We start from the raw sequence: 144,179 nt of genomic DNA, 5'->3' as shown, positions 1-144,179 counted from the left end.
AGTCCTTCTTGTAGAGATGAAGTCTTTTTGGTCCTGAGACTTCAGGGAACAGGAGGAAAACTCTATCCAAGCCCTTGGAGAGCACTTCTTCACCTCAGTCAGAGAGCAGCAAGGCAGCAGGGCAACAGCAAGGCAGCTGTCCTTCACAAAAAGCAGACAGGTGAGTCCTTAACGCAGCCAGGCAGTTCTTCTTAGTAGGATGCAGGTTCTGGTTCAAGTTTCTTCTCCAGGAAGTGTCTGATTTGATAGGGGCAGAGGCCCTGTTTAAATACCCTAATGTGCCTTTGAAGTGGAGGAGACGTCTAAGAGTGGCTTAGAAGTGCACATGGTCCCCTTTCAGTTCAATCCTGTCTGCCAGGGTCCCAGTAGGGGGTGCGGCAGTCCTTTGTGTGAGGGAAGCAAGCTACTGTCCTTTGACATGCAAGTGTCAGGCCCTCCACCCTCCCAGCCCAGAAGACCCATTCAAAATGTAGATGTATGCAAGTGAGGTTGAGTATCCTGTGTTTGGGGTGTGTCTGAGTGAATGCACAAGGAGCTGTCAATTAAACACAGCCAGATGTGCATTGTAAGGCACAGAAAGGCTTATGTGCAGAAAAATGTTCACTTTCTAAAAGTGGCATTTTTAAAATAGTAATATTAAATCCAACTTCGCCAGTCAGCAGGATTTTGTATCACCATTCTGGCCATACTAAATATGACCTTCCAACTCCTTTCAGATCAGCGGCTACCACTCAAACAATCTATGAGGGCTGCCCCAATGTTAGCCTCTGAAGGGAGCAGGCCTCACAGCAGTGTAAAAACGAATTTAGGAGTTTTACACTACCAGGACATGTAAACTACACAGGTACATGTCCTGCCTTTTGCCTACACAGCACTCTGCCCTATGGGTTACCTAGAGCATACCTTAGGGGTGTCTTATATGTAGAAAAAGGGGAGTTTTAGGCTTGGCAAGCACTTTTAAATGACAAGTCGAATTGGCAGTGAAACTGCACACACAGGCCTTGCAATGGCAATCCTGAGACAAGGTTAAGGGGCTACTTAAGTGGGTGGCACAATCAGTGCTGCAGGCCCACTATTAGCATTTAGGCCCGTATTTATACTTTTTGACGCTAAACTGCGCTAACGCAGTTTAGCGTCAAAAAGTTTAGCGCCGGCTAACGCCATTCTGAAGCGCCATGCGGGCGCCGTATTTATTGAATGGCGTTAGCCGGCGCTAGCAGACCGGCGCTGCCTGGTGTGCGTGGAAAAAAACCACGTACACCAGGCAGCGCCGGCGTTGGGGAAAATGGCGTTAGGGCATCTTAAAATGGTGCAAGTCAGGTTGACGCCAAAAAATCGCCTCCACCCGATTTGCGCCATTTTTAACGACGCCCAGACGCCATTTACATGACTCCTGTCTTAGTAAAGACAGGAGTCATGCCCCCTTGCCCAATGGCCATGCCCAGGGGACTTATGTCCCCTGGGCATGGTCATTGGGCATTGAGGCATGTAGGGGGGCACAAATCAGGCCCCCCTATGCCAATTATTTTTTTTTTTAAAAATAAAAAATTATACTTACCTGAACTTACCTGAATGTCCCTGGGATGGGTCCCTCCATCCTTGGGTGTCCTCCTGGGGTGGGCAAGGGTGGCAGGGGGGGTCCCTGGGGGCATGGGAGGGCAGCTGTGGGCTCATTTTGAGCCCACAGGTCCCTTAACGCCTGCCCTGACCCAGGCGTTAAAAAGAGGCGCAAATGCGGGGTTTTTTGCCCCGCCCACTCCCGGGTGTGATTTTTGCCCGGGAGTATAAATACGACACATTTGTGTCGCAGTCATTTTTTTGGACGGGAACACCTACCTTGCATCTCATTAACGCAAGGAAGGCGTTCACGCAAAAAAATTACGCTCTTTCCTCATACTTTGGCGCTAGACGCGTCTAACGCCAAAGTATAAATATGGCGTTAGTTTTGCGCCGAATTTGCGTCGAAAAAAACGACGCAAATTTGGCGCAAACGGAGTATAAATATGCCCCTTAATCTACAGGCCCTGGGCACATATAGTGCACTCTACTAGGGACTTCTAAGTAAATTAAATAGTCCAATTAGGTATGATCCAATGTTACCATGTTTAAAGGGAGAGAGCATATGCACTTTAGCACTGGTTAGCAGTGGTAAAGTGCGCAGAGTCTAAAAACCGGCAAAAACAGTATCTAAAAAGTGGAGGGAGGCAGGCAAAAAGATAGGGAGGACCACCCTAGGGCTGTCAGGTCTAACAGCTACATAAATATATAATCGATAATTACTTTATTGAAAATGCCAAAGAAAAATATAACCCACTATTGAGATGATACTAGCCATGATTAGGAGAACCATGATGAACATTGGGGCACAAATACATAAATGTGGGAATGAAAAATAAATATAAATCTGAAGACTGACCTTTCAATATGTTTTGCAGGAAAGATTTCCTTGAGAGCTTCAGCTTAGCCTGGCATTCTGATTTTCTAAACTACCAAGGTCTTGAATTTCACAATGATTTACAAAAAACCTTATGAAGCGATGAGAATCTCATTATCAAAAAAAAATCGGAGACAGAATTAAAAATTGGTCTTCAAAATGTCTAGCATGGTGGAGCTAATTGAACTCTATTGTTCCTGGTAAAATATCTTAAGGCTTTTTTAACAACATCAACAAATTAATTGATATATTTCTCTGCAATGATAAAAATGCATTTCAATCAAGAATCTCAGATTTCCAAAACGAATCGGTGCGATAATCTGGAGGACTTTAGAAAATACCAACTGACTTTCCATTTTAATCAAACTTCTCATTGGTTAAAGGATGAGGAGCCCTATCAATCTCCGTGGTACACTTTAGAAAGATTGCTAATGGGCAATATGTCACTGATCTATGCACTCACTATTTCAAATGTTGTCAAAAATTAAATAATCATGGTGAATACTAGAGAGGTGATTTTAAAAGTTACCTCGCAATTTTCAGAAACAAAATTCAAGAATTCTAATCTAGCATCATTATGGTGAATAACCAAATTAAAGTAGACAGACAATATGCCCTTGATGAAGAATGAAGAAAGAAGGGTATTTTCTGTATTGAGAATCTAGTAACTACTGATCACCATAGGTCTTTTGCAAATTCACAAGATATTGACAAGGAAAAAACTGCTGACCTTCTAAATTTCAGGATCTCTTCATGATTATAGTAATTAAGAAGATTAAAAAGTCAGGGCATATGTAAAATATATGCATTACTAAAACCTACATACTCCTCACTTACAATACCAAATGGAAAAAATGGTTACTACTATAGTAGAATAGTGGCTCGCTATCAGCAAAGGCCTGGACCTAGGTCTAGAAAGCCTCATTTACTAAAATATTTAGATGTGCAAAGCTTCTAAATAGAGATTTATAATTTGCATTATTTATTAAATTGCAAACTAGGAATCATTATTTGGTATGTACAATAGTGTTAGGGTTAATTTTCCAGATTTTGGTCCCGAGGTAGACCATGGCGATGTTACCACCAAGCCGAGTCAGCGGTGGGTCTAAGAAGACCGTCAGGTCGATGGTGGTCCACCCGCCATACTTAGATGTAACAGACCTGCAGGCGGTGTACTTGCGGCCGTTTGCAGAAGGTGGAATACACCGATGGACCAAATGGACTTCATACAATGGCAATGGCTAAGAGAGGGAGGTAAGTGACAGACACACACTGCCCCTTAGCCATAGGTGCAACACTGCACTAAACACTACACAACATACACACACATTTACACAATGCCAGTCCATCACACCACAATCCGTACATGGCAAAAACACAAATTGACACATGTCCATGAGAAAAAATGCACACACTATTGATACGGCACCCAAAACACCATACAAACGCAACAAAATACACAACTAAACACTCAGCTACACAAACACACTCCCACACACCCGCTCCTCACCCAGCAAATTGCATCCCATACACACATGCACACTGCTTCACAGACACTACTCACAGCACATGACGGGTACAGGTCCCCTTCAATGCACACACATGGATAGAGTTGATAGATATGAATGTACCATCATTGTAATACCAGCTTTCATTTGGCAATGAATACTGCCTCCATAATGACAGTTGAGTATGAGTGCGATATGTATTGTGCACCAGTGTGCCCCCACCCATGTCTGACCCATGTGTGCCCCCAACATATGCATGTCACAGTGAATTAGGAAATTACTCTGACATGTATATGTCTCCAGTGGTCCCCATCTCGCACTCAGTGCCCCCCTAACGTACCCTGGCAATGCAGCATTGCTACCTTGTAGTCCGTTTATGGAGTGTTGTGTTTTCTCCATTGGTTGGTGGCAGCAATGATGGCAGGTGTTGTCCAGTCAAAGACGAAGGGAAGTGGTAAAAAGGGGAGTTTTCACCCCCTTACCTCCCAATCTGTCAACTAAGGAGTGGAGGTTTGACCACAACTTTTTCTTGGTGGTAAGGCAAATCTAAATCTGCACGGAGGGAAGGCTGGCTGTGGTACCACAAGTATCCCCTTGTCTCTTTCCCACTGTCGAAGTGGCCGATGTTTCTTGCGGAGATGAGGGTTTGAATGCGGTCTTTCATCTATGGGACTGCCAATATCTAAATACGGAAGTCGGTTTTACAGTCGAAGTCAATGACGGGACCATTACCACCAACATCAAAATCAGGTCCTTGGTGTGTTTCACATTCACAATTTACTGATTTGTACTGATTCACATTTAGTGATTCAGTAAATTGGGTATGGAGTCACAATTACCTAAAGTCACTTTAAAGGAAGAAAATGATGACTTCACAAACTGGAACTAGGACACCACATGCTCAATAAAGGACAGGAGAGTACTGAGGTTGGAAAGTGATTTCGCAATCCATCAAAATCACCCACATTTTAAGCTATCCACTCCTGGAAACCAGGAAAATGCCTACGTAGAACCCTTAGATGGATATTTAAATAAAAATTCTCAGAAAAAGAATTAGACATTATTATAGAGAAATGTATTGCACTTTATTATGAGTTGCTTGGAAAATCATCACTTTCTGTGCCAGATTCCAAAAAAGGAAATTAAGATCCCCATAAAGGAAAGGATGAACTTTTTGGAGTCACACAGAGAACAAATGATGAAATCCAAAGAAGATGGTATGATCTATGATCAAGGACCAAGGAGAAGATGTAAATCTGGCTCAGTAAGGCCTTTTGCAACAGGAAGAGGGCCATCCTCCTTACCACCACCAACCCTCTTGAGAAGTTGAATTAGTCAACCCTGGAAACTGAAAATGTAGCTGGATTCAGCAACATAGACAAATCAACTGCTGCAGAAACGTCTAAGGGTAAGTGTAAAACAGAACTGTTGTTTTTTCCTAACACATAATCCATAAAATCCATCTTTAGCAATGAGTAAATGTTTTGCAATTAACTGTTTCAAATGACGGTGTCAGGGACATAGCAAACATTGTTCCAGATTCTCGGTTTACTTTGCTATATCATTATGGGAGATGAAGTTCAACGTAGCAAGCAAAGTCTAACAATACGTACATTTAGATACATTAAACAGTAAAGTTAAAGTCCATGAAATATATATGTTCTATATATCATCAAAATAATAGTAACTACATTTTTAAACATATATCCCTGCACAAAGAAATCATGAATCTGAAGGTGAGAGGCACGAAGAAAGAGAAGTAGTCATTGATATGGCAATGAAAAAGTCTCCTGAACTTCAACACCCCAGTCACAATATTCCACTCCACAAAACAGAACTCATACACAGTCTGTAGAGGAATTTCTGGAGGTCAGCACACAAACTGAAATGGAAGAACCAGCAGTGAGGCCCAGACAACTGTGCAGGAGACACAGGTGGTCATTCTGACCCTGGCGGTCTTTGACCGCCAGGGCGGAGGACCGCGGGAGCACCGCCGACAGGCCGGCGGTGCTCCAATGGGGATTCCGACCGCGGCGGTAAAGCCGTGGTCGGACCGGCACCACTGGCGGGGTCCCGCCAGTGTACCGCGGCCCCATTGAATCCTCCGCGGCGGCGCAGCTTGCTGCACCGCCGCGGGGATTCCGACCCCCCCTACCGCCATCCAGATCCCGGCGGTCGGACCGCCGAGATCCGGATGGCGGTAGGGGGGGTCGCGGGGCCCCTGGGGGCCCCTGCAGTGCCCATGCCACTGGCATGGGCATTGCAGGGGCCCCCATAAGATGGCCCCTACAAGTATTTCACTGTCTGCTGCGCAGACAGTGAAATACGCGACGGGTGCAACTGCACCCGTCGCACAGCTTCCACTCCGCCGGCTCGATTCCGAGCCGGCTTCCTCGTGGAAGCCTCTTTCCCGCTGGGCTGGCTGGCGGTCTGAAGGCGACCGCCCGCCAGCCCAGCGGGAAAGTCAGAATTACCGCCGCGGTCTTTCGACCGCGGAACGGTAACCTGACGGCGGGACTTTGGCGGGCGGCCTCCGCCGCCCGCCAAGGTCAGAATGAGGGCCACAGTGTGCAACATTGCAATGCATGAGGCCAATATAAACCAGAGATGCGCATTCTGGAAATTCAGGAGAGAATGCTCAGTTATTTTGAGGCTTAGGAGCCTCACTGTTGAGGATCTAACACCTACAATACAAGCAAAAAATATATATAAATAACAAATTAGTGGGCATCAAAAGAAGCATAAAAAATTGACTGCAACATTTGCTTAATATTGATGAAAGCCAAAGTTCCATGGGTGAGAAAGTCGACAGTATGACAGAGGTAATAAATAAGTTATGTAGCAAGTTAAATCAGGAAACTGTAACCCAAAGTTATAGGTAAAAATTATTTTGCCCATATAGATGGGTTGAGTCACTCTATAAATAGCCTTACACAGGCGACTTCAAACTTATCTCACCTCAATGTCAACTTGCAAACAAAAATGTCCTATTATAGTGGGTATATTGCACAGTGTTGTGTACAAGTGTCAAATGCAGTCGAATGTTTGCAAACCTAGCAAATTACAATTGGGGGCTGGGGAAAGTGAATACCTGTCTAGTGTCAGCAGTATTTCTGTGACAGAGGTTATAAGCATGTGTCTCAGCCATACTTATGGTGGAGTTGAGGGAAGTGCACGGTCAAAACATCTGAAAGATCCACTACTGGTTCTGTTAAAGGCAAATATTACAACTTTTTAAATGTCTGCAGTTTTGTTTATGTATTAATGTCACAATTGCCGTTTAACATATGTGAAGACATTTCTAACACAGTTTAAAGTTTATTGAAACTCTATGTTTGAGCTCACATGTCTACCTGAACATAAAGGTACATGTTATTTTTTCAATACAAACATTTGTTTTTTTTTAATTTTGTAGTCACCGTGTCACATCACACTTGTCTCGAAAATAAAGTTTGGTAATGTCGGCAAGTCATGCTCTGCCTTCTATTTCCCTTGAGACATCCTGGGTTTGATGTGGTGGTTGATTCTGATACTTATCTTCTGTCTTAGAAATGATTAGTTGTGGGCATTTACAAGTTGCTATACATTACAGCTTGTCTCAGGTGTACTATGGGAAGCCGTTCATGCCAAAATTACAGCTCCCCATATTGGACACCTCCTGAAATGCATAGCGTGCTGCAAAATGAATATGACACACACCAGAATGAATGTGCTATGTGTATAAATAATTATGATACCTGGCAGAGTGAATCTGAATTGAACCAAAACAAATATGAAACCTGTCAGAATGAATATACTACTTAGTGATTAATATGAATAACACACACACCAAATTGAATAAGAAATATACTGAAATATATACAAATCATACTGAAATTAATATGGCCCTCACCGTAAACAATAAAGCAATCACTGAAACGAATACAATATTCACCAAAAAGAATGGGGCGTTTCTTGAAATGATTGACTTACGCCAAGAGAAATATGACATACATGGAAATTAATACGGCAGTTTGAAAATAATATAAAGTATATATATTATATTATTATATATTATATTCTGAAATGAAAACAATGCACATTAAAACTAATACAATGTACATTGAAATGAACATTAAACATGTTGCAATGAATTTGAATTGTGTTGAAGATAATATTACTGAGATGGCAATGAATATGAGACACACAGAAATGAATAGGAGATGATTGAAAATGAATATGGCTTGTGTTGAAATTAATGCAACCCCATTGAATTGAAGTTGACATCTCTTCAAATGAGTATGACCACAGCTGAAATTCACATGAGATTTGTTAAAATGAATATTGCATGCTTTGAAATTAATATGACACATATTCAAACTAATATGATACATATTCAAATTAATATGATATATGTAAAAATTGATGAGTTGCATCTTAAAATTAATATGACAAGTGTTAATATCAATATGACAACCATTGAAATAAACTTAACATTGTTTGAAAAGAATATAACACATGTTAAAATGAATATGACCTACGTTGAAATGGATATGACCTTCATTGAAATGAATTTGACATGTTTTAAAATTAATACGAGAAATGTTAAAATGATCATGACATTTATCACAATGAATATGGCTTGCATTGAAAGTGATATGATATACATTGTCATGATTACAATATATGTTGCAATGGATACGATTCATGTTAAAATTAAGATATGTTAATATGAATGAAGCATCCATTGAAAGAAATATGACACATGCTAAGCTGAATATGACATGCATTGAAACAAATATGAGCTCCACTGAAATGAATTCAACATGTCTTAAACTGAATATGACCAATGCTGAAATTAAAATGAAACTTGTCAAAATAAATAAGTTGTGCTTTGAAATTGATGTGATATACAGCAAAATAAATACTGCATATATTGAAATTAATATGACCTATGTTGAAATGGATATGACCCGTGTTAAAATTATTATGACAGGTGTTAAGGTGAATATGACATCCATTGAAATGAATGACATCCATAGAAAGGAATATGAGATATGTTAAGATGAATATGAGCCACTTTGAAATTAATATTACACCTGATGAAATTAATATGGCCCACATCAAAAGTTATATGACATTCTGTAACATGAATATCACACTTTTTTAGATGAAAATGAAACTGTGAGATAAATGTAACATGCTTTGAAATGAATTAGGCAAATATTGAAATGAACACAAGCCATGTTTAAATGAATATGACTGCTGTTTAAATGAATATGGCTTGCTCTGAACTTATGTGGATTTGCTTTAAAATTATTGTTACATACTGAAATTAATGTTACATATTCTCAAAGGGTCGCATTACGAGTTTGGCAGTTTGTTCACCACCATGTCGGCAGTGTGACCGCCATCTGCTTGGCAGTCTGACCACAGTATTATGATGCTGGCAGTCCCATAGGGAAAGACTGCCGCAGTCCCGCCAGCACAACCAGGCAGCGCAGACCACCGCGGTGGCGAGGCAGGCCAAAAAGGCCGACGGAGCCGGTGTTTCGGATGAAAACATTATGATGTTGCCTATCACCAGCGTGACCGTGGCAGTCCAACCACCACATCCCAGCAGGTGGAAATGGAAAGCATAAAGGAAGCAATACACCTGCAGGCGTACATGACCTGTGCCACCATGGAGCCCATCACACACACGTCCTGCCGCAGGTGCTGCTCATCGATGGACCCACACAGCACCCACATTGCAATACAATGGAAGGTCAATGGGATGCACAATATGTTGTGAAACGAATATCCAAAGCTCACAATGCAAACAATACCTGCACAATAGTGATGGCAACATCAGGAGCATTCATGGACACATTTCACTTTGTACATGCCCTTAAAACAGCATTTGCTTAGGAACTGACCCTTCCTTTTTGTCTCAGGGACAAACAATATTTTAGCCAAGTGGTATACCTAGCTGTCAAATGTGTAAGTGCAAGTGAAGAAAGCACATACAACGGCAACAGCATGGTCCAGACATCTAGATGATGTAGCTGTAAGGTACACACATCAAAGTGGACACATGGTCAGTCAAATCCAAAGGAAGCTACCACAATTTAACACCCCCATGTGTGGACAAACAAAACTCTAGCTCCAGTACAATCTATATCAGGGGACAAATCTACACCATACATGCTGACATTGGCCAACACAAGATGAAATACTTACCCTAGCAAGCATAACACAATGCAATGACACCCCAATTGGATTAACACACACATATCCATACATTGAACATCTACCCTTGTCTTGGGTGACCAACACTTCCCACAAAGTCAGATACTAAAAAACAACAGCAAATGTGGTGGATGTGTCTGTGGGTGTTGTGGTGGTGTCTGGGGGTATGGTGACTGAGGTGTGTGGGGCTGTGGGTTGTTAGCTGTTGTAGGAGGCTGGCCTGGCTTGGAGTGGGTACCTTAGGTACTTACACCTTATACAAGGTCCAGTTATCCCTTATTAGTGAAATGTAGTAGTGTTCTTGGAGTTTAGGCTGATAGAGGTAGCTGTAGCAGAGCAGATTAGGCTGAACTAGGAGACATGCAAAGCTCATGCAATACCACATATAGTAACACAGTACTTATACAAAAGTAAAGACAATACTCAGTGTTTCCAAAAATAAAGGTATTTATTTTAGTGACACAAGACCAAAATTATCTTAGAGGCAATACTCCTTCTGGAGATAAGTATTATACACAATATATACATAAGACACCAAAATCAGGTAAGTAAATAGTCATCGGATAGTGCAAATAATTGAAAATACCATAGAATGCAATAGGAAGAAATAGGCCTTGAGGCAACACAAACCATATACTAAGAAAGTGGAATGCAAATCACAAATTCCCCCCTAGGCAAGTGTAGTGTGTAGAGGGGCACTGGGACTGTAAGAAAACCACAGAGCCCAGGAAAGTAGGAGAAAAGTACTGCAAGTTTCCTTATGACACACTAAAAGTTGTGAATAGAGTATTGCAAGAACCAAGCAAGACATCAAGCAACAAATGGTGGATTCCTGGACCTGAAGACCTGTAAGAGAAGAGACCAAGTCCAGAAGTCGCAGAAGATTCCAGGAAGGTGAGGAGCCCCTGCCAACCTAAAAGATGGTGCAAAAGAGGATTCTCTGGTTGGAAGAAGTATGCAGAAGAACACCAAAGAAAATGGCTGTGGGTTCCTGCATGATGCAAAGGATGTCCCACTTGGAGATGTTGAATGCAGGCGAGTTGTAGTGCTGGATTAGTCCAACAAGCATTGGTTCAAGCAATATTGCGGATTGTGTCAAAATGGCGCTGCCTGGACCCAGGAGGAAACTGGGGGCCTCAACTCAGACTGAGGAGGCAGAGGGGGCTCCCAAAACTGGAGGGAACCCACGGATGACCAGGCAGCAACCACAGAGGTCCCAGGACACAGGGACAAAGAAGGTGCAAATTCCGGTTGCTGCAGCACTACAAAAGAAGGTCCCACGCCGCCGGAGAACAACTCAGCGAGTTGAACGTCACAGGATAGAGTGCTGGGGACCTGGACCAGGCTGTGCATGAAGGATTCTTGTAAATAGTGCACAGAGGCCTCAGGAGGTGAAGATGACGTGGTGCACAGGGGCTCTGTCGCAAACAGAGAAGGCAAGCCCTTCCCTCCTCCAAATGTGGACACCTTGACCTTAGGATAGTCTGTGTCAAAGGGGTCCACTACCTGTGTTCCAAGGAGCACGCTCGTCATCAGGAGAGGAGTCCCAGAGAACCTGTCGTCGTCTTAGAAGGTGCCTTCTGGAGCAGGGAAGTGGCTCTGCCACTCCACAGGAGATTTATTTGGTCCCTCTGGTGGACGGTGAAGACAGGGAGTCTCCAGAGTGTGCACACCATGGAAACTGTTGCAGTTGCTGGCTGGAGCTGAAGTTGTAGAGTTGCAGTAGCCTTTCTGGATACTTTGTTGCAGTTACAGCGGTTCCTGGAGCAGGCTGCAGTTGATCCGAGGTCAGAGGGTGAAGTAGTAGTTGCATAGGATTGCTGAAGAAAACTGCCAAACAGAATCTGAAGAGAACCCACAGGATAGACTATAAATAGCCCTAAGAGGGCGATTGGCTCCCTCATCAGGTAAGGACCTATCAGGAGGGGTCTCTGACGTCACCTGCTGGCACTGGGCACTCAGAGCCCTCCAGAGTGCCCCCACACCTTGCAAAGCAAGATGGCTGAAGTCTGGATAACACTGGAGGAGCTCTGGGCACCACCCCTGGGGTGGCGATGGACAGGGTAGTGGTCACTCCCCTTTACTTTGTCCAGTTTCGCACCAGAGCAGGGGACAAGTGGTCCCTGAACTGGTGTAGACTGGTTTATGCAAGGAGGGCACCATCTGTGCCCTTCAAAGCATTTCCAGAGGCTGGGGGAGGCTACCCCTCCCCAGCCTGTAACATCTATTTTCAAAGGGATAGGGTGTAACACCCTGCTCTCAGAGGAAATTATTTGTTCTGCCTTCCTGGGACTGAGCTGCTCAGACCCCAGGAGGGCAGAACCCTGTCTGTGAGGTGGCAGCAGCTGTAGCTGCAGTGCAAGCCTCAGAGAGCTGGTTTGGCAGTACTGGGGGTCTATGCCGGAACCCCCAGGATGCATGGAATTGGCTCCCCAATACCAGATTTGGAATGGGGGGACAATTCCATGATCTTAGACATGTTACATGGCCAAATTCGGAGTTACCATTGTGAAGCTACATATAGGTATTGACCTATATGTAGTGCACGCTTGTCATGGCGTCCCCGCACTCACAAAGTCCCGGTAAATGGTCCTGAACTATGTGGGGCACCTTTCCTAGTGCAAGGGTTCCCTCACACTTGGTAACTTTACGCTTAACCTTCAGCAAGCGAGGGGTAGACATATTTGTGACTTATAAGTTACTTAAGTGCAGTGAAAATGGCTGTGAAATAGTGTGTGCACTATTTCACGCAGGCTGCAATGGCAGGCCTGGGCAAGGGTTTGTCTGAGCTCCCTATGGGTGGCAAAAGAAAAGCTTCAGCCCATATGGATCTCCTATAACCCCAATTCCCTGGGTACCTAGGTACCATATACTAGGGACTTATTAGGGGGGGTCCAGTGTGCCAATTGAAATTGGTAAATCAAGTCCAAGTCACTAGCCTACAGTGACAAATTTAAAAGCAGAGAGCGCATAAACACTGAGGTTCTGGTTAGCAGAGCCTCAGTGACACAGTCAAGCACTATACAGACACACACATTAGGCCATAAACTATGAGCACTGGGGTCCTGACCATCAGGAGTCCAGTGAGACAGGCAAAAACATACTGACATACAGGTAAAAATGGGAGTAACATGCCAAGGATGATGGTACTTTCCTACACAACCCCCCACCCCCAAATGAGGGACAATAAGGCTAAACTTGCCCAGATGAGTCTTCATTGTCTAAGTGGAAATATCTGGAGAGTCTATCTGCATTGGGTACTCCCAGGTCTATGTTCCACTGTATAGTCCATCCCCTATAGGGAAATGGACCACCTCAACAATTTAGGGTTTTCACTTTTCATTTGTTTAACCCATAAAAGAGGTTTGTGGTCTGTCTGAACAATGAAGTGAGTCCCAAACAAGTAGGGTCTCAGCTTCTTCAGTGCCCAGACCACAGCAAAGGCCTCCCTCTCTATGGCAGACCAACGCTTTTTCTCTAGGGATCAACCTTCTGCTAATGAAAGCAACAGGTTGATCCTGGCCCTCTGAGTTTATTTGTGATAGTACATTCCCTACCCCTAATTCAGAAACATCTGTTTGAACAACACATTTTTTTGGAGTCGTTTGGGCTCTTTAAGACAGGTACATAGCACATTGCCTGCTTAAGCTCCTCAAAATCTTTCTGACAGCTAGCTGTCCACAATACCTTTTTAGGCATCTTTTTGCTGGTGAGGTATTAAGAGGGGCTGCAATGGAGCCATAGTTCTTAATGAACCTCCTGTAATACCCAGTGAGACCTATGGAGGCTCTGACCTGGGTCTGAGTAGTAGAGGGAGCCAGTCCATATTGGTCTGAATCTTCCCCTGTAGTGGTGCAATCTGTTCTCCATCTACCAGGGGGCCAAGATAAACCACTTTCCCCTGCCCTATCTGTCACTTTGAAGCCTTGATAGTTAGGCCTACCTTTTTCAGGGCCTCCAAAACTTTCTAGAGGTGGACCAGGTGATCATCCCAGGTGGAGCTAAAGACAGCAATATCATCCAAATATGCTGCACTAAAAGCTTCCAAACCTTGGAGGACTGTCTCCATCAGCCTCTGAAAAGTGGAAGGTGCATTTTTCAAACCAAAGGGCATAACTGTGAATTGATAAGGCCCTCCTATGGTGGAAAATGCAGATTTTGGTTTAGCATCTTCTGACATTTTGATCTGCCAATACACTACAGTCAAATCAAAAGTGCTTAGATACTTGGCAGATGCCAGTGTATCTATTAACTCATTTGTCCCGGGTATAGGGTGAGCATCTGTTTTGTTTACTGTATTGAGACCCCTATAGTCCACACAAAACTGCATTTCTCTCTTTACTTCTTTGCTATGCGGTTCGGGGACAAGCACCACTGGGCTCACACGGGGACTATCAGAGGGCTCATTAACTCCCAGGTCTAACATTTTCTGAACTTCAGCTTTTATGCAATCTCTGACATGGTCAGGTTCCTTGTAAATGTTACTTTTGACAGTTAAACTGTCTCCAGTGTCAATTGTATGTTCACACCAAGTAGTTGTACCAGGTGTGAGTGAGAAGAGTTCAGAAAACTGATCAAGGAGATTTTTACAGTCTTCCTTCTGCTTTAGTGTTGGAGAAGAGATCAGCGAGAGGGTCACTCTGTTCTTCCTGTCCCTCATCTGTAGCCACGAGTAGGGTTAAGTCAGCCCTGTCATAGTAAGGCTGTAGGCGATTGACATAAAGCACCTTCAGGGGGCTTCAGACAGTGTCCAGGTCCACCAGGTAGGTGACCTCACCTTTCTTTTCTACAATTAGATGGGGTCCACTCCATTTGTCCTGGAGTGCTCTTGGGGCCACAGACTCCAATACCCACACCTACTGTCCTGGGTGATACTCTGTCAGGACAGCCCTCGGGTGAAACCATTCCTTTTGGAGCTCTTGGCTGGCCTGAAGGTTTTTGCTGGCCTTTTTCATGAACTCAGCCATTCTACTTCTCAGGCCAAGTATATAGTCCACAGTGTCTTGTTTTGGAGCTTTAAAAGGTTGCTCCCAACCCTCCTTAGCAAGAGCAAGGGGACCCCTAACAGGGTGACTAAATAGGAGTTCAAAAGGGCTGTAGCCCACTTCTTTTTTGGGTGCCTCCCTGTAGGTGAAAAGAAGGCATGGTAATAGGACATCCCATCTCCTTCTGAGTTTTTCAGAGAGTCCCATAATCATAACTTTGAGAGTTTTATTAAACCTCTCAACCAGTCCATTAGTTTGTGGATGATAAGGGTGGTGAACTTGTAGGTAACACCGCACTCCTTCCACATTGCTTTTAGGTATACAAACATGAAGTTACTACCTCTTTCTGACACCACTTCCTTAGGGAAGCCTACCCTGGAAAAGATTCCCAAGAGGGCATTTGCCACTGCGGGAGCTGTATTGGTCCTTAAGGGGATAACTTCTGGGTACCTTGTGGCATGGTCCACCACCAGAAGGATAAATCTATTGCCAGAAGCTGTTGGAGGGTCAAGGGGGCCAACAATATCAACCCCTACCCTTTCAAAGGGCACCCCAACCACTGGCAGTGGGATCAAAGGGGCCTTTGGGGTGCCACCAGTCTTGCCACTGGCTTGGCAGGTGACACAGGAGCGACAAAACTCCTTTGTGTCTTCTGACATATGGGGCCAGTGAAAACGTGGAACAAATCTGTCCTATATTTTACTCTGGCCTAAATGCCCAGCTAAAGGGATGTCATGAGCCAGAGTTAGGAGGAATACCCTGTACTGAAGGGGGGTGGCCATTCTTCTGGTGGCACCAGATTTAGGGTCCCTTGCTTCAGTATAAAGGAGATTATTCTCCCAATAAACTCTGTGTGTGTCAGTGACATCACCATTTTGCTGCTTGACAGATTGCTGTCAGAGGCCCTCCAATGTGGGACAGGTTTGCTGTGCCACACTCAGCTCTTTCTTGGCAGGCACCCCTGCACCCAAAAGCTCAGCTGTATCAGCTTCCAGCTTCTCTGGTGTAGGTTCTGCACAGGGAGATAATTCCCCTTCCTCAAAAGGGGAATCATCTGTGGAGGGAGGGTTAGTGGACAAGGGTTTGCCCTTCTTACCCCTAGTTTTTGGGAGCACTTGGTCCATTATTCCAGGATCCAAGTGTCCCTGTCCTCTTTGCTTCTTAGCCTGAGCCCTGGTAAGAGCAAAGATATGTCCAGGAATGCCCAGCATTGCTGCATGGGCCACCAACTCCACTTCAGCCCAAGCTGAAGTCTCCAAATCATTGCCTAGCAGACAGGTAAATCAGCGGCTACCACAACTTTCTTTGGACCAGTACCCCCCCCCCCCAGTTGAGATTCACAACAGCTAAGGGGTGGCTTACAGTGTTGCTATGGGTGTCTGTCACTTGGTACTGGTTACCAAGTAGGTGCTGCTCAGGGGCAACCAGTTTTTCCATCACCATGGTGACACTGGCACCTGTCTCCCTGAAGGCCTCAACGTGAACACCATTAATCAGAAGTAGCTGCTGTACTTATCCAAATTAAGGGGACAAACAACTAAAGTGGCTAGGTCACTGCCACCTTCAGAGACTAAAACAGACTCAGTGATCTCCCTAACTAGACCAACCCCAACTACATTACCAATGGTGAGCCCAGCTACGCCCTTTGATTGGCTATTAGTAGTGTTTTCCCACCACCACTGCTATTACTAGGGGCACTAGTGGTTGCAGTTAGGGGTTGTGGTGGTGGGAGGTTTGGTGTTTCATTTTGGACAATGACTGTCAGCTGTCCAATGGCCTTTGGCTTTACACATGTAACACCAAGGTTTCTTATCTTTGTGAGAAGAGGATTTGGACCGACCACGACCAGAGGATTTTAGTGGGCCTGATGAAGACTCTGATGATTTTTTATCTTTGTCCCCACCCTTGTCATGTGACTTACCATCCTTCTTCTTGCCATCCTTGTGACCCCCTGTATGAGGTTTTCTGCTCACCCTTGTTCTGGCCCATTTGTCTGCCTTCTTTCCCAATTCTTGGGGAGAGGTCAGATCTGAGTCCACAAGATATTGACGTAACAAGTCAGACACACAATTATTCAACATATGCTCTCTCAGAATCAAGTTATACAGGCTTTCATAGTCTGTCACCTTGCTGCCATTTAACCAACCTTCTAGGGCCTTCACAGAACAGTCTACAAAGTCTGTCCAGTCCTGTGATGACTCCTTTCTGGTCTCTCTGAACTTAAGTCTGTACTGATCAGTGGTTAAGCCCAGACTATCCAAGAGTGCATTTTCTCAGAATTTTATAGTTATCTGCATCATCCTCTCTGACAATAAGAAGTCTGTCTCTCCCCTTGCCAGAAAAGGATAACCACTGTACACGAGGGACCCTCTGAACTTTACAGGCCCTCTCAAGTGCAGCAAACCACTTATAGATGCCATCACCATCCTTGTAAGGAGTCAAATGAAGGTTCCCTAACATTTGAATTTCTAAAACTGCTGCTGCCACCATGGGGAACTAACCCCAAACCCTGCCTCTCTTTCTCCACAGCCAGGGATTCCCTGTCTAAGGCCAACTGTTGCTGCATTAGCTTTAGTCTGGCCTCCTCTAACCTCAGCTTTCTGAGTTCTCTATCTAGGTACTGGTTCTCAGGGTAAGGATTGTGGGATGCCTCGAGACAGAGGTAACGCCAGTCTCAGAGTGTGCAGTGGTAGATCTACCTCTAACAGGAGCCACTCTAGTGACCTGGCCTCTAGGGGTGAAGGGAGCCCTACTTGTGTGTTAACCCTTCCCACTACCAGTTGTACTAAGTGACTAATTGACAAATAGATCTGTGGAAGTACCCTCCCCAGGATTGTCAGTTTGCTCCTCTGAGCCTTCCTGGTTGGAATCATCCTCTACCTCTTCCCCTGTCTGGTATGGACCAGTGCTGAGTCCCTGGTCATCTTGGAGGAGAAGATTTCAGAGGAACTCCTTATTGGGGTTCTTCCCAATCCCCAAACTTCTTTCAATACAGAGACCCCTCAAACTTTTAAAGTTAAGATTTTCATATGTTGTTTTCACAACTCTAGGGGTAGAATCTATAGAAGACATATTGAAAGCAAAAAGTTTAGGAAAAGTGAGTAAAAAATTCGTAGAATAACAGAGCTGACGTTTTAGAGAAAAGAAGAAAACTTTTCAGAACTTTGTAAAAACTTTTTCAAAGTTAAACAGAACTTTTAGAAAGTTAGAAAATTACTTCTAGGTATATATTATATATGCTGTAAGTATTGGAGCAAGCTTTTCTTGTGAAAAGCACAGGTAACAAATTGGTAAAGCAATTGAAAGTACTTATCCCACCGCTGAACCACCAATGTTGGAGGCTGGCCTGGTTTGTAGTGAGTACTTTGGGTGCTTATACCTCATACCAGGTCAGTTATCCCTCATTAGTGAAGTAGTAGTGTTCTACCAGCTTAGGCTGATAGAGGTAGCTATAGCAGAGCAGCTTAGGCTGAACTAGGAGACATGCAAAGCTCATGCAATACCACATATAGTTACACAGTACTTAAACACAAGTAAAGACAATACTCAGTGTTACCAAAAATAAAGGTATTTATTTGGGTGACACAGTACTAAAAATATCTTAGAGGCAATGGGCCAGATGTAGGAAACTCTTTGCGACTCGCAAACGGCAAAAAATGCCGTTTGCGAGTCGCAAATGTGAGTTTCCAATGCAGAAATGCATTTTGCGAGTCGGGACCGACTCGCAAAATGCATTTCCGAATCGCAAATAGGAAGGGGTGTTCCCTTCCTATTTGCAATTCGCAGTGGTATGCAATACCATTTGCGACCGCATATGCCTTCGCAAATGATGTCGCAGTTACCATCCACTTGAAGTGGATGGTAACCCACTCGCAAATTGGAAGGGGTCTCCATGGGACCCCTTCCCCTTTGCGGATGGACCACAAATTATTTTTTCAGGGCAGGTAGTGGTCCAAGGGACCACTACCTGCCATGAAAAAATACCGAAACTAAAGGTTTCTGATTTTTTTTTAAGTGCAGCTCGTTTTCCTGTAAGGAAAACGGGCTACACTAAAAAAAAAAAAAATGCTTTATTTATAAGCAGTCACGAACATGGAGATCTGCTGACTACAGCAGGCCTCCATGTTTGTGAGTGCCCATAGTCGCTATGGGGCCGCAATTTGCGACCCACCTCATTAATATTAATGAGGTGGGTCTTTGCGACCCCATACCGACTCGCAGACGGTGTCTGAGACACCGTTCTGCATACCAAATAGCGAGTTGCAATTTGCGAGTCGGAAGGACTCGCAAATTGCAACTCGCTATTTGGTTTTTTGCTACATCTGGCCCAATATTCCTTCTGGAGGTAAGTATTATACACAATATATACACTAGACACCAAAATAAGGTAAGATATTAGACATAGGATAGTGCAAACAATAGGAAATGCTATAGAATGCAATAGGAGAAAATAGGTCTAGGGGCAACACAAACCATACACTAAGAAAGTGGAATGCGAATCCCAAATTCCCCTATAGACAAGTGTAGTGTGTGCAGAATTGCTGGGGGAGTAAGAATACAGTAAAGGTAAGTAAATTACCCCACCTCAGCGACCCAAGAAAAGCAGGAGTAAAGTACTACAAGTTTCCTTCGGACACACTACACCTCATGATATGGATTATTGCAGTAACCAACCAAGTCTCCAAACAACAACTGCTGGATTCCTGGACCTGAAGACCTGCAAAAGGCTAGGACCAAGTCCAGAAGTCGAAAGAAGTTCCAGGAAGGACAGGAGCCCCTGCCAACCCAGAAGAGGGTGCAAAAGAACAGACCCCGGTTGGATGAAGACTGCAGGAATGCACCTTAGGAAGATGCTAGCAGGTTCCTGCATGATGCAAAGGATGTCCCACGACGTGAAGATGGATGCAGATGTGATTTCATGTCGAAAGTCACCAACAAGCCTTGGTTACGACAAATATGCATTTTGCATCTAAATGGCGGTGGCTGGACCCAGGAGGGATCTGGGGGCTTCAACTCTGTGTGAGAAGGAAGAGGGGGCTCTCAGTACTTTAGAGAGCCCTCAGGATGCCAGGCAGCACCCATGGAAGTCCCAGGACATTGGGACAAAGGAGGTGCAAAATGCAGTTGGTGCAGCACAACAAAGGAAGGTCCCACGCCGCCAGAGAACAACTCAGCAAGTTGATCGTCACAGGATGGAGTGCTGGGGACCTGGGCCAGGCTGTCTGTGCACGAAGGAATTTTGCAAATAGTGCACAGAGGCCTCAGGAGGTGAAGAAGACAGAGTACACAGGGGTACCATCGATCTCAGGGAGGGCAAGGTCTTATTTCCTCCAAATAGCATCAGCAGGACCTCAGGACAGCCTATGTCAATGGGGTCCACCCTATGTGTCCTTAGGAGCACACTGGTCACTGCAAGAGGAGTCCAAGGGTACCAGTCGTCGTCTTGGAAGGTGCCTGCATGAGTAGGGGAGTGACTCCGTCACCCCATGGGAGATTTCTTCGGTCCTTCTGGTGCAGGATGAAGACAGGGAGTCCCCAGAGCGTGCACACCATGGAAACTGTTGCAGTTGATGGCTGGAGCTGAAGTTGCAGAAGACAAATATCCCTTGTGGATACTTTGTTGCTGTTACAGCAGTTCCTGGAGCAGGCTGCATTTGATCAGAGGTCAGAGGATGAAGTAGTAATTGCAGAGGATTCCTGAAGGAAACTTGCAAGCAGAATCTGAAGAGAAGCCACAGGAGAGACACTAAATAGCGCTGAGAGGGGGATTGGCTCCCTTATCAGGTAAGGACCTATCAGGAGGGGTCTCTGACGTCACCTGATGGCACTGGCTACTCAGAGCCCTCCAGAGTGCCATCACACCTTGCAAAGCAAGATGGCTGAAGTCTGGGACACACTGGAGGAGCTCTGGGCGCCACCCCTGGGGTGGTGATGGACAGGGGAGTGGTCACTCCCCTTTCCTTTGTCCAGTTTCATGCCAGAGCAGGGGACAAGGGGTCCCTGAACTGGTGTAGACTGGTTTATGCAAGGAGGGCACCATCTGTGCCCTTCAAAGCATTTCCAGAGGCTGGGGGAGGCTACCCCTCCCCAGCCTGTAACATCTATTTCCAAAGGGAGAGGGTGTAACACCCTGCTCTCAGAGGAAATGCTTTGTTCTCCCTTCCTGGGACTGAGCTGCTCAGATCCCAGGAGGGCAGAACCCTGTCTGTGAGGTGGAAGCAGCTGTAGCTGTAGTGCAAGCCTCAGATAGCTGGTTTGGCAGTCCTGGGGGTCCATGCTGGAGCCCCCAGGATGCATGGAATTGGCTCCCCAATACCAGATTTGGAATGGGGGGACAAATCCATGATTTTAGACATGTTGCATGGCCATATTCGGAGTTACTATTGTGAAGCTACATATAGGTATTGACCTATATGTAGTGCACTCGTGTAATGGCATCCCGCACTCACAAAGTCCCAGGAAATGGCCCTGAACTATGTAGGGGCACCTTTGCTAGTGCAAGGGTGCCCTCACACTTAGTAACTTTGCACCTAACCTTCAGCAAGTGAAGGTTAGACATATAGGTGACTTATAAGTTACTTAAGTGCAGGGAAAATGGCTGTGAAATAGTGTGTGCACTATTTCACGCAGGCTGCAATGGCAGGCCTGTGCAAGGGTTTGTCTGAGCTCCCTATGGGTGGCAAAAAAAATGCTGCAGCCCATATGGATCTCCGGGAACCCCAATGCCCCGGGTACCTAGGTACCATATACTAGGGACTTATAAGGGGGTCCAGTGTGCCAATTGAAATTGGTAAATGAAGTCACTAGCCTACAGTGACAAAGTTAAAAGCAGAGAGAGCATAAGCACTGAGGTACTGATTAGCAGAGCCTCAGTGACACAGTCAAGCATTATACAGACACACACATTAGGTCATAAACTATGAGCAAGGGGGTCCTGACCAGCAGGATGCCAGTGAGACAGGCAAAAACATACTGACATACAGGTTAAAATGGGGGTAACATGCTAAGGAAAATTGTACTTTCCTACAACAGTATTTCATTATCAGGACATGTAAAATACCCCAGTTTATGTCCTACCTTTTAAATACACTGCACCCTGCCCGTGGGGCTGCCTTGGGCCTACCTTAGGGGTACCTTACATGTAGTAAAAGGGAAGGTTTGGGCCCTGCAAGTGGGTGCCCTTGCCAGGTTAAAATGGCAGTTTAAAACAGCACACACAGACACTGCAGTAGCAGGTCTGAAACATGTTTATAGGGCTACTCATATGGGTGTCACAATCAGTGATGCAGGCCCAATAGTAGCATTTGATTTACAGGTCCTGGGCACACATGTTGCACTATACTAGGGACTTACGGGTAAAACAACTATGTCAATCATGGATAAACCAATCGCCAGGTCAATTTAGACAGAGAGCACTTGCACTTTAGCACTGGTCAGCAGTGGTAAAGTGCTCAGTGTCCAAAAGACAGCAAAAACTAAATGTAGCACATAGTCGAAAACATATATTTATTTTAGTTAATTAATTTGTGTTCATATCATATCCTTTCAGAATATGTAATATTAATTTTAATATGTATTGTTAATTTTAAAGCAAATCAACATTGATTCAAGGCAAGCCATATTTAAACAGGGAGCATTTTAATTTACACATGGCTTGTGTTCATTTCCATATGTGCTTTATTAATTTCAAAGCCTGCTATATTTATCTCATACAGTTTTATATCCATTTCAATAAGTGTCATATTAATTTTAATGAATGTCATATTAATTTTGATATGGGTCATATCAACTTCATCAGAAATCATATTCATTTGAAAATGGTTGATGTAAATCTTAACATGTGTCATATTGCTTTAAATGAATGGCATATTCGTGTCAGTGGATGTCATCTTCATCTTAACACCTGACATTATAATTTTAATATGGGTCATATCCATTTCAACATAGGTCAAATTCATTTCAACATATGCAATATTCATGTCGCTGTGTATCATATTGATTTCAAAGCATAACATTCATTTTGACGAGTTTCATTTTAATGTCAGCATGGGTCTTATTCAGTTTAAGGCATGCTGAATTAATTTCAAAAGGTCTCATATTCATTCATATTCATTTCATGTCATATTCATCTTAGCATGTGTCATATTCCTTTCAATAGATGCCTCATTCATATTAACGCATGCTATTGTTTTTAACATGACTCATACCAATTGCAACACATATTATAATCATATCAATGTGTATCATATTACTTTCAATGCAAACCATATTCATTTTTTTTATAAATGTAATGTTCATTGCACATTAGATTCCTTTCAGAATAATACATATTCACTTCAGTACCTTATATTCATTTCAAGCTGTCACATTCATTCCAATGTGTGTCATATTCCTTTTGGCATATGTCAGTCATTTCAAGAAATGTCTCATTCTTTTTGTATATCTCTTATTCAATACTGAGTGTGAGTTATTCATGATAATCACTAAGTAGCATATTTGCCTGGTTTCATATTTGTTTTGGTTGAAGTCAGATTCACTCTGCCAGGTATCATATTTATTTTGACACATAGTACATTCATTCTGGTGTATGTCATATTCATTTTGCAACACGCTATGCATTCCAGTAGGTGTCCTATATAGGGAGCTGTCATTTTGAACGGCTTCCCATAGTGTACACTGTAAGGCACTACCACTGTTATGGACACAGCAAAAATGACTTTGGAGAAGTCCAAATGCCCTTGCTATCACATACCTTGTTCATTAGTGGGTAGCACAGTAACAACCCCCACTTTGTGTTGAAAGGTTAATTTAAGGTGTGAAAATCCAGGACACACAGCATAAGCACTGTCCCCTACAATGTAAAGGGAAGTAATAAGACCCAAATGAACTGAATGACCAGCTAGTTATAAACCGTCTCCAAAATCTCCTCTAAGAAGGCATGTGTAAATGCCACTGTACCTAAAAAAAGGAATCATGGCTGATGCCTGGAAATCTTGCCATCATACCTATGATTGCATTGGAGGCACAAAACACTTGTATATTTAGTAAATTAGCTTTCTTCCTATTTCTAGAAGGATACACATTGTCAGATTGTGGGCGTATAGTAACATGACATCCATCAAATCAATCAATGACTTGGGAATTGTGCAATCATACAACATTTCAATTTTGCTAATTGTAAGTCATGTACAGTACTAGGAAAAAAAATATGCAAATACATTCTCACTAACACAACATCCTCAAACCTAAAAAAAACAGGAAAGGGCACTTTTAAAAACCCCACCTGCTGCAGCAAGCACACCTTGGTTAACTCCCAGAGGCTAAAAGATGCAGCGAGCAAAATACCTGCACGTAGGTTGGGATGGAATTGCTCCTGAGGGTGTATCTCTCAAGCTGTGCCTTAGTTTTAGATATGAGATCTAAAATAACTGCACTACTTAGCCTGTATTTAATCCAAACTTTCACCCTCTGTCTATTGGAAAAGAATAACTGTAACTCTAAAAATCCTTTCCTGTCTGCCACTCCTCTTCTGCAAACCAGACTCTATCACCATCCTCATTGCCATTAAATACAAATCCGCTATTGAGAAAAACACTGATGCATTTTGGGGCTGCATGTATTGGTTGCACCTCATTACCAACTTTTTGAACTTAGAAGTTGTTGGACTTTTTTCCTTACGCAGGGTCATCCCCAGTCTTTTTGCCTTCTTCCTCTTGGTTTTTCTGACCTCTCACTGTTGGCTCTAGGACGCTGAGTACTTTATCACTGCTGACCAGTGCTAAAGTGCTGGTGCTCTCCCATCTAAAGTTGGCATGAATGGCTTATACCTAATTGGCATATTTAATTTACCTATAAGTCCCTCGTACAGTGGTATCTCTATACCCAGGGCCTGTAAATTAAATACTACTAGTGGGCCTGCAGCGCTGTTTACGCCACCCACTGAAGTAGACTATCAAACATGTCTCAGGCCTGCTAGCGCAGTTTTCTACCACAGGGACCTGGCATCTAAATTTACTTGCCAGGCCAGGATCTCCCATTTTACTACATGTAAGTCACACCTAAGGTACGCCCTAGCTAGCCCTATGGGCAGGGTGCCATGTATGTAGAAGGCAGGACAAGTGCCAGGTTGCGTGGCCTGTCCGGGTAGTGACAAACAGCCTAACTTGGTGTCTCACTGTTGTGAGTGCTCCCTTCTCGTAGGATTGCATTAGAAATGCCCTGCCTTATGTGTAAGGGGTATTGTCTGATTTATGAGGGCTAGCGTAGGCGTGTTTGGTATGGTTGTGATAGTGATAATAAATGCTGCTTACTGGTGTGGGTGTATTTGTTATTACTATCTCAGAAATGCCACTTCTAGAAAGTGCACATTTATCTGTGCTTATGACTCTGGTGTTTTGCAACTTGACTCCAACCCATGTCTGGTCAGTGACAGTTGGGGCTTTGTGCATACTTTTTGGACAACCTGCACACAGGGAGGGTGGAGGTGTCACAGAGGTGCATCTGCATACTGAATAGTCTTCCTGGCTGAGAGAAGGGAGAGGCGGGCACACCTACTTTTGTGAAGGCTGTGCCGTGGCCTCACACAATAAGGTCATTAACCCCCCCTGATGTTTGGAGCCTGTGCTGAAAGGAGAGAGGGGGCACTCCCAGAACCAGTTGTACCTGGCTGGAACCTCCTCTCCCTTCCATTGCAAAACACTGTAAAGGCTGAGTATAAGTACAGGGGAATTTTCCCCACAATTTAGAGACGCTTATTCATCTTTGAACTGGATACAGAAATGCTGGAATAACTCACCAGGAACCGCCATGGACTGCTGCGGCTGTGCTGACCTGAGACCTGCTTGGTCACTGAAGAGGACTTTTCACTTGCTGCATGCTCCTTGTGCTGGCCTGTTATTGAGCCCCCCACCTGTGGGCCTTTTCTGGTAATTTTGCTCCCCAGGGGCAGGGTGCTGTGGACGCCTGACCCCAGCATCCATTCACAGCACGAGGAGTGCTTCTGTTTTTAACATTATAGCACCTGGAGGGCGCTTCGCTAAAATTGTGCTGTGCACAGGAAGAGTGCTTCCTTTTGTGTCAGTTTTTGTGCTTGAAAGGGCTTTGCCGATGAAGATTACCACCGTGACCCGGGCAGATTGCTTTATCTGCATGGAAAAGAATCACCGTCATGACCCGGGCCGTCTTCGATGCAGCGCCGGAGTCGAACTGTTGTCTGTGCCCCCGGGGCACGAAGAACATTGCCAAAATAAAGAGTGGAGCGAGCGTGCTCCTATCGTGCCTCCGGGGTGAAGTGCGCTCTGTGGAGCGCCCCCGGGGCACAAGCAGGCACCTCCTCTGGTGCCTGCTGCTTCTACCTGCCTGGGTAGGCTGCGATGTGTGTCTTCAGCCGGGCGGGAGGAGGCTTCAGCTGAGGCTCCCCCGTCCCACCAGGCCCTTTTTCCTCGTCCAAAAGGGGCAGGGGAGAAGGAGGTCTCTCCCTGCCCCAATCGAGCCTTCTGCTGGGCCGCAGATGGGGCAGAAGCCTCGCCGGAGGCTCCCCGGCACCACTGGTCCCTTGTTTGGCCCCTTGGGGCCAGTGCTGATCTTCGGGCTCCCCCCTCGTTGGAGGCCGCAATGATCGCAGGCCCCAGGAGGGGCCCACCCTTGAAACAAAGGGGGTGTTGGCGCCCCCCTCCTCTTAACACTTCTCCCTGGCTTTGGCCCCCCTCGTGAGCGCCGGTGGAGGCCCGGGAGGGCCTCTAGTTTTTGTGGGCCCCAGGAGGGGCCCATCAGTAGAGCAGAGGGGGTGCGTGCTGCCACCCTCTTCCCCAGAATTTTAAGGAGGCCCCACGTTGCGCAGAGGAGCGCCGGGGGGTCCCCCTTCTTCATTCTTTGGGCATTGGAGGTGCCTTCATCTTCAACCAGGTGCTCCTAAGTGACAATATATATACACCATAAGTTCTTGTTAGAGACTTTATTACATTATATGTTGCCTACCTGTTTTTTTAATGTCTCATATATGTATGCACATGTTCCTTTTTTGGGTATAACATGCTAATATGTTTTTTATGACTTGTCATACGTTTTATAATGTTCCTACTATGGGTGTTTATGATATTCTTATGACGAGTGCTTTAGTGTAATAACGTGTTTCCTGACTACTGCTTATGTTGCAGAATACTGAGTAACCTGTGTGTTATGCGTGACTACTGCCAGTCTGCAGAGTAACTAATGTGTAATGTTCTGACAACTGCTAAGGTAGCAGGATAGTACTGATATGTGATGTTTTGTCTAATAATTGTGTTGTGTACAATACAGTATATTTTCATGTAATCTGGTGTTATGTTTCCTTTGTGGTGGGGATATTGCGTCACGCGTGTTGTGTGTGTTGTGCAAAAGCTTTACACATTGCCTCTGGGATAGGCCTGACTGCTCGTGCCAAGCTACCAAGGGGGTGAGCAGGGGTTATCTTGGACGTGTAACTCCCTTGCCCCTACTAGAGTGGGTAGGTTCTGCCTGGCTGAGGTGCATACCCTAGCCAACCAGAAACCCCATTTCTAACTGAAGTATATTGCAAGAACAAAATGACTATTTTGGCATAGAGGCAGTTTGCACATGTTCATATGTTGAAATAGCAATTCGGAAATCCAACATTGCACAAAATTACTCACTATTTTGGAGTCATAAAGGTACAGATTTGGTATTTATTCCATTCACAAAAATAGTGCCACAAATGCCTTTCTTAGAAGTGAAAAGACAATTTTTATATTTGGTAACAAGATCGTTAGTGGTTACCAAATCGCACGTGCTTTGTACATCTGGCCCTAAATTCTCACCCCCATTTTTTGACTGATACTGCTGGTTCTGGTTCTGGCTCTGGCTGTGCCCTGAGCTCTGCTAACTAGACCCAAGGACAGTGCTTGTGCAAAAGGAAAATACAAATTAGACATAATTATAATAGGCTATGACAACCTACCTATAAGTTCCTAGTATACGAGAGGGTATAGATGAATAGAGGCCTAGTGGATTTAAAACACTCTAGTGTGCAATGGTATTGTGCATGCTGTCATTGCAAAGGTAGCCCTGCTTTGCAGTTTGCTTTTAAAAGTAAATTATATGCAAATTCGACTTTGAAATTAAAACTACATTCACAGTCTCAAACAACCTTATTTCCATATAAAAGTCTCCCTTAAGGTCTTCCCTAAGTGCCTGAGGAGTAGGGTGCCTTGTAACTAGAAGCAGGGACATGATAAAAGATGTTTTATTTGCCTTGGTGAGGGAAAAACTGCCAATTCCGTTTTTCCCCATTGTAGTACAGAAGCTCGGTAGGCTAACATTGGTAAATGTTATTAAAGTATAACTTTGATTAGAAATGCACTACAACCTCCATTCTTGGACTCGAAATGATAGTTAGAATAAATCCAACAATTTGCCACTGTTAGGTTTATTAAAACTATCACTGAACATAATTTATGGAATTTTCTTTTCCGTTAAGCCAAAATCCAGCTCTCCAGCTGCTCTTCTTTGATGGGCCAGCCTCTGAAACAATGGGACATCTGCAGAGGGGAGATCTGCAAACTGTAGAGCAAAAGGCAGGAAGGGGGCTGGGGAGCCAAACTCGTCTTCAAAGGGAAAATGACACTTACGACAGGACACAGGCTCACCCCCTTCTCCGGCTACTCCAGACAGATTGGAGTTTCAGTAATGAGATTAGCAGAATGATTGGGGGAGAGTGTTTTGGGAAATAATCCATGCCAGTGGTATGGCTTAGTCAGATCTTAACTTCAAGGAGAGATTTCCTCCATCTTGAATTTTGAAACAATAGTGCTTCTTAGGATAGATTTTTGCCACACTTCATAGGAAGTGGCACCCTGCACCCCCATTGGATGGGGTGGCCCCCTGCTTGCCAGCCCAGGAACACTGGATAAATATGGGAGAGTTGCCCAGGCACTCAGAACATTGCCTGAAACACAAGGAGAAGAAGGGCTGCCCTGCTGGATCCCTGGCCTGCACCCCAAAGGGCTTCACTCTGCATGACTGCACTTGCTGCACACTGAGGAACTACAGCTGTAAGGACGTTGCCTGAGTTCAAGAGAGGGAACAAGTGGACTCCCTGACAGCAAAGGTTAAAAGAGCTCCACCTGCAATATCCTCACCAAGGAGGACCCAGTTGAACACCTTCAGCTGGACTCTTGAGGATTTGCCAGGTGTATTCTGGGAAACGTAGTCCCAACATCTCAAGGACCATCTCAGAGTTTCTAGTCCCTTGGATTTGTGTTTTGGACCACTGGAGAACCAAAAGAGGACTTCTGAAACGAGATACAGATATTTGGAGAAGATTAGAGAACTTTTAGAAAAAAGCTTCATAAGCTAACCCATCAACAAGAGTCAGGCTGCCGATGTCGAGCAGTGACCCAGCATGAACTTCAGGTTAGTCCCCCTAAAGCTCCGGAGCTTTTACCCACTGAAGAGACTTCCAGGAGTTGACTGGGAAGCCGCGCTGAGCCAAGCAAATGAAGTTGCATCAATCCTGGACTGACGAGGAGCCTCACCCGACGATGAAAGAAAAAGCTCCAAATTGAGTCCGAAGGTAAAACATTGACCAAGGCCTGCCGCTCAATGTATCTGAGCAGGGCTCCATCATGGTCTGCTTCAAAGTGTGACTTGGTCCTGGACAAGCACGCCCAGATGTCCCTTGTTGGCACTATTGTTTTTTAAGCACTAGAAAGCACATTTTTTTATTTATTATTTAGAAATTCATATCTCAGGTTCCTTACATTCAATTTTCTTAGTTTCGGTGTCATTTTAATTATACAAATATTTACTATTTTTATAAATTGGCATTTGATTTTTATTGTGTGCTGTGTCTTACTTATTTGATGCATTGGTGTTTTTAAATGCTTGAGCTGCCAGGGTTTGAGCAAGGGATTAATTTATTGAGACTTTTTATTACTAGTGGTAGGTCCCTACTTATCACTACCTATAACCCACTTTCCAAAATGGATGATAAATTCTTACTGAGTTGCAAAGCTAGTACCAGTAAATTATCACGTATGGTTTTTGAATATCCACCCCTTTGAAATTTCTGGGCCAAGGTTTATATGAATATTAAGGATTTATGAACTTCTCCACTCACATGTATTCTATTCATGCAGTCCTCGGTCTGGCATTGGACAAGTCTATATTATGTAAGTCTGATCGGGTTTTGTTAGATCCTAACTTTACACTGGTGTGTGAGACAATCCTGAATAACTTTAAAGATCTAAAACACGCCCCTACACACACATAGTGGGAATGGTTAAGATACACCAGATATGCTGCATGTATTATGGCACAACAATACCCTTGGACCTCTTCAAATTGCTTAAAATGGAATACATTGGATTCCTATCTAGATAAGATCAAACCAAAGTAGTTGAATAACATGCTAACAATTCTTCTCTAACATTGTAGAAAAAATATTTTCCTATTCACTAGCAATAGACACATGCATTATGGGTCTGTTGACACACATAATATCTCATGGGCCTTTTTTTCCCTTTCTTCTTCCTTTTAACATATCCTTTCATTTCTCTCATTCATATCACCTTCTATTCCTTCCTGTTTGTTTGAAAATGGCCCTTTCTGAAGGGTCCCACCAAACTTTTTACCTTCCCCCTCCTTTTTTTCTGAGCTCATTTTTGTTGACTTTAGGACTCAGGGAACTTTACTACTGCTACCCAGTGCTAATGTGAATGTGCTCTCTCCCTAAAACATTGTAACATTGGCTCATGCCAACTGGCGTATTTAATTTACTTGTAAGTCCCTAGTAAAGTACACTACATGTACCAAGATCCTGTAAATGAGATGCTACTAGTAGGTTGGCAGCACTGATTCTGCCACCTCAATAGTTCCTTAACAATGTCTCAGGCCTGCTATTGCAAGGCCTGTGTTTGCAGTTTCACTGCCACTTAGACTTGGGATTTAAATCTACATTCCCCCTTTATTACATATAAGTTGCCCCTAAAGTAGGCCCTAGGTAACCCACAGGCCAGGGTGCTATGTAACTAAAAGGCAGGACATGTACTTAGAAGTTGTACATGTGCTGGCAGTGAAAAACTTCCAAAGTCACTTTTCACTACTGTGAAGCATGCTCCTCTCATAGGCTAGCATTAAAAATGACCTTATATGCTTTTAAGTGGTAATTTCCAATCTGAGAGGGATAGCCTTGTCATGTTTTATATGGATGGAATGGTAGTGAGAAATCCTACTTACGGGTGAAATTAGATTCAATTACTATTTTAGCAATGCCAATTTTAGAAAGTAGGCATGTACTTACTGCTCTCTGTGACTTCCAGCCTGTCTCCAATCCATGTCTGGTCTGTGCTGGTTGACAGCTCACCTTGTACATTCCACCCAGGCAGCCATAAATACAGAACACTCAGCTGCACCTGCATTCATCTTCATACTGATGGGTCTTCCTGGGCAGGAAGGGTGAAGGGACTCTCACTTACACTTCAAAGGCCAATGGCATGCCCTCACACAAAGGACTGATAACCCCCTAAAGAACTCCTGACAGACAGGACTGGGTTCAAAGGTGAGCTGGTGCACTTCAAAACCACTCTTTGAAGTTTTCCTCCATTTCAAAGGCATATTTGAGTATTATACTGGTTCTGTGACCCACTAAAATCAGACACTTCTCGACCTTCAACTGGACTCTGTCAGAGGGAATGCTGTGCTGCCCAAAGGACTCATCTGGACCGCTTTTCTGGAAGAAATGTTCTCCTGCTTGTTCTCCTGATGCCTGCTGGCATCTGGCTCTGTTGCCTTCCCCTACAAGTGCTCTCCAAGGGCTTGGACTGAGCTTACCTCCTGTTCTGAAGTCTCAACGCATGCTGGATCAATGCAACAACTGTCTTGCAGCTGACGAATTGACGCATCGCCTGCCGTATTGATGCAGTGACTATTGCCTCTTAACAACGCGTTCTGGATTTTCCATGCATCATCCCTAGGCATCAAAATATCCTGCATCTAATTGAGGAACAAAGGCTGCGCTCCCAGAAACCAACACATCACCTTGCCGCATAGAAATAAATGACGCATCACCTTCACTGTGCCAGAAAAAACTATGCGTTGCTCTACTTTCCAACGCATCTCCTCTTCTGCGGCCCTCTGTGTTGTTATTTTTGATGCATCCCAAGTACTGTATGTTAAAAGGATAATGTTAGAAATGGGGTCTCTAGTTGGCAGAGGTATACATCCCTGTCAAAATAGGGACCATAATCCTAGTCAGGGTAAGTCACACACAATCCAAATTATCCTGTGCCCATCCTCTTGTAGCTTGGCACTGAGCAGTCAGGCTTAACTTAGAAGGCAAAGTGTAAGGTATTTGTGCAATAAATCATGCAATAACACCATGAGAACACCACAAAAAAGACACAACACAAGTTTAGAAAAATATAAGATAGTTATCTGATTAAATTAAGGTCAAAACAATCAAGATTTGATAATTACAAGTTGAAATATCAATGTTTGTAATGATAAGAAGAGTCTTTAGTTCCTAAAAGCAACAATTGTCTTTTGCAAGCACAAAGTACACTGTTTGCGTCAAAATTACACGCACGAAGACCGCACAGAAGGAGATGCATGGAAAAAGGTAGGTGTGCGTCTGATTTCCGGGCACACACAGATGATGCATCGTTTCTTTTCTACGCGGCAAGGGCTTTGCATCGAATTCCGGTGTGCAGGCTTAAATCCTCTTTGTGATGCAGGGTCTTTTGATGCCCAGGGATGATGAGTGTAAATCCTGGGTGTGTGGGACGAAGTCACAGCTGTTGCATCGATCTGCTGGGCAATGCGGTAGAGTTTCTACCGCACATCTGGCGCTGCATCGATTCTTCTTGCAGGAAGTCGGGCTGCGCCATTCTGGCTCAGCGATGCGTTGATTATGTCGGGTGTGTCTCAGAGGTTCCAGTCGTAATGTTGGGGCTGCATCGATCTCCACTCGGGGAGCTGGGTTGTGTCATTATGGTTTGCCAATGTAGTGATTTTCTCACCGTTGGACAGGCTGTGCGTCGATTCCAGCCGGCTGTGCAACAATTTTAGCTGCACAAGGAGTTTCTTTGCAGAGATGAAGTCTTTTTGTCTCTGAGACTTCAGGAAACAGGAGGCAAGCTCAATCCAAGCCATTGGAGAGCACGTCTCAGCAGAGACAGAGGCCAGCAAGGCAGTAGGGCAACAGCAAGGCAGCAGTCCTTTACAGCAAAGCAGTCCAGGTGAGTCCTTTGGGCAGGCAGCTTCTCTTGGCAGGTTGCAGGTTCTGGTGTAGAGTGTCTGTCCCAAGAAGTGTCTGAGTTGGTAGAGTCAGGGACACAGTTTATATACCCAAAAGTGCCTTTGAAGTGGGGGAGACTTCAAAGAGTGGTTTTGAAGTGCACAAGATCCCCTTTCAATGCAACCCTGTCTGCCAGGGTCCCAGTAGGGGGTTTTGCAGTCCTTTGTGTGAGGGCAGGCTACTGTCCTTTGAAATGTAAGCCCTAAACCCTTCCAGCCCAGGAAGACCCATTCAGTATGCAGATGTGTGCAGGTGTGACTGAGGGTCCTGTGTTCGTGGTTGTCTGGGTGAACTGCACAAGGGAGCTGTCAAACAGCCCAGCCCAGATGTGTATTGGTGACAGGCTGTAAGGCACAGAAGGATTTATGTGCAGAGAAATTCTCACTTTCTAAAAGTAGCATTTCTAAAATAGTAATATAAAGTCCAACCTCACCAGTAAGCCGAACTTCGTATTATCATTCTGGCCATACTATATATGGCCTGTTTACCCGTTTCTAAATGGAATCTACCACTGAAACAGTTTATGAGGGTAGCCCTAATGTTATTCTATGAGAGGGGCATGTCTCACAGCAGTGAAAAAAGATTGTAGGGGTTTTCCACTACCAGGACATAGAAAACACACAGACATATGTCCTGCCTTGTACCTACACAGCACCCTGACCTCTGGGTTACCCAGGGCCTACCTTAGGGATGACATGTGCAGAGAAAGAGTTTAAGGATTGACAAGTACTTTTAAATGCCAAGCCGAAGTGGCAGTGAAACTGCACATACAGGCCTTGCAATGGCAGGCCTGAGACATGGTTAAGGGGCTACTTATGTGGGTGACATTACCAGTGCTGCAGGCCCACTAGCAGCATTCAATCTACAGGCCCTGGGCACATGTAGTGCACTTTACTAGGCACTTACAAGTAGATCAAATATGCCAATTGGGTATGAACCAATGTCACCATGCTTTAAGGGAGAGAGCATATGCACTTTAGCACTGGTTAGCAGTGGTAAAGCGCGCAGAGTCCTAAAACCAGCAAAAACAGTGTCAAAAGTGGAGGGAGGGAGGCAAAAAGTTGGGGGTGACCACTCTAAGGCTGTCAGGTCTAATAGATAAAATCACTGATTCTTAAAGACTGAGACTCATCCTTTAAAAAGTGATATCTCAATATCTTGATTTGGTCTTATTTTACTCAGACAAATAATATTTAATGTCCTAAACTGGTATGTATACCTTTTGTGGTGTTTTCACGATGTTACTTTATGAGTTTTAACACACATACTTTACACATTGCCTTCTTCAGCACGCCTGTCTGCGCTGTGCAAAGCTACGTGAGGGTGAGCACAGTATAATTTAGGTTGTGTAGTGACTTATCTTGACTAGGATTGTAGTCCCTACTTGGACAGAGTGCATACCTCTGCCAACTTGAGACCCAATTTCTAACATTAATTTCTTACTGTTAGGCATTACTTCTATTTCTAATACTCATTTATGTGAACACAACTATTAGTGTCCTTCTAAGCGACATGATCAAAGTTCTCAAATGCAAGCACTTCTCATGCATCTCATCACACAAGAACCATTGGATTGGTGACCTAACACATTGGAAACATAGTGATAGTGTGCCTAACTTTGCTCCGACCTGATTGATTTTTTCCTTGCTTGATATTTATTTACACTATGAATGCAATATCTATCTTGATTACCGTGATTTGCATGTCATGCATCTCCCTCCACCTTTAAAATAAAGTAAAAATATTTATAAATTTAAAAACAAAACTTCTTGGACATCACAAGTGTGGTGATGTGGTGAATGCACTTTCTAGATGGGAAAAAAGAATCAATAGCACAACAGAAATAACTGCAATGAAAAAAGAAAAAAATGAAAAAGAAAATCTTTTGATATGGTGCACAGCTTGTGTAAATAGATCTAACTGGATAAGCGTGTGCTTCCACATATTCAACATAATCATGGAGGACACAACCATTTGATCTAATGATATACAATATTGGTGCATCTCAAAGAAACAAAACTAACTTAACCTTAGAGTCAACCTTATGCTTTGTAGAAAGTCATCAATGGTATCTAAGTCAGCTATCTATGCCTCTCGTGAAGATTAAAAGGACTGAACTGAACAGCATATGTATGTCACTTTCATCAGAAAAAAAGAGGGTCCTAGATACGTAAATGAACACCACACTTGGAACAGGAAATGTGCTAATGAATGCTAAATGATGATTTCATGTGATGAATGTGATGGGCTTAGATTAGGTAATCTTGGTATTCCATGTTTGAGGGATATGGTTTAGTATGAACAATGTAAGTGTTACTTTTTTATTGTTTTGGAAATATGTACATCCACATCTCTTCATTCTTCTGAATCCTCTGTTTACCTAGACTAATGGCCTCATTACCAGTTTGGCGGTGGGACCCCCAGACCACCATATTGGCCGTGCTCAAAAGACCACCACTTTGGTAGTTTTTATAGACCACCCTATTACGAGTTACATAGGCAAGACCCCTGATTGCCAAGCAAAAAAGGCAGACCCCCAGAAGGAAGGAGGCCCAAAAATAGTCAGCTCAAACTCTAGCACCGACAGCCCCGCGACCAACCACTGACCGTATTACAAGTTTAAAGTCACAGTGGCAGGCACCCATGGCGGTCAGCCAATAGCGGTCCGAACCATGGTAGTTCACGGTCACCAAAGTAATACACAACAGCACATTGGTTAGATTTGAAAACAACATAGCTGACACATATTGCCAGACATGCAACACATCTGTAAAGGACACTATAAAGCACGTGCCTTTATACACCACAATTCTCTGCATTTTCACAACAAGACCCAGCAAGACAGAGTAACTTTTTCCTACACTGCACAGATACTAGGCACCATGTTATTTTGTCACCATCTCATCCAACGTCCTGCACACACTTTTGTCAAGTCACACCCTTTGATACTACCCCTCTTTAGTAAGTCACTGTCGCATGCTACATACATTTTTTCCACCATGGCATGTATTAAAAATCCATGTTTCACTTATGAAGAGTTAAGAGTCATGGTGGATGAAATCATAAGAATAGAGCCACAATTGTTCAGAGCCCAAGTCCAGTCAATCCTGTAGACACCACCCTGAGTACAAGGGAGGACATCAGGAAGAGGTGGCATGACCTCAGGGGCAAGCTCTATTCCCTGGTCTCTACGCAGCACCTGCAGGCCAAGAAGACTGACAGTGGCCCTCCCAGTGCCTCATTACAGTTAATTCCATGGGAGGTGAAGGTCCTGGCCATCTTGCATGCTGAGGGCTTGACAGGAATACCTGGGGGAGTGGAGTCTGGTAATTCACAACAAGAAAAATGTTACCAAAATGCCATGTCATGGATGCTCAGTGCCTACCTTGTGCCACCTTCACTGTCACTCCACTCACCAGCTCTGTGTCCACCTGCTCAAAGACCCCTGTCTGGCAATCTCACAATTGAAGTAGACTTACCTGGGGAACAACATCTGTGTATAATGTGTATAATACAGGGACTGACATGACTACAGCTCCTGGCAGGCACTGTTTCTGTAACTCCAAACACTAGAACCGTGGTCACTTCTCGAAATATCCTTGTATGTGAAGTCCCAATTGTAATGTACTCACATGGGAAGGATAACATTTGTATAGTGTGTAGCACTGGGACTGACATGACTGCTAAGGCCTGGAGGCATGGTTACTGTTACTCCACTCAGCCAGCCCTGTGTTCTCTTCTCCAAGGATCCTTGTTAGTCAACTCCCAATTAAAGTACACTCACCTAGGAGGATAACATTTTATAGTGGGTGTAGTACAGAGACTGAGATGACTGCTAAGGCCACGAAGCACTGTAACCGTTACTCCACTCAGCCAGCCCTGTGTCCTCTGCTCCAAAGACCCTTGTCAGTCAACTCCCAGTTGAAGTTGACTCACCTGGAAGGATAACAGTTGTATAGTGGGTGTTGTACCGGACTGACATGACTGCTAAGGCCAGGAGACAGTGTTACTCCACAAAGCCAGCCCTGTGTTATCTGCTCTGAAGACCCTTGTTAGTCAACTCCCTATAGAAGTGGACTCACTTGGGAAGAAAACATTTGTATACTGGGTGTGATACACTGACATGACGACAACTCCCAGCAAGCACTTTTGCTGTGACTCCTAACACTAGAGCAGTACTCACTTGCTCAAATACATCTGTTACAGAACTCTCAAGTGGAGTGCACTCACTAGGGGGGGAACATTCATCAAGAGTGTGTACTAAAGTGAGTGACAGGACTGCCACTCACAGCAGGCCCTGTATCTGTAACTCCAAACACCAGCACAGTGTTCTCTTGTCCAAAGACCACTGTTTGTCAATTACCAAATGAAGCTTACTCACCTGGGGGGAATAACATTTGTCAAGTATTGGGGAGTAGGGAGAGTGACAGGACTGTAACTCACGGCATGTACTGTTCCTCAAACTCCAAACACCAGACCAGTGTTCTCTCCTCAAAAAACCCTTGTGTCGTAACTCTCAATTGAAGTGTACTCACCTTGGAGGATGACATTTGTACAGTGCGTAGTAGTACAGTGAGTTATATGACTGCAACTCACAGTAGGCTCTCCAACTGTCACTCCAACCACCAGTTCAGTGTCCTCTTCTCCAAAGGCTCTTGTTTGGGAAATCACAAAAGAAGTGTACCCACCTGGGAGTGTGCCATTTCTCAAGTGTATGAAGTAGAGGGAGTGACATGACTGCTAAGGCCAGGAGGCTCTGTCTCTCCAACTCAAAACACACCCCCAGTGCATACCTGTTCAAATACCCTTGTTCGTTAACTCACATTAGAAGTTTACTCTCCTTGGAGGATCACATTTATCTAGTGTTGGGAAGTAGTTGGATTGATCTAAATATACAGCCCAATGGGCCCTGTGTTGCTAACTCCTATCACCAGCCCAGTGTACACTTGCCCCAATTCATGTGAGTGAACTCTCAAAGGAAGTTTACTCACCTGGAAGGATCACCTTTGTCTAGTGTTGGGAACTAGGGGAGTGTCCTGAATGCAATTGCCAGGAGGCACATTTAAGTGACTCTAAAAAGCAGAACAGTGGTCACTAGTCCAAGAGTTCTAGCCTGATCACTCTCATATCATGTTTACTCACCTGGGAGGGACCAGATACTGATCATGCTCAACTCTGAGATGTGGCAGGCATTCTTGAACTGCTAAGCCAAGCTGAGACTATTGAGGACAGGAAGGACAGCTCACACAGTGTGCAACATAAATGACCCACAAACTTTCAAAATACACCACCAGATTAGAATTGGCTGCAGACACATTCACAATGCACTGACCATATGATGACTACAATCACATATACAACAAAGTCCTGGGTCGGCCTGCATAATGTTCAACTAGACCCCTAACTGGTCAAAGCAACATCCTGCCCAGCCACAGTTTTGCCTACACTGCTGGCAAGATGTAAATCTCTGTCCATCCTTTTGAATGCTAATGAACTGCTAAATTAAGGAGCTGCCTGACTTAAATAGCATTGGCATGTTTCACAAATGTCAGCTCAATAAAACCAATACCATGGGTACCTGTCGCAATAGGATAACCTGCAAATAACCTATGTACAGAGGCTTTGAAAAATGCCACTGTAAATGTTTGGAGGTAGATGTCACAATACCACCAGTAACATTGTATCTTTCACATTAACAAGTCGAGCTGCCTCTGGGCACACAGGGGCCACAGACAAGACTACCATTATCTCCCTGGATGAAGCTCTAAGTGATGACGACACTCTGGATGTCTGGATGTGGAGGATGGTCCTGGCCCATCTGGACAACCTGGTCAGACCTCTACTGTGAGTCTCACTGTGCTCACACCAGGACCTCCCAGCCCAGTTGGCTAGACCTCATAGATAGCCATTCACCCCACAGCCTGTGTCCTGAGGACAGTAGCAACCATCTTGTGCCCACCAGTCCAGAATCCTGAGTCGTAGCAAAACACCTTGGATAATGATGGTCCTGGAATCAGTAGTAGGGGGCATCCCATGGCAAGGGCAAAGGCCTGTGGCTTAGGATGCGCGGGAGGGATGCTGAAGGCCACCAGGGTGAGGCCACTGGGGATGTTCCTGGCCAGAAAATGGTCACCTGCAGAGGGACATTAATAGGTATATGCTTCAACAGTGAGAGGTCACCAATTCCAAAATGACCTCCCTAACCGGGGTGTTGAGGAACATTAGCAGTACCCTGATCAGGGATCGTCAGCAACACTCTACCCTTTTCTTTGGTTCCAGCCACTGGAAGGGAGACCCAGTCAGGGGAAAAACCCTGCCACAGAGACCCCTGCCTCTACAGCAGCAGCTCCCCATCCATGCAAGTGGGGGCATTCAGCTAAGAATCAAGAAGTGCAGCTGGCCAAACACCAACCACTTCCAGCTACTGACCCCTTGAAGGCACTGCAGTGCATGCCACATATTCATTCTGTTGATGGTCCTTCCATTTCATATGGGAGGAGTACACTGGACTTTGGACTTCCAATGCTGTGGCATCTACTACAATGATCTCATCCACCTTGACTGAACCCTCCACTATTCTGTTCCGTCATGTCCCTTATTTTTATTCCATGCACAAATTCACAATAAATTCCACCTATCACAAAGTATTTGTCCACTTGCTTCTGTTTCAATTGTTGCTATATAGAGATGTAAGACCATGTGAAACTAATGATGAAGACACAAGATTCTAGTACAAGGAGGGATGTGTTACAGGTACAGTGTCCTGCCAAGGTTTACAACCAACACACATAAACACATTGTTGTTACAAGTGTCTGCTCAATCCAAACATTTTATTTCACTATACAGCACATAGGCTGTCCATTTGTGTGGACTGTCATAGCCAGGAATAGCCGACTCATATTGTGTCAAGGTAGATACATAGAAGTACAGTACCCCAGACCACAGAAGGAATGGACTTGTCAGACATTGTCCTGTAGAACTGGCAAACAGAGAAGACAATGGTGTCACCAGCTTGAGCCTTATTGCATGCCAAAACCAAGTAATTCAACATGACATGCACCAAGATACAGAGAGAGAGAGCAGTTCTTCCACCCACACACTGTCTAAGCTGGCTTAGCACAGATCTCATACACCCCAACTCTGTGACCCACATTATCTGGAACAATCCTTGTCCACTTCCTATGTCGGAACAGCATCAGATACCTGCCAATGTCACAACTCTGAAATGCCCACTTGAGGATGTCAGGGTGAAGGTACCTGTCCAAAGACAAAACAAGGAGCGTAGATTTGAAAACATACCTATCACACAAATCACATAGCAAGCATCTGGAAATTAATTTACATTGCAATAAGAATAACACAAACAAAGCAGCTACATCAAGGTGGGGATATTTCAGAAACTAAATCTTCAAGCTCCCTTTGGTTGAATATTGCTGAGCATTGGCTACCTAGTTTTATGCCAAAGCACTCTGCTCCACGCATTCTGACAACTACAGTCCTTTGTACAGTCATCATCTTTACATAATAGGACATACTTACACTCATGAAAAGTCGTTATTGATGAGATGTTCCTGCAAGTCAGCTCCTTCTTCTAAACCACTATCATCCTCACTTGGCATTTCAGGAGGCTCACCAGGTGGCACTGCAGGCTGCCCCTCCTCTGGGATGTATGGGATGTTCCTTCGCAGGTCAATGTTGTGGAACATGCAGCAGGCCACAGTGATCTTACACACTTTCTCGGGTGACCAGAGGAGAGCTCCACCAGTCCAGTTCAGACACCTAAACATGGCCTTCGGGAGCTCCACAATCCATCTTCTTCTTACAAGGGCCTCATTGAAGCGGACTTCCCCAGACCTAGTTTGATTCCTCAGTGGCATAAACAACCAAGTATGGTTTGGATATGCTGAGTCTCCTGCTACAGAATGGGACATATGTGAAACAATGAGTCCCTCTTTCAGAAACCTCTCACCCAACATTGCACACCCACAAACAGGACAGATGAGACTTACCAACTAGCCTATCCCACTCTTGGTACAGTTGTGACATCAACTGGGGGATTGTGCTATTTCGCATAATGAAGGCATACTCATGTCAAATGTATAGGTCCACCAAACACAACTTGGACATTGTTGGAATGGAAGTTCTTTCTTTTCTTGTATACTTGTTCATCGGCATACGGTGTGACCAAGCCAACATGAGTGCCATCAATAGCCCCAACTTCATATGGGATGCATGAAAAACCATAAACGTCAGCCTTCACATGGGCTAAATCCACACGTTGGGAAACTGGGTGTAGCTGTCCAGGTGTTTCATCATTACCGAGAAACATCCTTCAACACCAAACTGAACATAGGTTGGGACATACCACCAGTTTGGGCCACTGTATGTTGTAAGGACCCTGTGGCTAGGAAGTGCAAAACCGACATGACTTGTACAATGGGTGGTATGATGTTTGGATTAATAATAGCTGGCCTAAGATCAGGCTCCAACTGATGACATAGATCCACTTTTGTTTTCTGATTCAGATGATACAGAAGGATGATGTGTCTTTCTTCCATGGCCTGAAGGTCTGGCAGTGGACAGTAGACCGATGGTTGTCGCATCCTCTCTCTCCCTATTTATGAAAGGGAATGCATTCTGACATTAGGCATTGTGTCCACAGCAACATACATGATGCATGTTAAGGTTGACATGTGATAAGACAATTTATAAGGGATAGCATGGCAAACAGTACACATTACAGCTGATAATGACATAAGGGTCACACGTTACCCCCTTGGTTTGCCACAAATGTGTACACATTATGAATCTGGACCTAAATAAAAAATGTGCCACACATATGTCACTCAGAATGTGGCTGGATGTCCTGAGCACAAAAATTACCTTTGATGGGGGTAGACTATGCCTCACTGTAAATTGCCATCTGTGCCCTGCAACATATTAAAATAGTGTTTGAATAATAGGACCTACAAGACAAGAAAAGATGAGCAGGTTTTTTATGCGCAAAACAACATTTTTTGAGGTGTGACGTAGTGTTAAAAACCCAATACCGCATTTCATGCCACTAAATGGCGCATGCCTGACCTACTCCACTGGACATTCAGAACCACCTGAGAACGCCGGCGGAAGCCATCATGGCGGTTGCAACTCTAGCGGACACAGCAAGAGGCTAATGTTGCTGCCAGTGGTGGTCGCGGACCAATAATTGTGTTCGCTGGCGACTGCATACTTGGCGGACGTGACCTCATTGTTCGTCAAAATCCCTCACTTGACACCTGACACTGGTGCCAGCAACACCTCCACTACTGAGCTGCTGTGTACTGCCTCTGGGATCAATCATGCCACATCCAGTAGGTGATAGAGCCCTTGCTTTCTCACCAGAGGAGTTGGAGAGGCTGGTGACTGACTGAGCTGTACTTCATCATCCTTTCCCGATGTGTCCATGTGTGGCATATCGAATACTCATGTGCCTGTAGGTGCAGTCTTGGTGGCATCAATGGAACGGTCAATGTGCATGTATTGTTGGCCAGTGCCATATATTGAGTTCAATCCCATTGTGGTGTGTGTGTTTATTGCGTTCCCTGATCCAACTTGTACCATTACAGCCATCCACTGACATCTCTTTCCTCATGAATGTTTTGTATATATGACATGTATGAGCATGACAGCACCAGCTGAGTATGCATCTTATATATGTTGTGAATAATGTGAGCTAAGTGTATTTTGTCACAGAGATTTCTTTACACATCTGCCCTTGCTAGACTGTTGTTTGTAAGGCATGCCAATGCTCTCTCCGCCGTCCAGGTTGCTACACAAAACACTTGCCAATTTGCTGTTGGCTACATGATCGACTGTCATGCATGGAAGTGTTTGGAATGGAGTGTCGTGTAGGTTCAGTGTGCTCAGCCTGCAGAGACCAGGGCCTGCACATACATCTCCCAGTATGAGTTCTAGTCTAGGCTAGGGTGAAGTTACTTTGGCTATGCAACTGTGGCAGTGGGCCCACTTCCAGTACCCCAGCAGATCCTATCATGTGGCCAATATGAGGCTCTGGTGTAACAACCTGCCCAGAATGCCTCTTTACTTTGATTAGATTGGGAATGGGTGAGGGGGGGAGTCAGGGTTAATGATCTGTGACAGATGTGCACTTAGCATCATTGTCAATGTGTGTCTCTGACTCCTGATAGGTCCCTAACTCCCACAGCCCTGTTGCCACCATCATACAGGCAATATCTGACCTGTGCAGGCTCATTACATTACTGACATTACCACAGTGCAGACAGTGTGTTGGTGCCTGGGAGACCATGAAATGTGACTCAGTTGCTTGGTCACATAGCAGCAACTGGTCAATGCATACCTTTGTATGTTGGATCCCATCTCTGAAGGATGGACACCTATGTCCAAAAATGTGTTCTGTGGCACAGATATATGCCACAGAACCCCACCTCCTGAAGTGGCATGTGACTGCATTTGTTATAGCAAATATCCACACATGGACAGGGTAGACACAATCTGTATCCACCATGCCAGTCTCTTCATTGTTACCCGTGTGTGATGCTTGAGTTTGCACTCTGTCAATAGCCTGTAGGGACTGTATGCAGAGAGTCATTCTCACAGAGTGTGAATGTGTTGATCCATTCATGCATAAGGAGACTACCTTTCTGAAGCTACAGAGGTCACATCTCAGTAAGGTTGCTATTGCACGTCCCACAAGATGTCAGTAAGCCTACCTAGTCATTGTAGGGCCTGAGCAGCGTGGTGGGTTGGCCTACAGATTGAGAAATGTATGTCTGTAGTTATGTCCCTGTACTTATTGGCCTGTATGTGTGACACTTGGGGAGTATTGACAAAATGGGAAAGTTCTAGCTTGATGTAACTGACATGTATGTGATGGAACCATTTGTGATGAAACTTGTGATCATGATCTCTTGACTTGTCTTTTGCATCCATGCAGGTCAGCACCCATCAAAATAAAGGGATAGAAGGAGCGAAACCTGGGGGTCCGCAGCCGGTGAAGCGCCCACTACAGAAAGAGGTGGGAGAACCGCAGAAGCTGGGCCGGGAAGATCACAAAGATCAGCTGGGGTTGTCCTCCCAACGTGGGAGCGGTGCCCATTAGACCATGCCCCCCCCAACGGTCCGCATTCTGGTGGTGGCGTATCTGGAGCTTGATGGGCATTTGAGGGCACCACAGCAGCCACAAGGTGGTGAGTACATGGCATAGTCCTGCCTGTCTTATTGCCAAGTGATTGAGTGAGATTCTGACTGTTCCCCTGACAATTAGGGATAAGCTATGTGTCACAAAGTAGAGAAGAGACTTTTTGTGTTGACATGTCATGTGTTTTGTACTGGTGTGCCTTGCATATTAGAACAGGGACCTAGGAGAAAACTGGGTGGAATCCTCACACAACTTGCTCTGAAAGGACCACATATGGTTGTGTACAGTTATCAATCATATACTGTATGTTGTTGTAGTGTGTGTATTTTCGATACCGCAGACCACTACTATTCAGTATACCAGGTCACAGCTATGTAGGTGAAGGATCACTATCCTCAGCCATGAATCTATGTAAAAGTGTATGTTGGCATCTGCCACCCAGAAGCTTGTTTTCTCAGTCTATGATGGTTCCTGGTGTCTCACTGCAGTATGTGGTGTGAAGGTGTCCAACATACCTGTGACAAGGCTTACTATGTTCTTTGTGTACAGTAAGAGATCACTACTTTTCCTTGGTAAGTGGGGAGTGTCAATTAAGATGAACCATGTGCCATCACTGTTTGCCAAAATTCCTTGTGCCCACATGTCAGCATGTGTTCCTTTCTATTTAGAAAACATTTGTAAGCTGCAGTTTCATGCATGGTCTACCTATGTTGATGGGATGATGTCTGCATTCCCTATCATGTATGTGCATGGCAAGCTGTTTGTTGAATTGTACATTCACAATGGGGGTGCATTTCATGTTGTGGCACCATTGCTTATTGGCTGGCACATTCCCTAATGCATCAGGGCATGTGTTTTGACATGTACAACTGCAGTAGCAATGAGGGACATGACAGGTAGGCCTAGAGTTTTTAGCCACAATGTGAATATCTATGACCATGACGTGGCACCGGGTGGAAAAATGCACTTCACATGTGTTAAGGTATGTGCCCTGACTATTGGCATGCATCATGAAGTGACTTACAGTTATGTTGTAGACACATATTTGGGTACAGGCATTCCTCGACAGACAGACATCTCGGTTTGCATGACCAAGATGGGGACGGTGATGTAGCTTCCCATTGGGCAACATGTTGTGGGCCTTCTACAAGTCCTTGAAACATCTGTGTCTCCTCAACATGCCAATGACTAATGGCTTCTACTGTTAAACTCAGAGTATGTCATTGTAAGGGGTGCCAGACATTAGTGCTGATTACCCTGGGGCTTGCTGATTCATTGTGTGGTGTATTTTGGGGACATCTCTCCCTGACACCTTGCACATGATGTCTGAAGTGTTCATTTCCATGCCACATGTGTGACTTCTCTGCACGACCTTGATACTACCTCTTCTATTGGAACAAATATCACTTGGTGAAGTGTACATTGTTGAGATTTTTCAAGTGTGACATGGGTATTTCCATGTCACCTTCTCCAGGCTATTGTACTTTTGTCATCAGCATGGCTGAATTTTGGAGCATCATTTCTTATTTTTAGGTCATGTATGGGACAAATACATGTGTGCATGACCTCATGTGGGATCTGTGGGAATGGACTTTGCATTAGTATGCCAACAGGTGACTGTGGCCTGCTCAATGGGGCAGAGCTTTGAAGGTGATGAGGTCTCCTAGTTGTTGGATGGTTATAGTGATTGCACAACGTCAGCCATGCATTTGTAGTTGTGTGAGATCCAGATTTTCCTGTGGGCAACAGCTGAAAAATCAGATGGCATGCATGTATATTGTATGGCACACGTATGGGGCACTTAGTTGGAGTGTATTGCTGGGGACTACTTAAGCAGAGCTGTAGTTCAAGTGTGATCATGGAAATGAAATGACCCTATTCCTCTTTGTCTTAGCAGCATCAGCACAGGCAAGCAGAAGAGACAGGGCAGAGATGAGAGGGGAAACATCTAGTCACGGGACCTTGAGTCTAGACACCATGGACACAGAGGGACCCAGTGGCCCGGTGGGTGAGGGGAGTGACACAGGGGAGACTGGATCTACATCCTAAACATAATCAGATTCCTCCTCAAGTGGCCACTCCCCAGTGGTGGCTGACCCATCGGAGAATCTCCCTATACCATCCTTGTCCACCACCCCCATTCTAATACTGCCCTCCTTGTTGCTCCTCATCCAGTTGGCTGTGCCCACTCATCCAATACAGTGAGCATCTCCTTTGCTGCAGGCATTTCCACCCCAGCCCCTGTTACCCCTGCTGCCCTCAGTAAAGAGGCTATTGACCTCCTGAGAAGTATCTTGGGGGTCAGTCAGCCATTGTGAATGCCATCCTGGGCTCAGCAACTCAACTACAACAAACCAATGCATTCCTGAAAGGCATTAATGGTGCAATGTCTGGCCTACAGAGGTCTTTTCAGGCTCTGGCCTCCTCACTGACAGCAGCCAGTCACCCCCCACCTTCCGTCCCCCCTCCAACTCCCTCTTCCCATTCTAATTCCCCCTTCCACTACATATGTAAAGCACACAGAAATATCTGCAGGCATCCACATCAACAGCCAAGAGGAGCACACACAAACACCACAAAACACACCAGCACAACCACAAACAACAGCCACCCACAGACACTACAACACCCACAACTTTCCTGGACACCTCCTCCCCCAGCATTACATATACCATATCCAGCATACCCTTAGACACCACACTAACAGTTAGTGAATCAACCACCACATCCATCATACCTGCAGATCCCTACCCCAGCATACCTGCAAACATCCACCACAACTACCACACCTGCACATACCACAACTACAGACACACAGACATCCACACATCCAGCCAACACATAGGCACCACCCCAAAAGCCACACACACATCTACCACTCCCACATCCCCAGCACCTCCACCTCTAAGTCCCCTAAGACACACAAACACACTCATTTACCTACCCAACAGACACCCACCACACACGATATCCACACCAACACAGCTTCTGACCACTCCCTCAATCTCCAAACTCCAACACCCTTCTGATGACTATCCTGTGTCTCTAAGAAAGTTTTTTTGTTTGACCCTTGTTCCCTTCACCCCATCTCAAACTCAGGAGGCCCCAACCCACCTCCCAGGCCATCCCTTCCACCTCCAATGCCTCTCCTGCCCCCCCCACAAGCACCCATACCCCTCCCCCAGAAGAAGCCCACCCCTCCCAGGAAGAAGCCCAGCCTACCCAAGCCCAACCCCCCTCCCAAATCTGACCCCCAAGGCCCCTGATGATACCTGAGGTGGTTGCCTGCCCCCTTGATGCCCCCTCAAGAGGAGGTTCCCAGGCAGTTAAGGAGTTAAGTCTGAGCACAGTAATGTGCATGAACGTTTGCCTATGAACTGGCCATTGGCCTTGGACATTTTCCATTTTCTTTGTCATTAAATGCAACCAGTTTGTTTTATGTGGGTAGACATTTGTCCTACAATTCCTTTTCTACCTTAATGTTGTTCCTGATTGACTTGTGTTGTGTGGCTACAATTGTGTATGTTTGAGCCTACTTGGTGCTCCATTTGCTGTTGCTTGCAGAATCTGACTTTGGGGGCAATGCTGTTGTCCCCCAAGAGAAGGGTATATGTTGAGTGTATGGATGGGTTTGTGTAAATGCAATGGAGGTGTAATGGCTCTGTGTATTGTTCATTGTGGTAAGTTTTTCAGCACGTGTTGTCCAATGTGAGCATGTATGTTGTTGAACTTGTCCCCCTGATATGGCTTATGTATTCATCTGTTGTGTGTCAGCTTGAGTTTTGTTTGTGCCGATATGGAGATATGTCTGTTATATGTGAGAACAACCCCTGGCCTGTGTGGAATGTGAGTGAGTGTGTGAGTTGTGTTGGTAGATGTGATGTTTGTGTGTTGTTGGTGATGTGTGTGACAATGTTGTGTAGCTTTCACTGTCCCTGTGCCTGAGATGTATGGTTGTATGTTTTTGAGTAGTGTTGCTGTGCTTTGTGAGTGAGCTGCCCAAAGGGGTCGTATTGTGACTGTGAATGTGTCCGTCTTGATGTATGTTTCAGACTGAGTACAGGATGTGACGTGCACTTGGTGCCCGTGGCGTGTCCCCCATATAATTTGCGCAACAGTTCTACAATCTATTTTTGAGCTTTCAGATACAGGTAGGTGTGTGTACTTAAGGTCAGTGGCATCCACGGTGGCATTGGTTTTGTGCACCTTTGAGGATCATCATCAGCAGCAGGACATGTGCAATGCACTCCATGGTGGCAGCAGATGAGTAAGGCTGCTTGCAGGTGAGTGTCTCCCTTTGTACTGATCGTTTCCGTTTCTTTGGAGACGTGGTGGTTGAACCGCCACAGTCACATTAGCGGTGTGCAACCTTGTAATGTGTCCAGCAGAAACACAAGTTTTGCCAGCCTGCTGGTACAGCCTTGTGACCGTGGCAGTCTTTGCTGACTGGCGATGCTGGCAGAACCACAGAGGTCCTTGCTCCATAGGCCTGCATGACTCATAATACGGTGGTCTGACCACCATCCCGATGGCCGTCAGACTGTCTCCGCCACCATGGCGGTCAAGGGACCGTCAAACTTGTAATGAGACCCTAAAGCTAGAATACTTTGTATTTTTTTCTTCAACAGGTCTGTCATTTTTTAAAGAAATGCAAACTGAAAATCTCTACAACAACATGCAGAAGATGTAACAAACGCTTTCTACTTCTGTGGGAAACAAAAAGACTTGAAGAGACCTACATTGTTTACTTGAAATAGAAAGGGATATGTTTTTATTTATAACAACACAGACCAGTACCTACAGTGGGAAATATTAAATGGCTGTCAACTTGTGGTGTTCATAAATCATGATCATGATGGGGACAACTAAACCTTTTATTGCTTGGGTGATTGTTAGAAATGGGGTGTCTAGTTGTCAGTCGGTTGGCACCCTGTCCAAGTTGGGACCCTCACTCTAGTCAGGATAAGGGAGATACCCACTCAGATAACCCCTGGTCATCTCCATGGTAGCTTGGCACAAGCAGTCAGGCTTATATCAGAAGCAATGTGTAAAGCATGTTCACATAAACACACAGTAATAGAGTGAAAACACTACAAAAGGATACCACACCAGTTTTAGAAAATAGCCAATATTTATCTATGTAAAACAAGACCAAAACAAGACAAATCTAACATACAGTAATAAAGTTATGAATTTTGCAAGAATTACTTGAAAATACAATTCCTTGAAGTCAGTAGCTCCATCTGGGGCTATCACGGCGTTGTGATCAACAAAACCAACAGTTCAGGCTGGCTGTGGAGTCGCGGGCCAGCTATGGTGTCTGGAAGACCCGCAAACAGTACCTTGGAAATGCAGGGCGTCGTGATCCTCACAATGAAATCCGGAGAGCAGGTGTCCGTTCAGGAGGTCGGGCATTGGTCATCGGCCCCTTGAAGTCACACACTTTGCAGATCTAACTCCGGGCTGATGAAGTCAGGAGCGCGGGAGTGGATGGCGTCAGGGCTGTGGTGCAAAGCTGGGCGATGCGATTTGCAGTGCCCTCAGGTCATGGTGAAGACAGCTGCTTGGTGATGGCGTACAGAAGTGTCGGTGAGACCAGGGCTGCGGTGTGAAGCGGGGTGGTGTGACATGCAGTGTCACCAGGTCACAGTGAAGGCAATGGCATCGTTGTTACTGAAGCACTGTCATCGGAAGGCCGAAGTCGGCAGTGCAGCCTGGGACGGGTTCCCTGCTGCATCCACAGGTCACAGTGGAGGAAGGGACGCCTGGTGAGAACACTGAAGTTGATTGTGCAGGCATTGGTCGACCGGGGCTGCAGTGCTGGACGGAACAGTGGTTCGTGTACCTCATGAGCGGTGTCCACAGTCTGCGGTGCAGGCAGCGGCACCGGTGTCAGCTGGAGCGTAGTCGTGAGGACAAGCACAGCCCTTTCAGGTGTAAGTGACAATTCCCCCCTCCACTCTAGCTCAGATGGCCTATCAGGAAATGCAGCTACACCCCAGCTCCCTTTGTGCCATTGTCTAGAGGAAATTCACAACAGCACAACTGTCATTCTGACCCAGACATGGAATACACAAGAAGGCAGAGGCACAGAATGGTTTAAGCAAGAAAATGCCCACTTTCAAAAAGTGGCATTTTCAAACAAACAAATTAAAAACCAACTTTACCAAAAGATGTATTTTTCAATTGTGAGTTCAGAGACCTCAAACTCCACATCTCTATCTGCCCTCAAAGGGAAACTGCACTTTAAGGATAATTAAAGGAAGCCCCCGTGTTAACCTATGAGAGAGATAGGCCTTGCAACAATAAAGATTGAACTTGGCAGTATTTAATTGTTAGGACATGTAGAACACACCAGTACATGTCCCACCTTTAACATACACTGCACCCTGCCCTTGGGGCTACCTAGGGCCTACCTTAGGGGTGCCTTACTTATAGTAAAAGGGAAGGCTTAGGGCTGGAAAGTGGGTACATTTGCCAGGTCAAATTGGCAGATTAAAACTGCTCACACAGACACTGCAGTGACAGGTATGAGATATGTTCACAGGGCTACTCATGCGGGTGGCACAATCAGTCCTGCAGGCCCACTAGTAGCATTTGATTTACTGGCCCTAGGTACCTCTGGTGCCCTTTACTAGTGACTTACTAGTAAATCAGATATGCCACCTACACAAACTGTATCACTGTCTGCTCTCAAAACAGGCGTAGCCCCTCCTAAACCAGCAAAAAAATCTAATAAAAGCAAACTCCTCCTGACCTGTTCCACTCTCCTCTCCTACAATAGGCCCACCTTTTACCTACTAAAAGTGCCCCTTTACAAACCACTGGAAAATGTTAGCTTGGTTTTGTCTCTATTTTTTACTCATAATTTACATATAATTCACATTCTACTATTGAGATGTACTATGTGGCATTAATTAATCCAAATGAATCCTTTTAAAAAGTTATTTTGCTAAAATGGGTGAAAAGTGTAAATTTAATGAATTCTTGAAGTTACACCTTCATCAGACTTTTAACATTGATTTTTTTTTTAAATGACTGAATTGCAAATATTATTCCTCCATGAAAAAATGGAGGGTTACATTTTGTTGCACAGTTTGTTTGACATTAGATATCATGCAACATCAACATCTTCAGTGCTATGGACGTGACCTTCATGTTACCACTCCCAGTCAGGCACTATGGATATGGGGTTCACATTCACAGGCTAAGCACTGGACCTGAACTGCATACACCAGTTGCCTGACCACAACCCCTAAATTCTCCCACTCTGCCTCAGAGAGGTATGTCTCTCCTACCAATGGTGCAATCATGTTACTAATGTAATCATGTCATTGGTCAGCTAGGACCCAAGAATATAATTCCTGGTGTCCCTGGGATTGTCGAGGGGGCTGAAAACAGCCCCATTCTCCATGTTCCTAGGGAATTGCTCAGAAAGGAATGTTTTGTTTGAAAGCAGCTTTCAAATAAAACCTCCTTTTCCCTGCAAAGAACCAGGTAATTTTAGTATGATGTGGTTGCTTGGCATTCACCCTAGATACAAAGGATTTGTAGAAAGGGGAGCACCCCTTGGGCAAGTGCCTGTGCATCCACCATACCCCCAAAAGCATTAGTCTTCCCGCAACCACCAAAGGTCAGATGGGGTTGAGTACCACTATATCCCACTAGATACCAGAGAGTATAAAAAAAAAAAAAAAAGGGATGGGGACAACTCACAATGGGCATGGAAACGCCCCGACCCCAAAACAGATTGCAACAGTCTTTATTCCTCCTGCAGGAGAAAAATTTGAGTTTTTACATCAATCTCCCTTATGAAGGTGCTAAAAAGGTCACATGACACGTGGGATAAATGCAAATAAAATACAATTGAGGGATGGGGCAATCCACCTAGCACCGGTCTATGTCCCTGCCCCTGTAAAAAGGTAAGACAGTCTTTCTTACCCCCGGTGGGGTGGCAGATTGGGGGATTAGCCCCAGTCTGCCTCTCTGCGGGGGACCAGAAACATACTAAATACCAGGGCCTAATTTAAAATGAAAAAGGTCTTGGGAAGCCTATAATGTATAGTTCACGACCCTCCCTCAGAAAAGGCACTGCAGTCTCCCTGCCTCCTTGGGGGGAAGAATTGAGGGTTTGTACATGTTCTTTCTCTTCTGGGGGCATAGATTACACAACACACATTATGGATCAATGAAAAAAATAAAACAAGATAAGGGCAGCCCACCATTCACAGGACTATATCTCAACCCCCCAAAAAACAGGTACTATATTCTTTCTGCACCCTCACCTTGGCTGCAGAATTTAAGATTTGCCCCCTGTCTGTCCTCCATGGGGCAGAATGCCCACTCAACACCAGGGACTTTGACTATGAGGCAAAAATAGATGTGCAGACATCTCACCCTGGTATTGGCCACCCACCTGAAAAGGAACAAATAAGTATTTCTGTCTTCACAGGGCAGAGAGGGCTTTGTTCCTAATTCACTCCTGGAGGTTGGGGGGCAGAAAGCCTAGCTTGATACCAGAGATTTGAAAATGGCACCCAAATAAGCAAAAGGGTGGGTCAGCCTACTTTGACATCAAGTCGTAGGCTCACCTCAGAAGGGGAAATACTGTCTTTTTTCCACCTCGGGACAGGTAGGAGGTTTCTTCCAATAGATGAGGTTGCCCCAAATCTGACTCCCCAGAGATTTGTTATATGGGGAAAGAGAAAGATGTGTGAGGGTTGCATTCTGCCATTGGGCCATATACCTACCCAAAAAGGGGCAAACCAGACTTTCTGCCGCACTGGGTGATAGAGAGAGAGCTTGCTGCCAATGTACTCTCAGAAAGCCTATTGGAAGGCAGAAATATATAGATAGATAGATAGATAGATAGATAGATAGATAGATAGATATAGATAGATATAGATATTAATATTAAAAAGATAACGAGGTGGTGTGTGGCCCACCCAGACATCAGTCCTCATGCTCACGTCTAAACCCTTTCTGATCTTCTACAGACTAAACATCCCCATCCCAATGGCAAGCGAGAGGCAATTCTGATTCTTTTGGGTGTTGTTTTTACATATTGGCCAGGAGATTAGGGCTAAATACCCATATTGTCCCACATGCCATACTGAATTGCTGCACTTTTTTTGGGTTAGGTCAGCTGCCACCTGGAGAAACCTACCATATACAGGCATTTCTAAAAACTAGACATCAAGGGGAGTCAAGGTGGTATGCCTCTGATGGATCCCATAATGTTTTCTCACCCAAAATGCTCTGCAAACCTCAATGTCTCCCTAAAACACACATTTTCCTAACATTTCTGTGTCTCAATTTTTGGGAATCTGGAGTAATCCAGAAACTTTCTACTACATTTGGGAGGGGAGGGGGCATATGACCCCTCTCCCCAAGCCTTTACAAACCTGGGGACTCTATCCCCTGGGGCTGCATTGTTTTTAATATGTAGCAAGTTGTGGGCACTACTTTCCGAGCCCTTACGGCCCCAGGAACCATATCTCCTAAGCCCTTCTTTTATAAGGGAAGAGGACATGTGGCCCCTCTTCCCAAGCCTTTAGGGCCCAGTCCACATCCCCAAGACAACAGTGATCCCACGGACCCCACCCCCAGTACCCTAAGTACCTGGGGTACCTACTAGACACTATGGGCCTGATTACGATCTTGGCAGATGGAATACTCCACTGTATTACGATCTCCATAGGATATAATGGGATCGTAATACAGCAGATGGGATATCCATCACGTTTGTGACAGAGTAACCCCACCCACCAAGATCATAATGAAATCCAAAGTTGGGGGCATAGGGGAAGCACCCTAGCCCCCACGGCCCTCTGACTCCCCGCATTCGCCCATCCTAGGTGAATCGGGGGCTAGCAATCCTACCACCCGGTGGGAGCAGGAGCATTTCACGTAGTTTTCCTGCCAGCAAGAGCGCAGGTAGGGAAACAAATGCCTGCTCCCACCTGGCAGGATCATTTTTAAAGAAAACACTGGGTGGGAGCAGACAAGTTGGGCTCCCTGGGATGCAGTGAGTAAGCTGGCCCGAAGGATGGAGGAGGGGGGTCTGCATTTCCCCTCCACTTTATTTTTTCTTTGGCCCTAGGGGATGGGGTCTTTGGGGCCTCTTCAGGCTCAGGGAGTGGGGCTGTGTGCCCACTTCTTTTATTATAACATAAACCCTGGGGGAATAGGGTCCTGGGGCCTTTTAGTGGTTCTGGCAGGGAGGCCATGCACCACACTCCCCTTTATTTTTTATTCAGGCCTAATGGATGTGGTCCCCGGGGGCTTTACAGGCCTGGAGAGGGGGGCCCATGCTGCCCCCCTCCCCTTTTTAATATTGTTAGTCCTGGGGGATGGCATATCTGGGACCTCCTTGAGGCTGGGGGCAGTGGGCCATGGACCCTTTCCTCTAAAAATGTTAATGCACAACCTCCAAATAAAAAAAAAATGTTTTTATCTCACGGTTCTGCTGCAGGATTTAAAAATAAATAATAATTATCTAGCTCACAGGGCTCAGACTGCAGAATCAGTCACTCAATTTTTAGAAAACTGGGGCCATATTTATACTTTTTGACGCAAAACTGCGCAACGCAGTTTTGCGTCAAAAATATTACCGCTGGCAAACGCCATTTCTGTGCGCCGTGCGGGCGTCAAATTTATACTTTGGCGCACGGTGGCGCAAACCACAGGTGTGAGTCATTTTATTTGACGCACAACGCAGCGTCACCTCGTAAAGGAAAACGACGTTAACGCGGCGGAAATGACTGTGAGACGATTTACGATACTGCAAACCGGATATGCAGCATTTTTTGATGCAATAGTGTCAAATTCGCCACAAACACAGCCATTTTAGCAGAGGAGAGCCAAAATTGATCCCAGATGCCTGTACAGACCCCAGGAAGATGACAACAGACCAGGAACCAGCCAGGAGGACCCACACAAGACCCAGGACAGGGAGAGGAAGAAAAGAAAGTGTCACTTCAGTGCAGAGGAGCAGGAAATTCTGGTTAAAGAGGTGAAAGAACACCAGCACCAACTGTTTGTCACCTCAAAGTTGCCAATCAGTAGGAGAGAGGCAATATGGCAACAAATTGTTGACAAGATTAACAGTGTGGCAGAAGTACGCAGAACAGTCATCGAGTGCAAGAAACGCTGGCATGACTGCAAGCGCAGGACCAAGGAAAAGATGGCCAGGAACAGGAAGGCAGCACTGCAGACTGGAGGTAGGAGTCCAGCCCCACAGGAGCCCCTGGACCACATGGAGGAGATGGTTGTAGCCGTCATCCCTGAGGAGATCGTCACAGGGATTCAAGGACATGACAGCGCAGAATACCAGGAGACAAAGCACATGCAGGGTAAGCCGCATGGGGAGCTAAAATGCACTAATGTTAACTGCATCCAGGGGGGAATACCTACTACACAAAGCATGTAAGTCATCATATACATGGAGTGGCATGGGTAAAGGGGCACGGGGGCATGGCCCGTTCAGAGAAAACCTGGGGCACAGTACTACATAACACCCATAACCTTTCCATGGGGTATGCTTCCATGCCAACGATGTAGCAAAGATAAAGCCATGCCAGGAGGGAAGAGCACAACGTCAAACTGACATCCCGTCACACATCAGCCACTATACTCCCTACATTAACTAGGGCCCAATTAACAACCTCTAGCCATACCGACAACTGAAATGTAACATTGACAACAGTTGCCACTACCACCTCCGCTGTGTGTGCTGGTCAAGTAGCTAATGGCAGTAACATCCCCATGGATCATACACACCTAAATTAGAGGGTTTAGGATGACAACGTTAACATTCCCCTGAAACAAGACAAATGTTCCAGCCCTGTCAAATGTGAATGCCCATAGTTGCTACAAACATCAGCCAATGTCATTAACATTAGGAGGTACACAGCACTAATGTCATACCCATGCTGCATATGTCAGGGTCCACCCTGTGCCTGGGTCACAGTGCAAAATCCCAAATGTCATACTGCTCAGAAAACAGCATTGAGGGGGAGGACACATGTAACTGGTCACTGAAATACACCTGCACAGTCAGAGGAGGAAATAGGACACTGCTACAGCTATCAGGGCAATCCAATGTACCACACATTCCCCAACATCAGCTGTACACATTACCAATGCTGACATCCATATCGTGACATAACAATGCTATGTATAGTATACACTACATTTCAACTACATATAGGTGTATGTGAAAGATCAGAGACTAGGGCAGGTCCAGATTGTTAAGTGTGCTGCTAGTGCCATTAGAGCAACCACAGCCAGTGAAAGGTCTCACCATGAGAATGGAAGTAGGGGGAGGGTTGAGTAGGACAAGAAGGTGGCAATTCACTATTTGGCCAAAACCAACATCTAGAGGATGTGAAGCTGACAAGTCCACTAACTGACCACAATACATGTGACATGCAGGTGGGGCATAGGGCTGGGAGAATGCCCATCAGAAAGACTGGATCAATGAACAGGAACCAAGATCACATTGTGAAAATCATCACAAGGCAGGCATGTTACATCACAAATGCCACAACACAGACACACTAATTGTTCCCTATTTCATTGCAGAGGACGATGGATCTCCTGCGGATATGCCTGTCCAGGACTTACCTGATGACATGGATGACGAGCTGACAAACATCAGCCGCCAGACCCTCCAAGAGGTCCTTGGAACCATCCAGACCCCACCTTCAGTCACAAGGAGGAGCACAGAACAAGCAGCCATCACAGAGGATCCACCCACCACCCCAATTGTACAACCTGCCAGCTCCAATACAGCTGAGGACTCTGACGACACTGGCACCAGCTTTGAGAGAACAGTAGTGGGAGTACAGCGGGAGCTGGCCAAGGAGGTGCGGGTAGGGATGCAAACTATGGCAGCCAGCCTAGAGGGGGTGTGTTTGTGCATGATGTCAACTGAAGAACTGGCAGCAGCTATGCAAGGCCAAACAACTATCTTGCAGGAACTTGAACAAAGGTTGAAGGAAATCAGCACAGCTGTAATACAGTTGACCCAACACCTACAATAGCAATCCTGTCAACACGTGCACGAATGCAACATTGAACCCCTCAGGGCCGACCTGGCTGCTTACCATCGTGATGTGGCTGCTATTCTTAAGAATCAGCAGATCCTCCTTTCAGCAGTACTGCCCTTAAGACCCCCACACGTAGCAGCTACCGGGATGTCTGACTCCACATCTACACACACTGAGGTGTGTGTTGCCCCTTCACAACCACCACCAACAAGGGCAGAGGAGGCAACACACACATCAGAAGATGAAGACCAGGAACAGATCAGCTTCACACGTAAAAGTACCCGGAAGCACTAGTCCTTGCCACATGGCCACCTATTACCAAAGTCCTGCGCTTTGTAACATGCCAGTCTTGCAACAACTGTACTCAAACACTGTTCTGCAAACCAGTGTCTATCTTGTCAGCCTGCCCTGTGATTGTCTCTCACTAACTCATTGGCAAGTCCTGGCCCTCTGCACTGTCTGACACTTCACCCCAGCATGTCCAATGAAATGTCCTTTTGCACTTGTGTAGGATCACAATGGAAGGTGTCACTATAATGGACTCACAGTCATGGACAATGTACATATAGCACTACAGCACTTTTCAATAAATAGCGCTTACACAACCACTTTGCCTCTGTGTAATGTAACACATCAACCGTGCAGTAGATCACTGAATTTTGCCTCCTGTCAAATATCATAGCTTGTCAATACTACTGTCCTGAAATAATGTGGGCTGATAACTATGCACAGTGGCCTGGATTCTACCATACTCTGCCCTTCCTGAGGGTAATATCTGAGGAAAAGAGAAACTATACACCATAATGCTGTGTTGGACAGATCAACCCTTCCGCAAGGGATATCTGAACCATAAAATAGTGCCTTCAAAATGTTGTTTCAATGCAAAACTAACACATGTAACATTGCCCACAAATATAAGCGAACAGTCACCAAACTGCATGAATGGAGGTGCATGAGCTTACATCCAAATAAGTAATCAAGCTGAACAGTGTAACAAATGATCTATGTGAGTTATGTACATTATACTATAAGAGAGCTTACTACCACTCACCTTATAAGGGCTTCCTTGGACATGAGACTGCAGTCAGACATAACACAGTGTCCCCAATCATAAATCTGGAAGCACTGTATGTTACATTGAAAACATACATTATGAAATAAACACACTTTGGGATCCATAGTAACTGTGATTGGTGGTTGCAATGAATGGCCTAATCTTTGCAAGGTAGCTTTGGGGTATCTGCCAGTGTTACAGCTCAGTTGTGATTTGTTAGCAGCATAGGACACAAAATGTAATACAAAAGAAACAGTGTACACTCATGCCAAGGCCCTGATCTACAAGCATGTCACACATACTGTAAAGGGTTACCTACATATTTATTAAACAGTAAAAACAGAAGTGAAAACTCAGGGAAAAGCCTTACCTACCCTAATCTACTCTAACTACTCATTACCCACAACTGTCCCTAACTAACCTAAGCTAAACTTACTTATAGCATTTAACAAAATGTTCTAAACATCAGTCCCCCACCCCCTTTATGAGACGGGACACATGGAGGACAACAGATACTAACCTAAACGCATACTATCCTATACTAAACAAATATATATATATATGTATATATATATATATATATATATATATATATATATATATATATATATATATATATATTTTTGTAAACACACAGGAACACCAACATTACCCCCTACACACCCACCCACACACTTAAAAATAAACAGTAGAAATATTCAGGACCCCCCACCCACTAACACTAACTAAACTAACATCTTATACTAACCTAACACTAAGCCCCCTAAACCCACAAAGTATAAGAACCAGGAAAGAGGAAGGAGCTGAGGGAATCATGTCCGTTTATGCAGCTACAGGTGTCAGGATACTTCAATTCGATTTCCTCAGAAGCAGAAGATAACTCCTCAGTCCCAACCCGAGCTACTCACAACGAATATTAATCCTTCGTGCCGAGTACCCCGGAGGGGGAAAGGGGAATGGGATGGTAGAGAGACTACCACAGAGATGATGAACGCCAGTACTCAGTCTGCCTCTTCACATCTAAGATTGGATACAGCACCTACAAGAGTCACAATTGCAATTACTAGGGACATACAACATCGGTTTTTCACTTTCTACTCTCAACACTTAATTCTCTTTAATTCTATTATTTCTTCCCTCACCCTGAGTTCTCTGTAGCCTTGCGTCTCTCTATAAATGATAGCTCTTCTTAAAAAAATGCTTATTACTGATTCTGGAAGAACTTCTCAACCTTTGTTAGAGATTGGTTTTATGTTGCTATATATATATATATATATATATATATATAGTTGGTGATAATGCGTTCTTCAAATCAGCTGATGTTATTTAATTTCTCCTGTCTTATAGTGACTTCTGTCAATACTTGTATTTGTAAATGCTTGTTTCTCCTTTCTTACTTCGACATTTGTTGATAACTTGTATTTGTAAATGCTTGTTTATTACAGTTAGTTTCTCCTTCCTTACTTCGACATCAGTTGTAAATGCTTGTTTATTTAAGTTCGTTTCTCTTTTAAACTCTATTTTGGTTTATTACCATTGAATTTGTAAATGCTTATTTGTTAACAGTTCGTTTCTCCTTTAAACTTGGCCTTTGTTTATAACCTTGACATTTGTAGATACTTGCTCTTTTAAAGTTCGTTTTTTCTTTGACTTTAATATCTTAAACAAGAACCTTGTAAACATAAGGTTAATTCATACATTAACTCTGTAGCCTTGCCGACTTCCACGGGAACGGTCTACTATCAAACTCTTCGAATAAACCTTTACAATATTTATCCGTTTTCTGTAATATAATCTTCAAATGTAATTTTACCTCACAGGAGTTTCTGTTCTGAAGCGCGCTCTCTCTCCACACAGCTGATTCCTGTCAGACCTCAGTTGAAGTGCAAGGCTTCCAGCTGGAGAACTCGTAACCTAGCCACCAACCGATTGCAAGACTAGAATTGTAACTAACCTTCAGGACTCACAGCGGCCATCTTGGATCTTCTCTTCTTGATTCTTCCTTTGAAATAAGCGCAAGATTACTCTGCAAACCTTCTTCCAGTTTGGGCTTTGCTGTCTCCACTGAGGATATCTCTTTGCTTTTCTCATGCACTTCTTTGATTTGACTTGGCAAGTTTGTGTGGTCACGACAGTACTCCCCCTCAAGGAACAGTTCTCCAATTTAGGTTTGCTTGGGTAGGTTCTATGAAAGTTTCTCACTAATCTTGAAGCATGTACATACTCGTGCGGCTCCCAGGATCGTTCCTCTGGACCATAACCTTTCCAATCAATTAGATAATAAAGCTGGCCATTACGGATTTTGGAATCTCAGATTTGATTGACCTCATACTCTTCTGCAGAGCTAATCTGGATAGGAATTGGAGGGGAGTTTTGACGTAAATTTGGAGGACTGTTCTTTAACAAGGAGACATGGAAAACAGGATGTATCTTTAGATGAGCTGGCAACTGCAATTTAACTGCCACTGGATTGATCATCTTGTCAACTTTGAATGGGCCTATAAATCGTGGCTGAAATTTGCGATTTCCTTTGAGACGTAAATGACGAGTGGATAACCAAACTTTGTCTCCTTTCGAATAAATGGGGCTCTCTCTTCTTTTTCTATCAGCCTGAGTCTTATATCAGTCTTTTGCTTGAATGATGTTTTTTCTAGCCCTAACTAACGTGGTCTGCAAATCCCTCACCATCTCTTCTACTGCAGGCACTGAATCATCTTCTTTACCCAACATTACATTAGGATGTCTACCATGGTTCAGATAAAAGGGGGTGAACCCAGTGGAGGAATGACCAGCATTATTGTAAGCAAATTCAGCTGCCCACATCAACTCGGGCCATTCCTTCTATTTATCAAATAAATTGAGTCTTAAATACTGTTCTAACTCTTGATTCACTCTCTCTGTTTGCCCATCGGTTTCAGGATGGTAACTGGTAGAGTAACAAGAATCAATTCCTAATCTTTTACTAAAGGCCTTCCAAAAGCGAGAAACAAATTGGGACCCCCTGTCTGAAACTAGAATTTTTGGGATACCATGGGCGCGTACTATGTGTTGTGTAAACAACTGTGCAACCTGTGGGGCTCGAGGGATTTCTTTCAAAGGAATGAAATGCGCCATTTTAGTGAAAGTGTCTACAAAAACTAGGATAGTGTTAAAACCTTGGATACTAGGGAGGTCCACTATAAGATCCATAGTAACAGTATGCCAGGCATGGGGTGCAGTGGGCAAAGGTCTTAACAGACCTTGTGAAGCTGTTCTATTTGATTTCCCTCTTTGACATTTGTCACAAGTTGACACATATTGTCTTATCTGAGTTTTCCTTTTTGGCCACCAAAATTCTCGTTGTATTAGATTTTGAGTCTTTTGAATTCCTTTGTGTCCAGCCAATTGATCGTCATGATAAGCGTGAAGAATTTTTTCTTGCAGCTCCACAGTCGGAACATACAGTGCACCTTTAAAGTATGGCAAACCTTTTTTGATTTCTCTTCCTTGGCCTTCTTTGGACCAGTTCAGCATTCCTTCGAATGTTAAGTTTTCTTGAATTTCTTTGGTTAAATTTTCATACAATATGGCAGATATGAACTTCTCTTGTGGAATAATCAATTCTTTTTCTGGAGGCTCTTTAACTGCACCGGTATCAATTCGAGATAGAGCATCTGCCTTCCCATTTACTTTTCCTGGTCTGAAAGTGATAACAAAATCAAAGCCTGCAAAATATAGGGACCAACGCAGTTGTCTAGCTGTTAGAGTTCGAGCTGATTTTAAAAACTGTAAATTTTGGTGGTCCGTGTAAACGGTCACTTTATGCTTAGCTCCCAAAATGTAAGGCCTCCACTCACGAAAAGTTTCTTTGACTGCCAATAGCTCCTTATCCGCAATTGAATAATTTATCTCTGGTGGTGTTAATTTTCGAGAGAAATAGGCCACTGGATGTATTTGACCTGTATCTTTATGACGCTGGGAAAGGATACCTCCTATGGCAACATCTGAAGCATCTGCCTCCACATAATATGGCTCATCTTGATTGGGGTGGAGCAAGATTGGAGCTGAGACGAAGGAATTCTTCAAAAAATTAAAAGCATTTTCAGCTTCTTTTGTCCACTCAAACTTCACTCCTTTCTTCAACAATCGAGTAATGGGTGTAACTGTTTGAGAAAAATTGGATATGAATCTTCGATAAAAATTCGCGAACCCCAAGAAACTCTGGATCTCTTTGACATTGCAAGGAGAAGGCCAATGTTGCACTGTCTTTATCTTGTCAGGATCCATACTAACTCCTTCTGGTGACAAAATGAATCCTAAGAACTCAACTCGTTCCACATGAAATGCACACTTCTCCAATTTTACATAGAGATGGTTTTCTTGCAACCTTGTGAGGATGGATCGAACATGGAAAATGTGCTCCTGTAGATTGTCGGAAAAGATTAAAATGTCATCTATATAAACCACGGCAATCCGGTCGAGGAATTCTCGTAATATATCATTAACGAAATGCTGGAAGGCAGCGGGAGCATTGCATAACCCATAAGGCATCACTTGATATTCAAATAATCCGTATTGAGCCCGAAAAGCGGTTTTCCATTCATCCCCTGAAGCCACTCGAATCAAATGATATGCTCCTCGCAGGTCCAATTTGGTGTAGATTCTAGCATTCTTTACTTGATCTAATAAAACTGACACTAAAGGCAGTGGGTATCGATTCTTGATGGTAACCTGATTGAGGGCTCGATAATCAATGCAAGTTCGAAGACTCCCATCCTTCTTTGGTATGAAAAATAGTGGGGATGGCACTGGAGATTCAGAAGGACGAATAAAACCATTAGCAAGATATTGATCCAAATACTCCTTTAAATGTTGATTCTCTGCTTCGGTCAATGCGTATATTCTGCTACATGGCAATATCGCACCTGGCTCCAGTTCAATTTTGCAGTCGTAGGGTCGATGTGGTGGCAATTTCTCAGCCTCCTTTTCATCAAAAACGGCGACTAAATCCTCATATTCTTTTGGGATTTCTGCTGTCTTTAGTGCACAGATCATTGAAGAGTGTGATGATAAACAGGCCGCTTGGGACTTGGTGGACACTTCCACTCCATCATGAAAGCAATTCTCTTTGCAGTAAGAGGAATTCATCTTGATCGTTCTTTTGCTCCAATCAATTTGTGGATTATGTTCTGTAAGCCAGGGCAGACCCAAAATGAGTTGAAATTGTGGAGCATCTATCAAATTAAAGATTATCTGCTCCTGATGTCCACCAAAACCTTGCATCCGAATTGGTTCGGTCTCATGGGAAATGGGTCCTGAAGAAAGATTGGTTCTATCCACAGCTCTTACTACTTCCAAATTAGATTTCTGGATAAATCGAATACCCATTTTACGAGCGTATTTGATATCACAGAAGTTGCCCGTAGCTCCAGAGTCTATCATAACTGAGATCCCTTGAATTTCCTTCTCAAGGGTCTTAACTGATACTGTTTGTACCAAATGTGGCGCTGCGGTTTGTAAGGTATTCGCCACTCATTGATCTAAAGGAGTTGTCTTGGGTTCTGCTATCATCAGGGCAACTCCCTCTACTGATGAAGCTGGCCTTTTCCCGACTGAAGAGCTTTGGGTTTCTTGGGACAGTTTTTAACAAAATGCCCAGATGCACCGCAATATAAACATAGTTGATTCACTCTTCTTTTCTCTTTTTCTTCCTTAGATAAAGGACCTCGGATGGAACCAATTTGCATTGGTTCTTCTATCGTTATCCCTTCTCCGGCTCTCGTATGATCATTTCTTACACAATCAATTCTCAGGGGAAATGGTCGATACTCTCGTCTCTTTTCGGCTCTTCGTTCAGTTAACTGGTTGTCAATCTGTAACACAAGATCAATTAACTCCGAAATTTCGGTGGGTCTATTTGGAACTTGTGCTAAGGCATCTTTCAATTCATCTCTCTGTCCATGATAAAATATGGCGGCTCTTTTTGACTCCGGCCAGGCAGTCTCTACAATGAGTTTATTGAAATGAGCCAGATAGGCTACTAGATATTTATTACCTTGCCTGATTTCCAGTAGTTCATTGTCAGTGGCTTGAGCTGCAGTTCGCCGATCAAATATTCTTAAGAACTCTTCCTTGAAATTTTGGAAATTATATAAAACAGGATCATTTCTGGAAATTATTGGCATGGACCTTGCGGCCGCATCTCCTGTCAGATAAGACAATATAAATGCCACTTTGGACTGGTCTTCGAAAAAATGACTGGTCTACATAAAAAATGCAATGAGCATTGGGTCAGAAAAATCTGCGCCTTATTTAGATCCCCACCGAAGCGCTCGGGTTGAGCCAAAGGAATAATAGGGGAAACCGCATGAATTACTTGAGTGGATATACCTGCAGACTGTGAAGGGCTAGGGATTTGTGACAACACAGATTCATTTGATTTAGCGGTGTTCCCTAACTCATTTATTCACTGTTTTATTTGGACTGTTTCTTCTATGGTGTTATTTAATTGTTTTTGTAACCGTTCCAAAACGGTGGCTAATGCTTTTATCAATTCCTTCTGCCATTCTGCTCAGGAGGAAATCTGTTTTTTCCCTAAAATTAGGGTGATGGCACTTCAATCTGTCAGGATACTTCAATTCGATTTCTTCAGAAGCAGAAGATAACTCCTCAGTCCCGACCCGAGCTACTCACAACGAATATTAATCCTTCGTGCCGAGTACCCCGGAGGGGGAAAGGGGAATGGGATGGTAGAGAGACTGCCACAGAGATGATGAACGCCAGTACTCAGTCTGCCTCTTCACATCTAAGATTGGATACAGCACCTGCAAGAGTCACAATCGCAATTACTAGGGACATACAACATCAGTTTTTCACTTTCTACTCTCAACACTTAATTCTCTTTAATTCTATTAATTCTTCACTCACTCTGAGTTCTCTGTAGCCTTGCTTCTCTCTATAAATGATAGCTCTTCTTAAAAAAATGCTTATTACTGATTCTGGAAGAACTTCTCAACCTTTGTTAGAGATTGGTTTTATGTTGCTATATATATATATATAGTTGGTGATAATGCGTTCATCAAATCAGCTGATGTTATTTAATTTCTCCTGTCTTATAGTGACTTCTGTCAATACTTGTATTTGTAAATGCTTGTTTATTAAAGTTTGTTTCTCCTTTCTTACTTCGACATTTGTTGATAACTTGTATTTGTAAATGCTTGTTTATTACAGTTAGTTTCTCCTTCCTTACTTCGACATCTGTCGATAACTTGTAGTTGTAAATGCTTGTTTATTTGAGTTTGTTTCTCTTTTAAACTCTATTTTGGTTTATTACCATTGAATTTGTAAATGCTTATTTGTTAACAGTTCGTTTCTCCTTTAAACTTGGCCTTTGTTTATAACCTTGACATTTGTAGATACTTGCTCTTCTAAAGTTCGTTTTTTCTTTGACTTTAATATCTTAAACAAGAACCTTGTAAACATAAGGTTAATTCATACATTAACTCTGTAGCCTTACCGACTTCCACGGGAACGGTCTATTATCAAACTCTTCGAATAAACCTTGACAATATTTATCCGTTTTCTGTATTATAATCTTCAAATGTAATTTTACCTCACATGAGTTTCTGTTCTGAAGCGCGCTCTCTCTCCACACAGCTGATTCCTGTCAGACCTCAGTTGAAGTGCAAGGCTTCCAGCTGGAGAGCTCGTAACCTAGCAACCAACCGATTGCAAGACTAGAACTGAAACTAACCTTCAGGACTCACAGCGGCCATCTTGGATCTTCTCTTCTTGATTCTTCCTTTGAAATAAGCGCAAGATTACTCTGCAAACCTTCTTCCAGTTTGGGCTTTGCTGTCTCCACTGAGGATATCTCTTTGCTTTTCTCATGCACTTCTTTGATTTGACTTGGCAAGTTTGTGTGGTCATGACAACAGGTTGGCCCTCCGGAGGGTCCTCTTGATTGAACGCACCCGCCGGTTGACATGTTGCACCTCCTGCTGCAGTCGACTCATCTTCTGCAGGACACAGTCCAATTTTTGCTGCATGTGTCCAAAAGTAGCAGGGTCAATGGCTGCAGCTGGGGTGTTATTGGGCCGTATAGTGTCCATGGCTGTGGGCTGCCCTGCTGGTGGTGCTGTGCTTGGGCCTGGAGCACTTGCTGAGGAGGTTCCTGCAACGGTCCCAGCGGCTGGTGGTGCCACCTGGGTGGTAGTGGTGGTGGTGCTGGTGGTGGTTGTGGTGAGCAAAGAAGGTCCGCCTTGTGGAAATGCCCTCCAGGCTCCCGAGGCCCGTTCATGCCGATATCTGCGGGCCATTTTTCGGTACCCAGACTCGACTTGAAGTATGTGTTGATACCTCATTGCCCGCCCTTGAAACTCCCTGACCTGGATGGGTGTCATATTTGCAGCTGTGAAGACAAATAGAAAATCTAACATTAGGTACTGCATTGTGTGAAATGGCACAAGAAGTAAATCAGACAATAAATCTATTGTACTTGTAACAGCTCATATCATCATACAGATTATTAATTGTCCCTGAGGAAGTACATGGCAAGCCAGCCTACAAAGGTCCTATCACACATAGCACATACAAACCCTATAAGAAGGGTAACAACAGCCATGATTTTGGCATCTATGTTATGCCAGTTGTCAGCTAACAATCATGCTGCACATCCTCCACCACTGCCAGGGCTACAAATGTCATTGTACGGGATGGAAATCTAGGGCCACATGATCTGCAAGTTGTAAATGGACTTGCTAGTATAGTACTCATGTGCGAAACATGAATGTGTATTCTAGGTTCAGACACAAGATTCACTGATTTACATGTCTGTGTACCAAACTTGTATCATCAGTCCTAGGTACACTATTCACAAACCTATGCTGTGTTTGAGGGTGGGGGGTGGACTAACAACTAATAATTTCAAACAACAAGGACACCCAGGAAGCTTAGGAAAGCTGGACATGTGTTTGGCTCAACACACACACCACAGTTAAGGATGATCTCCAAATAGGAGACAGCAAACCCTTGACAAATCCCAGAGCCACTCATGTTTGGAAATGCAGACCTTTGTCAACATCATTTACTACCAGTAGGCCATGACTTACAACAAACACAGAGATGCAAGAACACCCCTGGCCATGAGTTGCATGCACACCTAGGCCATTGCACTCAAGTGTCACTTACTCGTAGCACTACTGGTGGAGCTACATGCTGCTAGGAAGTTCAACCTACAGTTTGATAAGTACATTAGTGACTTGGGAAGCAGAAGTGTGTGGGTAAGCATTTGGCAGCCCCATTCCGTGAGAATTTGGGTCTGACTGGCTGACTAAATGACAAATTTGGTCCAGTGAGACTCTTTCTGAATCAAGTTTTATCCACATGACTCAACCCTATTCACATTGCGGTGCCTACAGGACTGACCTAGAATACCTAAATAAGATAATAGGATAAGGATTGCCCAAACCAAAGATGGTGATAAAATGATATTCCACTCATGGAACAACAAAAAAGATTGGCCAGTGCATCACACCTTGCTATGTGTCCAACACACAGGAGTCCATCATACATCACCAGCAAACACAACAGTTGTCTGGGTCCTCAAATCGAGCCACCTCGCCAACAGTGTAGGGTGAAATGTGCTCAATGTCTGTGCACTCTGCAACAATTCCAAAGACAAATACTATGTGTAAGATTACATCAGAAAGTAAAGCCTCTCAGACATGATGATACTGCATCCTATATAGCACGGCTAACATGTACATACCATGGGGCTCCAGTGAGTGTTACACACATATCTGCACACATGCAGTGGCCCTAACTATCATGTGGTGGCAAACATGCTCCTTCATTAGTGAGCAGACATAATAATGGATTGTATTCGCCTCATCATGTGTATCCAAGAGAGACATCCAAAGCCACTTTCCGTGAGGACTGCATTATCAGTCAACCAGCCATTGTAACCATGACCAATTTATGACACACAGGTACAATGTACAGAGGGCCAGGGACAGTTGTTAGCCCTCATGCTGTTACAGTTTCTTCATTTGGTGTGGCACAGCTATGATGAGTTGCACCAACCATAGATATGTGAACCCATGTGCATACCTTTGGCCAGCCATCCCTAATCGAAATGTGGGACTACGAACTCCAAATACCAGTCTAAGATGTTAGCTGAGCGCAGCTAGAACTTGTTCCCTATGTGTCCAAATCCAGATCAGACATTAGCAACACCACAAAATAAAATGATGGACGGAGTGTTGAAACTTTTCAAACACTCACCCCCAGTCACAGATCTAGGTTCAGTCCATCATTAGTTTTCTCACCACGTCAGCCCAGTTTGGACCCAGCCACCCATCTATGTTTGTACTCATGTGCAGTTCATTTTTTATGAGAGGCTGAGTGATTGTGAAATGTTTGACACAGGTTAAAGTCTGTCTATCGTAGGGTATTGGTTATGTAACATGGTTTGAGTGTCTAGCGAAAGTAGGTATTCTCTGAACAGTTGTATACTGATTCAACACCATTTGCAGTAGGGTTTACTGATCTATGTGTGGTTGACTGTCAAAGAGAGCTTTGCTACTCATGATGTGTACAGGATAGGGTCAATGTTGTCCATAATGAAGACTTGCTTCAGCTAAGGTGGTTGTGTGTGTGAACCATAAATGATGTCAGACACTGCTGCTTTGACTCCGCACCCTGCTGCAAACGGTTGGCAGACACTCGACTACACAGATTGCGGACTAGGAATAAAATCTGCAAAGCTACAGCGCCTAATCCACTCCAAATCTCCCTGCAAGGCACTCATCAAGATGCCCAACCAGTTGGGTTCTCATCCAGGTGGATTCCTGGGACCCCGGCACCTCCCTGTTCTGTGGGGCTCACTGCTGCTTGTTGGCAGTTCACTGTGGAAGCTGGCACAACAGACCAAGGTGGCTCACAACATACTCTCTTTCCCCCATGGTCAGGAGCATATCAGGTGCTCTGTGCTGATCTCTACCTAACTAGCCAGCCCATGTGGAGCTTGAGATGCAAGGAGGTAGGGGGAGGTGCTGGGGTTCTTAATTCTGCCGAAAAAATCCCCCCATTGCAAATCTCCTTGTCAGAAGTGTGGGAGGGGTGTAACTCCTCCTCCTGAGGGTCGAGCCAACGGTAAATGGAAGCGGCCCAGCTAGGACCATGGTGCAGCTTTTTTTTTGCTGTGCGCTCCCCTGCACAATCTAAGTTTAGCACTGCTAGTGGGTTCCAGTGCCCCCTGCCATCGGTCCATATTATATAGAGGATATTCACAGCCAGCCAAGGAATCTAGAGAACTCAGGATTAAACTATGCCCCCAGGCAAGACCAGTGACCGCCGACAAACTTGAGGGGCAAACCACAGTGCTCCAACCCCCCAAACATATTACCTTACTTGTTTCCCCTGCTAACGATAAACCATTCTGAGATCGATGTGGAGCCTCTTCCTCAAGCCTCAGGGCAGGCCATCCTGTCCCAAGTCCTGAGGTTAGGCTTCTCAAATTCACTGAGCAAACTCAGCTTTTTAAAAGGCCCCTTTGGCACATAGTTTTCCCACAAGAAAGACATACAAAACCTACAAGTACCAATTCACCCGCACTTACCGCCCACTGCGGTTCCGCCATTGGTAGAAGCCTATGATAGTCATTGCATGCAAAAATCTGCAGCTCCTAAGAGAAAGGCCCCCTTTTACTGGGAGGAATGGGCAAAAAATAGCCTGGAAGCAAGGGACAAGAGGCAATTCATGACACCAGGCATTTCGGAAGTGGTCATCAGACCCATTGTGGGGACATTCTAGTCCCTGACTCTCCATCGGCCACCTTGTCTAACATTATGGGGGCATCAGTTGAAGTTGTCTCTGATTCCAAGGGCCCCAGCAGCATGCTCGACCAAGCTAAACAACTAAAAAAAAGGAAGGCCCAAGCAGTCGCATTTGAGATTCATCATCCCCCGACTTATGCGCCACTGAGTCCTATTCTAGACAACCAGGGTAACGTTGAGCTTCCTCCAGTAAAATCCCCTTGGTTCACTGCCCAGCCATTACCCAATAAGCCAACGTAGCATAACTAATTAGAAAATAGAACTTCCTCCTTTAATGGATCAGCTCCTCTGCTTTTTTGAGGCGTCTTCCCAACTTCAAGCCATGTGCCAGGCAGCTAAAGGCTCCAAGAGGCTCTTAGTAGGCACACACTTATCATCCAGTCCCTACTTTGATAAGTTAAGACCCCACCCAGATGCCAGTCTAATTCTGTTGCAAACAGACAGGTCAAGTAACACCTGGGTCGTTCTCCTCTGGTCATTCCAATTAGTTGTTGACACCTTAGCATATCACTCAAACAAATTAGAGCTGCAGGTTGATCTTCTCAACACTATGGCAATTTGTGTTACAGCTATTGACTGAAAAAGTGATGCACTAAATTTGTGTGATCATCACAACCAATCCAAAGCCATCCAACTAGCTACTCCCTGCTCTTGTGCCCTGGTGCTAGACAAGTTGGTTGTCCACACCAACATCTTAACCCCAGTGTTAACAGAAATTAAACTCCATCTAAGCCCAGGCCCTGAAGCCACCGAACAGATTAACACAAATATACAGCCTGAACCTGCCTTCCAGGCAGCTCTCTCAAGAACTTATGTTAGCGCTCCTACCAGGTCACAACAAACAGGGGCTTTAAGCAAACCTGCTCAACAGTGTATCATAACGTCCCAGCCTTCCATCAAATTATTAACTCAAAGCCCTGACTCAACCCCAGTCCCCCCACCTGGAGCTACCTTACCAACGAAAAGACAGAGTAAAATGCTCACTAAGACCCATAACAAAGAACATGTAAAAGGCACCCCTACTATACAGCTTGGTCAAATTGATTCCATCTTCAGGCCTTCCGTAAAGAGCTCAGAAACTGTCATTGAACTACTAGTGAAAGAGGCCCCACTGTGGGCCCTAACCTCCACCAACCAGGGCCCCTCCAAAATACTAATCTTTGGCGCAAACATTTTTTCTGCTACTTGGAACAATCAAACTTCTGACTTGGCCCATCTGTCTAGTTCACCAAGTCCTGGCACCTGAATAATATGCACAAGGATCTCAAGCTGGACAAGCAGTCCAACTTTCAGTCCCCACGGATCTTGCTGAAAACAATAACCAGCTCAGTGCTGAACAGAGAGAACCCCTGCCATCTAACCTGCTGTCCAACTTGCCAGTTACCTCTCCTCTGCAAGGCTTCTCTCCAGATGAAAAAACTGATATTAAGCCTAACTCTCAGCCTCCTAGAAGCTTTAATCATTAAGAGTCATCAGTATATCTACCAGCAAACACTTAGGGGGTCATTCCGACCTCGGCGGTAAAAGTCGCTTACCGCCGGCCAGAAGGCCGCCATAACACCGCCGCGGCCGTGGGAAACCGCCACGGTCATTCTGACCCGCAACTGGCAAACCGCCAAAAACCCGACATCCACAAAAGTCCGCCACACCAAAGGTCAGCGGGAAACTGGTGATGACCAAACCTCCACCGTCACGCCAACAGAAATACGCCCATGCCATTACGACCCGCAAATACCCGCAGTGGTCTTTCAACCGCGGTATTCCATTGGCGGTACATACCGCCGCGGTCAAAATACACACACCTTTACAAAACACTACCACATTGGATAATTCAAAATACACACACCTGAGACACATACACACACCACTCCCACACACCCAATTAACTATAAAACACACACCCACATCACCCACAAACCCCTACGACCACAATTGCGAGTGAAGGACAGAGAGAGAGAGCACAGCATAGAGTACACCATCACACAGAGGCAAATCAAAACATCACCCACACAATTTCCACGCACAAAACACCATACACCACCACACTCGCCACACTCTACAACACATACACCACCCCTCACCTCATCCACACCACCCCATGGCACCCCAAAGACACCCCAGGTTCTCTGACGCAGAACTCAGGGTCATGGTGGAGGAAATAGTTTGTGTAGAGCCCAGCTCTTCGGGGCGCAGGTGCAGCACACCACCATTGCCAGGAAGATGGAGCTATGGAGCAGAATAGTGGACAGGGTCAACGCTGTGGGACAGCATCCACGCAATCGGGACGACATCAGGAAGCGGTGGAATGACCTACGGGGGAAGGTGCGTTCCATGGTATCAAGGCACAACATCGCGGTACAGCTGACTGGCGGCGGACCCCCACCTACTCCCCCAGAATTCACAGCATGGGAGGAGGAAGTCTTGCACATCCTGCATCCTGAGGGCCTCGCAGGAGTAGGCGGAGGAATGGACTCTGGTAAGTCAAATCTTCACTACTCCATTCCCCCACCCCACCTGCATGCCAAATCATACCCCACCCTCACCCCCACCTCCATCACACCAACTCCTTGCAAATGGCTCACCATCACATCCCACCCATCCCAAAACCTAGCCCTGCGTGCGTCCCCAAACCATCGACACCCATCCCCAAAGTATGCCCACTGCACACACCCATCACCCCCACAAGCCACCGTCACAAAAGCCCCCACAAGGGAATGCCAGCACTGGGGGACACGGCCACCCACCCAAGCAATAACCATACTCTTATACCCCTGCAGGACCCGAACGCCACCACACCGCCACGGAGGGTCCAGAGATGTCCATCCCACCCCCAGAAGAGGCCCCCAGTGATGACAGCAGCTCTGTCTCCCTGGACCCTGATGACCAGCCCGGCCCATCGGGGACCTCGGGACAGTCGGTTCCCCACAGACAGCCACAGGCTACACCAGACCTAACCCCCTCTGGGAACACCAGCACAGCTCCCACCCAGCGGGCCCATGCCTCTTCTCCAGGACACGTCAATCAGCGGTGTGTCCACCACTACAGGGCACCCAGGTTGACCCACCACCCCAACAACAACAGGGACCTGGGGGCAGTGGTAGTGGGCACACCGTCCAGGGGACAGAGGCCCAGGGAAACAGGGGAACTGGGAGGGCTGCTGTGCGACAGGGGGGGGACAGGCCCAGGGAACCGACTCTCCAAGAGGCCCTCTCCTCCATCATGGGAGCATACCACCACTCCCAGGAGACGATGGCTACGGTACTGGCCAGGTTCCAGGAGATCCAGGTCATGCAGGAGCAACAACACATGGGGTTCAGAGAGGAACTGAGGAACATTAGTTCCGCAATGGGGACCATTGTCGTGGCCCTAAACCAGATAGTCACCACATTGCGGGACCATGTGGCACCACAAAGGGCCCCTGTCACTAGCCTGGACCAGGAACAGCCTACCACCTCCGCCAGCGCTAGTGGACAGGAGGCCCCCACACAACGACAGGCCACCAGAACCCCACCTCCTGCAGAAGAAGAACCACCCCACAAGCGGAACCTGAGATCTCACAAGAAGACAGAGTAGGATTGCAAGACCAGCAAACGATACCCCCTGATGTCATCCAACTGTCCCACATTGTCACCCTGTCCAACCTTGAACTGCCCCTGCTCCATCCTTCCACAGGCATATGGACAATGCACCTGTGCGACTGAGAAGTGGACTCTGCCATGGACATTACTCACCATCACCCATCCCCGTCTTACAATCATGTTCCTTAAATTTAGCACTTGAATTAAATCACTTCTTGCACTAAAAAAATCTGGAGTCTGCTTGTATTTTGAACAAATGTATTAGACATAACGGTGCCAAAATGTTCAGTTACATTGTGATGACAACATACCACTGTCACACAGCTGTAGTCCATGGGCAAACAAAGCAGAGGTCACGCAGTGGGGCCCACAGCTCTGAAAACTGAAGGGAAAGTCACAACTCAGTTAACAGGAACTGGGGGGGAACTCAGACAGTAGAGAGGCAGGAGACTTTAAGTAAATGTAAAATGGCGTGGTTGATTCGTACCTGTGTGCTACTGAAAATACTGTTGTATCACTTTGTCCCTGTTGTCTGTGTCGTCCCTGTCGTCCTCCTCCTCTTCACTCTCCACAGGCTCCACAGCTGCTACAACACCACCATCTGGACCATCCTCCTGCAGGAAAGGCACCTGGCGTCGCAAAGCCAGGTTGTGAAGCATACAGCAGGCCACAATGATATGGCACACCTTCTTTGGTGAGTACATTAGGGATCCCCCTGTCATATGCAGGCACCTAAACCTGGCCTTCAGGAGGCCGAAGGTTCTTTCTGTAATCCTCCTAGTTCGCCCATGGGTCTCATTGTAATGTTCCTCTGCCCTTGTCCTGGGATTACTCACTGGGGTCAGTAGCCACGACAGGTTGGGGTAACCAGAGTCACCAATTAGCCACACACGGTGTCTCTGTAGCTGTTCCATCACGTAAGGGATGCTGCTATTTCGCATGATGTACGCGTCATGCACTGACCCAGGGAACTTGGCATTTACATGGGAGATGTACTGGTCAGCCAAACAGACCACCTGGACATTCATAGAATGATAACTTTTTCTGTTCCTGTACACCTGCTCACTTCCACTGGGGGGAACCAAGGCCACATGGGTCCCATCAATGGCACCAATGATGTTGGGGATATGTCCAAGGGCATAGAAATCACCCTTCACTGTAGCCAAATCTCCCACCTCAGGGAAAACAATGTAGCTCCGCATGTATTTCATCAGGGCAGACAACACTCTGGACAAAACCTTAGAAAACATAGGCTGAGACATCCCTGATGATATGGCCACTGTTGTTTGGAATGATCCACTTGCCAAAAAATGGAGTACTGACAGAACCTGCACCAGAGGGGGAATCCCTGTGGGTTGGCGAATGGGGGACATCAGGTCTGGCTCCAGCTGGGCACACAGTTCCTGTATAGTGCCTCGGTCCAGTCTGTATGTAAGTATGACATGTCTTTCTTCCATTGTCGACAGGTCCACCAGCGGTCTGTACACGGGAGGATTCCTCCATCTCCTCGCAAGTCCCAGCGGACGGTGCCTAGGAAGGACAACAGCGAGAACAGAGTCAATCAACCCACAGGTACGTAACCACAGCTTGCACATTACACGATTCGCTATGCATTGAATGGCTTGTATGAGTGGCAATGCAAGGCCTAGGCCTGTGTGACGCCGTAGAAATTCAGTCATGTGGGCCCTTGAAATGGTGGCTGCCTGACCTGTGAAGTGTGACAATGGGATGTGAGGTCAATGCGCTGGCGTGGCACACCGTGGCGGTAGGCGGTCGAAGACCGCGGCGCAAAGCAGCATTGGTTAACATTGAACCCGATGGGTCTCAGGAGCCAATGACGATGTGTGCCGGCGGTCGCGGTACGCACCTCCGCGGGCGTGACCGCCATTTTCTACTTGCTTAATCACTCGAGACCTGATCATCCACAGGAGAGGACCTATACTGCAAGTGCTGCTGTGAACTCGGTCTGGAAGAGACAATGGCTGCTGCGACTGGGGAAAGGGCCCCTGCCTTCACATCTGAGGAATTGGAGAAACTTGTTGATGGGGTCCTCCCCCAGTATGCGCTACTCTACGGTCCTCCAGACCAACAGGTAAGTACACTGGGAGCACGTAGTATGGGCTATGCCTGTGTTGAGTGGGGTGGATGTAAGATGGTGGGGAGGGGAGCGAATGAGGAGTGCAACGCACGACAGATGAGAGCATGTGCCACATGGCAAGGTTGGGGAGGGGGGGCCGCGCACATCGACCATGCAGAAAAGTGAAGAAATTTATTTTTCAACCCTGTACATGTCACATAGGTCAGCGTCCATCAGAAGATCGACATTTGGCGTGCCATCGCCAAGGACGTCCGGGCCCTGGGGGTCCACAACAGACGGGGCACCCACTGCCGCAAGAGGTGGGAGGACATCCGCCGCGGGAGCAGAAAGACCGCCGAGGCTCTGCTGGGGATGGCCTCCCAACGTAGGAGGGGTGCCAGTCGTCAATTGACCCCCCTGATGTCCCGGATCCTGGCGGTGGCCTACCCCAATTTAGATGGGCGCGTGAGGACATCACAGCAGACACAAGGGGGTGAGTATCAGCACATTCCGCTATATTAGCGCACAGTGGAGGCGTCAGGGTGGGGGAGGAGGGCTATGGCTATCTCTAGGCCAGGGCGGTCTCTGTAGGCTAGGCCCCTCCGTTAGACATGGCCCTGTGCCCCCGCCCCCCACCTCTGTAGGGTGCTAAGTACCGCTATCCATGGCCCGGGCTCACCTATGTGTGCATTTGTCGTCCATAGACTTGTAGGCCAAGTCACTATCATTGAGTAGTGTACCCCGAGTGCGCGGCGTAGTGCAGGGGGCTTCTGTGTCTGTCCTCTCCGCCAACGGTGCCGCCAATGCATGCACTCAACATGTCTTCCTTTCTTCTCCCCCCCTTTTTTTTGGTTTTCCTGTTCATGTGTGCATTAGCATCATCAGGCGGAGGAGAAGTGGCATCGGCGCACGAGGGAGCTGCATCTCACATGGCCCCGGAGGGCCCTGCAACCGACTCCGAGTTCACCAGTGAGATGGAGGGCGAGGGGGTCTCCACAACGGGGACCCATGGAGACGTCAGCGACACCGACACGTCCTCGGAAGGGAGCTCCCTTGTGGTGGCGGCAACATCCGTGCCCACCGCAACAACAGGTACAGCCGCCACCCAGCGCACCAGCTCCGCCCTCCCAGCAGCCCCTCAGCTTTCGCCCCGTGCCCGCTCGGCCAGGAAGCTGGGCATCTCCTTCGCCCCTGGCACCTCAGGTCCTGCCCCAGTTACCCCTGCTGCCCTCAGTGCGGAGATCATTGACCTCCTCCAGACGCTCATTGTTGGGCAGTCTACCCTTTTGAATGCCATCCAGGGGGTAGAAAGGGAGGTGCATCGGAGCAATGCATACCTGGAGGGCATTCATTCGGGTCAGGCTGCCCATCAGCGATCGTTCAATGCTCTGGCCTCAGCACTGACGGCAGCAATTGTCCCTGTGTCTAGCCTCCCCCCTCCAACTTCCTCAACCCAGTCCCACTCCCCTGTTCCTCTGCCTATCCCAGACACACTTACAGACCAGCCTGCACACACATCAACACCCAAGGGCAGCTCATCCAGACATAAGCACCACAGATCACACAAGCATTCACCCAAGCAACATCCACATGCAGACACAGCAACACCCACTGCCTCCACTGTGTCCCCCTCCTCCTCGTCTCCCTCCTCCCTCCCTGTGACGTCTCCACTCACACCTGCATGCACACCACCATCAGCCAGTACGTCCATCACCACCACACCCACCAGAACAGTCCGCACACATGCAGTCACCACCCCCACTACCATTTACACGTCCCCTGTGTCCTCTCCCAGTGTGTCTGTCACCCCCACTTACAAACCACACAAACGCAGGCAGCCACCCACCCAACAGCCATCCACCTCACGACAGCCTATGTCACAAGCACCTGCACCCAAAGACAGCACACTTGACTCTCCTACAACCACATCCTCTTCCTCCACTCCCATACCCACTACAACTACCCGTCCCTGTCTTTCTAAATTGATTTTCCTTTCCAACCTTGACCTCTTTCCAACAACTGACACACCCCCTCCATCTCGTAAGACTCCAACCAGCACCTCAGCCACCACAAGCCCTGCACCTACTAGGACCATCGTTCAGGGCTATTGGAGTCCACCAGCTCCTAGGGCAGGAACATCGGCCAGCAGCAAGGGGACAGCCAGCCCACCCCCTGGGAAAAGAAGCAAAAAAGGGAAGGGCCGGCGCCACAGGCCTGAGACGGCTGCCCCCAAGGACACCAGCCTTGCACCGTCACCTGGTCCATCCACCAAGGGAGGCAAGGGCCCCAGAGATTCTTCCAAGGAGGGCAAGGGCCCCAGAGATTCATCCAAGGGAGGCAAGGGCCCCAGAGATTCTTCCAAGGAGGGCAAGGGCAGCAAGGCGAAGAAGTCCGGCAGCAGGCGAGCTGGCCAGGAGGGCCCCACCAGCCCCATTTGGGGTGTGACGGAGGACACCCAGGGGCCCGGGGGTCCAGCACAGGAGGGCCCCGCAAGCGATAGGTCGGATGGCGACTGAGCGGGAATGATAGCCCAGATCTGGTTCCCTAGGAACACAAGAGAAGCACCGCTGAACAGGGCCCCGCCGTGAGAAGCACCGCTGAACAGGGCCCCGCCAAGAGAAGCACCGCTGAACAGGGCCCCGCCGTGAGAGGCACCGCTGAACAGGGCCCCGCCAAGAGAAGCACCGCTGAACAGGGCCACGCCGTGAGAGGCACAGCTGAACAGGGCCCCGCCGTGAGAAGCACCGCTGAACAGGGCCCCACCAAGAGAAGCACCGCTGACCAGGGCCCCGCCGTGAGAGGCACCGCTGAACAGGGCCACGCCGAGAGAAGCACCGCTGAACAGGGCCCCGCCGTGAGAAGCACCGTTGAACAGGGCCCCGCTGTCTCTGCACCGCTCCGCTGGGCCCTTCCTGTCAAGCACCGCTCCGCTGGGCCCTTCCTGTCAAGCACCGCTCCGCTGGGCCCTTCCTGTCAAGCACCGCTCCGCTGGGCCCTTCCTGTCAAGCACCGCACCGCTGGGCCCTTCATCTCAAGCACTGCTCCGCTGGGCCCCGCTGTCTCTGCACCGCTCTGCTGGGCCCTTCCTGTCAAGCACCGCTCCGCTGCGCCCCGCCGTCTCTGCACCGCTCTGCTGGGCCCTTCCTGTCAAGCACCGCTCCGCTGGGCCCTTCATCTCAAGCACCGCTCCGCTGGGCCCTTCATCTCAAGCACCGCCCTGCTGGGCCCTTCCTGTCAAGCACCGCTCCGCTGGGCCCTTCATCTCAAGCACCGCTCCGCTGGGCCCCGCCGTCTCTGCACCGCTCCGCTGGGCCCTTCATCTCAAGCACCGCTCCGCTGGGCCCTTCCTGTCAATCACCGCTCCGCTGGGCCCTTCCTGTCAAGCACCGCTCCGCTGGGCCCTTCCTGTCAAGCACCGCTCCACTGGGCCCTTCATCTCAAGCACCGCTCCGCTGGGCCCTTCATCTCAAGCACCGCTCCGCTGGGCCCCGCCGTCTCTGCTCCGCTCCGCTGGGCCCTTCCTGTCAAGCACCGCTCCGCTGGGCCCTTCCTGTCAAGCACCGCTCCGCTGGGCCCTTCATCTCAAGCACCGCTCCGCTGGGCCCTTCATCTCAAGAACCGCTCCGCTGGGCCCTTCATCTCAAGCACCGCTCCGCTGGGCCCCGCCGTCTCTGCACCGCTCCGCTGGGCCCTTCCTGTCAAGCACCGCTCCGCTGGGCCCTTCCTGTCAAGCACCACTCCGCTGGGCCCTTCCTGTCAAGCACCGCTCCGCTGGGCCCTTCCTGTCAAGCACCGCTCCGCTGGGCCCTTCATCTCAAGCACCGCTCTGCTGGGCCCTTCGTCTCAAGCACCGCTCTGCTGGGCCCTTCCTGTCAAGCACCACTCCGCTGGGCCCTTCCTGTCAAGCACCGCTCCGCTGGGCCCCGCCGTCTCTGCACCGCTCCGCTGGGCCCTTCCTGTCAAGCACCGCTCCGCTGGGCCCCGCCGTCTCTGCACCGCTCCGCTGGGCCCTTCCTGTCAAGCACCGCTCCGCTGGGCCCTTCATCTCAAGCACCGCTCCGCTGGGCCCTTCATCTCAGGCACCGCTCCGCTGGGCCCTTCCTGTCAAGCACCGCTCCGCTGGGCCCTTCATCTCAAGCACCGCTCCGCTGGGCCCTTCATCTCAAGCACCGCTCCGCTGGGCCCTTCCTGTCAAGCACCGCTCCGCTGGGCCCTTCCTGTCAAGCACCGCTCTGCTGGGCCCTTCATCTCAAGCACCGCTCCGCTGGGCCCCGCCATCTCTGCACCGCTCCGCTGGGCACTTCCTGTCAAGCACCGCTCGGCCCTTCATCTCAAGCACCGCTCCGCTGGGCCCTTCATCTCAAGCACCGCTCCGCTGGGCCCTTCATCTCAAGCACTGCTCCGCTGGGCCCCGCCGTCTCTGCACCGCTCCGCTGGGCCCTTCCTGTCAAGCACCGCTCCGCTGGGCCCTTCATCTCAATCACCGCTGGGCCATTGGCAGGGCCGGATCTGTGTCGGGCAGGGCTTCACGAAGCACTCTGGGCACCATGCCTCCTCCAGAACCAGTGGAGTCTGTAATCCATCAGATGGACTGTGGCTTTGCACTCCCCAGGATGGTACAGTGGGCAATACACCCACTGAAAAGACTTGTGAGACTGTGGCTTTGCACTCCCCAGGATGGTACAGTGGGCAATCCACCCACTGAAAAGACTTGTGGGACTGTGGCTTTGCACTCCCCAGGATGGTACAGTGGGCATGGAGGCCCCTCGTGGATCTGGCGTCGTGGACTCATGTGGCTGAGGAGCCCCCCCTTCCCTTCCACCTGAGGTGCCTGTGGTTTTATTATCTGATGCCCCAGCAGTGTTCTCTCAAATGGAATCGGGTCTCGTGTGTGGGCTTTGCCCATGTGTTTATGCACATTGGCCCACGAACAATGGCATGTAGCCAAGATGTGCCGGACTTTTGGAATATGTATACATTGTTCATGTTGTGATTTATTTGTTTTAAAACTCTCATATTTCACTTAAGTTCAAATATGCTTTAATATACTTCTATTTTAATGATCATTTTATTTTGTCTTTGAATTATTCCGGAAAAGGTGGCGGATTGGTGGGTCGTGATAGGGTGGGCGGTACATTGTCTGCCGCCTGTCTGTTGGCGGTGACCGCCGCGCTGTTTGTTTGCCCCGCCGTGGCTGTGTTGGCGGGTCCCGCCAGGGTCAGAATTCCATTTTTTTAACCGCCTGCCTGTTGGCGGGTTGGCCGCCGCTTTAACACCGACCGCCAGGGTCGGAATGACCCCCTAAGTCATGAAGACCGGCAGTGCCTTTGACAACCCCTGTAAGCTAACTTTGACTCCAAAATAGAAATCGCAGGGACAATTCAATATCATGAACAGAGACTCAGTGCCTCCGATAGCTCAAGAAATTCCTTCCTTACGGCACATTGTCAACGGATTTATACTCAGTAAACTTTTTCCGGTCATCATGTTCCAGTACGGTGGAATTTACTGCTGTTACCTGGCTCAGCCAGCTGCTGGCCCAGCAGGTGTGGGCAGAAAAATCAGCTTTCACCCAGAGGGGGAATAAGATCTCTAGCCATAAGGCTGAAGCTTACCTGAACTTTTTAACTCCTTCCAGCCTTAACCATGGAGACCTCCCTGTGACCCAATCAAGAGGCGGGGGAAGCAAGAAACATTTGGTCATTGTAACAAACAAACTCAGCCCACGTCAGTAATAGAGGGACTTGGAGCAGCTCAAACCAGCCTTTACAGAGGGCGATCTTGCCCAAATTGAGAATATTATATATAGAAACCACATGGGAGTCAGCTAAATCAGAATCAGATTGGTACTGGTAGCCACCAGAAGAAAAGATGCTAGGGATTTTTGATGGCTGATGAATCTTGCCACAGGTTCTAGGCCCCCCCTCTCCATCCTCCAATATCTCAGAAGTCAGTTGGTCATCAGACATACAGAAGATGTACGGGTTGCCTCCATGGCAAATCTGAGGACGCATGAAACAATGTTCCCAACTCTGCTGGCGGATCTCCCCTATGATCCAATTGTCCCAGAGGACGCAAAAAAAATTATTATCTCTGGGTGAAACAGTGCCGCTCCGTGCACCAACGGTTTACCACAAGCCATCATTAAAGAGAATGCCCAATATAGGGCTGAGCGTCTATGCTCCTTGTACAACGACGTCATTCTCAACCAAGTTATTCCTGACAGCTGGTGGGGGCCAATTATAGCCCCGATTTACAAAGCTGAGACAAAATCCATACCTTCAAACTACTGACTGATCACTCTCCTAGATGGAGAGGCAAAATATTTTGTCAAACTTTTGCTGGCCGACCTAACAGTCTGGGCCGAGGCTAAGTCACTGATTCTGATGAATCAAACTGGGTTCATCGAGAACACAGGCACTATCACTAACATTTTATTGCTCACTCTGCTAATAGACCAAGCAAAACATCGCTCTGCAAATCTACATTTGTGCTTTGTGTATTTCTGTTCTGCTTTTGACACAATCCAGTGGAGCATCTTGTAGCCCAAACTACTAAATTGGTAAATATCCCCAATACTCCACAGATGCATTCAACTACTCTATACTAACACATAGACGAGTGAGGTTAGGTTCAGGTGCATCAGTTTCATGAACAATCTTCACATGCAATAACCTCAAACAAGGATGATCTCAGTACCATTTTTGTTCATTATGTATTTGGTGGAGGTGTCTTCTATACTCAACAGTGTCAACTTGCATCCTCCCAAACTGTCTGGGTTTAGAGCCTCTCACATGCTTTATGATGATGATGTTGTCCTGATCATCCACACAAAGATTAGCCTGCAATTCCTCATCAACACAACAGCAACATATGCAGCTGAGCACGGGCACCAAGTTAGTCTCAAGAAAAAACTAAGACCATTTTAGTCAACTCTAGCAGATCCTCGCCGCCCACTTTTTACCTGGACAGCTCAGTCTTGCAACATGTGACAGAATATAAGTACTTAGGTGTAATCTCCGGTTCAAGTGGTGCTTTTAACTAGAAGTACAGTTCAATACAAAGGACAAACAACTCCCTTACATCTGCCTTCTGCTCCTTAAGGAACTCTCTAAAAGGCCTGTCACTTCCACCCCCTCCACAAGTTATGGCAGCCAAATGTGTTCCTTCTATTGCATATGGTGGGAGGCCCTCAGAGGGAGGGAACACAAAATTATAGATAATGCCATTATTGGCACTTGTCAGTGGGTGTTTAATGTTCCATGTCATGGCTCTGCAGCTCAAATACGTCTGCAGTTGGCCTCCGTAGACAGGAAATAAGTAGCCTAGGTGCGTTCTTAAAAACCTGCTATATATTGAAAAATGAGGTGAGATCCACACTCAGCTGCATTGTGTGGAACACCACCTCTGACCCAGGAAACACCCATATTTAAATCGAGTGTTAACGACGTTCCAGACAGAGGAGCTTTGGCCCTTCACTCTTACCCAGCCAACTTTTAATAGAGCCATAAATTCAACAGCAAAAAAGGTATTTTCTCTCAACGACAAAGTGTTGATGTCAAAAAGGTCACATGCCTGGATGACCAAAGGCTCTAACAGTCTTTTAAAGCCCCAACCTTAGTTTGGGGAACTTTTTGGTCTATGTGAAGTCATAAGCAGTGCATGGCGGGGGCACAAGTTATAGTTAGCACTGAGAACTAGAACTATTGTAAGTACCTGGCCAATACAGTCTTCTGTCCCATGCAGAACTTGTAATGCTGAGATAATTGCCTCAATATACTTAAGGCTGCTTCTATGACTTAGGGCCTCATTACGAGGTGCCCGCCAGCCCAATGGAGAGGAGACTGTGGCGGAGCTGGCGGTCTCCCCTCAGGCCAATTACAAGGTTTCCACTGGCCTAACTGGCGGAAACCTTAAAAAATCTGAGGTTTTTGCTGGTCAACCCATTGAAAACCATGCAACAGCATTGGCCTCGGGTCCTCATGTAGATGAGGCCAATGTCGTCGCACAGAGGGTGCTTCAACACCCTCAGAATGCACACTGTCTGCTTAGCAGACAGTGTGCATTCAGAGGGTGCTGGACAGGGGGACCCCTGCACTACCCGCAACATGGTGGTTGGCAGTACAGGAGTCCACCCTGTGGCCCCCTGCACTGGGTTTCCCCCAGCCTTTTTATGGCAGGGTCCCTTCTATGAAAAGGCTGGCAGAACCTGGACTCATGATTAGCACGGGGTGCTGAAATCAGCACTGCTGTGGCTGACCACAACTCCAACCACCGCCACCCTGCCAGGAACCCCGTTCCTGTCAGTGGTGGCGGTCCCCTGGCAGTCCAACCTCCAGGGTCGTAATTTGGAGGTTGGACTGCCAGGAGTGCGGTGGTCTGACTGCCACTGCAAGTCTGGCGGTATGAGGCCCTTAGTATCTTTTACATAGAATCTTTCCATGTTGGAAAGCTTCAAGCAAAACCAGGATACTTTTGTTCCACATACTGAAAACAAATCATCAACTGTCTCCTGCGCACAGTGTTAGTTCTTTACACAAACATTCATAATGAGCTCACTATTTTTATACATGTTAGAATCAATAAGAGCACAGGTATATTGTAAACACTTTGACTCATTAGCAGGAAAAAGGTTATACAAATACAGGTAGAGGAGTAGAATGATGCTTAACTGGCACTATGAAAAAGAATAAAACAAAGTCATTGACCGATGTCATCAGTGATGTCATCAGTGATGACATCAGTGATTGCCCCAGTATAAGCAGTTATCTGTAGGTGCTAATTCAATTTTACTTCAGGTGTTCTTAATTTACCTAACTAAACAGGTGTTATACAAGGGTTCCATGTGATTCTATAATCAATTGATCTGAGTCTATCTAATACATTAATTTATGATCACAAACTGTTGGAAAGGTCTCTGTTTACAAGGTTTTCTTTTCTTTCCTCCCTTCGGTCGAATTCTGCATGCCTCGCCATCAGTGAGCTGAAGTGATGTTTCACGCCTGGTGTCCTTGGATACAGAAACATTTCTATGAACAGCAAAGTCAATATATTACTGAGAGACGGGTCTTTTGCTGAACCGGTTTATATTTTCAAGACGACTCTCAGATGCTAGATTGCAATCCTTTCACTTAAAGACTTGGAAAGCACATGAATGGCTGAAACTATCCTATAATGCTAGGTTTCAATACCCATAGAGTCCGACTAAATATTTTCTGATTTCAGATGGAGAAGGTACATTACGGATAATGGATCCACAATTATTGTTAAAATTTAACTTCCAGGCATTTGGTGAATTGCAAAACAAAGGTTTCCGAGAATAAGAGAAGGTTTACCAATGTTTGGTCTAATGCGAGTTAAATCAAAACTTTACAGTCACTTATCCTAGTAGTTATGTGTTTAAAAAGTAGCAGTAACGTTCTACATACATGAAGCACGGACATGTACAGAGGGGTGTGGGGCTCCCTAGAAAATATAGAAGGGATATTTACTTAGCCATCAGGGTTTTGTCTCGTTTCACTACATGGTTAGAAATTTCCATTGAGATTTAATTTTGTGCTTTTATGCGGGTGATTATACTATTTTCTTAAATTGATTCCTTTTATTGGTAAATGCACTGTGCTGACGATTCCTCCTGGATGATAATCTGGATTTTAGCGAGTTGCTGCAAAATTCAGACCTCCTGCGATAAACACCTGGGCAAGATCACATGAAAAAGCACCAGTGCAGTACATCCTTGCACTAACTGCAAATGCCACTGTTACACAAAACAGCCCTGTTGTAATATTATGTGATATTGAGCACGTAGTGAACGTTTCCTCAGTTTCCACTATTTGAAACCAACAATGAAATATTTATCATGAACATGGACTGCTTTAATGTAGGACATATATATTTAAGAAAGTGAAAGTTATCTAGAGAAAGAAGGCATACATGAGAAGGGCCATGCCTGCATGTCGTCTATGCAACCCCACCAGTGAGATTAAACTGCACAAAGAAGTCACAAAGCCCACAGGTCATTTATATATATATGTGAGCAAGTTAAATTAAAATGTCTTCCCTCTCAACATTTGTCCATTCCATCCATACATTTTATGAAGGGTATATTTCTTAGTTCTGAGATCTTTACCTTTTTTCATTTATGTCTTTTTTACTGGAAAACCATATGAACATTTATTGTCGTGAAATAGTATAATTTCAGAAGAAGTAGAATTCTGTTTTTCTGTGGGGCTCTGGAGGGGATGTCGGCCAGTACCGGTTTGTGCAGGAATGTAGGGCCTGTTGTCCGAGATGCTTTGTGGACAGTGCAGACAACCTTATATTTCACCCCAACCATTAGTGAGGGGGCTAATGGAGAGTGCTAATGATGGATTTGACGTGGACCCACTTAAAAAAGTTTAGCCACATTGAGGATGCTATGTTCTGCTGTCTTTCGAGCCTAGTAATGATTTTATTGGGGAGGGCATAATGCATGGTATTGTAATACTTGACTTCTAGTAATTTCATGAGGTACAGATCTATCATTTTTTCCCTTTCCTGACAGCTAGTATAGATGGTGTCAACAAATCCCCCTTTCAACCAAAGTGAAATAAATGCTACCCAGAAATATTTAGTGGACTTGTATTATGCCAGTGCTTGGACACTAAACTTAAATAAGACGGCTTGATTGGGAGGGTAATGATGCCGCTTGACATTTCGGGAAATGTTGCAGGTTACAGCTGACATTTCTGGATCGCTGTCCAGGTTCACCTCCTGCGTGACCGAAAAGCAAGAAAGGTGTAACAGTAGGACATACGAGTTAAAACCAGACTCCTACCAAGTCCATAACAATCAATCAAATAAATAGTGTCTAAGACAACTATCAGCTACTGCCAACAAGGCCACCACAGCTTCTATGATCAACTGCTCTTTTGACATGAGGTTTTATAAGCTGTAAGGGTACCGATATAGAATTAAGATTGCATTAGATTACAAAAACATGAAGATTATGTTCGAAGTGGAACAATGGCTACTCAGAGCTTTTCTGGATAGCGACCTGCCTTGAGACAAAGATTGCAATGAAACTGCATAATTTTCACCAGAGCTTTGGGGTGATGTTGATTAAAGTGTAAATATAGGACCTCCTTCAATGGAATAAAGGACATTCCTACAACAATCAGTGTAACTTATCATATCAATGTCACTGAGATGAAATGTGTATCCATTTTCTTGTAGTAGTGCATTGTATATGTACCACATGTTTTCTAAAATCATGATGTTAGAAGATTCTCTAATCTCTGCACCCAGGAACAATTCTTTCTTTCATAAGGAGTTGAAACATTCAGTCAAAGTAACCCAGGATTCCTCTGTTAGATATATACTCTACAGATTACCAGATTTCAGGTTTTCCTGAATTTGTGCCTGTTGTTTATTTCTGCTTGTAATGGAGATGAACTTGTCTAACACGTTTTTATTGTGGTCAGACTACCTCTGATAACTTAGTAGTAAATACCACTTAAACACTGATTCAGCAAGAAATGTGGGCCTAGGCACGCTTCAGTAATTCTCTGTTAATCGTGGAAATGTATTTCAACACTGCTGTCTCACACATGATAAAGCATTGTACTAGCAGTTCACTTCCTGGAGTCTTTAATACATACTATTCCCATCATATAATGCTCAACAGACTCTTCTATCAAGTGCCAAATTAGAGTTTCAATGTTTTGGTGTTTGAACAAAATATCAAGTAAAAAATATCAGGAGACGTATAGTGATGCACAAATATCAGTGACGCGAATAACATTTTTTGAGGTAAGTAATAACATTCTAAATAATATCCATGTTTTAGTCTTGTTTCCACTAATGATTAAAATATCATTTAAAAATTATTTTACATTTTTTTAGATTATATATCCATTTTATGTGTTGCTATTATTTATATGTTGTTGTTAAAATAGTTTGTAATTTTAAGTGATTTAGAAATTTTTACTTCAATTTTTAATACTGATTTATAGTGTTGTAGCAGGTTGCTGAGTTTGTTGGACGATAGGATTGGAAATGAATTAGGTAATAATTAATTAAAAATTATTTAATACATTTAATACATGTTATTTAATTATATGACTGAAATTTATTATGTACATTATGTGATATTTATTTTAGTTTTCTGTTATTTGTGGGCTATTAGTTTTTGGGGGCGTATACTTTATTAATAATTGTTAATTAGATATGTTATTGATTTTCAATTATGTAATTTATGGAATACTTATTTATTTTTACGTATATGTTAGTTGTGGGCTGTTAGGCTTGTAGAGGTGTTGCGTGGGAAGTTAAGTAATAAGTAAGTAAGTCCCTATTCATTATTACTTGTAAATCAATCATTTAATTGAATCTTAAATATGTACATTGTGGAGCAATTATTTATTCTTGTTTTATTTTCGTTGTGGAATGCTACATTTGTAGTTGTCTAGGGTGGAGAGTTAATTAAATAATAATTAATTAGCAATTCATTATTTGTTAATTGATTATTTATTTTATATATGTAAGTTATGGGACAGTTATGTTTTTAATGACATATTAGGTGTGGGCTGTAGGTTTGAAGGGGTACAGAGTGGGATGTCATTCATGGGGTTACTGATATATGTATTGTGTTTGAAGTGAAGTACTTTCCTACTCTTGCTTAGACTGCAGTAGGAATAACAAAATTAACCTCTTTGCAGTTTAACACTTTGCATTGTTTGGAGTGGGAATAGTAAATTTCACCCCTCCGAGATCCAATGCTTCCCCTACTGTTGCACAGACTGGAGTGGGAATAGTTAAAGGTACCCCTCCAAAGTCCAAAAATGTTCCTACTGTTGCACTGTTTAGAATGGGAATGGTCAATTTTACCCTTCTGAAATCCAATGCTTCCTCTACTGTTGCTCTGTTTGGAGCTAGAATAGTAAATTTCAGCCTTCCAAAATCCAACGTTTTCCCTACTGTTAGACTGAAATGGGAATAGTACATTTTAACCCTCTACAGTCCAACACTTTCCCTACTGTTGCGCTATTTGGAGTGGGAATAGTACATTTTACACCTGCAAAATACAATGCTAATCTTACTTTCCCCCTGTTTAGAGTATGAATAGTAAATTTCACCTCTTCAAAATTCAACACTTTCCCTACGGTTCCACAGGCTGGATTAGTAAATTTTACCCCCCACGAAGCTTAACAGTTCCCCCCGACTGTTACACTGGAGTCTGAAATTCAATGCCTTCCCTTCTCTTGCACTGTTTGTTGTGAGAATGGTAAGTGTAATCCCTCAGAAGTTCACTTTTACTACAGTTATTTGTACTAGAGTGGGGAAAGGGCGTGTCTTCAGATGGGGTGTTTGGGTTGTTACATACCTATAATCATTTTATTTTCTGGTAAATATTTGAGTACAAGTGGTTTCAGCTGATTATGGTGAGGTCAAAAATGCACAATTTCCCTCTTTCTTTTTTGAAAGTATTCAATAACTTTTTTCATTTTTTACAAAATATTAATTTCTCTAACTCAGTAACCATTCCATTCTGCATTCCTCTCCATTTCCACTGCCCCTTAAACCCCTGTCATGCACCTTCCTTGTTGTATAATGTATTTTAACATTAAGGTGGTCATTCCGACCGTGGCGGTCGGCGGTGAAGCGGCGGTAAGACCGCCAACAGGCTGGCGGTCTTTTTTCATGTATTCTGACCATGGCGGTTACCGCCATGGCCAGCCGCCGCTTCACCGTTCCGACCGACTTGGGTCTCCAGCCCGGCGGTCGACACATACCGCCGGCGGTATTCCAACCTGCCTGACCGTGGCTTACCGCCATGGATTTCATGCGGTTTGGGACCGCCATGAAATCGATGGCGGTAAGCACTATCAGTGCCAGGGAATCCCTTCCCTGGCACTGATAGGGGTCTCCCCCACCCCCAACCCCCACCCCAACTCTCTCCCCTACCCCCCCACCGCCCCCGCCACCCCCAAAAGGTCCCAGGACCCCCCTCCCCCACCCCGATCCCCAACATATACACACACATACACACATACACGCACGCATTCATGCACGCATTCATGCACATACACACCCCCCCCGCAATCATGCACGCACTCATGCACATACACACACCCCCCCCGCAATCATGCACGCACTCATGCACATACACACCCCCCCGCAATCATGCACGCACTCACACGCCCCCTCAACATACACACACGCACATCCCCATGCACGCACACAACTCACAACACCCCCTCACCCCCCTTCCCTAGCGGACGATCACCTTACTTGTTCCGGTGATCCTCTGGGAGGGGACGGGACCCATGGGGGCAGCTCGGCCGACACCGCCACGCCCACAGAACACCGCCACAGCGAATCACAGGCCGTGATTCGCTGGGCGGTGTTCTGTTGGCGTGGCGGTGGAGGTGGAGCTACCTCCACTTCCCCGCCTGCCGCCAGTATGGCTGTTGGCGGCTTTCCGTCCGGAAACGGGCGGAGCGCTGCCAGCAGTCAGAATGGCCGTGGGGAAGACCGCCAGCACTGGCGGTCTTCCATACGGCGGTCCCTCGGCGGTCTGTTGAAAAGACCGCCGAGGTTGGAATGACCCCCTAAATGCCAATGTGATTGTTGGAAAATCTCACTAGCCAAGCTACGTCCCGAGTGGGAATAATGACTTTCAGACCTCCAAAATCCAATGCTTCCCTATTATTACTGAGACTGAAGTAGGAGTAGTAAATTTACCCCCACCTCCAGAAGTCTAACACTTTCTCTAGTGTTGCACTGACTAGAGCAGAAATAGTAAATCCAACTCCTGCAAAGTCCAACACTTTCCCTACTGTTGCATAAACTAGAGTGGGAACAGTGGGGCTGATTTAAGAGCCCCTAGTGCCTCCTTGCGCCACATTAGTGTCATTTTTTATGCTAATGTGCCCCAAAGAGGCCAAAATTGCTGTGACAGATTTACAAAGTGGCACAATGCACGCATTGCGCCACTTTGTAACCCTTTGCGCTACATTATGCCTGTGCCAAACATAATGTATGCAACTGGGGTGTTCCCTAACATCATTTTTTTGGCACTTTGGGCTCTGCAGGATTAGCATCAACATTTTTTATGCTAGTCCTGCAAACCTCCAAACTAGCGTAAAATTATTTGACACTAGTTTCCATAACTACCACCATGAAGCACCATATCTTGGATACAATGCACACATAGTGGCGTTAGAGGGGCGCTAAAGGGCACAAGGAAAGGGGGTGGAGCGCCACTTTCCTAAAATCAGGCCCAATATACTTAATATTCTTAGACTCCAATAGTTTTCATCATATTGATTAAATAGATGTTATAGCATTACTAGGTACATTTTTTATATTTTAAATTATTTGCTTGTATTTTTTAATTTATTTTAATGCTTATAGTAAATGTGTTTAGGGATTTGTGCACAGTAATAATTATGGCTATATATATATTCACTTAAAAAAACAGAGTTACAGGGACGTTACAGTTAGGGTCACATTTTAAACGTATCAAACCATAGAAATTCACCAGTTATAGTTCAAGTTATCTCAAGTTACTATTACTTGTGCCCTAATAACAATAGGCCGATCTGCCCCCAGGGGAGGCAGAAATGTCATTAAAAAAATTGCCCCCCTAAGGAGGGACCCTTGCCCACGGGGCCGCTCCCCTTATTGAAAAAAAAAAACCTGGTGTCTAGTGGGCGATCGGGCAGCAGAAATGCTGAGAGAGACATGAAAGGAAATGAAAGGCCTTTCCTTTCCTTTCATGCCTCTCCTGCCCCACCTCCCGGTCGGAAGACTAAAGCTTTTGCATTTCTCTTCTTGGATGCGATCAGAAGTGACCTCTGATGAGGTCAGCGTGCGATTTGCGAGCTGACGTCATCAGATGTTACTGGGGGGGTTGGGGTGGTGACAGGGGTCTTCCTGGGCCCATCCCTCAGACCACAGACACAGTAGGGCAACTTTGGCCACAGAGATCAATGTCCCCCCCAAAAGCCTGATGAAATGATTGGTCTACTGATATCCAGTGGTGTTGAAACTATTGGGTCCCTTCTACTGCTGATAACGTTCCTTGTGAGCAACCAATCTGCAGTCTGATGACTCTCCTAGGAATAGCTGGCTCAGGAGCAACTTTTCGGCATAGGGAATCAGTTTCCCAGGCACTTCGGAGGTGAGAGACAATCGGATGATTCTGGCTACTGACTCACCAAGACAGGCTTATTCAGCTTTTGTGACCGTAGGGCTGAAATAGAAAGACAGCCAACTGACTCTTGGAGTCTCTTCTTCTGTCTAAGGCTTGGGAATGACTTTTCCTTGAGCAGGGCACCACAGGCACAGGCCCTCTTTGCTAACTCAAGGAGCACCGATGCAGTCCAACTTTGGCACAGCCTTTTTTTGCCAGGTCTAAAGTTAGCAGGGTAGTCCTTCACCGGTCCACTTCTTCAGTACAGACAAGATCTGAGGTCTGGCTGCTAGGGGTGCCTATTTTATGCCCAGTGAGTGTCCTCAGGGGATGCTGTGGTCAGTAGCCGAGGGGCTACTTGAATCCCTCCGCCTGATGCCAACTTCCTGTGAAGTATAGCATGTGATCCCAGAATGTTGTGTTCTGCCTGAGGCATAGAGTTCATCAATGTCCGGAGACACCAATACCCCACTGCTGGAATGTATTAATTCTTCTCCCAAGTACACCCAACTCACAGGAGACTGGATTACATTAAGATAAAGCAAGCTTGCCTGGGGGACTGATAATGCCACATACCTTAACAGGTTCCCGTTGAAGCATTCATCATTGCAAATAATCATTCACACATACAATCACCTCACTGGCTGACAGGCCCAACCTTTGCAACATACGTAAAAGAACATATGGACCATCTTTTTCAAACTAATGATAACTCTTCTTAGAGTAGATCCACAGAATGTGAAGCCTTTGAAGAGTGTCTCTCCAGTGATTTCATATCACAAATGTATGGAGTTCATTCAAGAGAAAATTACTAAAGAATAGGGTCTGGTACAGTTTGACAAACAAGTAGTCCAGACCCAGAGAAGTTTCAGCATTCAGTGAAAGCCAATAAACAGATATGGTCTATATTAGATAAGTACACATAACAAATTAGACAAAAAATACAAAAAATGGGGAGCAACTCAGGGTGCATGCTGGTACGGTTACTAGAAAGGGAGAAGCCACACTCACAAATCCCTGACCTATCACAGGAAAATGGAACAGCAGTGATTTTGAAAACAAATTAATAGACAGTGTATCTAGCACTAGTTCCAAAAAGCACAACAGGTAATTAAAAATCATATTGCAACTTACTTGAATGGCATGAACTACCCAAACTAACAGTAGACGAAATGGCATAAACTACCCAAACTAACAGTAGGCGAGAGAGATCAATGTGAAGCCTCGCTCACAACAGAAGAAACTAAAGAAGCATGTCTAGAAATGGAAAAACACAAACTTAGAAGGCAGGACATGCATTAAAGCAGATCTATACCAGTTAGCACCAGACACAGTAATAGAAAAACGTTTCAAAGTGTATGATGAAGCATCCAACAAGGGCATCTTACCCTGTATGATCAATGGAGCCCTGATAGTGCTAATCCTCAAATCCAACAAAGATCCAAAATTAGTGTCCTTTTATCACTGACTATCAATGATAAATGCCAACATTAAAGTTTCAGTGAAAAGCTTGCCAATAAAATTGTTAGCGCTTTGCATCAGTAAAGGGCTGATATGGGGAGTGGGGCCATGTGGGTCCCAAAACACAGGATCCCTAAGCAAATGATGAAAACCTTTGCCAGTCAATATTCAAAATTTTATCCATGAAGAATTCTTCAAAATTAAGAATCACAACATAAGGCAAAACAATGCTTAATTAATCAGGCAATTCAATAATTCATAATAAACAAGAGGTTTCCCTGCAGGGTCCAGAATAAACCAATAGCAAGACTAAAAAATCTTCTAAGTACAGAATCAAACAATAGTTCAACAAGGGAAGTGCTCAGTTTAAAACACAAGCATATTATCAGATGACACTGTCATAGAGTATATCTTTATTAAAGAATGAAAAAGGTCTTGTCCAGGTTACGGAAAGAACCTTTTTCAAAGCTTTTTAACAGTGAAAGCCTTCTCATGACAGTGTGAAATGCAGTAACAAGGACAACAACTAATACATTTTCACAAACACAAAATACATTAGATTTAACACTACTAGAAATGCTGTCAGAATGCATAGTTATAGCTGAAACTTATCCTAAAAATAAAAATTAACAATACTATATTGCTGTATGTGTTCAGTTCAAAGGACCCTTCAGAGTCATCAACAAGAACAGTAAAACTATGTGAATTGTTTCAAGAGTGAGTACAGTGAGGACACAGCTTTCTCCAAAGCTGCACAGCACAACTCGACAAAATAGATCCTATTTCTGCTATTTCTTTTAACAGAAAGGAACATGTGAAGAATAAAATAGCATTAATTTTCTTAAGTGCAAAATGTTCATGTTGGTACATGAAGGCTGAGGTCCAGTCATGCCAATTTGAGGCCTGGTTATGCTATCCTTAAACTCACTCAAATAAACATTTAATCATTACATCTACTTTGATAACCCCTCTCTGATGATTCTTGAAATCAAACTACTCTACAGTATTCTATAAGAAATCATCCATTACTTTTAGTTTCTTGTTCAACTTCTTCTTCTCCAGCGGTTTTTAATCCATCTTGCACTTTAAAGTTGATGTCATCAAGTCCTACATCTTCTTTCTCTGTTTTTGGCAGTCACCATCTTCTTTCTACAGTTAAAGTTTAGTTTTGTTTGTAAACAAATAACTCCAAATGTTTTAAAAGAAATAGAGCAATGAGATGAAGACTCATTATAATATTAGGGGTTAGTATCTTTTTAATAGGCCAGTTCCTACATCAACAAACATTTCACCAGTTCTTTCAGTTCTTTCTCCTACATGGCTAACCTGTGATCCAATTGTCTCCCAGTCACCAGTCGCTCCTAAGGTTTTAACTTGTATGTGAAACATTAGTTATATGATTCACATTTTCATTTTAGCATGCTATTATCATCCACAAGCATTGTTGGACCTTTATTACATTGCATCCACGACCTTCTTAGGCAAGCAAAATATCCAATGCCACATGATTTTGAATAGCCATTGAAGGAATAACAATGGGGACGCAAATTGCTTGTCTGAACTGTTAACACTCACCAGGTGATTTTGCAGCTGGTATGGGATGCGGTCCCCCAGATGATTGGAGACTTGTGGTGGGAGGGGCATGCCCATAGGATTTTAAGAAAGTGAGGGAACGCGCAGTATGGGACGCACTTTGTTTGTTTGAACTGTTCACAATCACTAGGTGATTTTGCAGCTGGGGTGGGATGCGGTCCCTCAGCTAATCAGAGACTTGTGGAGGGATGGGCCTGCCCGGACTACTTAAGCAGCTGAGGAAGACCGCAGTGCGGGATAATGCACTGAACATGCCCGGGCAAGTGCCCAGACAAAGACAAGGGAAAGACCAGGTCTATCTTTGCCCTGAACAGTCTGGGCTCGGTCATCCCTCTTGGTTTTGTTATTTCTTTGTGTTCATCTTCCATGGCCTTTTGTCTCTGTCTGGGCTCACCTAACATTTGGGCTGTTAGCTGAAGTTTGGAGAAAAAGAAAGCAGAGGTGAAGAATCTTACTGGCAAGTGCTCTGGAACCACTAGATCTATTTAACATTTTTGAAATAATGATGTGGGACTCATTGCTAGTGAGATTTCCTCAGTGAAGGAACAATTTCCCAACTCAAAGCAAGCTCTTGATTTGGCAGCAATAGAGGGGATCCTCAGATTTAGCCTTGTAATCTAACATGGCTTCCCCTAATCATGATCTTCAGCAAGGGGAGAGTTAGGGGGCTGGTCTGAATCCTTGGGCTCTGACTGCTTTGCTTGTTGCTCAAAATAGGAGTACATTGGAGATGTTAACTCCAATTGGTGATACCACTATGAAAGGTACCAAATGGAGAGTTATGGTTGAATGAGCTGTACCTCCTAGCACTAGTATCCTAAAGAAATCTAAAAAGTGGAAATCAGTTGATACGAGTGTGTCTATTGCGCTGATCGCTTTTAGCCCGGTAGAAGCGAAAATCTTACCAGTTGTTGAAAAGAGAACATGTAGGTTGACCACGCTGGAAGACAGGGTGGATTCTTTGATATGCTCTGTTGGTCAATTGAAAGATCAACTTGCATCTTTGATCAATAGATCCAGTCTGAAACCTACAGATATTAGTCTGGGTCCAGTTACCTTTGTAAAAAAGGTAGATCCAAATAATGCCACACAACCCTCTTTAAGCCGGAACCTATCTGACCAAATTAAACTTCACAGCAGCCGACTCCCTGTCCTGTAGGGCAGGGCCTTCGTGCTGAGGGGGTTGTCATGTCAAGGTTAATGGGAAGCCCTATGCCGGCTGTTTCTAAAAAACTGGTCAATGAAGCCACTCCAGTGAAAGGGCACCCATTTACCCCCTCAGGCCTGTCCGGATATCTTGCATCTCCCTCCTGTCTGTACACTGCATGTTATAATTCCAGAAATGTTCTACCTGTGGCGCATGCAGTGAGAGAGAACTATCATCAACTTAAACATAAGGTTGATCATTGGTTGCGGGGAAGGATATCACTTAATGGCAGTTTTCAGCTGCAGAATGAAATAAATATGGTACGAAGCATGAGCTGGATTATTCTCTCTCCTAAATCTATCCGTGGGGATTGCATTGTTGTAAATTTTTATCAATCAGTGATTTCTAATTTCTAAATCACCCAATGGGTCTCAAGGCACTATTTGCGGGCTTGCTGCTCAGTCAAAGAGCCAGGTCTTTAGGTTCTTCCTGAACTGCTTCAGTGATGCAGTCTGCCTGAGTATGAGATGTAGCGTGTTCCATATCCAGGCTGCGAGGTAGGAGAAGAATCTTCATCCTGCTGTACTTTTCCGGATCTTGGGAATGGCTGCAAGGGCTAGCTGGGAGGAAGGGAGTTGTCTGTTGGGTACTTAGAAGGTGAGGCAGGTGGTTGAGGTATGCCGGTCCTGTGTTGTGTGGTGCCTTGTAGGTGTGGATCAGGAGTTTGTATGTGATGCGCTTGTTGACTGGGAACCAGTGTAGGTCTCCGAGGGGGAGGACATGTCGCTGTGTCAGGCAATTTCCAGGATGAAAAACAAAAAGAATGCACAGTTCCAAAGGAAATGCGGGGCCTCACTACCAATTAGGGGAGAAGTCAGCAGGTCCCTGCAAGCATTATATACTCTGAACAAAAGCCCTCACTCGGTTGCGACTCCCTTCGCTTATATGGAGCAGTGCAGGTGCGGCGCACGGGGGTATAGTAATTGGTCTAAAAATTAATAAAATAAATAAATAAATAAATAAAAACTTACCTCGCTGCGCCGCTCTTCTCCTCTGTCTCCCTGCAGGCACGGCTCCCAGCCTGTCATGCGTCCAGTCCTGACACCGCTCAAAACAGCATCAGGATTGGCTTTTAGCGCCCACCCAGGGTGCTCCCAGACAGACTGGGAGCCTGTGCAGGCTCTCTCCAGCCCGGCAACACAGTGCCGGATTGGAGATAGCTTACTGCGCATTTGTGCTCGTCCGGTCAAACATACATGCGCACTGAGGGGAGGGCACAGTGCACTCCCCTCACTGCTCCTCACCTCCATGGACCCACCCCTTTCACAACAAAGAAATGGTCAACAGAATTTATTATCTCTTCGTTGTGAAAGGTTTTGCACCTTCTGCTGCTGGCCGGGGGAAGAGGGTGATGATCCTCCGCCCTAACGGAGGAGCCGCCCTTGCCCTCACTCACCATCTGGTGACTTGCTTCATTATCGGGCCATGCTCCTCGTCAGGCCGGCACTGCAATGCCTAACGGGCCCCTCAAGGGGGCTCTTCACCGGAGATCTTTTCACATTTTTTGTGGTTAATGTGTGCAAGAGTGTGGGATTAGTAATTGTTGATATGGTAATCTAAGCAGGAACCCTCCTCAAGTCTGAAGGATGGGCCCATTGGGGATGACAGCGGGCTCTGGTTGTACAACAAATATACTAATTGGTTGCTTTTTTTTAGTTTCTTGGTGATGCCGAGATAGAGTGTGATGCTGTAGTCCAGTTTGCTAGTGATGAGTGTGTGGGTGACTGTCTTCCTTGCATGCGTGGTCCGTGGGAACGGGGGCATTTTCCAGTGCGGTGGGCCACCAGGAGTCGTTCCAGATGGAAGGGGTGGAGCCAATTGTGAGGATCTCTGTCTTGTCCGAGTTGACTTTGAGGCATCTGGTTTCCATCCAGGTGGTGACTGCTCTCATCCAATTGTGGAAATTTCTCTTGGCCTTTACAGGGCCAATGGGCCAAAGGATCAGTTGGGTATTGTCAGCGTAGAAAACTATGTTTAGTCCGTGTTGTTTGATGATCTTCGCCAGCAGGGCCATGTAGATGTTGAAAAGCGTCCTGCTGAGTGCTTATCCTTTGGGCACTCCAAAGCATATATCCTTGGGTTCTGATGAGAACAACGGTAGTCTGACACTCCGTGTTCTTCTGGTGGTGACTGACCTGATCCATTCCAGTGCTTCATCTCGGATGCTGGCATTGTGGAGTCTGGCACAGAGGGTGGAGTGGAAGACGGTGTCGAATGCGGGGGAGATGTCGAGGAGGAAGAGTGCGGCTGTGCTCTGTGGTCTAGTATGGCATGTATGTCATTGGTGGCTGCTAGGAGTGCTGTTTCAATGCTGTGGTTGCTCCTGAATCCGGATTGGGATGGATCTAGGATTTGGTGTGTCTCGAGGAATTCAGTGAGTTGCTGGAAGACGGCCTTTTCTGTTACTTTGGCTGGGAAAGGGAGCAGAGAGATTGGGTCGGTAATTTTCAGCTCCCTTAGGTCAGCGGTGGGTTTCTTGAGTAGCAAGTTGATCTCGCCATGCTTCCAGTCTGATGGGAAGGTGGTGGTCTTGAAGGATCGGTTGATAGTTTGGCACGGCTCAGGTGCTATGGTTGCGCTGGCCAGGTTGAGAATGTGATGAGGGACCGGATCCGAGGATACTCCTGAGTGGATGGAGTTCATAAGCCTTTGGGTGTCCTCTTTGGTGATGAGTGTCCAGGAGTTCAAGATCTGGTGTGGTGCTGGCTCTGTGGGGGAATTTGTGCGCGGTTTGGGTGGGTTTTGATTCTTGAAGCCTTCATAAGTGCCTTGGATTTTTCGGTGGAAAAAGGTGGCAAGGTTGTCACAGAGGTCTTCGGAGGGAGGGATGGATGAGGTGTCTGTCCTGGGGTTCGGAAAATCTTTGACGATGGTGAAGAGCTCTCTGCTATTGTGAGTACTGGTGCTGAGGCATTCTTGAATGGATATTTTGGCTGCTCTGATGTTATGGTGGTGCGTGGTGACTGCATTCTTGGAGGCTATGTGGTCTTCAGTTGATTTACTGTTCTTCCATTTCTGTTCCAGTCGCCTGCAGGAGCCTTTGGTCTCTGGTTGTTTCTAACAACACGGAGGATGGGCAATTTAATCAGGAAGTTTGGTCCAGGCTTTAGAGCCAATGGTGGCTTTCAAATTCTTTCAGTAGTTGTATTTATAAACCACCTGCCGTTAAGTTATCATCAGTGGGTCTCTCACCAGAGCCTCACAGGGCAGCTGATAGTGTTCATAGTTTTAATTTTGGGAATGTAGTGCCAAACCTTGTTTTGTCACATCGGTTTGAAGGCACTTCTGATCTGAATGAGCAAGATTGACTGGGGAGAGATAGTACCAGATCACCTATAACCCTTTGAATTATGTCATGGAATATAGCAGGTCCAATGGTGAAGTTTGATGAGTCCGATTGGTTGAAATTGCTTACCCGTTTTGATGGTATATCTTTTTAAGAAACTTGGGCTTTAAATGGGGAAATTAATGTTGATGGCTTTGTGACTTTTTTAACTAATGGTTTGCCTTTGTCAAGTGGCTGACCTAGGGGGGTCTGATGACATTGATTAAGGTGGACCTAGCTTATAGTATGGAAGAGATCAAGGGAGTCTCTCACCATATTCTTGGGGTGCTTTCAAAAACAGTAATGGGGTTTTATGGAGTAATGTTTATAACGCAGTGTATAGGAATGAATCAGAGAATGTTATGATTTTGTAAAATTCTTCTGTCCACACATGTACTTTAACCCATCCTGGTCTTCATATTGTATTTAGAATCCTTAGTGACTTTAATTTGCACCCATGAAATGTTTGTTATCTCTATGAAGGTGAAGATCAAGAGGCTGGGGATTTTCTAAGTCAAGCACATCTCAGCCATACTAGGCAAGGAGAAATTGTGAATGACTTGTCGGCTAAATTTAGTTTGGTTAATCTCATGAGTCGAGACAGACTGCTTGAAGGTCATCTGGCTCCTACTTTGGGCCATGGGAGAGGGTCTACAATTGATCATATTTATGTTTCTGCAGTTTCACTCCCCTTAATTAGATCCTTTTTTGTGAACTGAAATGTTTTTAGTGATCATAACCTACTCACTGCTAGTTTACTCTAAAACTTTGAATCAGAGAAGTCTAGTCGTTATTCCCCCCAAGTGAGGTCTTTTGATCTGGGTCACAGACTCAAGAGGTATACAATAATTCCTGAACAGTTTCTTGCAAAGTTAGATGCATTTAGCCCTCAGGAATTTCAGATTTGTCTAGAAAATGACTCTCCCAAACAAAGTATTTTAGAGGCATATGACAACATGTGTCAAAGTATTGTTGAGGCTTTGACTAAGCCAGCCTAGGCGGCCTCCCCAACCTTTTGTCCATGGTATAATAATGATTGCACAGGGGCAAAAAAGGCACTGCTCTCTTCTTTAAGAAAGCAACCTCGGAATGGGGGAAGTTAGACAGTGTAGGGCCATATATATATAGATGTCTTAAAAACAAGGATGATGGGTATAAAAAAATAATTATGGGAGGATCTGCTTGAGGCCAGCAGACAGAAGTCAAGTACATTGTTCTGGAAAGTGGTTAATAATCCCTTTTTAAGGATGATAAAGTAGAGGATCAGGCAGCATTAGTCCCTACTCAGATGTGGGAGTCTCATTTCTCAATTTTATTCAAAGGGGATGAGCTAATTTCCTTGCTCCCTTTACTGGCACAGGAATCACATATTACTTTATTATGGGAAGAAGTTAGAGATGAAATTGAATCCCTCCCTTTGGGGAAAGCACATGGGACAAATAATGTTCCTAGGGAGTTGTTTAAGTCCCTTAAATCTCTATGGTCCCCTGTACTCACTGTTTATCTAAATGCGGCTATAAGCTGTACCAATTCTGCTTTGTGCCATCATTCCACCATCATACCAGTTTTTAAGAATGGTAATCAGTGTGACCCCTCTTGTTATAGGCCCATTTCTTTAAATGAGGTTGAAGTCAAGATCATTGGAAGGGTCGTATTAAACAGACTGACCCAGTGGGCATAAGAGAGGAATATTCTATCTGATATTCAAGATGGGTTTCGCCCTAGGCGAGGCACGGTTGAGCAAAACCTGAACCTCTTCCTCATTGTCGAAAGGTATGTCAGGGCAGAGAGGGGTTCTTTGCATCTCACTTTCATGGACCTCAGCTCTGCCTTTTATAAAGTGAACAGAGCAAACATCCGGGCAGAGCTGGGTTCCACGGGGGTCAATGCAAATTTTGTAAATGTTTTGAGGGACCTTCACCAGGGCCTGATGGCCTCTGACCGTTATGGGAGTTATGGTGAATGCACTTTTCTCTTGGGAGGGGGTTCAACAGGGATGCATCTTACCCCCTTTCCTTTTTATTACAAATGTTGATGGTTGGAGAGTGCTCTTTTTGAGTCAGGGATTGATGTACCAAAAGCTGGGGGGCAGGTTCCTTCCTGCTCTTTTATATGCAGATGACGCTGTTTTAATTGCACCCACCGCCAATAGTCTGCAAAAGCTTTTAGATAATTTTGTTAATTTTATGGCTAACCTGGATCTCACCACTAATTTCACCAAGTCACATGTGATGGTTCTTGGCCTAAAAATACAAAATGTGTGTCATTTTCTGTTCAGGTTCAAACAAAGGACCTTTACTTATTTGTTAGTTTTAAGTGACTTCAAACTTAATTGGCAGCCCCTTATCAATAAAAATATAGGCAAAATGAAAGGCCCTGTGTGGCCATTTGTGGCTTTTCTTCCCGATTAGGCCACAAAACCTTGAAGACTATGTTGGAGATCTATAAAGCCAAATGTCTACCTATTTCCATCTTTGGTTGTGATATTTGGGGTTATGTGAATAGAGATCCACTGGAGGTTGCAGAGAATTCGTTTTTAAGGGGTCTTTTGAGTGTTGGGCAAAGCACTGCTTCTGAGATCCTACATAAAGAGCTTGGTCTGAGCTATATTGGGGATTATTTCCACCTATGTCTGCTTTTGTTGTGGTGCGCTGTCTGCCAGAATATTTAATTGAGCCTTAACAGGATAGTTACTGAAGATTGTATGCATTGGGATAATATGGCCAATATAACTTGACTGGCTTATGTTAGGGATAATTTTAGAAGTTTGGGGAGGCCGGAGCTTTTTTCAAATCCTCTGGGGATCCCCAAGCAGGATGATAGCTGGTTGAGAGAGGCATTTCTTAAGAAAGTGGCAGCAGAGAGAGAAGCTTCTGCCTTGGAAAAAGTGTCATTTTCATAAATTTGTTATGATAAAGAGTGTCCCTGGTATTAAGCCTTATCTCCTGTTGGACATTCCCTGCTGTTTGCAGCAAATACTTCCCTATTTCAGGTTGGGTTTGTTCCATCAGTTGTTAGCCCCAGCAGGATTATGGCACAAAACGTCTGATCTCTCAACTTGCGGTTCGATTTCTAGTTGTGACACTATGCATATTGCACTGTTATGCCCTTTTTATTCCTCCCTCCGGTACAAAAATATTAAACCTCTTTTTTCAACAGAGCACTTTTCCCAGGTGAGGCCTGAATTTTTAGATCTGCAACTATTAGCCACAGAAAAAGTTAGCTTTTTTCTATCAAAGTTTCTGATGGGTGTATGTCAGAGTGAAGTTGATTCGAGGCTTTTTTATTGTTGTAGGTCACCCTGGGTCAATCTTATCTATCACCATGGACAACCCCAAATAGATATCTACTTTACTGCCCAGCACCCATCCATTCAGTGACTTACGGCAGAAACAGAAATCAAAAATGTCTAACGGGTTCGGTGTGGAGAGTTTGGTGCTGTCCCTGAACCTTTGATGGCACTTCTCAGGTGTCTGCCCAAACTTGGCAAGCAAAGCAGTTTTCATGGGTGTGCATCTGTTTTGATCCTTAGGATCCACTGCAAGGACTGTGCCCCTACCCATTACTGGCACATACCACCACAAGGCCGTTCCCTATTTCTCCTCAGAAACCCCATGAGCCCTTAGTGCAACTTCATAAGCAGCCAACCACTTGTCAATGTCATCTCCCACCACATAACGTGGCGATACATATTTGGGTATACGAACCTTCCTTTCCCCAGCAGGTCCTGCATGGATGCTGCCACCATCACTGCTGGACTCAGACTGCCTCACCTTGATATCCAGCTCTTTGAGATGCAGTTCATGAACCAGAAGAATCTTCTTCTCAGCCAAAGCCCTGTCAGCCTCAGCTTGTTTGGCTTCTCTCTCTGCTTTCACCAAACTTCAACACCTTCTGTTTTTAGAGATAATGACGTGTAGGAGCAAAAATGATTCAATTACTGAGGAGAGACTTAAAAAAGATGCATCCTGGGCTCTGAATCAATCTAGAGAAGAAAGGAGTTATACTTATGATGCATGAGAAACATGTTTTTCTGGGAAAATCCATAGATGATGAAATGGGAGAATGCAGTTCTAAATACAAAGTTTGCAGAGACTATCATGTCTGTAACAAAACACCCCATTTTAACTTACCAAGTAACTGGGTAGGTTCCTGCCACATTGCTTTAGTCTTTTCAAGACTGTATTATGTAACTGAGATGAATACAACAGTGAAATGAGACTTAAAAGAGTGAGGCGCTGATTTGGACAGTTGCTTATTGTATTGTATTGTTTTGTAATAGTATTTATATTGCGCTTACTACCCCTGACGAGGTGTCGAAGCGCTTTTCGGCGAGTAGCACGCTACTCCGGAACCCAAAAGGGATTAGCGGTGGATTAGTATAGGGAAATATGAGTACAGTTTTAGTATTATTGTGAGTTAATTTGAGCCGTGGATTTGTGAGTTTCTTAGTTGAATTGACTGGAGTAATTGAGGGGTGGAGGAGGGAAGAATCCAGAAGTGTTAATTGGAAGTTTATGGTAATAGAATGTAGGCTTGGAATGAGTAAAGAGGGGAAGGAGGAGGGAAGAGTCTGTGGAAAGGGTTAGGGAGATCATAGTAGAAGGAGGGGTTTTGGATGAGTTAACGGTGAGATAAATGAGGGAGAATTTAGTAGGGTTTTTTGGGAGATCATGGTAGTAAAGTGAGGTTTGGGTGAGTTAGATGTGGAAGAGGAGGGAAGAGCTTAGGCAAGGTTATTTAGGAGATGAAAGTAGTAGAATGGATTTGGGATAAGTCAGAGTGGGTGGGAATGGAGGATGGATTGACAGAGACATGACATATGGTGATGGGTTGACGAAGTGTGATATAAAATGAGAGCAGGGATTTATAAGTATCTAATATAACAACTTATCTAGGAGCTATGCAATTACCTATGAACATGTTAAGCATAGAATAACGTACACCATACACACACACACATATATATATATATATACACACACACACACACACATGAATACACACACATATGCACACATATATGTACATACATATACATCTTTAAACCATGAGTATATATTCATTAGTTAAACAGGTTTAAAGAGTATGTGTGTGCTTTATAGTTAAGACATGGTAGCGATACATATTTTCTAAAGAACTATAAATCACTAGAATATACACATAATCAGATAAAATATTTATGAACACAGGCATATGCAGTCCATAGCTGTTTGAATATGGTGGTTATGAAGGAAAGAGACAACTCTTGAGTAGTTTTCTGAAGACAAGATAGTTATCTGTGGCTCTTATAGTTGGGGGTAATGAATTCCATAGTTTGGCTGCTTGAACGGAGAAGGATGTACCACCTATAGTCTTTTTCTTATATGGTGGTGTTCTAAGGCGGGGTGCCAATCTTAAGCAGAGGTTTTTTTGTTGAATGTATTTGGTTATTTTGTTTCTGATAAAAAGCGGTCCTGTTCCCTGTATAGCTTTGTGGGTGATACAAAGCAACTTGAAGGTGCATCTTCTGGCAACGGGTAACCAGTGTAGTGCTTTCAAGGCAGGGGAGATGTGGGCTTGTGGCTTTATATATAATAGTAGCCCGGCTGCGGAGTGTAGGAGGCTGTCCTGGCTTGTAGTGGGTACCAGAGGTACTTACACCTTGTGCCAGGTCCAGTTATCCCTTATTAGTGTAGAGGAGGTGTTTCTAGCAGCTTAGGCTGATAGAAGGTAGCTATGGCAAAGCAGCTTAGGCTGAACTAGGAGACATTTAAAGCTCCTACTATACCACTGGTGTCATATGCACAATATCATAAGAAAACACAATACACAGAAGTACTAAAAATAAAGGTACTTTATTTTTATGACAATATGCCAAAAGTATCTCAGTTTGTACCCTCAGTATGAGGATAAGATATATACACAAGATATAGGTACACAATCCAAAATTATGCAGGTAATAGCAAGAAAAGTAATGCAAGCAGTGTAAAGTTACAGTAGATTGCAATAGGAGCACATAGGTATAGGGGCAACACAAACCATATACTCCAAAAGTGGAATGCGAACCACGAATGGACCCCAAACCTATGTGAGCTTGTAGAGGGTCGCTGGGACTGTAAGAAAACAGTGAGGGTTAGAAAAATAGCCCACCCCAAGACCCTGAAAGGTAGGTGTAAAGTGCACCTACTACCCCCAGAGAGCACAGACGTCGTGATAGGGGGATTCTGCAGGAAGAACAAACACCAGCAATGCAACAACAGTGGATTTATGGACCTGAGTACCTGTAAGACAAGGGGACCAAGTCCAATAGTCGCGACAGTGTCGAGAGTGGGCAGGAGCCCAGGAAATGCCAGCTGAGGGTGCAAGGAAGCTGCCACCTGTTGGAAGAAGCTTAGAGTTCTGCAAGAAAGAAGAGGACTAGGAACTTTCTTCTTTGGAGGATGGATGTCCCACGTCGCGCTGAAGCTTGCAGAGGTATTCCCACGCAGAAAGACCGCAAATAAGCCTGAACAGGCACTTGGAAGAAGAGTGAACCGGAGTCCACGCGAAGTCACAAAAGAGAGTCCCACGACACCAGAGGACAACTCAGAAGGTTGTGCACTGCAGGTTAGAGTGTCGGGGACCCAGGCTTGGCTGTGCATGAAGGAAATCCTGGAAGAGTGCACAGGAGCCAAGCAGCTGCAAATCACGCGGTACCCAGCAATGCAGTCTAGCGTGGGGAGGCAAGGACTTACCTCCACCAAACTTGGACTGAAGAGTCACTGGACTGTGGGAGTCACTTGGACAGAGTTGCGGAGTTCCAGGGACCACGCTCGTCGGGCTGAGAGGGGACCCAGAGAACCAGTGATGCAGTCTTTTGGTGCCTGCGGTTGCAGGGGGAAGATTCCGTCAACCCACAGGAGATTTCTTCAGAGCTCCTGGTGCAGAGAGGAGGCAGGCTACCCCCAGAGCATGCACCACCTGGAAACAGTTGAGAAAGCTGGCAGGATGAAGCGATACAAGGTTGCTAGTAGTCGTCTTGCTACTTTGTTGCGGTTTTGCAGGCGTCCTGAGCAGTCAGCGGTCGATCCTTTGTCAGAAGGTGAAGAGGGAGATGCAGAGGAACTCTGATCAGCTCTTGCATTCTTTATCTGGTGAGATCCCCAAAGCAGAGACCCTAAATAGCAAGAAAAGGAGGTTTGGCTCCCTAGGAAGGAGGATTGGTTACCAAGAGAGGTAAGAGCCTATCAGAAGGAGCCTCCGACGTCACCTGCTGGCACTGGCCACTCAGAGCAGTCCAGTGTGCCACAGACACCTCTGTTTCCAAGATGGCAGAGGTCTGGGACACACTGGAGGAGCTCTGGGCACCTCCCGTGGGAGGTGCAGGTCAGGGGAGTGGTCACTCCCCTTTCCTTTGTCCAGTTGCGTGCCAGAGCAGAGCTGGGGGATCCCTGAACCAGTGTAGACTGGCTTATGCAGAGATGGGCACCATCTGTGCCCATCAAAGCATTTCCAGAGGCTGGGGGAGGCTACTCCTCCCCAGCCTTCACACCTATTTCCAAAGAGAGAGGGTGTGACACCCTCTCTCAGAGGAATTCCTTTGTTCTGCCTTCCTGGGCCAGGGCTGCCTGGACCCCAGGAGGGCAGAAACCTGTCTGAGGGGTTGGCAGCAGCAGCAGTGGAGACCCCGGAAAGGCAGTTTGGCAGTTCCCGGGTTCTGTGCTAGAGACCCGGGGGGATCATGGAATTGTCCCCCCCAATGCCAGAATGGCATTGGGGTGACAATTCCATGATCTTAGACATGTTACATGGCCATGTTCGGAGTTACCATTGTGACGCTGTACATAGGTAGTGACCTATGTACAGTGCACGCGTGTAATGGTGTCCCTGCACTCACAAAGTCTGGGGAATTTGCCCTGAACGATGTGGGGGCACCTTGGCTAGTGCCAGGGTGCCCACACACTAAGTAACTTTGCACCCAACCCTCATCAGGTGAAGGTTAGAAATATAGGTTACTTATAAGTTACTTAAGCGCAGTGGTAAATGGCTGTGAAATAACGTGGACGTTATTTCACTCAGGCTGCACTGGCAGGCCTGTGTAAGAATTGTCAGAGCTCCCTCTGGGTGGCAAAAGAAATGTTGCAGCCCACAAGGATCTCTTGGAACCCCAATACCCTGAGTACCTCAGTACCATATACTAGGGAATTATATGGGTGTACCAGTATGCCAATGTGAATTGGTGAATTTAGTCACTAGCCTGTTAGTGACAAATTTGGAAAGCAGAGAGAGCATAACCACTGAGGTTCTGGTTAGCAGAGCCTCAGCGAGACAGTTAGGCATCACACAGGGAACACATACAGGGCACATACTTATGAGCACTGGGGCCCTGCCTGGCAGGGTCCCAGTGACACATAGACTAAAACAACATACATACAGTGAAATATGGGGGGTAACATGCCAGGCAAGATGGTACTTTCCTACACGGAGATCTGAAGACATTGTCGTTTTTTCATACTAGATAGAGATGATCCATGGTAGAGGCTATTGACATAATCCAGTTTGGATTGTACAAGCGAGATAGTAGATTGCACCTTGTGTTGAAAGTCTTCAAGGTGATGACGCTTGTTCGTGCTAATTTGTCGACTTGGGCATTCCTTGTTAATTTGGAGTCCATGGTGAATCCAAGGTTTTAAACTTCCTTGTATAATTGAGGAGGTGGTCCGAGATCGTCAGGCCAGGCGCACAGTAGGTCATAATTTTTCTAGTCACCACATATGAGTATTTCTGTTTTGGAGACATTTAGTTTGAGATGGCTCCAAGTCATCCACTGATCAACGGCTCTGAGGCAACTGAAGATTAGTGAGTTTTCAATGTTTTGGGGGCATTCTAATTTAAGTAGTATTTATGTGTTATCTGCATAGTTGTAGCATGTGAGAGGAAAATCATTGATCAGTTCTGGTAATGATATCATGTAGATGCTGAAAAGCAAAGGTGAGATCATTGATCCTTGGGGGACCCCTGCTTTTGTGAGGTAGGGTTTAGATGAGAAGGGGGGAGAATAGATGATATCAATTCTTTTTTAAAGGTAGGATGTAATCCAGTCGAGAGCAGTCCCTTCTATGCTGGCTTCGTGGAGTCTTTGAATTAGGGTGTCATGGTCAACCGTATCAAAGGCAGCCGAGAGGTCCAAGAGAAGTAGTGCAGCAACTCTGTTGCGGTCGACTGTGTTTTTAAGATCATCCCAGATTGCTATGAGTGCCGATTCAGTTCCTCTTTCTGGGCTGAATGCAGTTTGGAAGTCTGAAAGTATAGAATTGTCTTCAATGAATTGTGACATCTGGGTGAATGCTACTCTTTCTATCAGTTTGCACGGGAAAGGTCCATTTGTGATTGCTCTGTAGTTGTTGGGGTCTTGCGGAGATAAGGTTTGTTTTCTTTAATAACAGTCGTATGTATGCCTTTTTCAGGTCTACAGGAAAGGTTCCTGTAGTTAAAGTGTTGTTGATAATTCTTATTACAGGTGTGGCAGCAGAAGTAGATAAAATAATTTTCTTGAAGATATGTGGTGGGCAAAGGTCAGAAGGGAAACCGGAAGGTCTGATTGCTTTGACCAAATCCATAAATGTACCTTGTGATATTTGTTTGAAGGACTGTAGAGGCTGGGTTGGTTTATTCTTAGAGGGTATTTTAGGAACGGGGATGGTGCTGATGGTTTTCTTCTGTTTTAAATAGGAGTACAATGTGTCTGCCTTGGTTGTGTAATAAGTTGCAAGTTTGTTTGTGAAATCCTGAGTAGTGGGATGACTTCCTTCCATGCATGTAGGTTTTTGAAATTCATTGAGAATTTTATAAAATTCTTTGTTTGTAGATTTCGCATTTTGAATTCTGTCTGAGTAGTACCTTTTTTTAGCTTTTTTGATTGATGATTTATATATTTTGTTATGTTTGTGTAGCTGCAGTTTGACTCGACTGTTGTTTGTTTTGAGCCAGGTCCCCTGCAACTTTCTGATTTGTTGCTTTATCTTTTTAAGTTCTTTGTTTCTCCAAGGTGTTGGTTTTCTTTTGTCCTGTTTAGTTTTTCTGAGTGGTATTGAGATATCAAAAGCTTCCTGTAGCTACTCATAAAGTTTTGTAACAGAATTAATTGTATCTAGATCTGTGTTGGCTGTTAGTTGTGTTTGTAAGTCATCAAAATTGAGTTTGCTCCTAGGTTGATGGGTGCATGTATGCAAGTAGTTGTGGGGTGTGCTGATTTGTGATGTTTTATGTTGGAAAGGTGTCAAATGGTGGTCTGACCATGTGATTGGTGTGATGCTATAAACTGTAAATAGTTTAGACTTAACAAAAATGACATCTAGGATTTGTCCAGCGATGTGTGTGGGATTGTATACATTCTGATGTAGGTTCAATGCGACTAGGCCAGTGGTGATTGTTTTTGGATGGGGCATATTGGGTTTGTCAAACCAAATGTTTAGGTCCCCAAGAATGCATAGGTTTGAGTATAATGTAATAAGGTTTATGACTGTATCTAGAAAAGTGTCTGGGGATGTAGAGTTGTTAGGTGGAGGTCTGTAAAGGAGGAGAAAGTTACAGGAGGAAGTTGGAGTAGGGTGGCATCTGGTGAGAAGGGCTTCACAACCTTGTATGGAAATGTTGTCAGTTTTACTGAGATTTATTGCCGGTTTTAATATAATAGCTAGTCCACCTCCTCTCTTGCCTATACGGTTTTGTGTGATGGTTTGATAGTCTGGAGGAAGGGCTTCATGCAGCACTGGGGCCATGTCATCGCCCAACCATGATTCTGTTATGAATAGTAAGTCAGGTTGTGTGTCTGTGAGCAGGTCGTAGATGTGGTGCTTGTTTTTTTAGAGTGTCCGAGCATTTATGAGCTGGCAGTTTAGAAAAAGTGGGTTAGTGGCGGTGTTGTTTTGTTTAGGAGGAGGGTAAGCAGTATATTTTGAGCTTGTAGCAGGTGTGTTGTTAGTTGTGATAACTGTGTGAGGGTCACAATAGTCTTGTTTTTGAATATAGTGTTCTCCTTCCAGCAGGTTTAGGAGCCATTTGTTGTTACTGTGTGTGTGGGTGGTGGACTTGGCGGCCGATAGAGACATGAAGAGTGTACTGTTTTGTAATAGATAAGGGGATGCAAAGTTGTTAAGTGTGGCATGCTGTTTATTGTGTTTGTGTCTGTTTAGTGTGGATGGAGTATGGGTTGGGGTGGTGGAGGAGCATGCGGATCATAATGTAATGCTCTAAATTGTGCAATGGATAAGAGGCTGGTGAATAAATGTAGCTGTGTTGGGGTGCTTGTGGTAAATGTTTGTTAAGAGTGAGAATGTAGGGGTAAAGACTGGATGGGATTTGTATTCTTTGTGTAGTCATGCGGGTGGGTGTGACGATAAGTATAATAATGAGAGTTTGTGTTGATTTGATTTGCTGATGTGTGTGGTCTGTATTGTTTTTGTGGAATAGTGAGAGGGGATATTGATGTAGTGGTTTTGGTGAGGGATTTGTATGTGAGTTAGTGCTGGTGAGTGGAATTAGAGTATTACAGGGAGTGTTGATGTGTTTTGGAGATGAATGTATGAGGTGTGTAACAGCGGATGTATGCGTGTCAGGGGAGTTTTTGTTAGTTGTGATGACTGGAAGAGGTAATATGTGTGGTGGAGTGGAGTGTGAGGATTGTATGGTTGAGTGTAATTGGTGAAGAGAGGGGAAGGGCATTAGTAGATGGTGTGTTGGAAGGCTGGGTTTAGGAATTGTCATGATGAAAGGTGGTCTGTGTGGAGCAAATATAGGACAGTGTTGTTGGTTTGTATGAACAGTGAGTGTGTATCTGGAAGGCTGAAAGTAATGTATAGTGTGGTTTTGTGTTGTGTGGGTGATGGCAGGTTGTGTTAGCAGGAGTGGACAGAGTAGTGTTTGCTGTGAGAATGAAGGTGTTTTACTGTTGTAGTTGTGGAGGATATGTGTATAGGTGTTAAATATGGGGAATTGTGTTGGATGATGGGACATTGCAATCTGTATGCGGTCAGTTTGTGATGCAGGAGTTGGATGTCTTTGCAGATTATGTGTTTGTATGTTGATGGATGTGTAGGGAGTTTGGTCCTTTCTGATAAATGGGAAATTGGGCAGCATTTCTGGATCTAGGCCCTACCAGTCCCAAACAGGCCCAAATAGGCAGCTGCCCTTGTCCTCCCTGCCCTTAGCCTCGATGCCCGGGATGATGCGCCCTGAGCCCTAGGCTTAAATAGCCCTACTGTCCAATAGAAACCTAGTCCTAACCCTATCCAATCAGATGTGTTACCCTAATTGAAACAAACAATGGGAAACCCAGCCCTAATCACCAATCATACCCCTAATCCTGACAATCAATCACAACCCTAACCTTAGAACCAGCAACCAATCAGAATCTCAGCCCTACTACCAATCACAAGCCCAGCCCTAAAAACCAGGAACCAATCAGAATCACAGCCCTACTACCAATCACAAGCCCAGCCCTAAAAACCAGGAACCAATCAGAATCACAGCCCTACTGCCAATCTCAAGCCCAACTCTAATCCCTAAGCCAATAGAAAGACCAGCCCCCAACAACCTATCACAACACCATATGCAACAACCAATAGAAACTTATAGAATGGCCAAGTTACGTGAAGCCCAGCCCCTGTGGGAAAGGAGAAGGCAGCTGCTGCTCTATTCAGAAACTCATTGGATATAGACAGGCTGAATCCACACTTCCAAGCTAGCAGTCTACTTTCCAGGTAAGGGAGAGATTGTTAAAAAAACACTGAAATACTGCTTGTCACGCACTCTGAAATGTGTTTTTTTAAAGGCAAAAAACAGGGGAGGCAGACAGTTTCTAAAAACAATTTAAATCTCAGAAACAGATTAAGCAGTCTCCTAAACACACTCTCCAAGATGTATGTAGCCTTTTTACTTAGAAAAGAGGGGGGCTTTATGCAGTCTTGTGCCACAAACTAAGAGAGAAATTTCACACAGGCACGGCTAAAAAACAGCACTTTCAAAGGCCAAGCTGCCTGAAACACAGAGAGTCTACAGTAAACAGGCATGGATAGCAGTAAAAAACACTTTTAAACAATAATAAGATGTCCCAGAAAAGGTCTGAGGCTCCTTACCTAGGTCTTTTAGGAATCCTTGATAACTGGGCTGTATTAGAGCACAGGGAAAAAGCTGGGCTCACAAAATGGAGATGGCTGTCTTGGGGTTCCATCCACAAACGTAAGGGGCCAGAGCAGGTGTGGAGGAGGGCTCAGGTTGCCTGGGACTCAGAGAGCCAAACAGCTAGGCCCAGCCCCTGTAGGAAGGGAGAAGGCAGCTGCTGCTCTATTCAGAAACTTATGGATATATTGTGTATGTTGATTCCTCTTTGTAGTGTGGATTTGAATTACGAGAAAATTAGAAATTTACTTTAGTGGACCATCTGGCTCTTAATACTGCAGGTGCATTAACCAAAGTAAATAAGGAAATGATTGCCATTCATCATCAAATAAGTTTACTTTAGATTCAAGATCCTTATTTGGGGTTATATAATTTGATCCTGAAAGAGCATATGTTAAGTGTTTGCTTTGCAGAGTTGCGCCAGCACCTAGTTGACAGTAAGCTAATTGATCCTAGAAAGCTTGTTGAGGAGGCAGACCCCTGGGATAGCACCAGAGTGTCCAAAAGGTACCTGGGAGGGACACCCACAAAGGTGGTCAGGGTTCCCAACAGAAGAAAGAGGGGGGAGAAAAACTTAAAAACAAGGAGTTCTCAAAAGGCCCCCAAAACAATTGCCAGGGGGGTGGTGGTACCCAGTCCCCACCTGAAACTGCCAGAAAGCCAGGGTAATTTGACAAAAAGAAAGGGAAGTTTATATCCAAATGTTTAGAGTGCTACCGGTATGGACACTCTAAGGGTGACTCCCAGTGTTCCAAGAGGGCACAGCACCCCACTGAAGAGCAGAACACTGGGTTGGCTAGTGTAGCGCTAGGCGGGGAGATGGTCCCAATTAGCTTTGGGGAACAGATAGAGGTATCACTAGGGTCCCTGAGAGATAAGGAAATGGTGCCAAAAGCCCACATGCCTTCCAATACTTCTAAGTATATGCAATGGGTCACCATTGATGGGCAAAGGGTGGAGGCTCTGCATGACACAGGAGCCAGTATGAATACTGTCAGGGGTCAGCTGGTGTCAGCAAACTAAGTCATCCCTAATACATCCCACCAGGTCATAGTCGCTGATAATCGCGAGAGCCACTTCCCGTTGGCTCTAGTTCCCCTTGAGCTGCAGCGGGTCTCTGGTACTCTAAAGGTAGCTGTGAGTCCTGCCATGCCTGTAGATTGCCTGTTAGGCAATGATCTTGAGCATACTGCGTGGAAGGAGGTAGAGCTCAGATCCCACCTGGAGGTGTTAGGTTTGCCTGAGTGGGTCTGCATGACCACACGGCCCATGGCTGCCCGGGAAGGGATTCATGGGCATCTGGAGCCTGGAACAATGGCCCAGAGAGCTGCACAAAGGAAGGGCTAGGGTTGCGGGAAACCGGTCCCAGATATTCCCGTGGTGGTTGACGGGGTCCCACAAGAGGAGGCCCCTGAGCCACCTGGGAAGGATATTGCCGACCTGGGTAACCTGCCTGAACTTACTGGCTGGCAAGCAGAGGGTGGGCCAACCAGGGAGGAATGTGAAGCCTCTGGCGATCACCACATATATTGGGAGAATGATCTCCACCACAGTGAGCCTAAGGTACCGGCCGTGGGGCACCACATGTGCTGGTGGTCCCCCAGTGTTACCGGGCCTTCCTACTGGGCATGGCTCACAACATCCCCCTGGTAGGACATTTGGGGCAAGACAAGACCTTTGCCAGGCTTATCACCCACTTCCATTGGCCTCAAATGCGGGTAGCCTCAGATAATTTCTGTAGGGCCTGCCCAACCTGCCAGGCTAGTGGGAAGACAGGGAAAAGGCTTCAGGCACCCCTGATCCTACTCCCCGTCGTTGGCACCCCTTTTGAAAGGGAGGACATCAATGTCATTGGTCCCTTGGACCTCAAAACCGCCCTAGGAAACAGGTTTATCCTGGGTTTGGTAGACCATGCCACCCGCTATCCAGAGGCAGTCCCTCTAAGGACAGTGACTACACTGGTAGTGACCAGAGCTCTGATGAGGATATTTACCTGTGTGGGGTTCCCAAAGGAGGTGGTGTCTGACAGAGGCACAAACTTCATGTCAGCATACATGAAGTCCATGTGGGATGGGTGTAGGGTAACCTACTGGTTAACCACCCCTTACCATCCTCAAACCAATGGGCTTGTTGAGAGATTCAACAATACCCTGAAAGGCATGATTACTGGCCTGCCTGAGGCCATGAGGTGTAAGTGGGACATCCTCTTGCCATGCTTTCTCTTTGCTTAAAGGGAGATTCCCCAGAAAGGGGTGGCGTTCAGCCCCTTTGAACCCCTCTATGGGTTCCCTGTCAGGAGACCACTAAGCATAGTAAAGGTAGGGGTGGGAGAAAGCTCCCAAGAAACCTCCCCAGGATGTGGTCAGTTACATGCTAGCCCTCTGCAACCAGACACAGCGTTTCTGGAAACAGGCTAAGAGCAACCTTGATGCCAGTCAGGAGGTGATGAAGGAGTGGTATGACCAGAAGGCCACTCTGGTAGAATTCTCACCTGGAGACAAAGTATGGGTGATGTAGAGCCTAGAGGTCTTCAGGACCACTGGACTGGCCCATTTGAGGTGAAGGATTAAAAGGGGGAGGCCACTTACCTAGTGGATCTCAAGATCCCTAGAAACCCCCTAAGATTTCTCCACCACAACAGACTGAAGCCTCATTTTGAGAGGTCTGATGTCAGTTTTCTCCTTGTGACAGATGAGGGCATGGAAGAGGAGAGTGAGCCTCTCCCCGACCTCCTCTCTGGCAAAGAAAGTGATGGGTCAGTGGAGGGTGTTGATCTCTCTGACTCCCTGACTGTAAAACAGAGGGGAGGCTGCTATGAATTATTGGAGCAGTTCTCTTCCCTGTTTTCCCTCACTCCTGGACTCACCCACTTGTGTGTCCATGATATTGACACGGGAGACGGTCCCCCTGAAAAGAACAACATTTACAGGTTGACCGACAAGGTAAAGGCCAGCATTAAGAAGTAAGTAGCCAAGATGCTGGCCGTAGGGGCTATTGAGAAATCCAGTAGTCCTTGGGCCAGCCTTGTTTTGCTGGTACCCAAGGCTGCTGCACCCGGTGACAAGACAGAGCTCTGGTTCTGTGTGCACTACTGGGGTCTCAGCTCAGTCACACAGACTGACGCTCACCCCATCCTCCAAGCTGATGAGCTGGTGGACAGGCTAGACACTACCAAATTCCTCAGTTCTTTTGATCTCACATCAGGGTACTGGCAGATCACCTTGACTGAGGGGGCTAAAGAGAGATCTGCATTTTCCACACCAGAGGGCCATTATCAATTCCGTATAATGCCCCTTGGGTTGAAAAAAGCCCCCGCTACCTTCCAACAGTTGGTTAACGGGGTCCTAGCTGGCAAGGATGCCTGCTGTGCAGCCTACCTAGACAACATAGTCGTCTATAGCTGCAGCTGGGAAGAACACCTGCTCCACCTCAAGGAGGTGCTTCAGGCCTTTACAACAGGCAGGCCTGACTATCAAGGCCAGTAAGTGCCAGATTGGGCAAGGTTCATTGGTGTACTTGGGGCACCTAGTAGGTGGTGGCAAGGTGCAGCCCCTCCAGGCCAAGATTGAAACTATCAAGGCATGGCAACCACCTAGAACCCAAACCGAGGTGAGGGCCTTCATCAGCCTCACTGGTTATTACAGTAGATTTGTCAAGGGCTATGGAACCATTGTGTCACCCTTGACAGAACTCACATCCAAGAAGCAACCTAGGTTGATGAATTGGACAGAAGCTTGTCAGAAAGCCTTTGACTCCCTGAAGGAAGCCATGTGCACGGCCCCCATGCTCAAGGCACCAGACTACTACAAATAAATTATTGTGCAGAAGGACGCTTCAGAGCATGGCACAGGGACAGTCCTAGCACAGCTAAATGAGGAGGGCCTAGACCAACCAGTAGTCTTTATTGGGAGAAGGTTATTACCACAGGAACAGAGGTGGAGTGCTATTGAGAGAGAAACATTTGCTGTGGTCTGGGCACTGAAGAAGCTGAGACCATATCTGTTTGGGACTCCCTTCCGGGTTCAGATAGACTACAAGCCCCTCAGATGGCTCATGCAGATGAGGGGCGAGAATCCTAAACTCTTGAGGTGGTCCATTTGCTTACAGGGGATGGACTTTACGGTGGAGCATCGCCCGGAGATTGACCACGCCAACGCTGATGGTCTCGCTGGATACTTCCACCATAGCGATGAGAGCTTCCAGGAGGTTGGGTAGCTCTCCCCACTTTCAGCTGGGGGGCACAGGTTAGACCTGACAGCCTTAGGGTGGTCACCCCTAACATTTTGCCTGCCTCCCTCCACTTTTTGGTCACTGTTTTTGCTGGTTTTAGGACTCTGCACACTTTACCACTTCTAACCAGTGCTAAAGTGCATATGCTCTCTCCCTTAAAACATGGTTAGATTGGTTCATACCCAATTAGCTTATTTAATCCACTTGTAAGACCCCAGTAAAGTGCCCTACACGCGCCCAGGGCCTGTAGATTAAATGCTACTAGTAGGCCTGCAGCACTGATTGTGCCACCCACATAAGTAGTCTCTTAACCATGCCTCAGGCCTGCCATTGCAAGGCCTGTGTGTGCAGTATCACTGCCACTTTGACTTGGCATTTAAAAGTACTTGCCAAGCCTTAAACTCCCCCTTTTCGACATATAAGTCACCCCTAAGGTAGGCCCTAGGTAACCTCTAGGGCAGGTTGCTATGTAGATAAAGGTCAGGACATGTACCTGTGCTGTTTATATGTCCTGGTAGTGTAAAACTCCTAAATTTGTTTTTACACTGCTGTGAGGTCTGCTCCATTCATAGGCTAATATTAGGGTTACCCTCATATACTGTTTGAGTGGTAGATTCTGATCTTAAAGGAGTAACACAGTCATATTTAGTATGGCCAGAATAGTAATACAAAGTCCTGCGACTGGAGAAGTTTGATTTAATATTACTATTTTAGAAATGCCACTTTTAGAAAATGAGCATTTCTCTGCACTTAAATCCTTTTTGTGCCGTACAATCCATGTCTGGCTGGGTTAGTTGACAGCTCCTGTGTGCATTCCACTCAGACAAACCCTAAACACAGGATACTCAGTCACACCTGCACACATATGCGTACTGAATGGATCTTCCTGGGTGGGAGGGTGGAAGGCCTGACACTTACATGTCAAAGGACAGTAGCCTGCCCTCACACAATGGACTGATGCACCCCTTACTGGGACCCTGGCAGACACATTGTGTACTTCTAAGCCACTCTTTGAAGTCTCCCCCACTTCAAAGGCACATTTAGGTATTCAAGCAGGGTCCCTGACCCTATCAACTCAGACAGTTTTGGACCAGATACCACTGGAGAAGAAACCCTGAACCAGAACCTGCAACTTGCCAAGAGGAACTGCCTGGCTGCCCAAAGGACTCCCCTGACTGCTTTTCTGCAAAGGACTGCTGCCCTGCTGTTGCCCTGCTGCCTTGCTGCCCTCAAGTTCTGCTGAGAAGTGCTCTCCAAGGGCTTGGATATAGCTTGCCTCCTGTTCCTTGAAGTTGCAGGAGCAAAAAGACTTCATCCTGCAAAGAACTCCTTGTGCGGTGAAAATTTGATGCACAGCCTGCAAGAAACAACGCACAGCCTGCATCGCTGTGAGAAAATCACTGCACGCTGAACCAGAACGACGCAGCACCAGCATTGCGACCAGAACTTCGACGCACGCCCCACTGGATCGACGCAAACCCGAGCTGGAACAATGCAGCCCGACTTCCTGTGAGGAGAATCGACGCAGTGCCTGGCATGCTAGAGAAATTTCCACGCATTGCCCATTGGATCAATGCAGCCCCTGTGATTGGGTCCTGCACGCCCAGGATTTCATCCCCAGGGCGTCCGAAAACCAGAGGATCCAAGTCTTCATGCTGGAAATTGACACAAAGCCTGCCCTGCATGAAAACTTATCGACGCATCGTCTGTGTGCACCAGAAAAATGACACACACCACCCTGCTTTCCATGCATCTCCTCATCTGTGGTCCCTTGCGCAGACTTTGAATGCAAACCAGGTACTTTGTGCTTGCAAGAGACGCTTGTTGCTTTTCAAAAACTAAAGACTCTTTTTTCTCTAAAGTGATATTTTAACCTGTACTTATCAAATCTTGATTGTTTTGACCTGCATTTTAACCAGAGAAATATTATATATTTTTCTAAACACTGTGTGGTGTATTTTTGTGTGTTATACTGTTTTATTGTCTGATTTATTGCACAAATACTTTACACATTGCCTTCTAAGTTAAGTCTGACTGCTCAGTGCCAAGCTACCAGAGGGTGGGCACAGGATAATTTGGATTGTGTGTGACTTACCCTGACTAGAGTGAGGGTCATTGCTTGGACAGGGGGTAACCTGACTGCCAACCAAAGACCGCATTTCTAACACTCTAATACCTGCAACATTCCATAAGAGTAAGCCCTCTACTAACATTGGCAGGTGGAATTCCATTGGCGAACTTACGGGAATATCTTCTAGCAACTTTCCCTTCCATTAAGGTAATAGCATGACCGTCCCTCCTGGCCACCATATTTGACTGTGGTATACTAAGATGCCCACTGGAGGTAATACTACACATATGAGCAACATCCCTAACCTCATCGTTCTCCATGTTTTTACTACTAGTGCTTAAAAAAAGGTCTCTTTTTCACCAATGAGTCAATCTACCTCATCTAGTGGGGAATAACAATTAGGGGTAGGTAGGGAAAAAGTATTACGTCTGGGTACTTTCACCCTACCAGATGGTCTAGGCTGGTAGAAATAACCCACAGCCTGTATACTGTGCAGGATCTCCTGTTGATTATTAAGTTCATCTAATATCCACCCTACCAGACATGGGTCTCGGAAGTTAACAACCACACAGTCACTGGACACCCTCTTTCATGTGTGTCCCACCCAGTGGACCTTTCTAAAACTATTCATGCCTCTAACTAGCACATTACTACAGACACCAACAAGTGCTTTAGAGAACCATTGTATCACCTTATTTTTCAATTGGTAATCCTGTTCCTTTATCTGTGGTGAGAAAGATGGTACATTCTTTAACACAATAACATAGAGCGTACAATCTGGTGGGTGCTGTAACACCTGCTGATCTCAATTTTGGCGTTAGGGCAAGGCTCCGGGTTTAACACACTGTGGCCCTCATCATGACATTGGTGGTAAATGTTGCCTACTGCCATGGCCGCCAACATACAGTCGCCATGGCTACCAGCCATCATATGCATTATGACCATAGGCAGAATTCCGCCAGAAAGATGGCGGAATTCCGTCAACGGTCATGGAGGCGGACAGTGGTAAGGTGGCGCTGCCACCAGCAGCAGCGCCATGCCAGCAAAACACTGCCTACATGATACGGTCTGGCAGTGTTCTGCTGGCGGACGCTGCTGCTGGCAGCAGCACCGCGTCCCGTCTCCTGCCAGAGGGCCCCCTGCAAGCAGGTAAGTTGGGTCTTCCGACAGGAGAGGGGGGTGAGGGATGGGGGGTGTTTTGTGTGAGTGTCGGGGGTGTGCCTGTTTTTGTATGCGTGCATGCGGGTGTGAGTCGCGTGGAATGTGTGTGAGAATGAATGAATGTGAGTGTACGTGTTTGTTGTGTGTTGTGAATGCGTGTGTGCTACAATGTATGTTAGTGTATTGCGGGGTGTGGGTATGTATGTGTGCATGCATGGGTGGAAGTGGGTATACACGTGTGAATGAGTGTGTATGTGTGCGCCTGAGAGTGTGTGGATGTCGGGGGTCAGGAGAGGGAGGGTGGGGGAGATCTCTGGGGAGAAGGAGGGGGCGGGGTAGACCCCTATCATAGCCAGGGAAGGAATTCCTTGTCACTGATAGTGCCTACCGCCATGGTTTACGTGGCGGTAAATTTGCCACGAAAACCATGTCGGAAGGCGGGGTCATAATCCGAGGGTGGGTTTGTGACGGCCGCCTGGGTGGAGACTGAAGTCTCCAGCCCGGTGTCTGTTACCACCCTGGTGGACGGAGTGGTACATTGGTGGTTTGGCTTAAGCCAAACCGCCAATGTCATAATTTGGGGTAAGGTTCCGTCAGCCTGTTGGCAGTACCTTTCCCCAAAGTACTGCCGTCCACCAGGGTCGTAATGACCCCCTGTATGTTGTAACCCTCCATTCACCCCTGATCCCTCCCCTCAACCATGGAGAACCTAGTTGAGCGTTAATCCACAGTGGCCGGGTTCACTGTGCTATTTAAAGCTTTCACCCTGGTGACATCATCAGCCACCAACTTTGGCACCATTGGAGGGCCATTTTCACCAGCTCCAGGCTGACCCCCCCACCCCATGTGCCAACTGCCATAAATGTTCCATAACCAAGAAGTTCCTTCAGGCTCTTTTCAATGTTATTCAAAGCCGACACTAAGGGGCCCAAACCCTTTTCAAAAACCGCAACTGGCTGGACATTTTGATCAGCAGAGGGAAAAGATTTAGCAGCTGGCGGCATAGTTGTAATCCCCAAGGCCTCGTTACATAACAGTTTACAATATGTGTTATACAGGCTGTATCTCAGGGTTCACTCTCAGATCCTCCCTGATTATTACTATCTGTGCCACCCGCGCTTTCTGTTAATACATGATCAGCGTGGCCCTGTGAGGGTGAGGCGGGGATCGACTTTCTCCCCCAGCCTCTCTTACACAGATTTAATCTCAGTTGTTAAGGCACTCATCGTAGTAGTTAAAAAGGAAGCAATAGAAACTGCTGCCTGGTTGTCATTAGAGTATGCAGCAATAACACTTGCCTTTCTTTTGCTCATGTTTTGTCGGGGGATTTTGACCAACGCTGCATCTATCACAATCAAACAGCCAGACAGCCCAGTCTCATCCAGGCGCGGATGGTAACAGATGTGTCCGCTCTTGGCCCGGGCACACACCCAGGTATATTCCACGTGCGTCCCTTGCAGCAGGTCCCCGGGCAACGTCGGCATCCCTGGTGCTGCATTTATTGCTCAGGACTTGAGTCTGTGGCACTCCCCTTGCCATTAAACAAATATGTACAACAACCCAGCATGTGCAATATAGCAAAGCACTAAACAAACAACAACAAATAACACAATTTGCACTGAACCACATCCCTGTCAAGTACAAGTAAGCTGTTGTTGTTAATAAAAAAACATCTACACTGCTTTGTATCCAATTGACCTTTATTAACTGTTGCCAGCTCATTGAAACACAATCTGATGTTTTATTTTCAGCAACAGTGCCCATAGGAAGGACCAAACTGAAAGTACAACAATTCCCTGCTCACTACTTAGGCAGATGTTCATTGCTTCCTTCTTGAAATACAAACCCTTTACCTTAAACAATGGGAATAGCCAACGCCTACAACCCTAGGTGTGCTTAGTGCATAATGACATAAAGTGCATAACAGTATTGACAGTTCTTACAAAACTCTATTCAAATCTATCTATATGTCTATACATATATGCAGGCACACTAAGCAAAATATAAATTTACATTTTTCTTCTCAAAGGCTCAAAAATTCAATTTGATAACTCCATCAGGAAATTATTCAGTTGATCACTTTAATTCTCAGTTCATGTCTATTTACGGAGGTTCATCCAAAAGAAACCAATAGTCTATCAGATCAATGTCTCTTTCTTCACCATGTATTCATCTGGAGTCTTCACTCTGTTTGTGTAAAAAGCACGAATCCACTGTGGCAAACCTCCACTCTTTACAGAAGTAGTTGTCACAAGATCAATTACTAAGGTCCTTTCCACTGAGGTTCCAAGCAAAATTTCCTCACACGGTTTTTCACCACTGCTGGATCAGCAGGCTCTAGGTTGTGACAAGACTCTTAACTTGCTGAAGGTTCAGCCAAATTCACCTGTTGAGAGACAGTGCCTACCACATCAGCCAAACTCTTGCAGTAATTCAGAACTGATCTTCAGTAATATTCATGAGTTCAGCCAAATATTTACCTGGATTTGTCATAGCTCAGATCATTCCCACTTCATAAGGACACATGAGAACACAAGCTTGTAGTCTTGTTAGGTGTACTCCTCATAGTCAACAAAACTAGGCTAAGGACATCTGGCTCTTTCAGCGATGTTGATGCTCGCACATTTTCTAATTTTGCTTTCAGGGTACCATTAAACCTTTCTACACTTCCTGATGCTTTTAGATGCTATCAACAATAACATTTCTATTTCACCTTCAGTGAAATGCACAGTTTCCCCATCTGATTCTAATGAAGTTGGTAAGCTGAATTTTTGAGTCAACACCTTTAATAAATGCTTGGTTGCAATGAGATCATCATACCTCCTTGTTGGGTAGGTGTGAGGCGTGCCATACTTGGCAGCAAATCCCCCAGATGTTTTGCCTTCACTCCCCTGCTTTTGCAAAACTCATTCTTGTTGGCGTAGGACTCTGTGCATTTTCCCCTGCTAAACATAGGTAAAGTGCTTGTGAACTCTCGCTTAAACATGGTAAAATTCAATTCATATACACCCAATTAAAATATTTAATTTACTGATACACCCTTAGTAAATGGTGCTACACATATCCATGCCATGTGAAGTAAATGCTACAAGTGAGCTGCAATGCTCAGTGTGCCACCCAGTTAAGTAACACTGTAAAACATGTCTCAGGCCTTCCACTGCAGCCCGTAGTGCAGTTTTAAACTGACATTCCATTCTGGCAAAGCAAATCTTTGGCCAGGATGAATCTCTTTTTAATACCTATAAGTCACTCCTAAGTTAGGACAGCATCATGATCAGAACTTATAGAATGATTTTTAATCTCCCCAAACATACCTCCCCATCACAGATCACGCTGGAATGTTGCCTCCAGGGGCCGACTCTGACCAAACAGGCGGCCTATATAAACTGCTGGAACAAAACTAAGAAGGCAGCCCCCAATATTCTGAATTGCCAACTGTGCAAGGAGTTGCAGAACAGGGACACTTCGGCTGCCAGTGCATACCTCAATGAATCGCTAATGATAACTGGGCAATCCCACTTTTGGGAAACCCCCACTAGTTATCTAAAAAGTTGGTCAACAAAACCATCAAATCTATCTCAGTGACTGAGGATAAGGCTGTTTTAGCAGGAAAAGCTCATGCTTGGTTTGTTCTAAATAACTGTAGAACATTTGCTCCTCAACCTTACTTTCACATTGGGTACCCAATTTCCAAAGAGAAGTTTTTGAAATATCACGTAGGCCTTCTTTCATCACAGTTATACCTACCACCTTGGCAATGAAACCCAGGTGAACCAGGTTTGAGCAGTTGTCATCTATGTGATGTTGGCAAGGAAGACCTTCTACACCTAAGATGTTCTTATTTCTGAGCTAATAGTCAAATGTAGACTACTACTAAAGGCATTTTTAACCAACGAGGAATCTGCACATGAAGACAGGCCATGTTTGATTGCTTCACCCCAGGAGATCCTCAGCTGAACTGTCGCCTAGCAAAGTTCCTCAAAAGGGTGGAAGGGAAAATGGCAGCATGGGACAGATTGCTGGGGCCGGCTAAATTCCCTTGATTTTTCCATATGCTTTCCGCCCTGTTGGAGGCCCATACAGACCATCTTATAACCTGTTTACCTGTGTATTCAAACCTGTGTGACTAATTTTGTTTAAAGGAAATAAGTACCAACATAGTGGGAAGGGGGCCATTGCTAATATTGAGGGATGTATCACGGGGACCCAGACCTGCTTGCAGCTAATTTTATCCGTGATCACGATTGCTTATTTCTTGGACTGTGAGTATTTCAAATTCATTGTGTTCTTCTGCTTGCCTTTTATACCTCTGTGGCTTTGTCCAAACCAATGAGACTATAGAAGAGATGGAAAAGCTCCAGCACTAACAGAGTGCATTAATACCCTGGCCTAGATTTTTTAACACTTTATCTGCTTGCTTGTGAAGCTGTATCTTATTGAGTTCATGCACATCCCCCTTCCTCTTCTCCCCTGCAGTCTTTGCATATTTTCGTCAAATAACTTACTATCTGGGTATCATCCTTCACATACCACTGTGGTCCTGCCTATATCAACAATGTTCTAGAAAGAAGGGGATAGTCTGAACTCTAACAATGCCTGCTAAGACATTACACAATTTTTACCACCTCTCCTGCTCATTTGGGACACCATATCATATTGTGCCCAGGTGCACCCCTCCTCCTGCCTCCTCCCATTGCTGCTTTGCACAATCCTTTTTTATTGTAGCAGAGGAAAGCTAACATTTGAAGGTCAGCACTTGCATGCACTTTATTTGTTTTAACAAATACATTTTTACCTGTTAGGCATCTATTCTTTACTATGTGATTCCCATGCTTCCATACTTCTGAAGAAAGCTGCACGGGATAGACTCTCAAATGCATTTTATTTGTTTGCTGGGAAGCTGCACCTTATGGTGAGTCCAAGGTTACTCTACTGTTTCTTTTTACTTGTTTTATGGAACCTGCTGTTGTAGAGGGCAGTCAATCATTGCTGATCAGTTTAGTATGAACTTTAAGGTTTTAGCTACATGATTACCTCCTTTCATTTATCTTATTTACATTTGCTGTGGTTGATATTGTAAGTTGTTGCATCATGTTGTCTGATATTGAATTTGCCTTTTTTTATTAAGTATTTAAAACTTTGCAATGGTTTTAATTAACTCAGCAATATTAATAAACTTGAAACTTGCCTAGACCAAATGTGCTTTTCTGCCAGTGTCCAGGTTCACATGATTGTGAATGCTCTCCTGTGGATTGATATGTATTCTTCCCAGACATGGGGGCCAAACGGTCTTGAGTGTGGGGGCAGTGTGTTTCTCTCATGAACAGGATGGCTTGGTGGTGGTTGTAATCAGCATTTTCTGAAGCGCAAGGTGTAGCCTGATGGCAATGCACACTCCCTTCGTGACTTTTATGGCTGCCTGCCCTGCTACTGACAAATGCAGCTCACATATAGGCCTGCCTGCATTTGTCCCCCTAGACATTTTGGAGCCAAATCCAGTAAGAATAGAAGGTTAAATTAGGGTGGCACACACACCTACAGGCTGACAATGGAAAAATGAATGGCACCCTCATAGCCTCTCATCAGAACACTCTTGGATCAGTACAAGATTCTGAAGAAGGATTGTTGTGCTATCTAATGAAGGAAGACTGGGCCTGCTTGCCTTCAATCCTTGCACCCTGTAAGTGACTCCAAAGGGTAAATGGCTGACCTCCTGATCGAGCTGCAGAGACACAACAAGCTGGCAGGTATCATCCCTGCAACTTTCCAGTTGACCATCATCAACTGGAACTACCTGAGACCTGATGTCGGCCTCTGCTGGAGCGAGACTTGATCCCTAAGAGGTGCCCCTCCAGCTCCTATTCCCTTGGCTGGCAGCAGAGTGTACCTCCTCCAGCTACAAAACTACAGGTGAAAATTCAGAAGTCTGAGCTCTTTATGTCCATGAATGGACTATTCACGTCAACATTGACAGCCTGCAATTCACACCAACGACGAGGCTATCATTGGCTTAGTGTGTCAACAATGACCGCCCTCGTCTCCTGCCAACATGAAACATCAACGATGACTTGTTTCTCATGCTGATAATGATCTCCTCACAACCCTGCCAATACGAATCTGGACGATCCGGGTTTTTGTGCCTGACCCGTGCCCCATTGGGCTGAACTTGTGTCTTTGACCTAGTCTACTGCACCCAGATAGACACAAGTGGCACTTTGTAGTTTTTGGCACTATTTTCATCAGAAATTTTATATATTTAAATTAGCTGAGGATTTAACTTGTGTTGTGTTTTCACTATATTACTCTTTGAGTGCTGCAATAATACTTCATAAATTGCCTTTAAGTTAAGTCTGACTGCTCTTGTGTCAAGCTCCCAGAGGGTTAAGCACAGGTTTATTTAGTGACGTTTGTGGTTTGCCATTATAAGGACTGTGTTTATTACCTGAGTAGGGCTCTCAATCTCCACAACTAATACCACAGGGCCAGATGTATCAAAGGGTTTTACCTATTCTGTGTCTATGGGAAAAAGGTTTAATACATATGGCCTCAATTTCTTACAGTAGTCCTCAATTTACTTGCTGAACAAACAACCATCAACGTATGCCTTAAGCTATTGCATCTCCTCACATCATTAAACTGACATTGACAAGACACTACTGACATGTTCTATTTCATGTTCTCATTTTTTATTTGTTCCCAAGGTACCAGCTGCAAGGGCATAGTACTTTGCAGCTTCGCCTGCAAAATCATTTCCTACTGAACCCATGTCTGCTCAACTCTTGTGTGCAGTATGTTTTACAACAGCAATTGTCTTTGGGATTTTTAATGCCTCTAAAAACCCAGAATTTGTGACCCTTTTCTCATGGGGTTGCCAGCAGATGTCAAGAAACATCTCTGTGACCATAATTGTCCAATATCATGGACCACACCAAAACTGTATTGCTGTCCTTATAAATGGTAACACTCAATCCATTGGCTATGCAACATCCAATTGTAATTGCAAATAATTCTGACACTTGTGCTGAAGTAATTTTACACATCTATGATGCTACCACATTATAGATTATTGTGCAAACTGAAAATGCTGCTCAAAGATTTCATAATTGTCTCTCAGACAACAACCATGCAGAAATGAAATCAACTCATCCAACTCAAGTGATCACTCTCATCTATTTCGTCATACGCTTTGTTCTTTGTCAATGAAAAATGTGTTGCAGGATTCAGGGTGTCACAAGTTTAATATACTCTGAGGTGTCAAACCTAAGTGCTCAGATACAGTTAAGAGTCTGTTTTCAAGATGCTTAGTACAGGTAAGTGCCACCAAAATCTTAAATTAATGTGGAAGTAGCTCAATAAGTGTGTGACTCATTACCATCATTTCACTTTGTACAACTGCCAAAGAAGCAGCTGCAACTCTCTTTGTACACCCGAGGAGCTCACCAGCTACTACATCAGGTCCAGCTGAAAAATATGCAAATATATAATGGGCTGTTTTGCATCCTTTTCTTTCATGACAAAATCAATAAATATTGTTTTTGTAATCTGATATTCCTAGAGCAAGGGCACTACGCACAGTATCTGAGCTCCAGGAAAGCTTGTGAACATTCATTGTTCAAAGGAACTGGGTCCCTCACATCACTGTGAGTTAGCCTCTGTAAGGGCTTTGCAGTCAGGGAAGTTTGGATTCAACAGTAGCCAAACATCTGTAGAAAAATCATCTCTTCTCTGTGTTGGTAATATATAAATTTTCCAAATTGCAGAAATGAGTTCTTTGAACACCTTTCTTCCTCCCTTCTCAATTGGTGTCCCAAATATATCATTTCATCCTGACAATGCTATAATTTACAGTGCTGTACTGTGCAGATGAGAAGCAGGGTTAAGGCTGATTTGCATATGGTTGGATCCTAACTGAGGTGGCATGGTGGTTAAAAAAGGATGGATTGGGATACGGCCCGAGCAACTGTCAGCTGCTGAGATTAATTCAACCCTTCCAACCTTTAGGTTTTTGTAAACCTCTTTATGCTCATTTTAGGCTAAGTGCTTTAGCAAGATAATCGTGTCAAGTCTACAGCCCTTTCAAATTTTAGTAGTCACTAACAAGTCATCAATGTACCAAACTAGCACTGAATCACAAAGCAAATTTAGACTTTCCAAACCCCTCTTGAGGATTTGGGAAAAAATGCAAGAACTTTCAGGATAACCTTGTAGGATCCCACCCTGAACCAAGTGTCACCCTAAATATTGAAATCATAATATCGACCATATTAAATATCGAAGATAGAATATGGTCAGTATCTTTATAGGGAGGTAAGTACTACCGTTGGTAAGTGTATCTTTCTTGTAAAATAATAATAAAGTATTAAATATAGTGTTTTCAATATTTTTATGTGTTTTATAGTAGCTATTTTTTCTATCTGTGCCTATTAATGTTCTGATTTGAAATATATATATTTCTTTGGTTTCTTTTGATTAAATGTTTAAATATGTTTAGTTTACTTGTAGTTTTAACCCCTTCATTGCCAGGCCTTTTCCCCACCAGGTGCCAAGCCTTTTTTTGGCTGTTTGGGGCAGTTCACGCTTAGGCCCCCATAATCTTTTGTCCACATAAGCTACCCATGCCAAATTTGTGTCCTTTTTTTCCAACATCCTAGAGATTCTAGAGGTACCCAGAGTTTGTGGGTTGCCCTGAAGGAGACCAAGAAATTAGGCAAACTACAGAGAACATTTAGGTTTTTTTTAAAAATGGGAAAAAAAGGCTGCAGAAGAAGGCTTGTGGTATTTTCCATGGAAATTGCATCACAAAAGGGTTTGTGGTGCTAAAATCACCCTATTCTCAACTTTCAGGAACAGGCAGACTTGAATCAGGAAACTACAGTTTTCAACACAATCTTGCCATTTTACTGGGACATACCCCATTTTTACAATTTTTTGTGTTTTTAGCCCCCTTCCAGTTAGTGACAGAAATTAGTGTGAAACCAATGCTGGATCCCAGAAAGCTAAATATTTCTGAACAGTAAAAACAATTCTGAATTCAGCAAGGGGTCATTTGTGAAGATTCTACAAGGTTTTCCTATGGAAAATAGCAGCTCAAATACAAAACTATTGAAATTGAGACAAAAAAACAGGCATTTCTCTCCACATTTTACTATGTAACTTTTTCCTGCCGTGTCAGATTTTCAAAAGCAATATACCTTTACGTCTGCTGGACTCATCTGGTTACGGGGATATATAGGGCTTGTAGGTATAAATGAGATGCACCTTGCAATGGGTTTTCATTGTGTACTGGGAATACAGCAATTTTCTTTGGTAAAATATAAAGAGTGAAAAATAGATCTCAAGGAAACCTTTGTATTTCCAAAATGGGTGCTAGATAAAGTGTTGAGAAGAAGTGGTTATTTGCACATCTCTGAATTCCAGGCTCTCCATACTAACATGTGAATTACAGGGCATTTCTCAAACACATGTCATTTTTACACACTATCTTACATTTGGAAGGAAAAAATGTAGAGAAAGACAAGGAGCAATAACATTTGTTCTGCTATTCTGTGTTCCCCCTAGTCCCTGATAAAAATGGTACCTCATTTGTGTGGGTAGGCCTAATGCCCATGACAGGAAATGCAACAAGGGCACATACCATTTTCCCAAAGAAAACAGACCTGTTTTTTGCAAAGTACCTAGCTGTGGATTTTGGCCTCTAGCTCAGCCTGCACCTAGGAAAACCTACCAAACTTGGACAAGTCTAAAAACTAGACACCTAGGGAAATTCAGAATGGAGTGACTTGTGGGGCTCTCACCAGGTTCTGTTACCCAGAATCCTTTGCAAACCTCAAAATTGGGCAAAAAAACACTTTGCCCCACATTTCAGTGATGGAAAGTTTTGAAATCTAAGAGGAACCAAAAATGATCTTCCACCCACCGTTCCCGCCACGTGGACACATCACATTTTCCTAAAGAAAACTGACCTGTTTTTTGCAAAGTGCCTAGCTGTCGATTTTGGCCTCTAGCTCATCCGGCGCCTAGGAAAACCTACCAATCCTGGACATTTCTAAAAACTAGACACCTAGGGGAATTCAGAATGGGGTGACTTGTGGGGCTCTCATCAGGTTCTGTTACCCAGAATCCTTTGGAAACCTCAAAATGTAGCAAAAAAAAAACTTTTTCCACACAATTCAGTGATGAAAGTTCTGGAATCTAAGAGGAGCCACAAATGTCCTTCCATCCAGCGTTCCCTCAAGTCTCCTGATAAAAATGGTACCTCACATGTGTGGGTAGGCCTAGTTCCCGTGACAGGAACTGTCCCAAAACAAAACATCGACACATCACATTTTGCTAAAAAGAAAATGACCTGTTTTTTGCAAAATTCCTAGCTCTCGATTTTGACCTCTAGCTCATCTGGCACCTAGGAAAACCTATCAATCCTGGACATTTCTAAAAACTAGACACCTAGGGAAATTCAGAATAGGGTGACTAGTGGGGCTCTCACCAGGTTCTGTTACCCAGAATCCTTTGCAAACCTCAAAATTTGGCAAAAAATAAAAACTTTTTACGCACATTTCGGTGATGGAAAGTTCTGAAATCTAAGAGGAACCAAAAATTATCTTCCACCCACCCTTCCCCCCAGTCTCCTGATAAAAATGGTACCTCACTTGTGCAGGTAGGCCTAGTCCCCGCGACAGGAAATGCCCAAAAACACAACCTGGACACATCACATTTTCCTAAAAAAAACTGACCTGTTTTTTGCAAAGTGTCTAGCTGTCGATTTTGGGCTCTGGCTCATCTGGCACCTAGGAAAACCTATCAATCCTGGACATTTCTGAAAACTAGACACCTAGAGAAATTCAGTATGGGGTGACTTGTGGGGCTCTCACCAGGTTCTGTTACCCAGAATCCTTTGCAAACCTCAAACTTTAGCAAAAAAAAACTACTTTTTCACACATTTCGGTAATGAAAGTTCTGGAATCCAAGAGGATCCACAAATGTCCTTCTACCCAGCGTTCCCTCAAGTCTCCTGATAAAAATGGTACCTCACTTGTGTGGGTAGGCCTAGTGCACACAACAGGAATTGCCCCAAAACACAACATCGACACATCACATTTTCCTAAGGAAAACTGACATGTTTTTTGCAAAGTGCCTAGCTGTGGATTTTGGCCTCTAGCTCAGCTAGCACCTAGGAAAACCTACCAAACCTGGACATTTCTAAAAACAAGACACCTAGGGAAATTCAGAATGGGGTGACTTGTGGTGCTCTCACCAGGTTTTGTTATCCAGAATCCTTTGCAAACCTCAAAATTTGGCAAAAAAAAACACTTTTTCCACACATTTCGGTGATGGAAAGTTCTGAAATCTTAGAGGAACAAAAATTATCTTCCACCCACCGTTCCCCCCAGTCTCTCGAAAAAAATGGTACCTCACTTGTGTGGGTAGGCCTAGTTCCGCGACATGAAATGCCCCAGAACACAACCTGGACACATCACATTTTCCCCCAAAAAACGGACCTGTTTTTTGCAAAGTGTCTAGCTGTCGATTTTGGCCGCTAGCTCATCTGGCACCTAGGAAAACCTATCAATCCTGGACATTTCTAAAAACTAGACACCTAGGGAAATTCAGAATGGGGTGACTTGTGGTGCTCTCACCAGGTTCTGTTATCCAGAATCCTTTGCAACCCTCAAAATTTGGCAAAAAAAACACTTTTTCCACACATTTCGGTGATGGAAAGTTCTGGAATCAAAAAGGAGCAACAAATTTCCTTCAATCCATCATTCCCTCCAGTGTCCCAATAAAAATGGTACCTCACTTATGTGGGTAGTACTAGTGCCCGCAACAGGAAATGCCCCAAAAGAGAAGGTGGACACAACACATTATCCTAAAGAAAACTGACCTGTTTGTTGCAAAGTGCCTATCTGTGGATGTTGGCGTCTATATCAGCCTGCACCTAGGAAAACCTACCAAACTTGCACAATTCTAAACACTAGACACCTAGGGAAATTCAGAATGGAGTGACTTGTGGGGCTTTCACCGTTCACTGTTACTCAGAGTCCTTCGCAAACCTGAAAATTTGACAAAAAAACACTTTTCCCCCACATTTCGGTGATGGAAAGTTCTGGAATCTAAGAGGAAACAAAAGTGTCCTTCCACCCAGGGTTCCCCCCAGTCTCCCGATAAAAATTGTACCTCACTTGTGTGGGTAGGCCTAGTGCCCGCAACAGGAAATGCCCCAAAACACAATGTGGACACATCACATTTTCCTAAAGAAAACTGACCTGTTTTTTGCAAAGAGCCTAGCTGTCGATTTTGGCCTCGAGCTCATCCGGCACCTAAGAAAACCTACCAATCCTGGACATTTCTAAAAACTAGACACGTAGGGGAATTCAAAATGGGGTGACCTGTGGGGCTCTCACCAGGTTCTGTTACCCAGAATCCTTTGCAAACCTCAAAAGTTAGCAAAAAAAACCGACTTTTCACACATTTCGGTAATGAAAGTTCTGGAATCTAAGAGAAGCCACAAATGTCCTTCCACCCAGCATTCCCTCAAGTCTCCTGATGAAAATTGTACCTCACTTGTGTGGGTAGGCCTAGTGCCCGCGACAGGATCTGCCCCAAAACACATCAACACATCACAGTTTTCTAAAGAAAACTGACATGTTTTTTGCAAAGTGCCTAGCTGTGGATTTTGGCCTCTAACTCAGCCAGCACCTAGGAAAACCTACCAAACCTGGACATTTCTAAAAACTAGACACCTAGGCAAATTAAGAATGGGGTGACTTGTGGTGCTCTCACCAGGTTCTGTTATCCAGAATCCTTTGCAAATCTCAAAATTTGTAAAAAAAAACAAAACACTTTTTCAGCATATTTCGGTAATAGAAATGTCTGGAATCTGAGAGGAACCTCAAATTTCCTTCCACCCAGCATTCCCCCAAGTCTCCCGATAAAAATGGTACCTCACTTGTGTGGGTAGGCCTAATGCCTGCGACAAGAAATGTCCCAAAACACAACATGGACACATCACATCTTACTAAAGAAAATGTACCTGTTTCTTGCAAAGTGCCTATCTGTGGATTTTGGCCTCTAGCTCAGCCGGCACCGATGAAAACCTAAAAAGCCTGGACCTTTCTAAAAACTAGACCCCTATGGGAATTCAGAGTGGGGTGACTTGCGGGGCTCTCACCAGGTTCTGTTACCCAGAATCCATTACAAACCTCAAAATTTGGCACAAAAAAATAAACACTTTTTCCTCACATTTCGGTAATGCCAGTTCTGGAATCTAATAGGGGCCACAAATGTTCTTCCATCCTGCATTCCCTCAAGTCTCCTGGTAAAAATGGTACCTCACTTGTGTGGGTAGGCCTAGTGCCCGTGACAGGAAATGCCCCAAAACACAACATGGACACATCACATTTTCCTAAAGAAAACTGACCTGTTTTTTGCAAAGTGCCTATCTGTGGATTTTGGCCTCTAGCTCAGGCGGCACCTATGGAAAGCTATCAAACCTGGACATTTCTAAAAACTAGACCCCTAGGGGAATTCAGAATGGCGTAATTTGTGGGGCTCTCACCAGGTTCTGTTACCCAGAATCCTTTGAAAATCTCAAAATTTGTAAAAAAAACAAAACACTTTTTCCACACATTTCGGTGATGAAAGTTCTGGAATCTAAGAGGAACCATAAATTTCCTTCCATCCAGCATTCCCTCAAGTCTCCTGGTAAAAATGGTACCTCGCTTTTGTGGGTAGGCCTAGTGCCCGCAACAGGAAATGCCCTAAAACACAAGGTGGACACATCACATTTTCCTAGAGAAAACCGACCTGTTTTTTTGCAAAGTGCCTATCTGTGGATTTTGGCCTCTAGGTCAGCCGGCACCTATGAAAACACATCAAACCTGGACATTACTAAAAATTAGACACCTAGGGGAATTCAGAATGGAGTGACTTGTAGGGCTTTCATCAGGGTCTGTCACCCAGAATCCTTTGCAAAACTCAAAACTTGGCAAAAGTAACACTTTTTCCGCACATTTCAGTGATGGAAAGTTCTGGAATCTAGGAGGAACCACAAATTTCCTCCCACTCAGCGTTCCCCCAAGTCTCTCGATACAAAGGTACCTCACTTGTGTGGGTAGGCCTAGTGACCGCGACAGGAAATCCCCCAAAACACAACGTGGACAAATCACATTTTCCGAAAGAAAACCGACCTGTTTTTTGCAAAGTGCCTATCTGTGGATTTTGGCCTCTAGCTTATCCGGCACCTAGGAAAACCTACCAAACCTGGACATTTCTAAAAACTAGACACCTAGAGGAAATCAGAATGGGGTGACTTATGGCACTCTCATCAGGTTATGTTACCCAAAATCCTGTGCAAACCTTAAAATTTGGCAAAAAAAACACTTTCCCCACATATTTCGGTGAAGGAAAGCACTGGAATCTAAGAGTAGCCACAAATTTCCTTCCACCCAGGGTTCCCCCAAGTCTCCCGATAAAAATGGTACCTCACCTGTGTGGGTAGGCCTAGTGTCCGCAACAGGAAATGCCCCAAAACACAACATGTATATGTCACATTTTCCTAAAGGAAACTGACCTGTTTTTTGCTAAATGCCTAGCAGTGGATTTTGGCCTCTAGGTCAGCCGGCACCTAGGAAAACCTTCCAAACCTGGACATTTCTAAAAACTAGATACCTAGGGGAATTCAGAATGGGGAGGCTTGTAGGGCTTTCACCAGGTTCTGTTACCTAGAATCCTTTGCAAACCTCAGAATTTGGCAAAAAAAACACTTTTTCTGCACATTTCGGTGATGGAACGCTCTTGAATCTAAAAAGAGCCACAAATTTCCTTCCACCCAGCATTCTCCCAGTCTCCCAATAAAAATGGTACCTCACTTATGTGGGTTGGGCTAGTGCCCCCGACAGGAAATTCCCTAAAATACAACGTGGGCACATCAAAATGATCTATAACAAAACTACCTTTTTTTAAAGGGGGGCACCTGCGTTTTTGGTCCCAGGTGCGGCGGTCATCTAGGGAAACCTACAAAACCCAGATATTTGTTAAAACTAGACACCTGGGGGAGTCCAGGGAGGAGTAGCTTGCATGGATCCCTCAACATTTTTTTACCCAGACTCCTCTGCAAACCTCAAATATAGCAACAAAAATCACATTTTCTACAGTTTTCTTTGTAGGATCTCTGTGCCGGTACAAATTGCCTACCACCCAAAGTTCCCCTTGGTCTGCCAATAAAAATGATACCTCACTTGTGTGGGTGGCCCAGGTCCCTGCAACAGAAAAAGACCAAAAACCTGTAGAGATTAAGGGCATAGCCCAACGAGTTGATAAACACATAATTTTCTTTTATGGATCTTTAGGCTGACTCTGCTTTGGGGACCCACACAAGTGAAGTATCATTCTACTAGGGAGACTGAGGGGAATGCTGGGTGGTAGGACATTTGTGCCGGAGTGGTGATCCTACAAAGAAAAGTGAGGAAAACATGCTTTTTTAAGCAAATGTCGAGGTTTGCAGAGGAGTCAGGGTAAGAAAATGTTGGTGTATCCACGCAAGCTGCACCTCCCTGGACTCCTCCAGATGTCTAGTTTAAAAAAATGTCTGGATTTGGTAGGTTTACCTAGATGAAGGCCACACCCTGGACCAAAAATGTACATGCCCCCCCAAACACAGGTAGTTTTGTAATTGATCATTTTGATGTGTCTCATACTTCTGTGATGTTCCAAACACTAAAATTGTGAAATGAAACACACTTAGGTTATGTTAAAAAGACCCCTCATCCACCAACCAAGTTGGTAGCATGCTTCATCATCAGGGTCCCACCCTAGACACTTAGATGTCACGGGTGTGCTGCGACGCCTGATTACAGTGGAGCAGGTTTTGTCATTTTTACCAAACATACTGGTTGGATTTGGCAGAGCGTGAGTGATGGTTCTGTAGATCAAATTTTATTAACAAGAGATTTCACCAAAATGAAATGCACTGTTAATAACTGAAAGGCCAAAAAACTGAACCAATGACTCATAGTTTGTGAGCTGTAAAGCTGCCACAAGACACCAACCGTTTTACAGTCCATTTACGCACCTTTCATACATGACATGCACAAGACTATTCACGCCGCCAGCCACGGGTCAAGCACATTACAACACTCGCATCAACAGACAGTGCCACTCAAGGGCCCATCTCTTTCATACGCCCACATGCCTGATACAGCGATCATACCAGCTGATTGGAGTGTGAGGACTGGTGTTTGGCTGGCACCGCCAGCCAAGCTCCACTCCAGTCACACTGCCAGCCAAGCGGCACTCCATGCACACCGCCAGCCAAGTGCCACTCCACGCACTCCGCTAACTAAGCACCACTCCACGCACACTGCCAGCCAAGCACTGCTACACACACACACCGCCAGCCAAGCACCACTCCACACACATCAGAAGCCAAGTGCCACTCCACACACACCACCAGCCAAGCGTCACCCAATGCACACAGCCAGCCAAGCGCCACTCCACACACACCACCAGAAAGCGCCACACCATGCACACCACCATCACTTATTTTTGTTTTGAAACAAAGAAACCACTTACTAATTATGAATAAGTACAAAACTACAAAAACAAAGGGCCTGATTACAACTTTGGAGGAAGGTGTTAATCCCTCCTAAAAGTGACGGATATACCACGAACCGTATTACGAGTCCATCATATCCTATGCAACTCGTAATACGGCTGGTGGTATATCCGTTAAATTTGGGACGGATTAACACTTTCTCCAAAGTTGTAATCAGGCCCAAAATCTTTAACTGAATACATGACAGTAATGCCAACCGTGAAACTGAACATATGAAAATATAAAATGGCAGTTTACACTCATGGTAGTTCCCAGTAATTCTTCTGTGTGTGCTAACTCCTGAAAGAGCCAGCCACACACAGCCCAGGCTTTGAAGGACAGTCCTGGCAGTACAACTGGCTCTCTCTCCGGATACCTCTTCGGGTACAGACTCTACATTTCTTAGTGGGCAAGTCTTTTTTGGGAGTGGGAGGAATGTGATCAGGAAAGTGGCAATCTTTCAATTTAGCCACATCCTCCACCACTGCTACTCAAGGAACTCTTGGCTGTTCCACTACAAGAAGGCTCTCTATCACTGACTCCTGAAATGTAACAAATTTCATCCTTGACTCAGCGGAACAATCCTTGAACACAATAAAAGCGTTAAAAGTTTTCAAATGAAACAAAGTAAATGGATGGCCAGCGTTTTATACCACGCGTAAGACTTACAAAGAGCAGTGTAAGGTTCCAACATCTAATCTACTCTATCAACACCACCCATGTGCTTCTTGTAGTCCAAACCTGACCCCAAACAGTCAAAGGGAAAGTAATGTCATCGTGGATGGTAGTTAGCATGTACACATCCCTCCTGCATGCAAATTTCAGAGCTAGCAGATGGTTGTTACGCAAGGCACTGCACTGTCCACTCTCAGGTTTTTTACAGAAAGCTACATACAAATGGTGACCTTTGTTAAACAGTTGTCTACCTTGTCCCCACACAATTTTCTCACTAACTCCAAAAGTGGGTGGACAACCAGGGGGGTCAATACTGGAATCCCTACCAGTGTAGACCCGGGAATTATACACATATCCTGTACTACTTTCTGACAGCATATACAATTTAATTACATATCATGCCCTCTAGCTTGGAATGTACTGCTTAAAAACCAAATGCCTCTTGAGCAGGACCAAACACACTTATTTCTTTGCCTGGATAATACTCCTCTGAAAATGGATCTACAAAATGACCAAGGACAGGACTAATCTTAAACAGACGGTCACAATCAGGGTGATCTCGTAGTAAGGTTGAAGCATTGTCAACAAAATGCATCATCTGCAGAAGAAGCAAATACCGATTACAAGTCATGTTTGCAGGAAATATAGCCGTTGCCATCAAGGGACTAGTAGACCAATAAGAAGCCAGTGACGGCTTCCTTATCAACGCCATCAAAAAGTCAAACCCAAGAACTTTTTCATCTCTTCCAGATTTGTGGGAATCCACTGAGTTGCTCTAGACTGAGGCCTAAGTCTTGCAGTGTTGTCCCTCAAATACTGACCCGCATACAAATTAGTCTGCTAAACAATCTCTTCCAAAATTACATTGTCCATAAACAACTCAAAGAAATTAACAGGCAAAACGTTTTCTGTATTTACTCTACACCCTGAGAGACCAGTAAAGGCAGCAAGTGTGGCTGCTCCACATTTGGGGCAAGTCAGGTGTCAGGTCTCCCAATGGGAAATCTTTCAGCCCCAGGCTGTTGCACTATCAGCACATCAGTGTCTTCCTCTAAAACAGGCCTTTCATCTGCACTCAAAGTGGCCAGCCTCATCAGAGGATTCAACTCGGACAGAAAACTCACTGCCAGAATCTCTCACTTCCTCTTCTGCCTCAGATGCAGAGTCAGTCTCATAATCATGGTCAGAAGACGACTCAAAAAGCATGCCAACAACCTGCTGAACGGTCACTCTGCGGCTAGCCATGATCCTTTGTAAGAAGTGTAACTTGACAAATGCGCCAACAACAACCAGCACTGTCTAAAATAAATAATAAACAAAGTGTGGCTTTATCAAAAGAGTTATGTCCTCAAAAACTATACCACTCACATGCCTGAAAAAGCTAGACTCACCAGCAACTACTCTGCACAGACACAGCAATCACCAATGATATCCCACTAAAAAGAAAAAAGGAAAGCAAATCAGACATAAGGCAACACAAATATCATTGTTCCCAGATCGAAGGACAATTTCACACACAATCCTGCATTTAGTTCACCACCTACAAACAAGTCATTCATGCATGGCTACATTACTCCTGTGGAGTAAATTGTTTTTACTTACCTAAAACATGCAACTACGAAAACTGCAGGTCAACCACTGCCAAAACCTCAAGGAGCCACAGCAAAGGAAGCAAAAGGTTTGAACTAGAACAAAAAGAAGAAATAAACTGTTGTGATCACAAATGCAAAACCTTCGCCAATTCCAGTTGACAAACACCTCGTATCAGTATCAGTAATATGCCCCCCACACCAAACACACACACACAAGATCCGTAATACCTAAGTGGATTCTGCCCACCCTTGAGGGCAGATGGGCCTAAAAAAATAGGCTGTCTGCTCCCAAGGGGGGCAGAAATCGCTAACAGTTCTGTGCTCCCTTTGGGTAGGGTGACCCATGCTAAAGGGGGCGCCCCCAACACAAAAAGCAAAGGAAAAAATAAAAAAATTAAAAAATCCCTGGCATCTTCGTGGCATCTGCCCCCTTGAGGGCAGATGGTCCCCAAAAAAATAGGCTGATCTGCCCAGACGGGGGGCAGAAATGCCCATCACTAATATCCCACTTTTTGGGGGGAGACTCTTGCCCAAGGGTTGCCCCCAAGACACAAAAAACACACAACACACACACATACACAACACAATCCATAGGGCCTAGTGGGTTTTGACCCCCTGGGGCGAGATCGGCCAAAATCAAGGCTGATCTAGGGTCAGGAGGGGGTCAAAATATCTAAAAAAATCTTGCCCCTAGGGCAGCGACCCTTGCCTAAGGGGTCACTGCCCTAAAACATTATTCTTATCATAATCCCTGGTGTCTAGTGGGTTTCGACCCTCCGGGGGCAGATCGGCCAAAAAAACGGCTGATCTAGCCCCTAGGGGGGCCCGAAGCATGGATACATTATTGCCCCCAAGGGAGCGGCCCTTGCTCAAGGGGTTGCTCCCCGAAATAACAAATCAAACATCTCTGGTGCCTTTTGGTGGATTCCTGCTCCGCGATCGTGGAGCAGGAATCCATTGAAAACAGGTACAGGGGAAAAGGAAAAATCCTTTCTTTTTTGCCCTGTTGAGAAATATAGACATCTAGGTGGGTAATAATTATCTTAAAATTTGATATATTTTAAAGGCAGAGTTAGTAAAACATTTATTTGAAAATATATGTGCTTTTTAAAGATTTATTTCATGAATTAGAGATTTTGTTTTAAAAAACTGATTGTTTATTTTTCAGGTGCTGTTTATGTGGTTTGTTGTTGAAAATAGCACTTCTTTTTGGTAATTAGTTTTGATTTAATGAAATATAAAGTAAAAAGGTATTTTACATTGTGAAATATTTTTTAATTTCACTAATCCACTAAAACAGGAACATAGTTAAAAGGTTTAGTTTGTTTAAAATTGTTTTAAATATTTCAAATGTATGGGTATGGTTTTACTATTTTCTTTGAAATATTTTATTAGTCTATGCTGAAAAGATTAATTTGGAAAAAAGTAAAATAAAAACTTTAAGACAAAAAATTATATTTATTTAAAAATATCAATGACAAGTATGTATATATTTTGTTTGCTGGTTTTATTATTTAATTACATTGTGACTGTGTTAAGACACAAATAACTCTTCTAAGTAGTAATAAATAATTTACATTTGGACTTAAAGTAAAACAAAGTTTTATGTTGTTTTTGTTTTCTAATATTATATGTTATTGATAAAAAATAGTTAATGCAGATATTCATATGTTGTATTTTATTTGGATCCATTTATTTGGATGTTGATATTGGCTTATTTATGTTTTTGTTCCTTAAAAAACTACTTGGATGGAGTTCAGAGTAAATTAGAACGGTTTGCTGTTAACTTTTCCCAGTGTAACTTAGGGCCTCATTAGGAGCTTGGCGGTCTTTTGGCAAGACATGCTGGGGTGGCAGCTGCTAAAAGATTGCCATGTTGACAGTAATCTGACCGCCGTATTAAGAGTCACACTGTGAAGACCTCCAAAATTCAGCCAAAAATCCGAACCCATCAGGGCACAGGAGAGTGGGAAAGAGATGGTCCCACCACCAGCACTACCAGCCTGACAAAAATCCACCCACCAGATTACGAGCCACAAACCACCACAGCGGTCCTTTCATGGCTTAAAACCATTGGAGTGTGAACGGCCGTGGTCACAACTCACATCTGTCAAAACACAACACCACATTGGATATTTTAAATACCCCACACCTAACACACATCCACACACCCGACACACCTACCCACTGCACTATGTAACACCCCTACACAACCCACAATCCTTTGCAATAGAACCGCAATTCAGAGACACGGAAAGCAGACAAATATATTGAGATAGCACCATTACACAATAAGCCCACATACACATCACACTCAGCACACACCACACACTAGCACAACTAACAAATTACATACATCACAAGCACACACAATCCACAACGTCTACACAACAACTACCATGTTCCCATAAAACACCCACCTTTCACTGATGACAAGTTGCAGGTCATGGTGGATGACATTGTCAAAGTAGAGCCACAACTGTTTGGAGCACAGGTCCAACAAACATCAGTTGCCAGGAAACTGGGGTTGTGGCAAAGGAAAATCGACAGGGTCAATTCAGTAGGCAGCCATCAACACACAAGGAACAACATCAGGAAGAGTTTGAATGACCTACGGGGAAAAGTGCATTCCATGACATCAAGCTACCAGATCGCTGTGCATAATTCTAACGGTGGGCCCCCAACTTCTCCCCCACAGTTCACATCATGGGAGGAGAAGGTCTTGGACATTATACATCCGGAGGGCTGGACTGGAATACCTTGGGGACTGGAGTCAGGTAAATACCCTCAACATCCATGTCACACATTTGTCTTGCCCTGCATGCTTTCTCATGACCCAAATACTCCCTAATTAACTGAATGTCCCACCACACCCACCACCCAATCACCTAATGCCCCTCACCTGCATGCCACCACCCTACTCAGCTCGACTGCCCACACAGCCCTTGGCAAAGGCACGTCAATTACTGGCTAGTCACATCACTACAACTCCAACAATGCACTAACCTATCAATGTGAAAACTTGGCATGTTATAACATATCACATGTAATGCATGTACAGCCAAAGTAGGAGCCATACCATCTAGATTGTTATGGTGAAGACCAGTACATGGCAATGACAGCAACACAATGGCACAATTACAATAGCTACCAAAGCAAAACACAGCTACAGCTCAGTGACCATTCATAATGGCCACAGATCCATATCCCCAAGCCTGAAATAGACTGACCTGGGTTGGAAAGCAAGATGGCAGACTCCATGCACATCCACAACATCCAGAGACACGACTATTACCCTTACATATTCACATACTCTGTTCCCACTAGGACACCATTGTGCACTGTGCAGCTATAATGTGTGACATCTAGCAAGCATGACTATTCACTAGGTAACAGAGCTGAACAGTCATGTCAGTTATCAGACAAATCCAGAACCCATCCGCAGTGCATGCAATATGTACCAGACTTGTATGACAGCTCCCAACATGGAGTATGGTAATCAAGTCACAGTGTTGTATGTACAACAAAGGTATGCTGTGCAGCATCAGTCAATGTCATTGCAGGAAATCATGTTAAGTCACTGCCTGAATCTCACAAAGAGGTAACCAAACACACTTTCTAACCTGAAGTCTGTGTCTCCCTCCCTCCCACAGGTAACCCTGCCATTGCCACCATGGAAAGGATACCAGAGACTGACAGTCCCCCTCAAGATGAAGGCCTCGGTGAGGACAACACGCCTGGATGTCTGGACAGTTTCAAACAACCTGGCCCATCTGGGACACCTTGTTAGTCAACGACTCCCTGTCTCACCCTGCCCACATCAACCCCTTCCACCCCTGGAGCATCCACATCACAGCCAACCATCCACCCCCTTACCTGTGTCCCAGGAACTGTTCAAACAATTGTGTGCCCCATAGTATAAGGCCCCGAGTTGAACCTTGACACCCCAGATAATGATGGCCCCACTACCACTGGGAGTGGGCACAGGTACCTGCGGTCAGAGTGTGTGGGAGGGATTCTGTGGGCCAGAGGATGGGGCCTTCAAGGGACTCCACTGACCAGGAAACCATCTCTCAAGTCTTGGGAGCATACTAAAGTTCACAGGACAGGATGGGCCTAATAATCAAAGGTTGCAGAGGGAATACCACCAGGAAGTCATGCAGCAGCGGCAGGCCCGATAGGCCCTCATCACTTCATTGCATGGGGGCTGAGGGACATCAACACCACCCTGCATGGTTTGTCAACACACCATGAGGTCCCTTCCACTTGCCCTATAACATCTACCCCATCAAAATCAGCGGCAGCTAGTAGAATGGAGGCCCTGCCAGGGGAACCACATACCTCAGTCACCCCTCCCTCTGTAGCTGAAGAACCTCCCCGAAAACATGGACGTCTACCCAGACATCTGGCTGGAGCAGATGCCAAGACCAAACCCGCTGCCAGGAAGTAAACCTCTCCTGATTTGTCACCCTTGTGTGCCACTGAGACACCCTGTTGACTGCTCTGAGACATAACTCCATTTTCCCATGGTACAAGGACACAGGACCTGTGTAACCAATTGTTGTAGCAGCTACTCTGATGAATCCATCTACCATGACTTCTCTCATCACCTTGTTGTTTAATACTGTACATATACATTAACTTTTTCTATTCTGAAATGCACAATAAATCACATTTGGACACATCTACTGTATATGTCTCTTTATTAATACAACAACAATTATCATTCTTGCCAACTGTGGTCTGGTAATGCCCCTTGAATTGAACAGGCAGTGTAATGGCCACCAGACAGAG

Source organism: Pleurodeles waltl, chromosome 5 (genome assembly GCF_031143425.1).
Source record: "Pleurodeles waltl isolate 20211129_DDA chromosome 5, aPleWal1.hap1.20221129, whole genome shotgun sequence".
NCBI lineage: Eukaryota > Metazoa > Chordata > Amphibia > Caudata > Salamandridae > Pleurodeles > Pleurodeles waltl.
Note: the sequence above shows the minus strand (reverse complement) of the source record.